The 140,625-nt window shown below is 37.8% G+C and overlaps 1 protein-coding gene and 2 long non-coding RNA genes across 6 annotated transcripts; 1 reads left to right on the top strand and 2 right to left on the bottom strand.

Moving 5' to 3' along the window:
• Nucleotides 1–8,691: 8,691 nt before the first annotated feature.
• Nucleotides 8,692–10,310, bottom strand: LOC147313906 (uncharacterized). The gene is made up of 3 exons (XR_015124821.1): nt 9,493–10,310; nt 9,296–9,407; nt 8,692–9,215 (listed from the first exon to the last, which is right to left on the bottom strand). It is a non-coding gene; the product is annotated as an uncharacterized LOC147313906 (long non-coding RNA).
• Nucleotides 10,311–51,766: 41,456 nt separating this feature from the next.
• On the bottom strand, nt 51,767–52,707 carry LOC147313905 (uncharacterized). Its single transcript, XR_015124820.1, has 3 exons — nt 52,623–52,707; nt 52,396–52,517; nt 51,767–52,253 (listed from the first exon to the last, which is right to left on the bottom strand). It is a non-coding gene; the product is annotated as an uncharacterized LOC147313905 (long non-coding RNA).
• Nucleotides 52,708–66,257: 13,550 nt separating this feature from the next.
• LOC147313904 (kinase suppressor of Ras 1-like) lies at nt 66,258–126,142 on the top strand. Of its 4 annotated transcripts, none has more exons than XM_086260626.1 (21): nt 66,258–66,347; nt 66,978–67,210; nt 80,140–80,280; nt 106,858–107,005; nt 108,258–108,654; nt 110,561–110,724; nt 110,844–110,910; nt 113,871–113,954; nt 114,054–114,115; nt 115,386–115,498; nt 115,655–115,829; nt 116,593–116,647; nt 118,700–118,745; nt 119,863–120,123; nt 120,220–120,416; nt 120,617–120,713; nt 121,051–121,184; nt 121,276–121,407; nt 121,810–121,945; nt 123,374–123,504; nt 123,637–126,142. In XM_086260626.1, the coding sequence occupies exons 2-21, from the start codon at nt 67,016–67,018 to the stop codon at nt 123,644–123,646; spliced, it is 2,745 nt and encodes a 914-aa protein (XP_086116752.1). In that variant the 5' UTR covers nt 66,258–66,347; nt 66,978–67,015; the 3' UTR covers nt 123,647–126,142. The 4 variants fall into 4 exon arrangements, with proteins under 4 accessions (XP_086116752.1, XP_086116756.1, XP_086116755.1 ...); XM_086260630.1 differs by lacking the exon at nt 66,258–66,347 and adding an exon at nt 118,949–119,008 and having other exon boundaries at nt 66,946–67,210; nt 124,140–126,142; XM_086260629.1 differs by lacking the exons at nt 66,258–66,347; nt 66,978–67,210; nt 80,140–80,280 and adding an exon at nt 90,152–90,423 and having other exon boundaries at nt 124,140–126,142.
• Nucleotides 126,143–140,625: the final 14,483 nt, after the last annotated feature.

Raw genomic sequence — 140,625 nt, 5'->3', positions numbered from 1 at the left:
TGGAGAGCATCCTGGCGGGAAACATCTTAACCTGGTTCGGGAACAGCACCATGCAGGACAGACGAGCTCTACAGAGGGTTGTGCGGTCAGCTGAGCGCACCATCCGCTCCGAGCTCCCTGACCTGCACTCAATCTACAGCAGGCGGTGCTGGACCAAGGCCAGGAAGATCGTGAAGGACCTCAGCCATCCCAACAACAGACTGTTCTCTCTGTTGAGGTCAGGAAAGCGATTCCGCTCCCTGAAGACCAACACAGAGAGACTGAGGAGGAGCTTCTTCCCGCAGGCGATACGGTCTCTCAATCACACCACCACACAGTACTGACCCACACATATGGTTCTTACACACACACTGGACTTTCTGGACTTTGTTTTTGCACAACACTGGTCACTATATTCTTCATTTCCAGTTAATACTTGTACAGCTGCTGTTATTGTGTATATATTTATTTATATTTAGATTTCTTCATACATTCTTATATAGTTCTATATTGTGTATTGTGTATTTTGTTGTACAGTTATTTTATTTTCAACTTTAATTTATATATTTTATCTTATTCTTCCCAGTTAAATTTACCCTTCATTCTAATTTGTGTTGTACAGTTATTTCATTTTTAACCTTAATTTATATTCTATTCCTTCCTAGTTAAATTTACCCTTTTTAATTTTTCATATTTATTTCCTATCTTATTCATAGCCTTTTCCTTTTTTGTTTTCTTTAGGTCACGAGCAGTTGTCCAAGCATTTCACTACATATCGTACTGTGTATGACTGTGTAAGTGACAAATAAATTTGAATTTGAATTTGAATTTGAATTTGAAAACAAAAAATTTGAATGAAAATACAGTATTAGAAAAAAGAGAACAGAACTTGAATGAGAACAACAGAATTAGAATGACAAGAATGGAATTTGAATGAAAACACCGGAAGTTGAAAGAAAACAACAAAATTTGAATGAAGACAACGGAAGTTGATAGAGAAAACAACAGAATTTGAAAGAAAACAACAGAATTAGAATGTAAAGAACGGAATTTGAATGAAAATAACAGAATTAGAATGAAAACAACATAATTTGAATGAAAACAACAGAATTAGAATGAAAAGAACAAAATTTTAATAAAAAAACAGTACTAGAATGAAGAGAATAGAATTTGAATGAGAACAACAGAATTAGAATGACAAGAATGGAATTTCAATGAAAACACCGGAAGTTGAAAGAAAACAAAAAAATTTGAAGGAAAACAACGGAAGTTAAAACAGAACAACATAATTTGAAGGAAAAGAACTGGATTAGAAGGAAAACAACAGATTTTGAACAAAAACCACAGAATTAGAATGCCAAGAATGGAATTTGAATGAAAACACCGAAAGTTGAAAGAAAACAACTAAATTTGAATGACAAGAACGGAATTTGAATGAAAAGAACTGAATTAGAATGATAAGAATGGAATTTGAATGAAAACAACAGAATCAGAGTGGAGACATGGCGGGGGAGGACGCTGGACAGACCCGGTGCACCTAAACGCGTAGTGAGGGTGTGCTGGGAACGTCTAGCAGCCCCAGTCCGCGAGATCTTCAACGCACACCTCCGGCAGAGCTTCAACAGCATTCCGAGGGAGACTGGGGACATTGAGTCCAAATGGACCATGTTCAGTGTTCAATTGCCGAAGCTGCTGCATTGAGCTGCGGCCGCAAGGTGGTTGGTGCCTGCCGTGATGGTAATCCCCGAACCAAATGGTGGACACCAGAGGTGAAGGGAGCCACCAGGCTGAAGAAGGAGTCCTATCAGGCTTGGTTAGCCTGTGGGACTCCGGAGGCAGCCGACAGGTATCGACAGGCCAAGCAGAATGCAGCTCGGGCAGTGGCTGAAGCAAAAACTCGGGTGTGGGAGGAGTTCGGAGAGACCATGGAAAAAGACTTTCGGACATGGTCGAATGCCTTCTCCAAGTCCACAAAACACATGTACACTGGTTGGGCAAACTACCACGCACCCTCAAGTATCCTTGAGAGGATAAAGAGCTGGTGCAGTGTTCCGCGACCAGGACGAAAACCGCATTGTTCCTCCTGTATCCGAGGTTCGACTAGCGGACGAACTCTCCTTTCCAGCAACCTGGCATAGACTTTCCCAGGGAGGCTGAGGAGTGTGATCCCCCTGTAGTTGGAACACACCCTCCGGTCTCCCTTCTTAAAGATGGGGACCACCACCCCAGTCTGCCAGTCCAGGGGTACTGCCCCTGATCTCCACGCAACATTGTAGAGGCGTGTCAACCAGGACAGCCCTACAACGTCCAGGGCCTTCAGGAACTCGGGGCGGACCTCATCAACACCAGGGGATCTGCCACCAAGGAGTTGTTTAACTGCCTCAGTGACCTTGCCCCCAGAAATTGGCGGGTCATTCCCCTCATCCCCAGACTCTTGCTCCTCCTCGGAAGACATGTCAGTGGGATTAAGGAGGTCCTCGAAGTATTCCTTCCACCGCCTGACAATTTTCTCAGTCGACGTCAGCAGTGCTCCGCCAACACTATACACAGTGCAGGTAGAGCACCGCTTTCCCCTCCTGAGACGCCTGACGGTTTGGTTCGCATTGCCGGCAATAAGTCGGACTTGTTCCCAGTGGGTGATGGGCTCCGCCAGGGCTGCCCTTTGTCACCGGTTCTGTTCATAATTTTTATGGACAGGATTTCTAGGCGCAGCCAAGTGGCGGAGTGGGCTTTCACTTTGGTGGCCTCAGAATCTCATCTCTGCTTTTTGCAGATGATGTGGTTCTGTTGGCTTCATCGGGTCTCCAGCTCGCACTGGAATGGTTCGCAGCCGAGTGTGAAGCAGCGGGAATGAGGATCAGCACCTCCAAATCTGAGGCCATGGTTCTCAGCCGGAAAAGGGTGGAGTGCCCACTCCGGGTCAGGGATGAGTTCCTGCCCCAAGTGGAGGAGTTCAAGTATCTCGGGGTCTTGTTCGCGAGTGATGGGAGAAGGGAGCCAGAGATCGACAGACGGATTGGGGCTGCAGCTGCAGTAATGCAGACGCTGCACCGGTCCGTCGTGGTGAAGAGGGAGCTGAGTGTAAAAGCAAAGCTCTCAATTTACCGGTCGATCTACGTCCCTACCCTCACCTATGGCCACGAGCTGTGGGTAGTGACCGAAAGAATGAGATCGCGGATACAAGCGGCAGAAATGAGGTTCCTCCGAAGGGTGGCTGGCCTCTCCCTTAGAGATAGGGTGAGAAGTTCGGCCATCCGGGAGGGGCTCAGAGTAGAGCCGCTGCTGCTCCACATCGAAAGGAGCCAGCTGAGGTGGTTCGGGCATCTGACAAAGATGCCTCCTGGGTGAGAAGAAGTCCAGACGCTTTTCTTTGCAAGCTCCTTTGACTCCTGGGTGAGGTGTTCCGGGCATGTCCCACCGGGAGGAGGCCCCGGGGCAGACCCAGGACACGCTGGAGAGATTATATCTCTCGACTGGCCTGGGAACACCTTGGTGTTCCCCCGGATAAGCTGGAGGAGGTGGCTGGGGAGAGGGAGGTCTGGCCCTCTCTGCTTAGGCTGCTGCCCCCGCGACCCGGCCTTGGATAAAGCGGATGGATGGATAGAATGAAAACAGAATCAGAATGAAAAGAACTGAATTAGAATGACAAGAACTGAATTAGAATGAAAAGAACAGAATTAGAATGAAAAGAACAGAATTAGAATGAAAAGAACAAAATTTAAATGAAAAGAACTGGATTAGAAGAAAAACATCGGATTTCGAACAAAAACCAACAGAATTAGAATGACAAGAACGGAATTTGAATGAAAATACAGGAATTTGAATGAAAACAAAAGAATAAGAATGTCACGGCGAGTGAGGTGAGCCGTGTGGAGGAAATGAAGGAGGATCCAAATGCAGGCAGTCGTGAAGGTGTAAAGGTGGTTTATTAAACATGAAAGTAAATACAAATGACAACAGGAGCTAGAACTAAACTATACTGGGATCAACTAAACTACAGAGAACAAACCTTAACGAGAACGACCAGAAGAGACTAACGGCGGACAGCAGGGAGAACACACGGGTGAGACATGGTAGAAACGCAGATGAGGCAGGGTGGAATACACAGACGGACCAGCCCTACAATAACGGAGGACATGACTTAAATACACCTAGAAAAACACAGGGGAATTACACACAGGTGGTGGACACAGCTGGGAATGATCAACAAGACGAGACAGAGGTAAAACTGAACACACTCACATGAGACGCAGACCTTCACAATAAAACAGGAAATGAGAACACCACACCAAGACGCAGACCTGACACTGAGAGACAGACAGAATGACACATGGAACCTGAACTAAACTAAACGTGAGATACAAACGAGAACAAATCCTTAAACATGAAACTCAAATAATAAACATCATAAACACAACAAGAGAACAAGAACACAATCCCTGATGCAAACTAAAACCAAAACATAATAACCTTAAATATGGAATAACAAAAACATGAAACTCAACATACTGGGTCCAACGGACAGTGACCCGTGACAAAGAATGAAAAGAACTGAATTAAAATGAAAAGAACTGAATTAGAAGGAAAAACAGTATTAGAAAAAAGAGAACAGGGCCCTGTTTCAGGAAGCCGGTTTAGTGGAAAAACTGAGTAAGTATACCCTGAGTTAACGAAAACTCCGGGTTTTCGGTTTCACAAAGCGAGTTCAGCTGCAGCCTGAGTGAGTCACTATGACGACACACTCCGTGAAGCTAACCTGCCCCCTAGCAGGTTTACTACAACTAACCCTGACTGTCTCCGCCCCTTTGTCGGAAACCTGACAGTAGGAAGTGTCGGACATGGCGTGCCACTTCCTTGAAGAGCCAGTAGATCGTGAAGCCCAAATTCTCCGCAGAGCTCTCCGCCGGGAGAGAGTGATCAGAGCGCGTTTGGACATTTTATCATTTCCTGATGATTTTCTGTGCGAACGTTACCGTTTCTCAGCACAATCTATAAGTTATTTGGATAACATCCTCAGGCCATATATTACGCATGTGACACATCGCGGACATGCTCTCAGTTCATTGCATATTATTTGTATTGCACTTCGGTTTCTTGCAAACGGGAGCTTTCTGTATAATATTGGTGACGCTGAGCACGTTTCCAAGGCTACCGTCTGTCGGGCAGTCAGGAATGTTACAGTTGCACTGAAACGTCTCCTGTACTCGTTTGTGGTGTTCCCCGGTCATAGACCCACAAGATTTATCAAAGAGGGATGCCACAAAATTGCAGGTATCAGGATGACCAAAACTTAATTCATGATGTGGTGATACTTGGACTACTACTTAAATTGCACATTTATTTTCAGGGTTCCCAGGCGTGATTGGCTGTACAGATGGCACTCACATTCCAATCATTGCTCCTTCAGTAAATGAAGGAGACTATGTGAACAGGAAGTCTTTCCACAGCATTAATGTACAGGTACATAGTTCCCTGTAGCATGTCAAACTAACAAATTATTTCATTATAGTAATGGATGCTAATTTGTGTTCTCTGCACTGTGAAGATCATATGTGATGCTGCCAACATTATCACAAATGTGGAAGCCAAGTGGCCAGGCTCTGTCCATGACTCACAAATATTCCGTGAATGTACACTGAGCACAAAATTTGGACATGGTGAGTTGAGAATACTTTAAAATATATAAAGACCAATTGCTTCAGGGACATTTGAACTGAAGTGTATCCTTCTGTCTTAGGAGAGTTCACTGGCTACTTGCTTGGTGATAGGGGGTATCCATGTTTACCCTATTTGCTTACCCCTTACCCTGACCCTGAACCGGGCCCACAGCAGCGATATAATCTGGCTAATTGCAGGACAAGAGCCAGAATTGAAATGACTATCGGAATGCTTAAAGCCCGGTTCCAGTGCCTTCAAAGACTCAGGGTCACCCCAGAAAGGGCATGTGACATTATTGTGGCATGTGTGATTCTTCACAACATTGCCACAATTAGAGGAGAACACTGTCCTTCTGAACCAAACATCAGCAGTGATCCAAACCATGAACATCCTGACCCTCCCACGGACATACAAGATGGAAGCGCAGTCAGAGACACCATATGTCACAATCATTTCTTTTGACCCATCACCTCAACATGTTGAAAGAAGAATAAACAGATTTTTTGTTCAACTGGCTTTATTGGTCACCTGTATTTCCTGTACACAAAGTATTAAAAGATGTAAACCTCATAAAGTGTCTCTGTTGCTTCCTCCTCTGTAACAGCTGTCAATGTTTCTTCATTATTTTCCTGTAGTAAAGAAATAAACAACATTGCTGTTCTACTGTAAACTCATATAATCTGTGGAGTATTAAGAGTACTCATAACTGCATGTTGGTCTGGCTCAACAGGAGGCTGCACCAGATGCAGTACACCATCACCATCAACTGATAGAATATGAGGTTTATACAGGTCACTTATAACTTACAAGGGACCAAATGGCAATTAACAAACATACCAATCACCTTACACTTCATTGTCATTATGCTCTCAAAGACAACCAAGACTGAGGCAAGGCAAAATCAGTAGGAAAATAACTTCACTACAAAATAATCCATTATGGTAAAGAGTTTATCAAATGAATGAGCAGCACTGCAAAGGTGACTGTGAAGAAAGGATGTATGCACATCATGTATTATTTTGAATTTACCCCTTATGTAGGCACTTGTGTCTTGCGGGGTTATTGACTCAGAGGATGTCCCCGCAGAGATGCCTTCGGCCACAGGGCGCCCACTGTTTTGGCTGAGGGCCAACTGCTCAGCCTCTGTGAGTGGTGGTGGTGGAGGACCCCCACCTGTTTTTCGGGCCTCCGCTTTTTTTCTGTTGGCTATAACGGGCCACATTTGAGCATACAGAGTAAGCAAATATGTACTTGTAATGTGCTCAGATAATTTCAATAAGTGCTTACAGAAGGAAAATTAATGTAGCCTCTAACTGCAATTGATTTACATGGGACAAACAGACCAAGCACTATGGCTCATAATACAATTACACCTTACCTGTTTGGACTATATTTTTATATTTCATTTTTACTTGCTGCCAGGCACGTTTGGGGCCTGTTGGGTTGCACCTGCGCTCACATCACATCACAAAATCAAATGTATAAAATAACAAATAAAATAACATATGATAAAATAACGTGTTAAATGGGTGGAAATCCCTCGATCAATGTTTATATTAACACTCACGCATTGACTCTGTCGGCTATGTTTTGCCATGCATGCTCCCTTTCTTTTGCAGCTGTGGCTGTGTTACTTTTTTCCGCGGAATTTGCATGTTATCGGCATATGCTGCCATCAGAATTTCGGCCTCAAGCGCTGTGAAATACATTGACCGCGCCTTCTTTCCCTCCGTCTCCATGGTGACTCGCTTAATCTGTGCTCCGCTTATCAGGGCTTTATGTATCCTCGTCCGCGCGCTTCACTTGGGGTTAAAGCAACTCCGCGTTGACTGAACTAATTGTTATCAGCCTTTCTGAAACCGAATATTCCGAGTTGGACAGTTCGGGGTTACTCAACCGTGAGTGTCGTTTTTCACTCTGAGTTTTCCAAACCGGCTTCCTGAAACAGGGCCCAGGGCTTGAGGCCCAGGGCTTGAGGCCGAAATTCTGATGGCAGCATATGCCGATAACATGCAAATTCCGCGGAAAAAAGTAACACAGCCACAGCTGCAAAAGAAAGGGAGCATGCATGGCAAAACATAGCCGACAGAGTCAATGCGTGAGTGTTAATATAAACATTGATCTAGGGATTTCCACCCATTTAACACGTTATTTTATCATATGTTATTTTATTTGTTATTTTATACATTTTATTTTGTGATGTGATGTGAGCGCAGGTGCAACCCAACAGGCCCCAAACGTTCCTGGCAGCAAGTAAAAATGAAATATAAAAATATAGTCCAAACAGGTAAGGTGTAATTGTATTATGAGCCATAGTGCTTGGTCTGTTTGTCCCATGTAAATCAATTGCAGTTAGAGGCTACATTAATTTTCTTTCTGTAAGCACTTATTGAAATTATCTGAGCACATTACAAGTACATATTTGCTTACTCTGTATGCTCAAATGTGACCCGTTATAGCCAACAGAAAAAAAGCGGAGGCCCGAGAAACAGGTGGGGGTCCTCCACCACCACCACTCACAGAGGCTGAGCAGTTGGCCCTCAGCCAAAACAGTGGGCGCCCTGTGGCCGAAGGCATCTCTGCGGGGACATCCTCTGAGGCAATAACCCCGCAAGACACAAGTGCCTACATAAGGGGTAAATTCAAAATAATACATGATGTGCATACATCCTTTCTTCACAGTCACCTTTGCAGTGCGACACATTCATTTGATAAACTCTTTACCATAATGGATTATTTTGTAGTGAAGTTATGTTCCTACTGATTTTGCCTTCCCTCAGCCTTGGTTGTCTTTGAGAGCATAATGACAATGAAGTGTAAGGTGATTGGTATGTTTGTTAATTGCCATTTGGTCCCTTGTAAGTTATAAGTGACCTGTATAAACCTCATATTCTATCAGTTGATGGTGGTGGTGTACTGCATCTGGTGCAGCCTCCTGTTGAGCCAGACCAACATGCAGTTGTGAGTAATACTCCACAGATTATGAGTTTACAGTAGAACAGCAATGTTGTTTATTTCTTTACTACAGGAAAATAATGAAGAAACATTGACAGCTGTTACAGAGGAGGAAGCAACAGAGACACTTTATGAGGTTTACATCTTTTAATACTTTGTGTACAGGAAATACAGGCGACCAATAAAGCCAGTTGAACAAAAAATCTGTTTATTCTTCTTTCAACATGTTGAGGTGATGGGTCAAAGGAAATGATTGTGACATATGGTGTCTCTGACTGCTCTTCCATCTTGTATGTCCGTGGGAGGGTCAGGATGTTCATGGTTTGGATCACTGCTGATGTTTGGTTCAGAAGGACAGTGTTCTCCTCTAATTGTGGCAATGTTGTGAAGAATCACACATGCCACAATAATGTCACATGCCCTTTCTGGGGTGACCCTGAGTCTTTGCAGGCACTGGAACCGGGCCTTAAGCATTCCGATAGTCATTTCAATTCTGGCTCTTGTCCTGCAATTAGCCAGATTATATCGCTGCTGTGGGCCCGGTTCAGGGTCAGGGTAAGGGGTAAGCAAATAGGGTAAACATGGATACCCCCTATCACCAAGCAAGTAGCCAGTGAACTCTCCTAAGACAGAAGGATACACTTCAGTTCAAATGTCCCTGAAGCAATTGGTCTTTATATATTTTAAAGTATTCTCAACTCACCATGTCCAAATTTTGTGCTCAGTGTACATTCACGGAATATTTGTGAGTCATGGACAGAGCCTGGCCACTTGGCTTCCACATTTGTGATAATGTTGGCAGCATCATATATGATCTTCACAGTGCAGAGAACACAAATTAGCATCCATTACTATGATAAAATAATTTGTTAGTTTGAAATGCTACAGGGAACTATGTACCTGTACATTAATGCTGTGGAAAGACTTCCTGTTCACATAGTCTCCTTCATTTACTAAAGGAGCAATGACTGGAATGTGAGTGCCATCTATACAGCCAATCACGCCTGGGAACCCTGAAAATAAATGTAAAATTTAAGTAGTAGTCCAAGTATCACCACATCATAAATTAAGTTTTGGTCATCCTGATACCTGCAATTTTGTGGCATCCCTCTTTGATGAATCTTGTGGGTCTATGACCGGGGAACACCACAAACGTGTACAGGAGACGTTTCAGTGCAACTGTAACATTCCTGACTGCCCGACAGACGGTAGCCTTGGAAACGTGCTCAGCGTCACCAATATTATACAGAAAGCTCCCGTTTGCAAAAAACCGAAGTGCAATACAAATAATATGTACAGAACTGAGAGAATGTCCGCGATGTGTCACATGCGTAATATATGGCCTGAGGATGTTATCCAAATAAATTATAGATTGTGCTGAGAAACGGTAACGTTCGCACAGAAAATCATCAGGAAATGATAAGATGTCCAAACGCGCTCTAATCACTCTCTCCCGGCGGAGAGCTCTGCGGAGAATTTGGGCTTCACGATCTACTGGCTCTTCAAGGAAGTGGCACGCCATGTCCGACACTTCCTACAGTCAGGTTTCCGACAAAGGGGCGGAGACAGTCAGGGTTAGTTGTAGTAAACCTGCTAGGGGGCAGGTTAGCTTCACGGCGTGTGTCGTCATAGTGACTCACTGAGGCTTCATCTGAACTCGCTTTGTGAAACCGAAAACCCAGAGTTTTCGTTAACTCAGGGTATACTTACTCAGTTTTTCCACTAAACCGGCTTCCTGAAACAGGGCCCAGAACTTGAAAGAGAACAACATAATTAGAATGACAAGAATGGGATTTGAATAAAAACACCGGAAGTTGAAAGAAAACAACAAAATTTGAATGAAAACAACGGAAGTGTAAAGAGAACAACAGAATTTGAAAGAAAACAACAGAATTAGAACAAAGAGAACAGAATTTCAATGAAAAGAACTGGATTAGAAGGAAAACAACAGATTTCGAACAAAAACAACAGAATTATAATGAAAACCACGGAAATTGAAAGAGGACAATAGAATTTGAATGAAAAGAACTGGATTAGAATGAAAACAACAAAATTTGAATGAAAACAACGGAAGTTGAAACAGAACAAAAAAATTTGAAAGAAAACAACAGAATTAGAATGTAAAGAAGTGAATTAGAATGAAAACAACAGAATTTGAATGAAAACAACAGAATTGGAATGAAAACACCGGAAATTGAAAGAGAACAAAAGAATTTGAATGAAAACACCGGAAGTTGAAAGAAAACAACAAAATTTGAATGAAAACAACAAAATTTGAATGAAAACAACAGAATTAGAATGAAAACAACAGAAATTGAAAGAAAAAAACAGAATTAGAATGACAAGAACAGAATTTGAATGCAAACAAAAGAAATAGAATGAAAACAACAAAATTTGAAGGAAAACAAAAGAATTTGAAAGAAAAAACAAAATTTGAATGACAAGAACGGAAGTTGAAAGAGAACAAAAGAATTTGAATGAAAAGAACAGAATTAGAATGAAAAGAACAAAATTTGAATGAAAACAACAGAATTAGAATGAAAACAACAGAATTAGAATGAAAACAACAGAATTTGAATGAAAACAACAAAATTTGGATGAAAACAACAAAATTTAAATGAAAAGAACTGGATTAGAAGAAAAACATCGGATTTCGAACAAAAACCAACAGAATTAGAATGACAAGAACGGAATTTGAATGAAAACAACAAAATTTGAATGAAAACAACAAAATTTAAATGAAAAGAACTGGATTAGAAGAAAAACATCGGATTTCGAACAAAAACCAACAGAATTAGAATGACAAGAACGGAATTTGAATGAAAACACAGGAATTTGAATGAAAACAAAAGAATAAGAATGAAAAGAACTGAATTAAAATGAAAAGAACTGAATTAGAAGGAAAAACAGTATTAGAAAAAAGAGAACAGAACTTGAAAGAGAACAACATAATTAGAATGACAAGAATGGAATTTGAATGAAAACACCGGAAGTTGAAAGAAAACAACAGAATTAGAATGACAAGAACGGAATTTGAATGAAAAGAACTGGATTATAAGGAAAACCACGGACTTTGAACGAAAACAACTGAATTAGAATGACAAGAATGGAATTAGAATGAAAATAATAGAATTAGAATGAAAACAGTAGAATTAGAATGAAAAGAACTGAATTAGAAAGAAAACAACAAAATTTGAACGAAAACAACAGAATTAGAAGGAAAACAACAGAATTTGAAAGAAAACAACAGAATTAGAATGACAAGAATGGAATTTGAATGAAAACAAAGGAAGTTGAAAGAAAACAACAAACTTTGAATGAAAAGAACAGAATTAGAATTAAAACAACAGAATGAGAATCACAAGAACGGAATTAGAATGAAAAGAACAGAATTAGAATGAAAAGATCAACATTTGAATGAAAACAACAGAATTAGAATGACAAGAACAGAATTTGAATGAAGACAACAGAATTAGAATGACAAGAACGGAATTAGAATGAAAATAAAAGAATTTGAATGAAAAAACAGAATTAGAATGACAAGAGTGGAATTTGAATGAAAACACCGGAAGTTGAAAGAAAACAACATAATTTGAATGAAAGCAACAGAATTAGAAGGAAAACAACAAAATTTGAAAGAACTCAACAGAATTAGAATGACAAGAAGGGAATTTGAATGAAAACAACAGGAATTTGAATGAAAACAACAGAATTAGAATGAAAACAACAGAATTAGAAGGAAAACAACAGAATTTGAAAGAAAAAAACAGAATTAGAATGACAAGAATGGAAGTTGAATGAAAACACCGGAATTTGAAAGAAAACAACATAATTTGAATGAAAACAACAGAATTAGAATGAAAACAACAAAATTTGAATGAAAACAAAAGAATTAGAAGGAAAACAACAGAATTCAAATGACAAGAATGGAATTTGAATGAAAACAACAGAAATAGAATGAAAACAACATAATATGAATGAAAACACAGAAATTTGAATGAAAACAACATAATTTGAATGAAAACAACAGAATTAGAAGGAAAACAACAAAATTTGAAAAAAAAAACAGAATTAGAATGACAAGAATGGAAGTTGAATGAAAACACAGGAATTTGAAAGAAAACAACATAATTTGAATGAAAACAACAGAATTAGAATGAAAACAACAGAATTTGAAAGAAAAAAACAGAATTAGAATGACAAGAATGGAAGTTGAATGAAAACACCGGAAGTTACAAGAAAACAACAAAATTTGAAGGAAAACAAAAGAATTTGAATGAAAACAAAAGAATTAGACGGAAAACAACAAAATTTGAAAGAAAACAAAAGAATTTGAATGAAAACAACAGGATTAGAATGTAAACAACGGATTTCGAACGAAAACAACAGAATTAGAATGAAAAGAACTGAATTAGAAAGAAAACAACAAAATTTGAACGAAAACAAAAGAATTAGAAGGAAAACAACAGAATTTGAAAGAAAACAACAGAATTAGAATGACAAGAATGGAATTTGAATGAAAACAAAGGAAGTTGAAAGAAAACAACAAAATTTGAATGAAAACAATAGAATTAGAATGAAAACAACATAATTTGAATGAAAACAACAGAATTAGAATGAAAACAACATCATTTAAATGAAAACAACTGAATTAGAATGACAAGAACGGAATTTGAATGAAAACACAGGAATTTGAATGAAAACAACAAAATTTGAAGGAAAACAAAAGAATTTGAATGAAAACAACAGAATTAGAATGAAAACAACATAATTTGAATGAAGACAACAGAATTAGAATGACAAGAACGGAATTAGAATGAAAACAAAAGAATTTGAATGAAAAAACAGAATTAGAATGACAAGAATGGAATTTGAATGAAAACACCGGAAGTTGAAAGAAAACAACATAATTTGAATGAAAACAACAGAATTTGAAAGAAAAAAAAAAATTAGAATGACAAGAATGGAAGTTGAATGAAAACACCGGAAGTTGAAAGAAAAAAACAGAATTAGAATGACAAGAACGGAATTTGAATGAAAAGAAATGGATTAGAAGGAAAACCACGGACTTTGAACGAAAACAACTGAATTAGAATGAAAACAACATAATTTGAACGAAAACAAATGAATTAGAATGACAAGAACAGAATTTGAATGAAAACACCGGAAGTTGAAAGAAAACAACATAATTTGAATGAAAACAACAGAATTAGAATGAAAACAACAGGATTAGAATGTAAACAACGCATTTCGAACGAAAACAACAAAATTAGAATGACAAGAATGGAATTTGAATGAAAACAATAGAATTAGAATGAAAACAACATAATTTGAATGAAAACAACAGAATTAGAATGAAAACAACATCATTTGATTAAAAACAACTGAATTAGAATGACAAGAATGGAAGTTGAATGAAAACACCGGAAGTTGAAAGAAAACAACAAAATTTGAAGGAAAACAAAAGAATTTGAATGAAAACAACAGAATTAGAATGAAAACAAAAGAATTTGAATGAAAAAACAGAATTAGAATGACAAGAATGGAATTTGAATGAAAACACCGGAAGTTGAAAGAAAACAACATAATTTGAATGAAAACAACAGAATTAGAATGAAAACAACAAAATTTGAAAGAAAAAAAAAGAATTAGAATGACAAGAATGGTGGTTGAATGAAAACACCGGAAGTTGAAAGAAAACAACATAATTTGAATGAAAACAACAGAATTAGAATGAAAACAACAAAATTTGAACGAAAACAAAAGAATTAGCAGGAAAACAACAGAATTTGAAAGAAAACAACAGAATTAGAATGACAAGAATGGAATTTGAATGAAAACAAAGGAAGTTGAAAGAAAACAACAAAATTTGAATGAAAACAATAGAGTTAGAATGAAAACAACATAATTTGAATGAAAACAACAGAATTAGAATGAAAACAACATCATTTGAATGAAAAACAACTGAATTAGAATGACAAGAACGGAATTTGAATGAAAACACAGGAATTTGAATGAAAACAACAGAATTAGAATGAAAACAACAGAATTAGAAGGAAAACAACAGAATTTGAAAGAAAAAAACAGAATTAGAATGACAAGAATGGAAGTTGAATGAAAACACCGGAAGTTGAAAGAAAACAACAAAATTTGAAGGAAAACAAAAGAATTTGAATGAAAACAACAGAATTAGAATGAAAACAAAAGAATTTGAATGAAAAAACAGAATTAGAATGACAAGAATGGAATTTGAATGAAAACACCGGAAGTTGAAAGAAAACAACATAATTTGAATGAAAACAACAGAATTAGAATGAAAACAACAAAATTTCAAAGAAAAAAAAAGAATTAGAATGACAAGAATGGAAGTTGAATGAAAACACCGGAAGTTGAAAGAAAAAAACAGAATTAGAATGACAAGAATGGAAGTTGAATGAAAACACCGGAAGTTGAAAGAAAACAACAAAATTTGAAGGAAAACAAAAGAATTTGAATGAAAACAACAGAATTAGAATGAAAACAAAAGAATTTGAATGAAAAAACAGAATTAGAATGACAAGAATGGAATTTGAATGAAAACACCGGAAGTTGAAAGAAAACAACATAATTTGAATGAAAACAACAGAATTAGAATGAAAACAACAAAATTTGAAAGAAAAAAACAGAATTAGAATGACAAGAATGGAAGTTGAATGAAAACACCGGAAGTTACAAGAAAACAACAAAATTTGAAGGAAAACAAAAGAATTTGAATGAAAACAAAAGAATTAGACGGAAAAATACAAAATTTGAAAGAAAACAAAAGAATTTGAATGAAAACAACAGGATTAGAATGTAAACAACGGATTTCGAACGAAAACAACAGAATTAGAATGAAAAGAACTGAATTTGAAAGAAAACAACAGAATTCGAATGACAAGAATGGAATTTGAATGAAAACAAAGGAATTTGAAAGAAAACAACAAAATTTGAATGAAAACAATAGAATTAGAATGAAAACAAAAGAATTTGAATGAAAACAACAGAATTAGAATGAAAACAACATAATTAGAATGAAGACAACAGAATTAGAATGACAAGAACGGAATTAGAACGAAAACAAAAGAATTTGAATGAAAAAACAGAATTAGAATGACAAGAGTGGAATTTGAATGAAAACACCGGAAGTTGAAAGAAAACAACATAATTTGAATGAAAACAACAGAATTTGAAAGGAAAAAAAAGAATTAGAATGACAAGAATGGAAGTTGAATGAAAACACCGGAAGTTGAAAGAAAACAACATAATTTGAATGACAAGAACGGAATTTGAATGAAAAGAAATGCATTAGAAGGAAAACCACGGACTTTGAACGAAAACAACTGAATTAGAATGAAAACAACATAATTTGAATGAAAACAAATGAATTAGAATGACAAGAACGGAATTTGAATGAAAACACCGGAAGTTGAAAGAAAAAACAGAATTAGAATGACAAGAATGGAATTTGAATGAAAACAAAGGAAGTTGAAAGAAAACAACAAAATTTGAATGAAAACAATAGAATTAGAATGAAAACAACATAATTTGAATGAAAACAACAGAATTAGAATGAAAACAACATCATTTAAATGAAAACAACTGAATTAGAATGACAAGAACGGAATTTGAATGAAAACACAGGAATTTGAAAGAAAACAACAGAATTAGAATGAAAACAACAGAATTAGAAGGAAAACAACAGAATTTGAAAGAAAAAAAAAGAATTAGAATGACAAGAATGGAAGTTGAATGAAAACACCGGAAGTTGAAAGAAAACAACATAATTTGAATGAAAAAACAGAATTTGAAAGAAAAAAAAAGAATTAGAATGACAAGAATGGAAGTTGAATGAAAACACCGGAAGTTGAAAGAAAAAAACAGAATTAGAATGACAAGAACGGAATTTGAATGAAAAGAAATGGATTAGAAGGAAAACCACGGACTTTGAACGAAAGCAACTGAATTAGAATGAAAACAACATAATTTGAACGAAAACAAATGAATTAGAATGACAAGAACAGAATTTGAATGAAAACACCGGAAGTTGAAAGAAAACAACATAATTTGAATGAAAACAACAGAATTAGAATGAAAACAACAGGATTAGAATGTAAACAACGCATTTCGAACGAAAACAACAAATTAGAATGACAAGAATGGAATTTGAATGAAAACAATAGAATTAGAATGAAAACAACATAATTTGAATGAAAACAACATAATTAGAATGAAAACAACATCATTTGATTAAAAACAACTGAATTAGAATGACAAGAACGGAATTTGAATGAAAACAGGAATTTGAATGAAAACAACAGAATTAGAATGAAAACAACAGAATTAGAAGGAAAACAACAGAATTTGAAAGAAAAAAACAGAATTAGAATGACAAGAATGGAAGTTGAATGAAAACACCGGAAGTTGAAAGAAAACAACAAAATTTGAAGGAAAACAAAAGAATTTGAATGAAAACAACAGAATTAGAATGAAAACAACATAATTTGAATGAAGACAACAGAATTAGAATGACAAGAACGGAATTAGAATGAAAACAAAAGAATTTGAATGAAAAAACAGAATTAGAATGACAAGAATGGAATTTGAATGAAAACACCGGAAGTTGAAAGAAAACAACATAATTTGAATGAAAGCAACAGAATTAGAAGGAAAACAACAAAATTTGAAAGAAAAAAACAGAATTAGAATGACAAGAAGGGTATTTGAATGAAAACAAAGGAAGCTGAAAGAAAACAACAAAATTTGAATGAAAACAATAGAATTAGAATGAAAACAACAGAATTCAAATGACAAGAATGGAATTTGAATGAAAACAACAGAAATAGAATGAAAACAACATAATATGAATGAAAACACAGAAATTTGAATGAAAACAACAAAATTAGAATGAAAACAACAGAATTAGAAGGAAAACAACAAAATTTGAAAGAAAAAAACAGAATTAGAATGACAAGAATGGAATTTGAATGAAAACAACAGGAATTTGAATGAAAACAAAAAAATTAGAATGAAAACAACAGAATTAGAAGGAAAACAACAGAATTTGAAAGAAAAAAACAGAATTAGAATGACAAGAATGGAAGTTGAATGAAAACACAAAATTTGAAAGAAAACAACATAATTTGAATGAAAACAACAGAATTAGAATGAAAACAACAAAATTTGAACGAAAACAAAAGAATTAGAAGGAAAACAACAGAATTTGAAAGAAAACAACAGAATTAGAATGACAAGAATGGAATTTGAATGAAAACAAAGGAAGTTGAAAGAAAACAACAAAATTTGAATGAAAACAATAGAATTAGAATGAAAACAACATAATTTGAATGAAAACAACAGAATTAGAATGAAAACAACATCATTTGAATGAAAAACAACTGAATTAGAATGACAAGAATGGAATTTGAATGAAAACACAGGAATTTGAATGAAAACAACAGAATTAGAATGAAAACAACAGAATTAGAAGGAAAACAACAGAATTTGAAAGAAAAAAACAGAATTAGAATGACAAGAATGGAAGTTGAATGAAAACACCGGAAGTTGAAAGAAAACAACAAAATTTGAAGGAAAACAAAAGAATTTGAATGAAAACAACAGAATTAGAATGAAAACAACATAATTTGAATGAAGACAACAGAATTAGAATGACAAGAACGGAATTTGAATGAAAACACAGGAATTTGAATGAAAACAAAAGAATAAGAATGAAAAGAACTGAATTAAAATGAAAAGAACTGAATTAGAAGGAAAAACAGTATTAGAAAAAAGAGAACAGAACTTGAAAGAGAACAACATAATTAGAATGACAAGAATGGAATTTGAATGAAAACACCGGAAGTTGAAAGAAAACAACAGAATTAGAATGACAAGAACGGAATTTGAATGAAAAGAACTGGATTATAAGGAAAACCACGGACTTTGAACGAAAACAACTGAATTAGAATGACAAGAATGGAATTAGAATGAAAATAATAGAATTAGAATGAAAACAGTAGAATTAGAATGAAAAGAACTGAATTAGAAAGAAAACAACAAAATTTGAACGAAAACAACAGAATTAGAAGGAAAACAACAGAATTTGAAAGAAAACAACAGAATTAGAATGACAAGAATGGAATTTGAATGAAAACAAAGGAAGTTGAAAGAAAACAACAAACTTTGAATGACAAGAACAGAATTAGAATTAAAACAACAGAATGAGAATCACAAGAACGGAATTAGAATGAAAAGAACAGAATTAGAATGAAAAGATCAACATTTGAATGAAAACAACAGAATTAGAATGACAAGAACAGAATTTGAATGAAGACAACAGAATTAGAATGACAAGAACGGAATTAGAATGAAAATAAAAGAATTTGAATGAAAAAACAGAATTAGAATGACAAGAGTGGAATTTGAATGAAAACACCGGAAGTTGAAAGAAAACAACATAATTTGAATGAAAGCAACAGAATTAGAAGGAAAACAACAAAATTTGAAAGAACTCAACAGAATTAGAATGACAAGAAGGGAATTTGAATGAAAACAACAGGAATTTGAATGAAAACAAAAGAATTTGAATGAAAACAACAGAATTAGAATGAAAACAAAAGAATTTGAATGAAAAAACAGAATTAGAATGACAAGAATGGAATTTGAATGAAAACACCGGAAGTTGAAAGAAAACAACATAATTTGAATGAAAACAACAGAATTAGAATGAAAACAACAAAATTTGAAAGAAAAAAAAAGAATTAGAATGACAAGAATGGTGGTTGAATGAAAACACCGGAAGTTGAAAGAAAACAACATAATTTGAATGAAAACAACAGAATTAGAATGAAAACAACAAAATTTGAACGAAAACAAAAGAATTAGAAGGAAAACAACAGAATTTGAAAGAAAACAACAGAATTAGAATGACAAGAATGGAATTTGAATGAAAACAAAGGAAGTTGAAAGAAAACAACAAAATTTGAATGAAAACAATAGAGTTAGAATGAAAACAACATAATTTGAATGAAAACAACAGAATTAGAATGAAAACAACATCATTTGAATGAAAAACAACTGAATTAGAATGACAAGAACGGAATTTGAATGAAAACACAGGAATTTGAATGAAAACAACAGAATTAGAATGAAAACAACAGAATTAGAAGGAAAACACCGGAAGTTGAAAGAAAACAACATAATTTGAATGAAAACAACAGAATTTGAAAGAAAAAAAAAGAATTAGAATGACAAGAATGGAAGTTGAATGAAAACACCGGAAGTTGAAAGAAAAAAACAGAATTAGAATGACAAGAACGGAATTTGAATGAAAAGAAATGGATTAGAAGGAAAACCACGGACTTTGAACGAAAACAACTGAATTAGAATGAAAACAACATAATTTGAACGAAAACAAATGAATTAGAATGACAAGAACAGAATTTGAATGAAAACACCGGAAGTTGAAAGAAAACAACATAATTTGAATGAAAACAACAGAATTAGAATGAAAACAACAGGATTAGAATGTAAACAACGCATTTCGAACGAAAACAACAAAATTAGAATGACAAGAATGGAATTTGAATGAAAACAATAGAATTAGAATGAAAACAAAAGAATTTGAATGAAAACAAAAGAATTTGAATGAAAAAACAGAATTAGAATGACAAGAATGGAATTTGAATGAAAACACCGGAAGTTGAAAGAAAAAAACAGAATTAGAATGACAAGAATGGAAGTTGAATGAAAACACCGGAAGTTACAAGAAAACAACAAAATTTGAAGGAAAACAAAAGAATTTGAATGAAAACAAAAGAATTAGACGGAAAAACACAAAATTTGAAAGAAAACAAAAGAATTTGAATGAAAACAACAGGATTAGAATGTAAACAACGGATTTCGAACGAAAACAACAGAATTAGAATGAAAAGAACTGAATTTGAAAGAAAACAACAGAATTAGAATGACAAGAATGGAATTTGAATGAAAACAAAGGAATTTGAAAGAAAACAACAAAATTTGAATGAAAACAATAGAATTAGAATGAAAACAAAAGAATTTGAATGAAAACAACAGAATTAGAATGAAAACAACATAATTTGAATGAAGACAACAGAATTAGAATGACAAGAACGGAATTAGAACGAAAACAAAAGAATTTGAATGAAAAAACAGAATTAGAATGACAAGAGTGGAATTTGAATGAAAACACCGGAAGTTGAAAGAAAACAACATAATTTGAATGACAAGAACGGAATTTGAATGAAAAGAAATGCATTAGAAGGAAAACCACGGACTTTGAACGAAAACAACTGAATTAGAATGAAAACAACATAATTTGAATGAAAACAAATGAATTAGAATGACAAGAACGGAATTTGAATGAAAACACCGGAAGTTGAAAGAAAAAACAGAATTAGAATGACAAGAATGGAAGTTGAATGAAAACACCGGAAGTTGAAAGAAAACAACAAAATTTGAAGGAAAACAAAAGAATTTGAATGAAAACAACAGAATTAGAATGAAAACAAAAGAATTTGAATGAAAAAACAGAATTAGAATGACAAGAATGGAATTTGAATGAAAACACCGGAAGTTGAAAGAAAAAAACAGAATTAGAATGACAAGAATGGAAGTTGAATGAAAACACCGGAAGTTACAAGAAAACAACAAAATTTGAAGGAAAACAAAAGAATTTGAATGAAAACAAAAGAATTAGACGGAAAAACACAAAATTTGAAAGAAAACAAAAGAATTTGAATGAAAACAACAGGATTAGAATGTAAACAACGGATTTCGAACGAAAACAACAGAATTAGAATGAAAAGAACTGAATTTGAAAGAAAACAACAGAATTAGAATGACAAGAATGGAATTTGAATGAAAACAAAGGAATTTGAAAGAAAACAACAAAATTTGAATGAAAACAATAGAATTAGAATGAAAACAAAAGAATTTGAATGAAAACAACAGAATTAGAATGAAAACAACATAATTTGAATGAAGACAACAGAATTAGAATGACAAGAACGGAATTAGAACGAAAACAAAAGAATTTGAATGAAAAAACAGAATTAGAATGACAAGAGTGGAATTTGAATGAAAACACCGGAAGTTGAAAGAAAACAACATAATTTGAATGACAAGAACGGAATTTGAATGAAAAGAAATGCATTAGAAGGAAAACCACGGACTTTGAACGAAAACAACTGAATTAGAATGAAAACAACATAATTTGAATGAAAACAAATGAATTAGAATGACAAGAACGGAATTTGAATGAAAACACCGGAAGTTGAAAGAAAAAACAGAATTAGAATGACAAGAATGGAATTTGAATGAAAACAAAGGAAGTTGAAAGAAAACAACAAAATTTGAATGAAAACAATAGAATTAGAATGAAAACAACATAATTTGAATGAAAACAACAGAATTAGAATGAAAACAACATCATTTAAATGAAAACAACTGAATTAGAATGACAAGAACGGAATTTGAATGAAAACAACAGAATTTGAATGAAAAAAACAGAATTAGAATGACAAGAATGGAAGTTGAATGAAAACACCGGAAGTTGAAAGAAAACAACAAAATTTGAAGGAAAACAAAAGAATTTGAATGAAAACAACAGAATTAGAATGAAAACAACATAATTTGAATGAAGACAACAGAATTAGAATGACAAGAACGGAATTTGAATGAAAACAAAAGAATTTGAATGAAAAAACAGAATTAGAATGACAAGAATGGAATTTGAATGAAAACACCGGAAGTTGAAAGAAAACAACATAATTTGAATGACAAGAACGGAATTTGAATGAAAAGAAATAGATTAGAAGGAAAACCACGGACTTTGAACGAAAACAACTGAATTAGAATGAAAACAACATAATTTGAACGAAAACAAATGAATTAGAATGACAAGAACAGAATTTGAATGAAAACACCGGAAGTTGAAAGAAAACAACATAATTTGAATGAAAACAACAGAATTAGAATGAAAACAACAGGATTAGAATGTAAACAACGCATTTCGAACGAAAACAACAAATTAGAATGACAAGAATGGAATTTGAATGAAAACAATAGAATTAGAATGAAAACAACATAATTTGAATGAAAACAACATAATTAGAATGAAAACAACATCATTTGATTAAAAACAACTGAATTAGAATGACAAGAACGGAATTTGAATGAAAACAGGAATTTGAATGAAAACAACAGAATTAGAATGAAAACAACAGAATTAGAAGGAAAACAACAGAATTTGAAAGAAAACAACAGAATTAGAATGACAAGAATGGAAGTTGAATGAAAACACCGGAAGTTGAAAGAAAACAACATAATTTGAATGACAAGAACGGAATTTGAATGAAAAGAAATGCATTAGAAGGAAAACCACGGACTTTGAACGAAAACAACTGAATTAGAATGAAAACAACATAATTTGAATGAAAACAAATGAATTAGAATGACAAGAACGGAATTTGAATGAAAACACCGGAAGTTGAAAGAAAAAACAGAATTAGAATGACAAGAATGGAATTTGAATGAAAACAAAGGAAGTTGAAAGAAAACAACAAAATTTGAATGAAAACAATAGAATTAGAATGAAAACAACATAATTTGAATGAAAACAACAGAATTAGAATGAAAACAACATCATTTAAATGAAAACAACTGAATTAGAATGACAAGAACGGAATTTGAATGAAAACACAGGAATTTGAATGAAAACAACAGAATTAGAATGAAAACAACAGAATTAGAAGGAAAACAACAGAATTTGAAAGAAAAAAACAGAATTAGAATGACAAGAATGGAAGTTGAATGAAAACACCGGAAGTTGAAAGAAAACAACAAAATTTGAAGGAAAACAAAAGAATTTGAATGAAAACAACAGAATTAGAATGAAAACAACATAATTTGAATGAAGACAACAGAATTAGAATGACAAGAACGGAATTAGAATGAAAACAAAAGAATTTGAATGAAAAAACAGAATTAGAATGACAAGAATGGAATTTGAATGAAAACACCGGAAGTTGAAAGAAAACAACATAATTTGAATGAAAGCAACAGAATTAGAAGGAAAACAACAAAATTTGAAAGAAAAAAACAGAATTAGAATGACAAGAATGGAATTTGAATGAAAACAACAGAAATTTGAATGAAAACAAAAAAATTAGAATGAAAACAACAGAATTAGAAGGAAAACAACAGAATTTGAAAGAAAAAAAGAGAATTAGAATGACAAGAATGGAAGTTGAATGAAAACACCGGAATTTGAAAGAAAACAACATAATTTGAATGAAAACAACAGAATTAGAATGAAAACAAAAGAATTTGAATGAAAAAACAGAATTAGAATGACAAGAATGGAATTTGAATGAAAACACCGGAAGTTGAAAGAAAACAACATAATTTGAATGAAAACAACAGAATTAGAATGAAAACAACAAAATTTGAAAGAAAAAAAAAGAATTAGAATGACAAGAATGGAAGTTGAATGAAAACACCGGAAGTTGAAAGAAAACAACATAATTTGAATGAAAACAACAGAATTAGAATGAAAACAACAAAATTTGAACGAAAACAAAAGAATTAGAAGGAAAACAACAGAATTTGAAAGAAAACAACAGAATTAGAATGACAAGAATGGAATTTGAATGAAAACAAAGGAAGTTGAAAGAAAACAACAAAATTTGAATGAAAACAATAGAGTTAGAATGAAAACAACATAATTTGAATGAAAACAACAGAATTAGAATGAAAACAACATCATTTGAATGAAAAACAACTGAATTAGAATGACAAGAACGGAATTTGAATGAAAACACAGGAATTTGAATGAAAACAACAGAATTAGAATGAAAACAACAGAATTAGAAGGAAAACAACAGAATTTGAAAGAAAAAAACAGAATTAGAATGACAAGAATGGAAGTTGAATGAAAACACCGGAAGTTGAACGAAAACAACAAAATTTGAAGGAAAACAAAAGAATTTGAATGAAAACAAAAGAATTAGACGGAAAAATACAAAATTTGAAAGAAAACAAAAGAATTTGAATGAAAACAACAGGATTAGAATGTAAACAACGGATTTCGAACGAAAACAACAGAATTAGAATGAAAAGAACTGAATTTGAAAGAAAACAACAGAATTCGAATGACAAGAATGGAATTTGAATGAAAACAAAGGAATTTGAAAGAAAACAACAAAATTTGAATGAAAACAATAGAATTAGAATGAAAACAAAAGAATTTGAATGAAAACAACAGAATTAGAATGAAAACAACATAATTAGAATGAAGACAACAGAATTAGAATGACAAGAACGGAATTAGAACGAAAACAAAAGAATTTGAATGAAAAAACAGAATTAGAATGACAAGAGTGGAATTTGAATGAAAACACCGGAAGTTGAAAGAAAACAACAGAATTTGAATGAAAACAACAGAATTTGAAAGGAAAAAAAAGAATTAGAATGACAAGAATGGAAGTTGAATGAAAACACCGGAAGTTGAAAGAAAACAACATAATTTGAATGACAAGAACGGAATTTGAATGAAAAGAAATGCATTAGAAGGAAAACCACGGACTTTGAACGAAAACAACTGAATTAGAATGAAAACAACATAATTTGAATGAAAACAAATGAATTAGAATGACAAGAACGGAATTTGAATGAAAACACCGGAAGTTGAAAGAAAAAACAGAATTAGAATGACAAGAATGGAATTTGAATGAAAACAAAGGAAGTTGAAAGAAAACAACAAAATTTGAATGAAAACAATAGAATTAGAATGAAAACAACATAATTTGAATGAAAACAACAGAATTAGAATGAAAACAACATCATTTAAATGAAAACAACTGAATTAGAATGACAAGAACGGAATTTGAATGAAAACACAGGAATTTGAAAGAAAACAACAGAATTAGAATGAAAACAACAGAATTAGAAGGAAAACAACAGAATTTGAAAGAAAAAAAAAGAATTAGAATGACAAGAATGGAAGTTGAATGAAAACACCGGAAGTTGAAAGAAAACAATATAATTTGAATGAAAAAACAGAATTTGAAAGAAAAAAAAAGAATTAGAATGACAAGAATGGAAGTTGAATGAAAACACCGGAAGTTGAAAGAAAAAAACAGAATTAGAATGACAAGAACGGAATTTGAATGAAAAGAAATGGATTAGAAGGAAAACCACGGACTTTGAACGAAAACAACTGAATTAGAATGAAAACAACATAATTTGAACGAAAACAAATGAATTAGAATGACAAGAACAGAATTTGAATGAAAACACCGGAAGTTGAAAGAAAACAACATAATTTGAATGAAAACAACAGAATTAGAATGAAAACAACAGGATTAGAATGTAAACTACGCATTTCGAACGAAAACAACAAATTAGAATGACAAGAATGGAATTTGAATGAAAACAATAGAATTAGAATGAAAACAACATAATTTGAATGAAAACAACATAATTAGAATGAAAACAACATCATTTGATTAAAAACAACTGAATTAGAATGACAAGAACGGAATTTGAATGAAAACAGGAATTTGAATGAAAACAACAGAATTAGAATGAAAACAACAGAATTAGAAGGAAAACAACAGAATTTGAAAGAAAAAAACAGAATTAGAATGACAAGAATGGAAGTTGAATGAAAACACCGGAAGTTGAAAGAAAACAACAAAATTTGAAGGAAAACAAAAGAATTTGAATGAAAACAACAGAATTAGAATGAAAACAACATAATTTGAATGAAGACAACAGAATTAGAATGACAAGAACGGAATTAGAATGAAAACAAAAGAATTTGAATGAAAAAACAGAATTAGAATGACAAGAATGGAATTTGAATGAAAACACCGGAAGTTGAAAGAAAACAACATAATTTGAATGAAAGCAACAGAATTAGAAGGAAAACAACAAAATTTGAAAGAAAAAAACAGAATTAGAATGACAAGAAGGGTATTTGAATGAAAACAAAGGAAGCTGAAAGAAAACAACAAAATTTGAATGAAAACAATAGAATTAGAATGAAAACAACAGAATTCAAATGACAAGAATGGAATTTGAATGAAAACAACAGAAATAGAATGAAAACAACATAATATGAATGAAAACACAGAAATTTGAATGAAAACAACAAAATTAGAATGAAAACAACAGAATTAGAAGGAAAACAACAAAATTTGAAAGAAAAAAACAGAATTAGAATGACAAGAATGGAATTTGAATGAAAACAACAGGAATTTGAATGAAAACAAAAAAATTAGAATGAAAACAACAGAATTAGAAGGAAAACAACAGAATTTGAAAGAAAAAAACAGAATTAGAATGACAAGAATGGAAGTTGAATGAAAACACCGGAATTTGAAAGAAAACAACATAATTTGAATGAAAACAACAGAATTAGAATGAAAACAACAAAATTTGAACGAAAACAAAAGAATTAGAAGGAAAACAACAGAATTTGAAAGAAAACAACAGAATTAGAATGACAAGAATGGAATTTGAATGAAAACAAAGGAAGTTGAAAGAAAACAACAAAATTTGAATGAAAACAATAGAATTAGAATGAAAACAACATAATTTGAATGAAAACAACAGAATTAGAATGAAAACAACATCATTTGAATGAAAAACAACTGAATTAGAATGACAAGAATGGAATTTGAATGAAAACACAGGAATTTGAATGAAAACAACAGAATTAGAATGAAAACAACAGAATTAGAAGGAAAACAACAGAATTTGAAAGAAAAAAACAGAATTAGAATGACAAGAATGGAAGTTGAATGAAAACACCGGAAGTTGAAAGAAAACAACAAAATTTGAAGGAAAACAAAAGAATTTGAATAAAAACAACAGAATTAGAATGAAAACAACATAATTTGAATGAAGACAACAGAATTAGAATGACAAGAACGGAATTTGAATGAAAACACAGGAATTTGAATGAAAACAAAAGAATAAGAATGAAAAGAACTGAATTAAAATGAAAAGAACTGAATTAGAAGGAAAAACAGTATTAGAAAAAAGAGAACAGAACTTGAAAGAGAACAACATAATTAGAATGACAAGAATGGAATTTGAATGAAAACACCGGAAGTTGAAAGAAAACAACAGAATTAGAATGACAAGAACGGAATTTGAATGAAAAGAACTGGATTATAAGGAAAACCACGGACTTTGAACGAAAACAACTGAATTAGAATGACAAGAATGGAATTAGAATGAAAATAATAGAATTAGAATGAAAACAGTAGAATTAGAATGAAAAGAACTGAATTAGAAAGAAAACAACAAAATTTGAACGAAAACAACAGAATTAGAAGGAAAACAACAGAATTTGAAAGAAAACAACAGAATTAGAATGACAAGAATGGAATTTGAATGAAAACAAAGGAAGTTGAAAGAAAACAACAAACTTTGAATGACAAGAACAGAATTAGAATTAAAACAACAGAATGAGAATCACAAGAACGGAATTAGAATGAAAAGAACAGAATTAGAATGAAAAGATCAACATTTGAATGAAAACAACAGAATTAGAATGACAAGAACAGAATTTGAATGAAGACAACAGAATTAGAATGACAAGAACGGAATTAGAATGAAAATAAAAGAATTTGAATGAAAAAACAGAATTAGAATGACAAGAGTGGAATTTGAATGAAAACACCGGAAGTTGAAAGAAAACAACATAATTTGAATGAAAGCAACAGAATTAGAAGGAAAACAACAAAATTTGAAAGAACTCAACAGAATTAGAATGACAAGAAGGGAATTTGAATGAAAACAACAGGAATTTGAATGAAAACAAAAGAATTTGAATGAAAACAACAGAATTAGAATGAAAACAAAAGAATTTGAATGAAAAAACAGAATTAGAATGACAAGAATGGAATTTGAATGAAAACACCGGAAGTTGAAAGAAAACAACATAATTTGAATGAAAACAACAGAATTAGAATGAAAACAACAAAATTTGAAAGAAAAAAAAAGAATTAGAATGACAAGAATGGTGGTTGAATGAAAACACCGGAAGTTGAAAGAAAACAACATAATTTGAATGAAAACAACAGAATTAGAATGAAAACAACAAAATTTGAACGAAAACAAAAGAATTAGAAGGAAAACAACAGAATTTGAAAGAAAACAACAGAATTAGAATGACAAGAATGGAATTTGAATGAAAACAAAGGAAGTTGAAAGAAAACAACAAAATTTGAATGAAAACAATAGAGTTAGAATGAAAACAACATAATTTGAATGAAAACAACAGAATTAGAATGAAAACAACATCATTTGAATGAAAAACAACTGAATTAGAATGACAAGAACGGAATTTGAATGAAAACACAGGAATTTGAATGAAAACAACAGAATTAGAATGAAAACAACAGAATTAGAAGGAAAACACCGGAAGTTGAAAGAAAACAACATAATTTGAATGAAAACAACAGAATTTGAAAGAAAAAAAAAGAATTAGAATGACAAGAATGGAAGTTGAATGAAAACACCGGAAGTTGAAAGAAAAAAACAGAATTAGAATGACAAGAACGGAATTTGAATGAAAAGAAATGGATTAGAAGGAAAACCACGGACTTTGAACGAAAACAACTGAATTAGAATGAAAACAACATAATTTGAACGAAAACAAATGAATTAGAATGACAAGAACAGAATTTGAATGAAAACACCGGAAGTTGAAAGAAAACAACATAATTTGAATGAAAACAACAGAATTAGAATGAAAACAACAGGATTAGAATGTAAACAACGCATTTCGAACGAAAACAACAAAATTAGAATGACAAGAATGGAATTTGAATGAAAACAATAGAATTAGAATGAAAACAAAAGAATTTGAATGAAAACAAAAGAATTTGAATGAAAAAACAGAATTAGAATGACAAGAATGGAATTTGAATGAAAACACCGGAAGTTGAAAGAAAAAAACAGAATTAGAATGACAAGAATGGAAGTTGAATGAAAACACCGGAAGTTACAAGAAAACAACAAAATTTGAAGGAAAACAAAAGAATTTGAATGAAAACAAAAGAATTAGACGGAAAAACACAAAATTTGAAAGAAAACAAAAGAATTTGAATGAAAACAACAGGATTAGAATGTAAACAACGGATTTCGAACGAAAACAACAGAATTAGAATGAAAAGAACTGAATTTGAAAGAAAACAACAGAATTAGAATGACAAGAATGGAATTTGAATGAAAACAAAGGAATTTGAAAGAAAACAACAAAATTTGAATGAAAACAATAGAATTAGAATGAAAACAAAAGAATTTGAATGAAAACAACAGAATTAGAATGAAAACAACATAATTTGAATGAAGACAACAGAATTAGAATGACAAGAACGGAATTAGAACGAAAACAAAAGAATTTGAATGAAAAAACAGAATTAGAATGACAAGAGTGGAATTTGAATGAAAACACCGGAAGTTGAAAGAAAACAACATAATTTGAATGACAAGAACGGAATTTGAATGAAAAGAAATGCATTAGAAGGAAAACCACGGACTTTGAACGAAAACAACTGAATTAGAATGAAAACAACATAATTTGAATGAAAACAAATGAATTAGAATGACAAGAACGGAATTTGAATGAAAACACCGGAAGTTGAAAGAAAAAACATAATTAGAATGACAAGAATGGAAGTTGAATGAAAACACCGGAAGTTGAAAGAAAACAACAAAATTTGAAGGAAAACAAAAGAATTTGAATGAAAACAACAGGATTAGAATGTAAACAACGGATTTCGAACGAAAACAACAGAATTAGAATGAAAAGAACTGAATTTGAAAGAAAACAACAGAATTAGAATGACAAGAATGGAATTTGAATGAAAACAAAGGAATTTGAAAGAAAACAACAAAATTTGAATGAAAACAATAGAATTAGAATGAAAACAAAAGAATTTGAATGAAAACAACAGAATTAGAATGAAAACAACATAATTTGAATGAAGACAACAGAATTAGAATGACAAGAACGGAATTAGAACGAAAACAAAAGAATTTGAATGAAAAAACAGAATTAGAATGACAAGAGTGGAATTTGAATGAAAACACCGGAAGTTGAAAGAAAACAACATAATTTGAATGACAAGAACGGAATTTGAATGAAAAGAAATGCATTAGAAGGAAAACCACGGACTTTGAACGAAAACAACTGAATTAGAATGAAAACAACATAATTTGAATGAAAACAAATGAATTAGAATGACAAGAACGGAATTTGAATGAAAACACCGGAAGTTGAAAGAAAAAACATAATTAGAATGACAAGAATGGAAGTTGAATGAAAACACCGGAAGTTGAAAGAAAACAACAAAATTTGAAGGAAAACAAAAGAATTTGAATGAAAACAACAGAATTAGAATGAAAACAAAAGAATTTGAATGAAAAAACAGAATTAGAATGACAAGAATGGAATTTGAATGAAAACACCGGAAGTTGAAAGAAAAAAACAGAATTAGAATGACAAGAATGGAAGTTGAATGAAAACACCGGAAGTTACAAGAAAACAACAAAATTTGAAGGAAAACAAAAGAATTTGAATGAAAACAAAAGAATTAGACGGAAAAACACAAAATTTGAAAGAAAACAAAAGAATTTGAATGAAAACAACAGGATTAGAATGTAAACAACGGATTTCGAACGAAAACAACAGAATTAGAATGAAAAGAACTGAATTTGAAAGAAAACAACAGAATTCGAATGACAAGAATGGAATTTGAATGAAAACAAAGGAATTTGAAAGAAAACAACAAAATTTGAATGAAAACAATAGAATTAGAATGAAAACAAAAGAATTTGAATGAAAACAACAGAATTAGAATGAAAACAACATAATTTGAAAGAAGACAACAGAATTAGAATGACAAGAACGGAATTAGAACGAAAACAAAAGAATTTGAATGAAAAAACAGAATTAGAATGACAAGAGTGGAATTTGAATGAAAACACCGGAAGTTGAAAGAAAACAACATAATTTGAATGACAAGAACGGAATTTGAATGAAAAGAAATGCATTAGAAGGAAAACCACGGACTTTGAACGAAAACAACTGAATTAGAATGAAAACAACATAATTTGAATGAAAACAAATGAATTAGAATGACAAGAACGGAATTTGAATGAAAACACCGGAAGTTGAAAGAAAAAACAGAATTAGAATGACAAGAATGGAATTTGAATGAAAACAAAGGAAGTTGAAAGAAAACAACAAAATTTGAATGAAAACAATAGAATTAGAATGAAAACAACATAATTTGAATGAAAACAACAGAATTAGAATGAAAACAACATCATTTAAATGAAAACAACTGAATTAGAATGACAAGAACGGAATTTGAATGAAAACACAGGAATTTGAATGAAAACAACAGAATTAGAATGAAAACAACAGAATTAGAAGGAAAACAACAGAATTTGAAAGAAAAAAACAGAATTAGAATGACAAGAATGGAAGTTGAATGAAAACACCGGAAGTTGAAAGAAAACAACAAAATTTGAAGGAAAACAAAAGAATTTGAATGAAAACAACAGAATTAGAATGAAAACAACATAATTTGAATGAAGACAACAGAATTAGAATGACAAGAACGGAATTTGAATGAAAACAAAAGAATTTGAATGAAAAAACAGAATTAGAATGACAAGAATGGAATTTGAATGAAAACACCGGAAGTTGAAAGAAAACAACATAATTTGAATGAAAACAACAGAATTTGAAAGAAAAAAAAAGAATTAGAATGACAAGAATGGAAGTTGAATGAAAACACCGGAAGTTGAAAGAAAAAAACAGAATTAGAATGACAAGAACGGAATTTGAATGAAAAGAAATGGATTAGAAGGAAAACCACGGACTTTGAACGAAAACAACTGAATTAGAATGAAAACAACATAATTTGAACGAAAACAAATGAATTAGAATGACAAGAACAGAATTTGAATGAAAACACCGGAAGTTGAAAGAAAACAACATAATTTGAATGAAAACAACAGAATTAGAATGAAAACAACAGGATTAGAATGTAAACAACGCATTTCGAACGAAAACAACAAATTAGAATGACAAGAATGGAATTTGAATGAAAACAATAGAATTAGAATGAAAACAACATAATTTGAATGAAAACAACATAATTAGAATGAAAACAACATCATTTGATTAAAAACAACTGAATTAGAATGACAAGAACGGAATTTGAATGAAAACAGGAATTTGAATGAAAACAACAGAATTAGAATGAAAACAACAGAATTAGAAGGAAAACAACAGAATTTGAAAGAAAAAAACAGAATTAGAATGACAAGAATGGAAGTTGAATGAAAACACCGGAAGTTGAAAGAAAACAACATAATTTGAATGACAAGAACGGAATTTGAATGAAAAGAAATGCATTAGAAGGAAAACCACGGACTTTGAACGAAAACAACTGAATTAGAATGAAAACAACATAATTTGAATGAAAACAAATGAATTAAAATGACAAGAACGGAATTTGAATGAAAACACCGGAAGTTGAAAGAAAAAACAGAATTAGAATGACAAGAATGGAATTTGAATGAAAACAAAGGAAGTTGAAAGAAAACAACAAAATTTGAATGAAAACAATAGAATTAGAATGAAAACAACATAATTTGAATGAAAACAACAGAATTAGAATGAAAACAACATCATTTAAATGAAAACAACTGAATTAGAATGACAAGAACGGAATTTGAATGAAAACACAGGAATTTGAATGAAAACAACAGAATTAGAATGAAAACAACAGAATTAGAAGGAAAACAACAGAATTTGAAAGAAAAAAACAGAATTAGAATGACAAGAATGGAAGTTGAATGAAAACACCGGAAGTTGAAAGAAAACAACAAAATTTGAAGGAAAACAAAAGAATTTGAATGAAAACAACAGAATTAGAATGAAAACAACATAATTTGAATGAAGACAACAGAATTAGAATGACAAGAACGGAATTTGAATGAAAACAAAAGAATTTGAATGAAAAAACAGAATTAGAATGACAAGAATGGAATTTGAATGAAAACACCGGAAGTTGAAAGAAAACAACATAATTTGAATGAAAACAACAGAATTTGAAAGAAAAAAAAAGAATTAGAATGACAAGAATGGAAGTTGAATGAAAACACCGGAAGTTGAAAGAAAAAAACAGAATTAGAATGACAAGAACGGAATTTGAATGAAAAGAAATGGATTAGAAGGAAAACCACGGACTTTGAACGAAAACAACTGAATTAGAATGAAAACAACATAATTTGAACGAAAACAAATGAATTAGAATGACAAGAACAGAATTTGAATGAAAACACCGGAAGTTGAAAGAAAACAACATAATTTGAATGAAAACAACAGAATTAGAATGAAAACAACAGGATTAGAATGTAAACAACGCATTTCGAACGAAAACAACAAATTAGAATGACAAGAATGGAATTTGAATGAAAACAATAGAATTAGAATGAAAACAACATAATTTGAATGAAAACAACATAATTAGAATGAAAACAACATCATTTGATTAAAAACAACTGAATTAGAATGACAAGAACGGAATTTGAATGAAAACAGGAATTTGAATGAAAACAACAGAATTAGAATGAAAACAACAGAATTAGAAGGAAAACAACAGAATTTGAAAGAAAAAAACAGAATTAGAATGACAAGAATGGAAGTTGAATGAAAACACCGGAAGTTGAAAGAAAACAACAAAATTTGAAGGAAAACAAAAGAATTTGAATGAAAACAACAGAATTAGAATGAAAACAACATAATTTGAATGAAGACAACAGAATTAGAATGACAAGAACGGAATTAGAATGAAAACAAAAGAATTTGAATGAAAAAACAGAATTAGAATGACAAGAATGGAATTTGAATGAAAACACCGGAAGTTGAAAGAAAACAACATAATTTGAATGAAAACAACAGAATTTGAAAGAAAAAAAAAGAATTAGAATGACAAGAATGGAAGTTGAATGAAAACACCGGAAGTTGAAAGAAAAAAACAGAATTAGAATGACAAGAACGGAATTTGAATGAAAAGAAATGGATTAGAAGGAAAACCACGGACTTTGAACGAAAACAACTGAATTAGAATGAAAACAACATAATTTGAACGAAAACAAATGAATTAGAATGACAAGAACAGAATTTGAATGAAAACACCGGAAGTTGAAAGAAAACAACATAATTTGAATGAAAACAACAGAATTAGAATGAAAACAACAGGATTAGAATGTAAACAACGCATTTCGAACGAAAACAACAAAATTAGAATGACAAGAATGGAATTTGAATGAAAACAATAGAATTAGAATGAAAACAACATAATTTGAATGAAAACAACAGAATTAGAATGAAAACAACATCATTTGATTAAAAACAACTGAATTAGAATGACAAGAACGGAATTTGAATGAAAACACAGGAATTTGAATGAAAACAACAGAATTAGAATGAAAACAACAGAATTAGAAGGAAAACAACAGAATTTGAAAGAAAAAAACAGAATTAGAATGACAAGAATGGAAGTTGAATGAAAACACCGGAAGTTGAAAGAAAACAACAAAATTTGAAGGAAAACAAAAGAATTTGAATGAAAACAACAGAATTAGAATGAAAACAACATAATTTGAATGAAGACAACAGAATTAGAATGACAAGAACGGAATTAGAATGAAAACAAAAGAATTTGAATGAAAAAACAGAATTAGAATGACAAGAATGGAATTTGAATGAAAACACCGGAAGTTGAAAGAAAACAACATAATTTGAATGAAAGCAACAGAATTAGAAGGAAAACAACAAAATTTGAAAGAAAAAAACAGAATTAGAATCACAAGAAGGGTATTTGAATGAAAACAAAGGAAGTTGAAAGAAAACAACAAAATTTGAATGAAAACAATAGAATTAGAATGAAAACAACAGAATTCAAATGACAAGAATGGAATTTGAATGAAAACAACAGAAATAGAATGAAAACAACATAATATGAATGAAAACACAGAAATTTGAATGAAAACAACAAAATTAGAATGAAAACAACAGAATTAGAAGGAAAACAACAAAATTTGAAAGAAAAAAACAGAATTAGAATGACAAGAATGGAATTTGAATGAAAACAACAGGAATTTGAATGAAAACAAAAAAATTAGAATGAAAACAACAGAATTAGAAGGAAAACAACAGAATTTGAAAGAAAAAAACAGAATTAGAATGACAAGAATGGAAGTTGAATGAAAACACCGGAATTTGAAAGAAAACAACATAATTTGAATGAAAACAACAGAATTAGAATGAAAACAAAAGAATTTGAATGAAAAAACAGAATTAGAATGACAAGAATGGAATTTGAATGAAAACACCGGAAGTTGAAAGAAAACAACATAATTTGAATGAAAACAACAGAATTAGAATGAAAACAACAAAATTTGAAAGAAAAAAAAAGAATTAGAATGACAAGAATGGAAGTTGAATGAAAACACCGGAAGTTGAAAGAAAACAACATAATTTGAATGAAAACAACAGAATTAGAATGAAAACAACAAAATTTGAACGAAAACAAAAGAATTAGAAGGAAAACAACAGAATTTGAAAGAAAACAACAGAATTAGAATGACAAGAATGGAATTTGAATGAAAACAAAGGAAGTTGAAAGAAAACAACAAAATTTGAATGAAAACAATAGAGTTAGAATGAAAACAACATAATTTGAATGAAAACAACAGAATTAGAATGAAAACAACATCATTTGAATGAAAAACAACTGAATTAGAATGACAAGAACGGAATTTGAATGAAAACACAGGAATTTGAATGAAAACAACAGAATTAGAATGAAAACAACAGAATTAGAAGGAAAACAACAGAATTTGAAAGAAAAAAACAGAATTAGAATGACAAGAATGGAAGTTGAATGAAAACACCGGAAGTTGAACGAAAACAACAAAATTTGAAGGAAAACAAAAGAATTTGAATGAAAACAACAGAATTAGAATGAAAATAAAAGAATTTGAATGAAAAAACAGAATTAGAATGACAAGAATGGAATTTGAATGAAAACACCGGAAGTTGAAAGAAAACAACATAATTTGAATGAAAACAACAGAATTAGAATGAAAACAACAAAATTTGAAAGAAAAAAAAAGAATTAGAATGACAAGAATGGAAGTTGAATGAAAACACCGGAAGTTGAAAGAAAAAAACAGAATTAGAATGACAAGAATGGAAGTTGAATGAAAACACCGGAAGTTGAAAGAAAACAACAAAATTTGAAGGAAAACAAAAGAATTTGAATGAAAACAACAGAATTAGAATGAAAACAAAAGAATTTGAATGAAAAAACAGAATTAGAATGACAAGAATGGAATTTGAATGAAAACACCGGAAGTTGAAAGAAAACAACAGAATTTGAATGAAAACAACAGAATTAGAATGAAAACAACAAAATTTGAAAGAAAAAAAAAGAATTAGAATGACAAGAATGGAAGTTGAATGAAAACACCGGAAGTTGAAAGAAAAAAACAGAATTAGAATGACAAGAACGGAATTTGAATGAAAAGAAATGGATTAGAAGGAAAACCACGGACTTTGAACGAAAACAACTGAATTAGAATGAAAACAACATAATTTGAATGAAAACAAATGAATTAGAATGACAAGAACGGAATTTGAATGAAAACACCGGAAGTTGAAAGAAAACAACATAATTTGAATGAAAACAACAGAATTAGAATGAAAACAACAGGATTAGAATGTAAACAACGCATTTCGAACGAAAACAACAAAATTAGAATGACAAGAATGGAATTTGAATGAAAACAATAGAATTAGAATGAAAACAACAGAATTTGAATGAAAACAACAGAATTAGAATGAAAACAACATCATTTGAATGAAAACAACTGAATTAGAATGACAAGAACGGAATTTGAATGAAAACACAGGAATTTGAATGAAAACAACAGAATTAGAATGAAAACAACAGAATTAGAAGGAAAACAACAGAATTTGAAAGAAAAAAACAGAATTAGAATGACAAGAATGGAAGTTGAATGAAAACACCGGAAGTTGAACGAAAACAACAAAATTTGAAGGAAAACAAAAGAATTTGAATGAAAACAACAGAATTAGAATGAAAATAAAAGAATTTGAATGAAAAAACAGAATTAGAATGACAAGAATGGAATTTGAATGAAAACACCGGAAGTTGAAAGAAAACAACATAATTTGAATGAAAACAACAGAATTAGAATGAAAACAACAAAATTTGAAAGAAAAAAAAAGAATTAGAATGACAAGAATGGAAGTTGAATGAAAACACCGGAAGTTGAAAGAAAAAAACAGAATTAGAATGACAAGAATGGAAGTTGAATGAAAACACCGGAAGTTGAAAGAAAACAACAAAATTTGAAGGAAAACAAAAGAATTTGAATGAAAACAACAGAATTAGAATGAAAACAAAAGAATTTGAATGAAAAAACAGAATTAGAATGACAAGAATGGAATTTGAATGAAAACACCGGAAGTTGAAAGAAAACAACAGAATTTGAATGAAAACAACAGAATTAGAATGAAAACAACAAAATTTGAAAGAAAAAAAAAGAATTAGAATGACAAGAATGGAAGTTGAATGAAAACACCGGAAGTTGAAAGAAAAAAACAGAATTAGAATGACAAGAACGGAATTTGAATGAAAAGAAATGGATTAGAAGGAAAACCACGGACTTTGAACGAAAACAACTGAATTAGAATGAAAACAACATAATTTGAATGAAAACAAATGAATTAGAATGACAAGAACGGAATTTGAATGAAAACACCGGAAGTTGAAAGAAAACAACATAATTTGAATGAAAACAACAGAATTAGAATGAAAACAACAGGATTAGAATGTAAACAACGCATTTCGAACGAAAACAACAAAATTAGAATGACAAGAATGGAATTTGAATGAAAACAATAGAATTAGAATGAAAACAACAGAATTTGAATGAAAACAACAGAATTAGAATGAAAACAAAAGAATTTGAATGAAAAAACAGAATTAGAATGACAAGAATGGAATTTGAATGAAAACACCGGAAGTTGAAAGAAAACAACATAATTTGAATGAAAGCAACAGAATTAGAATGAAAACAACAGAATTAGAAGGAAAACAACAAAATTTGAAAGAAAAAAACAGAATTAGAATGACAAGAATGGAATTTGAATGAAAACAACAGGAATTTGAATGAAAACAACAGAATTAGAATGAAAACAACAGAATTAGAAGGAAAACAACAGAATTTGAAAGAAAAAAACAGAATTAGAATGACAAGAATGGAAGTTGAATGAAAACACCGGAATTTGAAAGAAAACAACATAATTTGAATGAAAACAACAGAATTAGAATGAAAACAACAAAATTTGAACGAAAACAAAAGAATTAGAAGGAAAACAACAGAATTCAAATGACAAGAATGGAATTTGAATGAAAACAAAGGAAGTTGAAAGAAAACAACAAAATTTGAATGAAAACAATAGAATTAGAATGAAAACAACATAATTTGAATGAAAACAACAGAATTAGAATGAAAACAACATCATTTGAATGAAAAACAACTGAATTAGAATGACAAGAACGGAATTTGAATGAAAACACAGGAATTTGAATGAAAACAACAGAATTAGAATGAAAACAACAGAATTAGAAGGAAAACAACAGAATTTGAAAGAAAAAAACAGAATTAGAATGACAAGAATGGAAGTTGAATGAAAACACCGGAAGTTGAAAGAAAACAACAAAATTTGAAGGAAAACAAAAGAATTTGAATGAAAACAACAGAATTAGAATGAAAACAACATAATTTGAATGAAGACAACAGAATTAGAATGACAAGAATGGAATTAGAATGAAAACAAAAGAATTTGAATGAAAAAACAGAATTAGAATGACAAGAATGGAATTTGAATGAAAACACCGGAAGTTGAAAGAAAACAACATAATTTGAATGAAAACAACAGAATTTGAAAGAAAAAAAAAGAATTAGAATGACAAGAATGGAAGTTGAATGAAAACACCGGAAGTTGAAAGAAAAAAACAGAATTAGAATGACAAGAACGGAATTTGAATGAAAAGAAATGGATTAGAAGGAAAACCACGGACTTTGAACGAAAACAACTGAATTAGAATGAAAACAACATAATTTGAACGAAAACAAATGAATTAGAATGACAAGAACAGAATTTGAATGAAAACACCGGAAGTTGAAAGAAAACAACATAATTTGAATGAAAACAACAGAATTAGAATGAAAACAACAGGATTAGAATGTAAACAACGCATTTCGAACGAAAACAACAAAATTAGAATGACAAGAATGGAATTTGAATGAAAACAACAGAAATAGAATGAAAACGACATAATATGAATGAAAACACAGAAATTTGAATGAAAACAAAAAAATTTGAAAGAAAAAAACAGAATTAGAATGACAAGAATGGAAGTTGAATGAAAACACCGGAATTTGAAAGAAAACAACATAATTTGAATGAAAACAACAGAATTAGAATGAAAACAACAGAATTTGAAAGAAAAAAACAGAATTAGAATGACAAGAATGGAAGTTGAATGAAAACACCGGAAGTTACAAGAAAACAACAAAATTTGAAGGAAAACAAAAGAATTTGAATGAAAACAACAGAATTAGACGGAAAAACACAAAATTTGAAAGAAAACAAAAGAATTTGAATGAAAACAACAGGATTAGAATGTAAACAACGGATTTCGAACGAAAACAACAGAATTAGAATGAAAAGAACTGAATTAGAAAGAAAACAACAAAATTTGAACGAAAACAAAAGAATTAGAAGGAAAACAACAGAATTTGAAAGAAAACAACAGAATTCGAATGACAAGAATGGAATTTGAATGAAAACAAAGGAATTTGAAAGAAAACAACAAAATTTGAATGAAAACAATAGAATTAGAATGAAAACAACATAATTTGAATGAAAACAACAGAATTAGAATGAAAACAACATCATTTGAATGAAAAAACAGAATTAGAATGACAAGAATGGAATTTGAATGAAAACACCGGAAGTTGAAAGAAAACAACATAATTTGAATGAAAGCAACAGAATTAGAAGGAAAACAACAAAATTTGAAAAAAAAAACAGAATTAGAATGACAAGAAGGGTATTTGAATGAAAACAAAGGAAGTTGAAAGAAAACAACAAAATTTGAATGAAAACAATAGAATTAGAATGAAAACAACAGAATTCAAATGACAAGAATGGAATTTGAATGAAAACAACAGAAATAGAATGAAAACAACATAATATGAATGAAAACACAGAAATTTGAATGAAAACAACAAAATTAGAATGAAAACAACAGAATTAGAAGGAAAACAACAAAATTTGAAAGAAAAAAACAGAATTAGAATGACAAGAATGGAATTTGAATGAAAACAACAGGAATTTGAATGAAAACAACAGAATTAGAATGAAAACAACAGAATTAGAAGGAAAACAACAGAATTTGAAAGAAAAAAACAGAATTAGAATGACAAGAATGGAAGTTGAATGAAAACACCGGAATTTGAAAGAAAACAACATAATTTGAATGAAAACAACAGAATTAGAATGAAAACAACAAAATTTGAACGAAAACAAAAGAATTAGAAGGAAAACAACAGAATTCAAATGACAAGAATGGAATTTGAATGAAAACAACAGAAATAGAATGAAAACGACATAATATGAATGAAAACACAGAAATTTGAATGAAAACAACAAAATTTGAAAGAAAAAAACTGAATTAGAATGACAAGAATGGAAGTTGAATGAAAACACTGGAATTTGAATGAAAACAACATAATTTGAATGAAAACAACAGAATTAGAAGGAAAACAACAAAATTTGAACGAAAACAAAAGAATTAGAAGGAAAACAACAGAATTTGAAAGAAAACAACAGAATTAGAATGACAAGAATGGAATTTGAATGAAAACAAAGGAAGTTGAAAGAAAACAACAAAATTTGAATGAAAACAATAGAATTAGAATGAAAACAACATAATTTGAATGAAAACAACAGAATTAGAATGAAAACAACATCATTTGAATGAAAAACAACTGAATTAGAATGACAAGAACGGAATTTGAATGAAAACACAGGAATTTGAATGAAAACAACAGAATTAGAATGAAAACAACATAATTTGAATGAAGACAACAGAATTAGAATGACAAGAACGGAATTAGAATGACAAGAAAAGAATTTGAATGAAAAAACAGAATTAGAATGACAAGAATGGAATTTGAATGAAAACACCGGAAGTTGAAAGAAAACAACATAATTTGAATGAAAACAACAGAATTTGAAAGAAAAAAACAGAATTAGAATGACAAGAATGGAAGTTGAATGAAAACACCGGAAGTTACAAGAAAACAACAAAATTTGAAGGAAAACAAAAGAATTTGAATGAAAACAAAAGAATTAGACGGAAAAACACAAAATTTGAAAGAAAACAAAAGAATTTGAATGAAAACAACAGGATTAGAATGTAAACAACGGATTTCGAACGAAAACAACAGAATTAGAATGAAAAGAACTGAATTAGAAAGAAAACAACAAAATTTGAACGAAAACAAAAGAATTAGAAGGAAAACAACAGAATTTGAAAGAAAACAACAGAATTAGAATGACAAGAATGGAATTTGAATGAAAACAAAGGAAGTTGAAAGAAAACAACAAAATTTGAATGAAAACAATAGAATTAGAATGAAAACAACAGAATTCAAATGACAAGAATGGAATTTGAATGAAAACAACAGAAATAGAATGAAAACAACATAGTATGAATGAAAACACAGAAATTTGAATGAAAACAAAAAAATTAGAATGAAAACAACAGAATTAGAAGGAAAACAACAAAATTTGAACGAAAACAAAAGAATTAGAAGGAAAACAACAGAATTTGAAAGAAAACAACAGAATTAGAATGACAAGAATGGAATTTGAATGAAAACAAAGGAAGTTGAAAGAAAACAACAAAATTTGAATGAAAACAATAGAATTAGAATGAAAACAACATAATTTGAATGAAAACAACAGAATTAGAATGAAAACAACATCATTTGAATGAAAAACAACTGAATTAGAATGACAAGAACGGAATTTGAATGAAAACACAGGAATTTGAATGAAAACAACAGAATTAGAATGAAAACAACATAATTTGAATGAAGACAACAGAATTAGAATGACAAGAACGGAATTAGAATGACAAGAAAAGAATTTGAATGAAAAAACAGAATTAGAATGACAAGAATGGAATTTGAATGAAAACACCGGAAGTTGAAAGAAAACAACATAATTTGAATGAAAACAACAGAATTTGAAAGAAAAAAAAAGAATTAGAATGACAAGAATGGAAGTTGAATGAAAACACCGGAAGTTGAAAGAAAAAAACAGAATTAGAATGACAAGAACGGAATTTGAATGAAAAGAAATGGATTAGAAGGAAAACCACGGACTTTGAACGAAAACAACTGAATTAGAATGAAAACAACATAATTTGAATGAAAACAAATGAATTAGAATGACAAGAACGGAATTTGAATGAAAACACCGGAAGTTGAAAGAAAACAACATAATTTGAATGAAAACAACAGAATTAGAATGAAAACAACAGGATTAGAATGTAAACAACGCATTTCGAACGAAAACAACAAAATTAGAATGACAAGAATGGAATTTGAATGAAAACAATAGAATTAGAATGAAAACAACATAATTTGAATGAAAACAACAGAATTAGAATGAAAACAACATCATTTGAATGAAAACAACTGAATTAGAATGACAAGAACGGAATTTGAATGAAAACACAGGAATTTGAATGAAAACAACAGAAGTAGAATGAAAACAACAGAATTAGAAGGAAAACAACAGAATTTGAAAGAAAAAAAAACAGAATTAGAATGACAAGAATGGAAGATGAATGAAAACACCGGAAGTTGAAAGAAAAAAACAAAATTTGAAGGAAAACAAAAGAATTTGAATGAAAACAACAGAATTAGAAGGAAAACAACAGAATTTGAAAGAAAACAACAGAATTGAATGACAAGAATGGAATTTGAATGAAAAGAACAGAATTAGAATGAAAAGATCAACATTTGAATGAAAAAACAGAATTAGAACGACAAGAATGGAAGTTGAATGAAAACACAGGAAGTTGAAAGAAAACAACACAATTTGAATGAAAACAACAGAATTAGAATGACAAGAACGGAATTTGAATGAAAAGAACTGGATTATAAGGAAAACCACGGCCTTTGAACGAAAACAACTGAATTAGAATGACAAGAACGGAATTTGAATGAAAACACAGGAATTTGAATGAAAACAACAGAATTAGAATGAAAACAACAGAATTAGAAGGAAAAGAAAAGAATTTGAAAGAAAAAAACAGAATTAGAATGACAAGAACGGAATATGAATGAAAACACAGGAATTTGAATGAAAACAACAGGATTAGAAGGTAAACAACGGATTTCGGACGAAAACAACAAAATTAGAATGACAAGAACAGAATTAGAATGAAAAGAACTGATTTAGAACGAAAAGAACAAAATTTGAATGAAAATACAGTATTAGAAAAAAGAGAAAAGAACTTGAATGAGAAAAACAGAATTAGAATGACAAGAATGGAATTTGAATGAAAACACCGGAAGTTGAAAGTAAACAACAAAATTTGAATGAAAACAACGGAAGTTGAAAGAGAACAACGGAATTTGAATGAAAAGAACCGGATTAGAAGGAAAACAACAAAATTTGAATGAAAACAACAGAATTAGAAGGAAAACAACAGAATTTGAAACAAAACAACACAATTAGAAAGACAAGAACGGAATTTGAATGAAAAGAACTGGATTAGAAGGAAAACAACAAAATTTGAATGAAAACAACAGAATTAGAATGAAAACAACAGAATTTGAAACAAAACAACAGAATTAGAAAGACAAGAACGGAATTTGAATGAAAAGAACTGGATTAGAAGGAAAACAACGGATTTTGAAAGAAAACAACAGAATTAGAATGACATAAACGGAATTTGAATGAAAAAACAATAATTTGAATGAAAATAACAGAATTAGAATGAAAACAACTGAATTAGAATGACAAGAATGGAATTTGAATGAAAACACCGGAATTGAAAGAAAACAACAAAATTTGAATGAAAACAACAGAATTTGAATGAAAACAACAACATTTGAATGAAAAAACAGAATTAGAATGACAAGAATGGAATTTGAATGAAAACACCGGAAGTTGAAAGAAAACAACAAAATTTGAATGAAAACAACAGAATTAGAAGGAATACAACAGAATTTGAAAGAAAACAACAGAATTAGAATGACAAGAACAGAATTTGAATGAAAACAACAGAAATAGAATGACAACAACAGAATTAGAATTACAAGAATGGACTTTGAATGAAAAGAACTGGATTAGAAGGAAAACAACGGATTTTGAATGAAAACAACAGAATTAGAATGACATAAACGGAATTTGAATGAAAAAACAATAATTAGAATGAAAACAACAGAATTTGAATGAAAAAAACAATAATTAGAATGAAAACAACAGAATTAGAATGAAAACAGCTGAATTAGAATGACAAAAATGGAATTTGAATGAAAACACCGGAATTGAAAGAAAACAACAAAATTTGAATGAAAACAACAAAATTTAAATGAAAAGAACTGAATTATAAGGAAAACAACGGATTTCGAACAAAAACCAAACGAATTAGAATGACAAGAATGGAATTTGAATGAAAAGAACAAAATTTAAATGAAAAGAACTGGATTATAAGGAAAACAACGGATTTCGAACAAATACAGACAGAATTAGAATGAGAAGAACGGACTTTGAATGAAAACACAGGAATTTAAATGAAAACAATAGAATCAGAATGAAAACAAAAGAATTAGAATGAAAATAACTGAATTAGAATGAAAAGAACTGAATTAGAAGGAAAAGAACAGAATAAGAATGAAAAGAACAAAATTTGAATGAAAAAACAGTATTAGAAAGAAAACAACAAAATTTGAATGAAAACAACAGAATTAGAATGAAAACAACAGAATTTGAAAGAAAACAACAGAATTAGAATGACAAGAACCGAATTTGAATGAAAACGACAGAAATAGAATGAAAACAACATAATTTGAATGAAAACAACAGAATTAGAATGACAAGAACGGAATTTGAATGAAAAGAACTGGATTAGAAGGAAAACAACGGATTTTGAACGAATAACAACAGAATTAGAATGAAAACAACAGAATTAGAATGTAAAGAACTGAATTAGAATGAAAAGAACTGAATTAGAAAAAAAACAACAGAATTTGAAAGAAAACAACAGAATTCGAATGACAAGAATGGAATTTGAATGAAAACAACAGAATTAGAGTGGAGACATGGCGGGGGAGGACACTGGACAGACCCGGTGCACCTAAACGCGTAGTGAGGGTGTGCTGGGAACGTCTAGCAGAGGCCCCAGTCCGCGAGATCTTCAACGCACACCTCCGGCAGAGCTTCAACAGCATTCCGAGGGAGACTGGGGACATTGAGTCTGAATGGACCATGTTCAGCGTCTCCATTGCCGAAGCTGCTGCATTGAGCTGCGGCCGCAAGGTGGTTGGTGCCTGCCGTGGTGGTAATCTCCGAACCAAATGGTGGACACCAGAGGTGAAGGGAGCCACTAGGCTGAAGAAGGAGTCCTATCGGGCTTGGTTAGCCTGTGGGACTCCGGAGGCAGCCGACAGGTATCGACAGGCCAAGCAGAATGCGGCTCGGGCAGTGGCTGAAGCAAAAACTCGGGTGTGGGAGGAGTTCGGAGAGGCCTTGGAAAAAGACTTTCGAACACGGTCGAATGCCTTCTCCAAGTCCACAAAACACATGTACACTGGTTGGGCAAACTCCCATGCACCCTCAAGTATCCTTGAGAGGATAAAGAGCTGGTCCAGTGTTCCGCGACCAGGACGAAAACCACATTGTTCCTCCTGTATCCGAGGTTCGACTAGCGGACGAACTCTCCTTTCCAGCACCCTGGCATAGACTTTCCCAGGGAGGCTGAGGAGTGTGATCCCCCTGTAGTTGGAACACACCCTCCGGTCTCCCTTCTTAAAGATGGGGACCACCACCCCAGTCTGCCAGTCCAGGGGTACTGCCCCTGATCTCCACGCAACATTGTAGAGGCGTGTCAACCAGGACAGCTCTACAATGTCCAGAGCCTTCAGGAACTCGGGGCGGACCTCATCAACACCAGGGGATATGCCACCAAGGAGTTGTTTAACTGCCTCAGTGACCTTGCCCCTGGAAATTGGCGGGTCATTCCCCTCATCCCCAGACTCTTGCTCCTCCTCGGAAGACATGTCCTCGAAGTATTCCTTCCACCACCTGACAATTTTCTCAGTCGATGTCAGCAGCGCTCCGCCAGCACTATACACAGTGCAGGCAGAGCACCGCTTTCCCTTCCTGAGACGCCTGACAGTTTGCCAGAATCTCTTGCAACGGACAACCGTTGCAAGAGCTTGGTTCGCATTGCCGGCAATAAGTCGGGCTTGTTCCCAGTGGGTGATGGGCTCTGCCAGGGCTGCCCTTTGTCACCGGTTCTGTTCATAATTTTTATGGACAGGATTTCTAGGCGCAGCCAAGTGGCGGAGTGGGCTTTCACTTTGGTGGCCTCAGAATCTCATCTCTGATTTTTGCAGATGATGTGGTTCTGTTTGCTTCATCGGGTCTCCAGCTCGCACTGGAACGGTTCGCAGCCGAGTGTGAAGCAGCGGGAATGAGGCTCAGCACCTCCAAATCTGAGGCCATGGTTCTCAGCCGGAAAAGGGTGGAGTGCCCACTCCGGGTCAGGGATGAGTTCCTGCCCCAAGTGGAGGAGTTCAAGTATCTCGGGGTCTTGTTCGCGAGTGATGGGAGAAGGGAGCCGGAGATCGACAGACAGATTGGGGCTGCAGCTGCAGTAATGCAGACGCTGCACCGGTCCGTCGTGGTGAAGAGGGAGCTGAGTGTAAAAGCAAAGCTCTTAATTTACCGGTCGATCTACGTCCCTACCCTCACCTATGGCCACGAGCTGTGGGTAGTGACCGAAAGAATGAGATCGCGGATACAAGCGGCAGAAATGAGGTTCCTCCGAAGGGTGGCTGGCCTCTCCCTTAGAGATAGGGTGAGAAGTTTGGCCATCCGGGAGGGGCTCAGAGTAGAGCCACTGCTGCTCCACATCGAAAGGAGCCAGCTGAGGTGGTTCGGGCATCTGACAAAGATGCCTCCTGGGTGAGGTGTTCCGGGCATGTCCCACTGGGAAGAGGTCCCGAGGCAGACCCAGGACACGCTGGAGAGATTATATCTCTCGGCTGGCCTGGGAACGCCTTGGTGTTCCCCCGGATAAGCTGGAGGAGGTGGCTGGGGAGAGGGAGGTCTGGGCCTCTCTGCTTAGGCTGCTGCCCCCGCGACCCGGCCTTGGATAAAACGGATGAAGATGGATGGATGGAACATGCACCGCTAGCTCACGTGACTGACTGTCTCCATAGTTACATCGTATATTATTAGCTATGTAAACAGCTTCCAAAGATACTGCCATAGCTCTCTGCAGCTGTAACACTTTCCCACTTTGCAAATCATTTCACGTTTTTGATAGTTATGAAGACAGAATATGTTTTTAAGGTCATGCTAGGCGGTTGCTATGGTGGTTGCTGTGGACTTGGGTGGACCGCGTCCGATTCCTGTTATTAGCTGTCCGCCGTAGGAAGGCTGCGTTCCATTTACAAGTAGTGACAGTCTGCCGTAACTCGAACTCAAACCCCGCTTTGTTCTTTAATTATAGGCCTTTTATAGCCGTTCATGACACGCACACACACACATAAAGCACTTTGCCTCACCATGAGAATGCAACTTTACCTAACCTAACCTTTAAAGTATTTGATATAGGATAGAAAAATGAAGAAACCAAAGATTTAATGATGAAGACTCTGGGTTCTGTAGTTCACGTTTTACAGTCCTGAATGACTCTTTGCATATAATTTATTGAAGAGGAGTTTAGAATGCACTTTACATTTAGACTGTTGCTGTTTAGTATTTTACATTGTTGCCGTGTTATGTCATGAATAAGGATCACCTACTGGGGGTTTGATGGATCAGCTGGACAATACAGTCAAAGACAGACTTCATTCATCATATGCAATCCTAGTTGGATTTTTGTTGTCACTCATGTTTTTGAACCAAATATTGAAAACAATTCTGACAGACTGGATACCTGGCCAGGTGTACATTACCTTGTACTCAAGCATCCCAGGACAGAGCCCTGCCCCACCATGAGCCTGGGTGGATATGTGGTTATAATATAAAAGGACCGATACTGAATATGAATATTTCATGAAAATTGAATTATAATACAAATTAGTAATAAGGGTTTCTCTGCGCCCTTATCTACCCCATACTCTAAGAGCTGCGGGCAGAGAGGGTGACAGGAGAGGATGGCACTGAAGAGAAGATTCTCGGTTTCTGGAGTCTCCTGGTCCTGTCAGTATTAGTAGGATGCATCTGCTGTGTCTTCTCGTGGATGCTCACCTACCTTGACTCGTTCCAGCCTGGTATGGATTTCCCAACACTGCGAACAGTGGCCCATGTCAGAGATGTATTACATACAGTGGGGCAAAAAAGTATTTAGTCAGCCACCGATTGTGCAAGTTCCCCCACTTAAAATGATGACAGAGGTCAGTAATTTGCACCAGAGGTACACTTCAACTGTGAGAGACAGAATGTGGAAAAAAAATCCATGAAACCACATGGTAGGATTTGTAAAGAATTTATTCGTAAATCAGGGTGGAAAATAAGTATTTGGTCACCTCAAACAAGGAAAATCTCTGGCTCTCACAGACCTGTAACGTCTTCTGTAAGAAGCTTTTCTGTCCCCCACTCGTTACCTGTATGAATGGCACCTGTTTGAACTCATCATCTGTATAAACGACACCTGTCCACAGCCTCAAACAGTCAGACTCCAAACTTCGCCATGGCCAAGACCAAAGAGCTTTCGAAGGACACCAGGAAAAGTATTGTAGACCTGCACCAGACTGGGAAGAGTGAATCTACAATAGGCAAGCAGCTTGGTGTGAAATAATCAACTGCGGGAGCAATCATCAGGAAATGGAAGACATACAAGACCACTGATAATCTCCCTCGATCTGGGGCTCCACGCAAGATCTCATCCCGTGGGGTCAAAATGATCATGAGAACGGTGAGCAAAGATCCCAGAACCACACGGGGGGACCTGGTGAATGACCTGCAGAGAGCTGGGACCAAAGTAACAAAGGTCACCATCAGTAACACACTACAACGGCAGGGAATCAAATCCCGCAGTGCCAGACGTGTTCCGCTGCTGAAGCCAGTGCATGTCCAGGCCCGTCTGAAGTTTGCCAGAGAGCACATGGATGATACAGCAGAGGATTGGGAGAATGTCATGTGGTCAGATGAAACCAAAGTAGAACTTTTTGGTATAAACTCAACTCGTCGTGTTTGGAGGAAGAAGAATACTGAGTTGCATCCCAAGAACACCATACCTACTGTGAAGCATGGGGGTGGAAACATCATGCTATGGGGCTGTTTTTCTGCCAAGGGGACAGGACGACTGATCCGTGTTAAGGACAGAATGAATGGGGCCATGTATCGTGGGATTTTGAGCCAAAACCTCCTTCCATCAGTGAGAACTTTGAAGATGAAACGAGGCTGGGTCTTCCAACATGACAATGATCCAAAACACACCGCCCGGGCAACAAAGGAGTGGCTCCGTAAGAAGCATTTGAAAGTCCTGGAGTGGCCTAGCCAGTCTCCAGACCTCAACCCCATAGAAAATCTGTGGCGGGAGTTGAAAGTCCGTGTTGCTCGGCGACAGCCCCAAAACATCACTGCTCTCAAGAAGATCTGCATGGAGGAATGGGCCAAAATACCAGCTACTGTGTGTGCAAACCTGGTAAAGACCTATAGTAAACCTTTGACCTCTGTTATTGCCAACAAAGGTTATGTTACAAAGTATTGAGTTGTATTTTTGTTATTGACCAAATACTTATTTTCCACCCTGATTTACGAATAAATTCTTTACAAATCCTACCATGTGGATTCATGGATTTTTTTTTCACATTCTGTCTCTCACAGTTGAAGTGTACCTCTGGTGCAAATTACTGACCTCTGTCATCATTTTAGGTGGGGGAACTTGCACAATCGGTGGCTGACTAAATACTTTTTTGCCCCACTGTATGTCTGAATTGCTAACCCTAACCCTAGCTCAACAGACCACAATGCCCTGGACTGTCAGTATTATTACATGCTGTGAACATAAGTAGCTTTGATCACAGTTTATGTTGTAAAAGGAATATTGAAAGAAAGATCAACACTGTGATATTATTTCTTCCAAACTGACCAGAAATATGCTTGTCAGACTCTCACAGCAAAGGATCAGACTCACTGTGCATGACGGCTCGGGCCAATGATGTCTGTTAGATTGTCAGTTGTTTAGTGTGCTTCTGTACAGTTAGGGTCACCATCTCTATTTCAGAATAATTAATATGCGGAAAACACTAAAAGTTGATTGTCTTCCAATATTGTAGCATAATTAAAAAACTTTGACTTTGTAAGTACATATTATTAGTCCTAATGCCAGTATGATTCTTCATAACTCCTGCTTTGAAATACTGAACTTTAAAATTTACTTGATGAAAGATAATTTACAGTGGCACTCTGTCAGGATAATTCTGACTATAAGATCACTCTATTAATCTGAATCCTTCTGAAATGTGCTGTGAATGAATGCTGATGCAACTCACTGTGGGAAAGCTGTTAATAAAACGAATCTGTGACACATGCAACACATTCACAGAGGAAGAGGACACAAAGGGAGGACATGCAGAGGCTGTGTTAAAGTCAGAAATCCAAATCTTTAGTCAAAAACAGGCGGCAGTTACAAACAGGAAGACAAGCAGTCCATCAAACAGTCTACAGGGTCAAACATACAGAGAATTCAAACAGCAGTAAAAAATAACTGGACTCTGAAAAACTTAAAGCAATGTGTGACGCAATAAAAGGAAGCAGCGCAGTATATTCACTGAATTATCATCAATTACAAAAGACAAAAGGAGAAAAACTATGATTTCTAAGAAAATAAACCTTGATGGAAACATACAGAATGTAAACTGTGTGAGTTTGGTGAACTTTGTTAGTAACAAATGAGGTAAAAAAAAAAAAGGGAGAGACAAAAACTCAGTATTCATTAATAATTAGAAAGCATCTAAACATTCTGGTCATGGATTTTTACAGTCTTAGTTCCGCTTGCTGTCATCATTATAATCATCATGATCAATGGCGAGGTCCTGAGGCGGGCGGGGCTGTCTCTGGTGATGTCACCATGAAGGAACAGCATCTGGCACGTGTTGCTGAAACATCCCAGTACACTGGTGTAGTTTCCTCTCCAGCTGTTTGACATTTGACACTTCAACATTAAGGGGAAGAAGAAGAAACAGTGTTAGGTCAGGTGACCACATGGTTTCTAAAGTAACTGACAGGAAGTAACCAGGCCGTTAGAAATGGATGGCATGTGTTTAGAGTTACTGTAGTTGGGTAACTCTACTTACCAAAAGCAGAAGCACACAGATGAAGGATCAGATGCTGAATGTTGCAGGAACATGCTCATGTGTGGTGGTCATTCAGTGCTGCTCCGGCAGGTTAGACAGTCCAAGACTGATATGCTGCCCATCTGAGAGTTTGAAAACACACATGCAAAGATTTATTTTGTATTACAGTCAAAGTTGGATGTTCATTTCTGTCCTTTAAAAATGTTTGTGTATTTGAAAGCACTAACATTTAAGGATGACTTGGATCGTCTCCTTTAAAGGGGAGACAAGTGTATCCACTGATCCACGTCACTTTACCTGGATGATGACTCCAGGAAACACTCCTAATATAACCAAGCAAATAAATAATATTGAAGATTTACTTACATCATTACAAAAACATCAAAAACATCTCCTTTGATTCTATTTCTCCATTCCTGCTGAACATCAGGCAACAAATATCTCAATAAATCACAGTAAAATGTAAAGCACATATTTTCTCTGCTTTGTCAAACCTCTGCAGAGCCTCTGTCAAGAAAAACATATCTGTAAGCATAAAACAAATATACATTTCATAACACGTCACTGGACAAACCTCGGTCAGTTGATTTCCTCTGTGCAGTGCAGATGAGCATCAGTCAGCAAGTCAAGGTGGTGAGATGGACTGGTGTCCTTTGTGACTCTGCTGGTTCTTCTGAGGAAACACCACCGTCTCTCCACACCGTCACCATCTGTGAGCACAAACTGCTGCTCTGCTCTGCCAGCATGTAGGAAATCACATATCACACACACAGGGGTGAAGAAACATTAGAGCTCAACTTTGGATACTTTAGATCTAAACAGATCAAAGTAGCTCTTAGTTTCAGCAATCAGACAAACAATGATACCAAACTGATTCTGTATGAATACAATATGGTATTTTCAATACAGGTGTCAAATTAATTTATTAAAACTAATACAGATATATGTATATATATTTTTGATAAATTAGTTTGCTAAATTATAAGAATATATTTTTTTTTTCATTTAACAATTGCAACTGAAAGAAATTAAATATTGAACAAAAATATACTGTCACATTCTGAGCATGCTCAGCATGCTGACAGACTTGAAGTTGCTACAGATTTTAAAAAGTGATAATTATAGGGAAGAAACTTCTCTTTTTCATCCGTTTAATCAAACATTTGATGCCTCAGATGTCTCAGTCCTATAGTGTTCTGCAACTACAATTAACCCGAAGCTTGGATTTGGCTGCAGGTGCCCCTGTACATCCTTCTCAACATGTGGGTACCATTTAATCACACTTCTTCCTGAGCTTTGCTTCATCACAAGACCAAAGGTGGCATCCCGTGTCACAGTCTTCTCATCATCCAGAAGAAACATTTGAAGAAACATCATGGAGAAGAAACATTTACGTGCCTCCTGGTTTTGTTTTCTGATCCTGCAAAAAGACCGAGGACAACAAAGCCCAAAATTGATGATTCTCCTATCAGGGATCAGTAGAGTGTATTAACCTGTGGTATAAGCAGCAGTCACTGAAATATTACTGTTTCAGATAAGAAATCTAGCACATAAAAGCCAGGGTGGGAGGGATCTCTGCAAACTGACTTACCTCTGCAAGTGTGAAGCTCAACAAAAATCTGACTCTCCAGTCACAGACAAACAAAAACCTCCAGCTGGGAGATAGAAAATGCTGTCTGGGTCTTGCTGGATGTTGCTGGTCAGAGTCCACACATTAGCAGAGTGCTTCTTGGTCCCACTGACCCATGTGGACAGCGACTGTGGAGAACTGTTCTGGAAAACAGAAAAGAGAATTAAAATAACAAAAAGCCAAAGAGGATTTCCACAAAGACTATCTTGGAATCAGCAATCAAAAACAAAACAAAACACTCGTTCATATTTCAATTAAATATGAACAGGTTCCTCAAATGTAAACAGTTCAGATCTGATTTAATTTAATTTCCTTCACACAGCACATTTGTCCAGGCTGACAGGTAAACATAGAATTAATCTCAGGTAACATGACTCATAGTAGATATTCAGTAAGAAAGATTGCTAGCTCTAATATTATTACCACACAATCCAAGGACACACCAACAGCTCAGATTTCTAGAACTATTTAAACAAATGTCTTCTGAATATTCAATTCAGGTTCACAGTGGGAGGGTGGGAGGTGTCGTGGAATTTTTTAAATAAAGTCTGCAACACAGAAAGAGCTGTGATCAAGCTATTTATTACTGCGCCAACACACATCAAACATCACAGTTCAGTCATGTCAGCTCTGCCATAGAAGTTGTACTCCTACTCCTTTATGCATTCCAAGGAAGAGGGAGGAAGTTACAAACTGATTCTACCACACTTAGACGGATCAATGGTTATGCTGTTTTGTGCCCTTGGCGTTATCAGCACCTGTAAAGGGAGTTGTTTTCTCAAACTGCTGATGCTGAAGTAAGTTCATCTAGTTTTAGAAACTTTCACTGAACAGTAACAGTGTCACAACTAAGCATATGCATAAGCACTTAAATACTTTAAATGAGAATAACAGAAAATTTATTTTACAGAGGCTAGAGCCTGTCCCAGTAGTCATAGGTAGAACACACCTGGACAGGTCACCAGTCTGTCAGAGGACTAACACAGAGACAGACATCAGAGTAACAAATCTATTTAAAATTAATGTAAGTTTGCTGCAGCTGTATGTATGAACATGTGTTTCTGTGCTCACAGTCCACCTCTCAGGAACCTGCAGTTCACTTTTAGTCTACTTTAAACAGACCTCACAAAAGGCTGATGTGGCTGGATCAGTAGTCTGATTTAAGTACGATACCTTTGGCCAGGGATTAATCTGGTACATCGCTTCACTGCAGTCTTATGTATTTTCCCCACACCTGAATTAAAAAAATACTGATATATACAAATAACAGCTTCAGCTGATGCAGCCTGACTCAATCCTAAATGTTCAGCACACAGAGACACAGAGATACCGTTTAAAGTTTAGTGTTAACATGAGTCACAGATCATTTGCAGTATTACAGTGTCTGGCAGTCTCTGCATGATGTCCACGTCACTGTAAGTTTCTAGCTGACTCTCAAGTGTGACAGGTGTGCCAGCAGGAAAGAGTAATAATAGCCTGCATCCTGAGGTTTTTCATGCAGGATTAAAGGAGCCAGGCTTTATTCACACAGCTAGGATTGTATTTTACACTGACCCTGGGTCATTATATAGACAGGAGTGCAGAATTATTAGGCAAGTTGTATTTTTGAGGAATCATTTTATTATTGAACAACAACCATGTTCTCAATGAACCCAAAAAACTCATTAATATCAAAGCTGAATGTTTTTGGAAGTAGTTTTTAGTTTGTTTTTAGTTTTAGCTATTTTAGGGGGATATCTGTGTGTGCAGGTGACTATTACTGTGCATAATTATTAGGCAACTTAACAAAAAACAAATATATACCCATTTCAATTATTTATTTTTTACCAGTGAAACCAATATAACATCTCCACATTCACAAATATACATTTCTGACATTCAAAAACAAAACAAAAACAAATCAGTGACCAATATAGCCACCTTTCTTTGCAAGGACACTCAAAAGCCTGCCATCCATGGATTCTGTCAGTGTTTTGATCTGTTCACCATCAACATTGCGTGCAGCAGCAACCACAGCCTCCCAGACACTGTTCAGAGAGGTGTGCTGTTTTCCCTCCTTGTAAATCTCACATTTGATGATGGACCACAGGTTCTCAATGGGGTTCAGATCAGGTGAACAAGGAGGCCATGTCATTAGTTTTTCTTCTTTTATACCCTTTCTTGCCAGCCACGCTGTGGAGTACTTGGACGCGTGTGATGGAGCATTGTCCTGCATGAAAATCATGTTTTTCTTGAAGGATGCAGACTTCTTCCTGTACCACTGCTTGAAGAAGGTGTCTTCCAGAAACTGGCAGTAGGACTGGGAGTTGAGCTTGACTCCATCCTCAACCCGAAAAGGCCCCACAAGCTCATCTTTGATGATACCAGCCCAAACCAGTACTCCACCTCCACCTTGCTGGCGTCTGAGTGGGACTGGAGCTCTCTGCCCTTTACCAATCCAGCCACGGGTCCATCCATCTGGCCCATCAAGACTCACTCTCATTTCATCAGTCCATAAAACCTTAGAAAAACCAGTCTTGAGATATTTCTTGGCCCAGTCTTGACGTTTCAGCTTGTGTGTCTTGTTCAGTGGTGGTCGTCTTTCAGCCTTTCTTACCTTGGCCATGTCTCTGAGTATTGCACACCTTGTGCTTTTGGGCACTCCAGTGATGTTGCAGCTCTGAAATATGGCCAAACTGGTGGCAAGTGGCATCTTGGCAGCTGCACGCTTGACTTTTCCCAGTTCATGGGCAGTTATTTTGCGCCTTGGTTTTTCCACACGCTTCTTGCGACCCTGTTGACTATTTTGAATGAAACGCTTGATTGTTCGATGATCACGCTTCAGAAGCTTTGCAATGTTGAGACTGCTGCATCCCTCTGCAAGATATCTCACTATTTTTGACTTTTCTGAGCCTGTCAAGTCCTTCTTTTGACCCATTTTGCCAAAGGAAAGGACGTTGCCTAATAATTATGCACACCTGATATAGGGTGTTGATGTCATTAGACCACACCCCTTCTCATTACAGAGATGCACATCACCTAATATGCTTAATTGGTAGTAGGCTTTCGAGCCTATACAGCTTGGAGTAAGACATCATGCATGAAGAGGATGATCTGGACAAAATACTCATTTGCCTAATAATTCTGCACTCCCTGTAAGTATCATACAGTTTAAAGGAAGCACTGAAACTTGCACATATTTATTATAGATGCACTGAAGCTAATCGAGATATTTGCTGTCAGTCTGTGGCTGCGATTAGACACTTTACTGAAAACTTTATTAACTAGTAACTTCATCAGTCATGACAGAAGCTAATATTTCTGTGCTAACATCGTTTAAACAGTAACAGCTTTACTCCAATATAAGCTAACGTTTACACCGTAACTTTAAGCTAGCACCATTAAGACGGTAAAACACGTAATAATATCTACAAATGCATCTTAAAGCTGTTATATTAGCACTCGGTGTATTACTAACATAACCACATTAACATTACTGACACTCGCTGACTTTTAATAGTCATTCTATAAATGCTGTCCGTTTAAATGGTCTTACCTGTACACACTGCTTTATCCACCGGATTCCAGCCAGAGTGGATTCTGGAGTCTTCCCACGCTCCTGTTAGTGATCCTCCATCTGGATGGATGATAACAACCTTCTGAACAATCTAGCAGGAGATGGTCCATATCTATGGGACTGATTTGTGCTAATAACGCCCATTGTATGGACTGATAACAGCCGAAGGGGGTGAATAAAGTCACCCAGTCGCTAGCTGGTCCATTACCCAACATACATCATTCCCTCCATAAATGCAATAAACGATACAAAAGCATCGTTCTACCTGTTTTTCAGGTAGTTGTTTACATTATATAATTTATTGTGTTCAGTATACGTCACTACGATGTGATTTCGGAAATATATAAATATACGGACAACAGGCTCTTCCGCGGCAATCTCTTGTCGTCAATAAGCAACGTTAAGGGAGCTCTATAGTATTCAATGAGAGGACCCTGCACGTCAATTCTCGACGCGAGGGGGGTACCCTGCGCGTCGATAAGTGAAGCAGAGGGAGCCTGACCATGCGTCACACATTTGACGAGGTGGGAGTGAGAACCTGTTGCTCAGAGAGAGATACTCTTGTCTAAATTACAGGCATTTTCACTATGTCCTTCGCTACAAGTGAAAAACCTGGGTGTTATTTTCGACTCTGAGCTTGGTTTTATCCCACATACTAAACATGTAACCAAAACTGGATTTTATCATCTAAAAAATATAGCCAGAGTCCGCCCTATTCTCTCTCGGGCCAACATGGAGATGTTGATGCATGCTTTTATTACCAGTCGCATTGATTACTGTAATGCCCTGCTCTCTGGTCTTCCCAAAAAGAATATTTCTCCTTTACAACTTTTATAAAACTCTGCAACTCGTGTGCTGACGAAGACCAGAGGGCGGGCCCACATTACACCGGTTTTAGAATCGCTGCACTGGCTCCCCGTGTGTTTCAGGATCGATTTTAAAGTTCTTTTATTGGTTTTTAAATGTCTTAATGGTCTTGGGCCTTCTTATCTCTCAGATCTGCTTCTATCATATGAACCCTCATGGACCCTGAGGTCCTCTGGTACTGGCGTTTTGATCGTTCCTAAAGTCAGGACACATACTCACGGAGAGGCAGCTTTTCAGTGGTATGGTCCTCGTCTGTGGAACAGCCTGCCGGAGGAGCTCAATGCCGCAGAGAACGTACATTTTCTCAGTTGGTTGCAAAGAGCAGAGGTAATCCTAAGGTCTTATTTGATACTATTACTGATATCATTACTCCTGCTCCACCTGCTGCCATTATTTCTTCTGCTGAAGACTGTGAAACATTTCTTGCTTTCTTTTTAGAAAAAATTAGCAATATAAGGAAAAAATTGTCCCCATCAGCATCTGCACTGTCAGTTCCCACGCCAGTTCGGCCTGTTGTTTTAGAAAGATTTTTACCTGTTTCACTATCCGAGCTGGGAAAAATAGTTAGTGCAACAAAAGTATCCTCTTGTTCACTCGACATTTTACCCGCATCGTTATTCAAAAATGTCTTTTACTCTATTGGTCCCTGTATGCTCACTATAATTAACACCTCTTTGAGATCTGGCAAAGTCCCTGCCTATTTTAAAACTGCTGTTATATACCCCCTGTTAAAAAAGCCTATGCTGGACCCATCTCTCACTAGCAACTACAGACCGATCTCAAAAATACCGTTAATTGCTAAGATTTTAGAGAAGATTGTGGCGAAGCAGCTTACAGCAGTTTTAGACAAATATAATATCTTTGACAAATTTCAGTCAAAGCTCATTCTACTGAAACAGCCCTTCTTAGAGTTTCCAATGACATTCTGATGCAAAACGATGCAGGTAAGTGTTCTGTTCTCTTAATGTTGGATCTCACGTTGGCCTTTGACACCATTGACCATTATATTTTGCTTGATAGGCTGAAATACTGGGTCGGTGTATCTGGGTCTGCCTTAGAGTGGTTCTCCTCGTATCTCTGTGAATGATACTCTTCTGTGGCAGTTTCTAAGTACAGGTCATCTTCTACGTCCCTGTCCTTTGGTGTGCCACAAGGCTCTGTGCTGGGGCCATTATTGTTTTTAATTTATTTACTTCCTCTCCAGCATATTTTGAGCCCTTTTGAGGATATTTGTTACCACTGCTACGCAGACGACATCCAACTATATATATCTTTTAAACCTGAAGATGCTTCTAAGCTGCGGATTTTAAATGTGTGTTTGGAAACCATTAAAGGCTGGATGGCTGAAAACTTCCTCCAACTAAATGAAAATAAAACTGAAGTCCTTTTATGTGCTCCAGACAGACATGTACCCAGCATAATGAATGCTCTTGGTCCCCTTTCAACGTTTGTGAAACCATCTATCAGGAACCTAGGGATAACCTTCGATCCTGCTCTTACATTGGATATTCACGTCAAATCTCTGGTTCGGTCTTGCTTCTATCATTTAAGAAATATTTCTAAATTGAGCCCCATAATAGCTCATACTGAACTGGAGATTGTTATTCATGCTTTTATTTCATCACGACTGGACTATTGCAATTCACTGTTCACATATCTAAACAAAAGTTCCCTGGAGCGTCTGCAGATTGTCCAAAATGCTGCAGCAAGGCTTCTGACGAAAACATCGAAATACTCACATATAACACCGTTGCTTATACAGTTACACTGGCTCCCTGTCGAATTCAGAGTCCACTTTAAGATTCTGGTTCTGACATTTAAGACTCTTCAAGAACAAGCACCATCATACATCATTGAACTTTTACAGCCCTATGCCCCTAGTAGGTCTCTGAGGTCTTGTGGTCAGGGCCTACTTGTTATTCAGTATACGAGACTGAAAACTAGGGGTGATTGAGCTTTTGCTACTGTGGCCGCCAGACTATGGAATTCTCTTCCTCAGAACTTAAGATCTGCTGATTCACTGATTACTTTTAAAAAACAGCTAAAAACACATCTTTTTAAAATTGCATTTTGTTAACTTTTGACTGTACTTTGTCTTTTTAATCTGTTCCTATACCTTGTAAAGCACTTTGTGATCTTTTATCTAGAAATGTGCTATATAAATAAAATTTTACTTACTTACATGTTTTTAAGAACAGACTCAAGACCCACCTTTTTAATTTAGCTTGTACTTAATGTTTATTTATTCTATGTAATCCTGTTATTCTATTTATATTATTAAATTAGATCATCATAGTCAAAGGAGCTTGCAAAGAAAAGCGTCTGGACTTCTTTAAGTTACTTGAAGACGTTTCACCTCTCATCCGAGAAGCTTCTTCAGTTCTAAGGTCAAATGGTGGAGAGTCCCAGATATAAACCTAGTGGGAGTTTCCCCCCACAGAGGGACAAAAGGACCCCCTGATGATCCTCTAATCGCCTGAGCCAAGGTGTGAAACTGGGTGTGGGTCCCAATCAGCCAGAGTTTCGGGTGTGTTCATTGTGAAACCTGGCCCCACCTTATCATGCGAATTCCTGAGGTCAGATGGCCCAGGATGTAGGGGTGTATGTATCCATGACCGCTTATGTTAATGAGAGTAATGGGAGTGAATTGGAGGGCGGGATGGGGTGGGGTGGGGCGGGCTGCTTTTAACCATGTAAAGCACTGTGTGCTACATTCTATATAAAAAGTGCTTTATAAATAAAGATTGATTGATTGATTTAAAAAAAAGTTTACTTTTGTCATTTTGAATTTTTGTAATCACCTTGTCCTTTTTGGGGTATAATAAAACCCATTTTTTTGGAAGATTACATTTGTGCCTGTGTGTTCCTGGCAGCTTGGTTCATGATAGCCTGCATTTGGGTCCTGGTTCATTCCTCCACATGGCTCACTCTGCTAGCCGTGACAAAACTGGCCTCATGCTTAAAGCAGGGATACCTGGTCTCAAAATTATATATTATGTAATTTAACGAGGTTTTTTCATTTCAGTAGGCTGAATAAAACACTCATGAGCCATGTCACTGGGTAGCATGTGCTCTGCACAGAGTTTACACACGCTGCACATATGTATTCTGTTTTTTCTTTTTTTATCTTCTTGTATATTTTCCCGCATGATCCTCAGTATTTCATGCAAAGCTCACAACCAGAACAGGTGAAGTAAACAACCATAAAAAGGACATTTTACTTGAGAAAAAGACATGCTGTTTAAACAGTCACAGTCAAAGAGTCACATTATGTTTTCCCAAGGTAAAACAAATCCAACAAAGCAACTTCTAACATGCAAAAACCAAATAGGTCCTCCACTCCACAATTAGACATGAAAAGGCTTTATTCTCTGTTTACCAAGTTAAAAAACAAATCCAACAAGGCTGCTTCTAACGAACAAAATTTACTTTTTAGATCATTGTCTAAAAAAACAAGTAGGTCTTCCTTTATTAAGGCTTCTCTGTAGTAGGATACAGCAACATTTAATAATTGGATCCTCCGTCAATAAAAATAATTCCTGTTTCAAAAAAGCACACTAAAAACCGAAATAGACACTTGATAAAAGAGATAAAATATTGAAACCTAAGTAAACACACCCACTAGGTGGAGACAGGTGTGGGAGTTACGTGCACGGGCAAAGCTGGCAGTAATATTTTTCTCACTACAGTTACTGGACTCATCTCAAAGAGAGACGAGGCAGCCTACGAAGAGAAAGTCCTGCAGGTGGCAGCCTGGTGTTCCGAAAGCCACCTGGCACTGAACACCAAGAAAATCAAGGAGATCCTTGTATATTCAGGAGGCACAGCACCAGGGATGGGTATCGTTTAGGTTTTATCCGATACCGGTGCCAAACCGGTACTACCGATACTACCGTTTAAGCACCGGCACCGTGCCGGTGCTTAAACGGTGCTCAAACCGGTGCTTAAAGAATGGAGAACACAAAATTGGTCCAAAAACCTCTCATGTTCGGCTGTTTTTTTTGTAAAAAGATAACAATGTTAGCCTTTTCTGCAGCTATGGGGCATATATGGTATCACTCTTGGTTGGAAGCAGTGCTTAAACAATGGAAAAAACACAACCTTTGTCCAAAAACTTCTCATGTTTAACTGTTTTCCACTTTTTCTTTGGTCATTTTAGCCTTTATGGCCAGGGTGAAGGGAGTATCTGCCATCAAACAAGAAGACAGCCGCATGTAGCTATGATGATGTTTGCTAGTTCACCTTACATGCATTAATGTAGTAACGTGGTTAGCCTACTCAACGTAAATTACACACGAACAACATTAAGCTACTGACCCAGAGAAGAACGGCTGCTGCTGCCGTCATCATCCGTCATCATTTCTGCTACACTGGCAGGGCTAGGGGCCAGGATTCTACTCCTCCGGTTTTTGGGGGATGTTGCTAACTCCGGGTCAGATAACAGGCACCACACCCGAAGTAGATGTGCTCTGTGTGAGGTCTCGCAGCAAGCTATCAAATACGGCACATTTCTTGGCTTTTAAAAAAAATGCTATGCGTCGCCAGGTGTTTCATCGGATTTGAGGTGTTACCTCCTTTGACAGTATCACAGTATCACCTTAAAGCACTTGTTGCAGGCTGCTGAGTTTGCATCTTTTGCTGTGAAGTACAGCCAGACTTTTGACCGCTTCGCCTTGGGTATTTTTAATCTGTAGCTCTGCTCTACAAGAACGTACGTACCTGGGCCCACCTACTGTCCTCGGAAACGTAAAATGATTGGCTAGAATCTAAAGTGTATCACAGCTCAGGAAAAAAAAGCACCGAAATAAAGCACCGAAATGTGCGCTGCTTTTCGGTCTGGTTACTACCGTTTATGTCAGATACCGGTACCCGTCCCTACACAGCACCCACTTAGCCGCCTTGTACATCAATGGCGAGTGTGCGGAAAGGGTCCACATCTTCCGTTTCTCTGCGTCCTCATCTCTGCTGAGATGGACAAACAGCACCACAGCATTGGTCAAGAACTTCACGAGGGTCCTCAGGAAGCACAACCTGCTACTGACCTTCTACTGCTCATCCATCAAGAACCTGCTGACATACTGTATGGTACGGCAGGTGCATCATGGCAGACAGGGAGAGGCTTCAGCTGCCCTCTCCCCTCACTGGTGGACATTTATACCCCACCCCCCGCCCTGCTGTCTCAGCAGAGCAACAAACGTCATCAAGAACAGCTCCCACCCTGGTTTTGACCTGTTCAACCTGCTGTCCTCGAGGACGTGCTACAAGTGCATCAGTACAAAACCTAACAAACTCAGGAACAGCTTTTTCCAAAGCCATAACCACCCTGAGCTCATACATGCACTGACTACACAGTCTAACCCAGTGGTCCTCAACTCCTGGGTGCTGACGAGTCATTTGGTACCGGGCCGCGAGAGTTGAGGCTCGGGTGTGAAATTTATGGTTTTTATCATTTTTCAGCGTTATTTTTTTAATCGTTTTTATCGTTAACTCGATTTCCCTGGGTCTTTTCCCATGTGTTATGAATAAATCTTCTGTTTTTTGGTACCGGTACTGGTTTTATTTTATTGTATTTATCTGCAACACCTTAAAGACTGGTCCGTGAAAATATTGTCGGACATAAACCGGTCCGTAGAGCAAAAAAGGTTGGGGACCGCTGGTCTAACCCGCCAACCAAAGGACTTCCCTCTATAGACAGACTATGCAATATTTAATCTGTTGAATGCTTGTGAAAGTACTGTATAATATGTGTACTGTGCAATACCATTACTCTCTCTGTCCAAATATCTGCTACCCACTGCATTTGATCATCATTACTATGCAATATTAAATACATGCTATAACCCACACCATATATAAAATCCTTATTTATTCTTGAAAATGTATACAGCACCGCAGAACTGTGCACAACTCCTTCCCCTCTGCAGGAGTTAGGCGTTAGAGCAGGGCAATATGACCAAAAATATTTATCACGACATACATTTGAAAATTTGCAATAACGATATAACTGACGATCTAATTGACACTAGACAAAATACTTTACAACTCCACAACTTTATTAGTGCAAAAAAACCAAACATCAACGTATTTCCACTTAAACAAGCAGCTGTTTTTTATGTGCATTAAAGTTATATAAAAATTTGCAGTGCAAATGCAAATTCCTTGCTGACAGTTTAACCAAAAAGCATTTCCAGTGGAAATTGGCCGACATATCCTCAGCATAACCATGTATAATATCCACAGAACTTAAAAAGAGGTTATACACACACAATAAGGTAACATTATGTTGAAGCACAGTACGTATCACTCCGCGAGGCTCCTGCCTACGATAGCCATAATGCTCCGACAATCCATCAAGCGGTGCGGTGCAGATTTTCGAGCGCCGCGTACCACATAAAATCATTTCGAGGTCAGTAAACACAACCAGAATTCATACATAAGGCACACGGGATTATAAGGGGCACTGTCGATTTTAAGGAAAATCAAAGGATTGATTTTAAGTGCGCCGTATTTTCCAAAAAACACGGTAATAACGACGGCCCGCTAGCATGCTCTACCAAAAATAGTGCTTTGTTGTGTATCTGACGGACGGAAGCAAAACCAGTTCCACACCACTGAAGTTGCAGCATTTTTACAAACCAGTTCTGGTTCATCCGTTTCATTCAACGATCCGCTTTCACCCTCCTCATTCTCCGTCGCCACCATTCTGCCATGTGCGTATGAAAAGAAAGGCACTGCGCATGTGCGTTTTACCCATATTTTATCACAATATTTCATTCTCTTATCGTTGCCCGACATTATACCGGTATTACCGTGAACGGTATGATATGGCCCAGCCCTATTAGGAGTTGCTTTTAATCTCATTGTACATGAGTATAGTGACAATAAAAAGATATTCACTTCTTTCTCAGATTCACCTGAAGATAAATGTATTTTATAATACAGAGAAATGGCTTGTCAGTATGCAGATAATATGCACAATGTAGCCAGATTGCACAAGCCTTTTGGTTCAGAATATTTCAGCCTTACTAATATAAGAAAGACCTATTTTGTTCTTTTGTGGTAAAAAAAAAACAAAACAAAAAAAACAAACTTATGTGGCTGTTTCATGAATCGGATTGTAATTTTGTGTAAGAATATTTCCATGCACACATAAATGAGCACAATTGTGAACTCATACTGAATAGAAAATTTAGTCTGTTTTGTAAATATAGCCATCTAGTGTTTTAGAAAGGAGAATTCTTAAATAAATGCATTACCAAAAACAAACTTATGTGTAATAAATTTATTTGAATTAGTAATATACAAAACATATATAATAGCAAATGTTTAATATTTATATGGCTTATTATACTCAACATGGAACAGAGTGCTACAAAAAAAAACATACAAAACATAGCTCTACCTCATATATATTTATAAACGTAACTATTCACAGTGAAACAACTTAGAGAATCACGCAACAAAAGAGATTAAAATATTTAATATATCCCTGTCTGGAAAAAATTCTCTTTGAGAAGAATAATTTTTACTGCGTTTCCTGTTGTCATTTTCTCACCTTCCCAGCTTGTTGTCTGTGCAGTGGCTGTTCTCTTTCTCTCTCACCCTCACTCTCTTAAACTCGCACCTCCCTTATGCTTCTGTGTGCGTGCATGTGCTGGGTCTGTAACCCCTGCCCCCTTCCTGCTCAGTGGACCAATACCTGTTTGCAGCGGACACTCGACGTCACGTAGTTGACCAATCACGTACGACTTGAACGGGGTAAAAATCAGGGGGCGGGGAGGGGAAAAAAGCGTATCCGATTCCTGGGCAGGAACCGGATTCTATCGTTCACTTCAAAGTGCCGGCTCTAGAGCTGTTTTGTTCCTGACCGACACGACACATCGCTTGTGTGAGCTTATGGTGGGTACTTTAATTTGCAGTCTATGGCCATTCCACCCAAATCACAACATTGACAACACTCCGATGGTCGCTGTCATTCATGCTTTTCAAAAGTGACGAAAACATTTGAACGATATTTAATATTTAAGCTAGTTGTACTTTTTTTGGGGTGGGGGTAGCTCCTCTTATTTTTTCATGTGTCAGGTTGCAATACGTTAAAAGTTTGAAACTTTTACTTTGAATGCGAAGGGTCTCAGTTTCCGGTTTGCTCCACTTTTTTTCGTTTTAATTTTATCCTTAAGAACAAGCTGGTTACAGAGACAAGCTGGTTTTTAGGTGTGTTTTTGTTCAAATCAACAATAAAACAGGGAAAGTTTTCATGTTATTTGGGAAACATAACCTGTTGAAGAACCAACTCATACATACACTCAAAACATACACATATTGCAGCTTCGGCTACTTTATATTAATTATTCCTAGTACACAGACACAAGTTAAACGAGAAGGTTTTGCTGCTGCATTTGTTTTATTCTTACATATCTTGGTGAAAGACACTGAACACTAGTAGCAGCTGAAGTACAAACACGGAAACTTGTCAAAGCATGCAGTGTTTGGAGGAAGCGCTGACGGCAGTGTGCGAAACGTCTTCAGGTCGCTGTTTATGACACAAGTCGCGCCAATGTGGTGGAATGGACGGAGCTGTGGACAGAGGAGACAGGTCGGCCCTCAGCAGCACGTCGAAACCAACAGGAGCTCAGGAAGCTCTGCACCAGTGCCGACTCATCCAGAATCTGGTGGACATCTCGATTAGCAGCCTCCTGTCTCTTAGGACAAGATGCGCCGCATCCAACGACTTCACCCGGCGGGAGATCCGTACTTTAGAGGTACGTTTAAGATCCAGAGGTGACCCAGGTTTCTACCAGCTGTTTATCCAGTCTTTTGCTTCTTTGAAAGCAAGAGAATGATTGTATTGCATTCGCGATTTAAAGACATGCTACGCCATGTTATCTCCTAGATTCCGTGACATAGAAAAGGTTGTTCACTTTGCAGCAAGTTTTTATTTATTTTTATTTTATTTTTTTAAATTACCCTCTCATATTATATTTTAATATGACTATAATAACTATGAAAGGGCGAGGTGGATGGGGTGGGGCTCTCGAATTTAAAGTTGGGCAGTCACACAGGAGTTAACTTTAGCTTCAAGTGCAGATTTCTTAAAACCTTCGAAGACATATGCCACAGACGGTAAAGCACAGATTCAAAACAAACAAAAAATTATGAGGATGAACTGAATGTAGCTTCTTCGGGTCCAGGGTGCTCCTGTCAGTCATTTTCTCTCACTGTCTTCACTACTGTGGCTTTCTAGGACTCTTCAGGAGGTTAGCATTTGTAACATGTACTTTTCCTACACTCCTCCACTTCCTCCCAAGGTACAAAAAGTTATTATGTGTCCCAGATAATAAATGCAATATCTCAATATGCAGCTTATTGTTTATTTTCTGCAAAGCCATTCCTGCATTTGCCACCAACTTTCCAGTTTGCTCAACACAGCTCAGTTCTGTTAAGCTAAGGAAAAATAAAATGTCATTACATAGCACCAAATAATGACATAATTCATCACTGGGCCTTTTACATAGTAATTTTTTTTTAAAAAGTAAAGTTTATAATATTATAGAAAGAATAATTTTGAGTTAGCACTTTAGCACTCAATAGTAGGGAATCACTTTAATATTAACATTTTAATAGCTCACGTGACTGTGAGCTGCCTTTGGTCACTGAAAATGATCTCAAAATCCTTGAAGATGTAAAGTGAATATTTTGACAGCAATTAGCACTTAGGTTTGTATTATTATTTATGTACATCAAATCACATATAAAATTGTATGTTGAATTTTGGCTGTAGCTCAGGAGGTAGAGCAGGTCATCTACTCATCCAAAGGTTAGTGGTTTGATCCCTGGCTGCTCCAGTCTGCAGGCCAAATATCGTTGGGCAAGATATGAAACCAGAGTTTCTCTGCGACGCATCCATTGGAGTACGAATGTGTGTGAATGTATGATTAAGTGCTTTCAGTGCTCAGATATAGTAGAAAAGCACTACTTAAGAACCAGTCCATTTACCACCTAAGTATATGGCTGCATGAGCTGCTAATATGCCAGATACACAATAAATGCACTAGTTGCTCATACTTGGTACGGTGCAGAAAGTTAGAATAGACAGACCATCAGTGACTCTTAAAATCTTATCAGAGGTTAAACAAAGCATAACAATGTCCCTCATAGTCTTTAAGGTTCCCATATATAAAATGGATTATTGTATATGTGTATATTTACACACATAGGACTCTCAAGCTGTGTGTTGTAGTAGTATCTTTGCTGTTCGTAGGACTGCACTCTTCTGGACAGAGATCTCGGATGCCAGGGACCACTGTTGCTTAACTTTCCACATTGTTGGTATTTCTCAGGCTTCTCATGTTCCTTCTTCCTGATGTTGCTATCACTTGGTAAAGCTACATGTATCATTACGCTTCGTTACTCTGCTTGTCCACCTTTACTGTGTCTGTTGTTTGCCATCACCAGTTTGTCTGTCTGTATCTGAAAGTTCCACAGGATCTTAGCTCCAGTCATTCTCAACCACCCTGGAGGCGTGTCCCATTTTGACCTTGGGACTTCAATGTCATACTAGGCGCACAGATATTCCTATATACTGTGCTAGCCACTTGGTTATGACGTTCCATATATGTGCTACCTGCTAGCATCTTGAAACCTGCTGTTATGTGCTGGATTGTCTCAGGGGCATCTTTCCACAGCCTGCACCTGGGGTCTTGCCTGGTGCGGTAGAACCCAGCCTCTATGGCTTTTCTGCTTAGCGCTTGTTCCTGTGCTGCCATGAGTGGTGTCGCTGTGTGACAGTCCAGTGTTTTCCTGCAACTCGATCTCAGTCACTTCTTCTATTTGCTAGTGGTACATACCGTGCAGTGGCCTGTCCTTTCATGATGTTCCTCTTCTTGCTCCTCCTTGAATTCCTTATGGTCCTTTGATCATGTACAGTTCTGATATTCCAGGATCCATGTAGGGAGCATGGAGTCATAGGCTTTCTTGTAGTCAATCCAGGTGATGCATAGGTTGGTTAGTCTGGTCTTACAGTGAATGCTCAGCTACTTTACCAGTAGCTGATGTTTTGCCCCTCTAGGTGTTTCTGCCAGTTCCCTTCTGAGCCCTGCCTTATGTCTGTTCATCTTAGCTAGTATGATGCCTGACAGGAGCTTCTGCCCACATAGCAAGCAGGTCTGGCCTGGATCTGGTATCAAGCCGGCACTGCTGGCTGACTTCTGGCATGATAAGACGTATGTCATCCAGATATGAGCCAGGCTTGGCATACATGGCACTGTCTATGTGATGGCATGCCATATATAGCTCGATTGTGATTTTATTTATGTGGTCCAGGCCCATAGAAAACAGGTCTTCCCTGGATTCGGCATCAAGCTGGTACTTTTGACTGACTGGTGTCATGGCAGGGTGTATGTCAACCAGATGTGGGCCAGGTCTGGCAATGATGGTATTATTTATGTTCCTATTAGAGCAGGGCGATAAGACCAAAAATATTTATCACAATATACATTTGAAAATATGCGATAACGATATAACTGACGCTATAATTGACACTAGACAAAATACTTTACAACTCCGCAACTTTATTAGTGCAAAAAACCCCAAAAAACCCCATCAATGTATTTTCACTTAAACAAGCAGCTGTTTTTTATGTGCATTAAAGTTATATAAAAATGTAACAGTGCAAATGCAAATTCCTTGCTGACAGTTTAACCAAAAAGGCATTTCCGGTGGAAATTGGCCGACGTATCCTCAGCATAACCATGTATAATATCCACAAAACTTAAAAAGAGGTTATACACACACAGTACTGTAATATTATGTTGAAGCACAGTACGTATCACTCCGCGAGGCTCCTGCCTACGTTAGACAATCCATCAAGCGGTGCGTCTTCGTAGCTTAGCAAAGTCGTACTGAAACATTTGACAGATTTTCGAGCGCCACGTACCACATAAAATCGTTTCGAGGTCAGTAAACACAACCAGAATTCATACATAAGGCACACGGGATTATAAGGGGCACTGTCGATTTTAAGAAAAATCAAAGGATTGATTTTAAGTGTGCTGTATTTTCCAAAAAACATGGTAATAACGACGGCCCACTAGCATGCTCTACCAAAAATAGTGCTTTGTTGTGTATCTGACGGACGGAAGCCAAACCAGTTTTACCCATATTCTATCGCCATATTTCATTTTCTTATCGTTGTTCAACATTATACCGGTATTACCGTGAACGGTATGATATGGCCCAGACCTAGTTCCTATTTTCCTATTTTAGTTAGAACACCCAAATGCCATGTTGCAATACTATACAGCTATGGTAGCCAATATTTTAAATGCAGGTTTGACTGGTTTGTGAGTGTACACTTTATCCAAAACCTAGTGAGGGTTTACTCATCATTGCCAGTGGGTGACTGTAGCTCAGGAGGTAGAGCAGGTCACCTACTGATTGGAAGGTTAGTGGTTTAATCCCTGGCTTTGCCAGTCTGCATGTCAAGAGTGTGAATGTGTATGAATGTAGTTAGGAGGCACTCAGTTTAGAGAGATTGTGTTAATGTGGCATGTAGTATAGAGCACTTTGAGTAATCCGGGAGACTAGAAAAGCACTCTGTAAGAATCAGTCCATTCCCTGTCTGAATAGAGTTTTGTCATGTTAGTTTTGTGCATGTTGTTATTACATGGCTTTATTAAGGTACACATTAGGCTGACATCTGGGGCCAGAGCTGAAACTGTTCTGGGCCAGCACAGGACCACCAGTGTGTCTGCAACTGGCCTTGTGCTGGCCCATGTGTAGGCCACATCTGGCAAACCAGATCTGGGCCACCAAAGGGCCGTCATTCTTTGCGGTATGTGGGCCATGTGTAAGCACATTGTGTGGGCCAGATCTGGGCCATACCAATTTTGCTATGTGGGTGTGTTGTGGTGAGGTACATTATTGGCTGATAGTTGGATGAGACCAGTGCCTTCTGAGGATCCTTAGGGATCAGGACTGTCTGCCCACTCTGGTTGCATCTCATCCATGGAGTGCAGTTAACTTCTTTAGCCAGTAGCTGTGAATAATATCTGGGCATCGTGCTTTCCAATTTTTCATATTTGAGACCTGTTTTTTGGCTGTCTGCATCTGCGTCGCTGTCCACAAACTTGTTCTGGTCGTTCCGCTGGTCCCACGGTTTGAACACCAGCTTGCCGTCTCCGTCCCGGTTACTGGACCCTGTTCAGGGAGGTTGCTATGGCCTGCTCTTAGCTGCACTAGCCACTGAGCATTGTTATTTTGTGTTATGTCCATCTCTCATATCCTCTTACAGTGTTTGGGTTGTATGAAAAATTCTACAGCACATGGTATAACACACACACACACACACACACACACACACACACACACACACACACAATAGTCTTTTGTCGAAATATCACTACAGCAACTCAAGATGGTACTCATTAGTTTATTGCCCCCATATACTTGTGTACTTGCATGCATGCCAGACAACGTCGGAGCATGCTCTTAATGAGATGACAGTCTGTGTCCTGGGGGAGCTCCTGGACATTCTTAGATGCAACCTGAAAGTGTCGGATGCTCAAAATGAACCAGTTCTCATCTGTGAAAAGCACAGGGTGGACCTAACCATTTTGCTATTCTATGGCAAATGCCAGCCTCGCTCCATAGTGCCAGGCAGTGAGCACTTGGCCAACTGGAGGACATCAGGCCCTCAGGCCATCCTCATGAAGTCTGTTTCTGCTTGTTTGTTCAAAGACATTTGCACCAGTGGCCTATTCAGTGTCATTTTGTTTTTCCTTTTCCCTGAAAACCTTCTTTTTTCTAATCATTTCTTAATAACATTTACTTTTACAATAATGTATTATACAGCAGTTGGGAATACATTTCATTATAGCAGATATCTTTCTGAAAGTGTCTGTAACTAAATTTAAGAATATAATTCCTCCACCATTACCTACTTCAGTACCATGTCTCAAAGCAGTGCAGATCAGCTACCTAAACTCTACTCCCACAAAAGTCGATTATCTTGTTAAAAGTGTTACCTCTTTACTGCATACAACCATGGACAATGTGGCACCTCGGGAAAAAAGTCTCAAATCAGAAGTACTTGACTCCCTGGTATAATTCTCAAACGTGCAAAGCAGATATCCTGTAATCAACAACTGGGTGTGAGTAGAAGAATAGAATAGAATAGAATAGAATAGAATAGAATAGAATAGAATGTCTTTATTGTCACTATACACATGTACAATAAGATTACAGAGCATCCTCCTACTCAGTGCAGACAGGTGGGAAAGAAAGTGGGGGTGCAGAGGTGCACAGTTCTGCAGCACTATATACATATGAACAAAAATATTGATCAAAAATATTAAATGTACAAATATACAAATAACTGGGGAAAAATAGTGTTATATATTTACAGTGTGGGCTATTGCATGCAACTTAAGTGGTGATGGTAGTTGTGTAGTCTGTATATAGGGGTCATTGGGATTGGGGGGTGAAACCGTGTTGTCAGTGCGTGTGTGAGTTCAGTGGTTGTGGCTTTTGGGAAGAAACTGTTCTTAAGTCTGTCAGTCTTTGGGCTGATGCACCTACAGCGCTTTCCTAAGGGAAGCAGGTTGAACAGGTCAAAACCAGGGTGGGAGCTGTCCTTGATGATTTTTGTTGCTCTGCTGAGGCAGCGGGAGGAATAAATGTCTATCAGGGAGGGGAGAGGGCAGCCGGTGAGCTTCTGAAGCTTCACTCTATCTTCTTTAGTGCAGCTGTGCTACTGTGATGCAGTATGTCAGCAGGCTCTCAATGGGCGAGCGGTAGAAGGTCAGCAGCAGGTTGGAGTCCAGTTTGTACGTCCTGAGGACACTGCTCCTTTACAGTGAGTGGAGTGGTGCAGGAACCGGGTGAGGATGGTAGCATGGCTGAAGCAGATGAGGGCTGGTGTTGTGGTGTTTCAAAGCTGTCTAAGAAGCAATTAATCTTCTGCCAGCTACTCAGGTTTTCTGTTTTCACAGCACAGCCTCTGTGGTTTATGCCCTGCCACACCTCCCATGTGTTGTTGCTGGACAGGTGGGACTCTATGCTTCTTTTATGGTCTGTCTTGGCTTTTTTAATTCCTCTTTTCAGATCACCTTGAGCAGCCCTGTACAAAGCTCTGTCGCCCGACCTGAAGACAGCGTACTGGCTTTGAGTAGTGTGCGGACATGGCTGGTCATCCATGGTTTTTGGTTTGGGAAAACCCAAATGTTTTTGTCCACAGTCACATTTCCGATACAGAGCTTGATATAGTCCAGTACTGATTTTGTGAATGTTTCTAGGTCCTAGTGTTCAAATATGTTCTAGTCTGTCTTTGTGAAGCAGGCCAGGACAGGTTGTAATAGTCTTTGTGGTAGGCCTGGACTGCATCTGAAGGGGTGTAGGTTGGTGAGAACAGGAGGGAGAGCTAGACAGGATCTAGAGTGTCCTCTCCCCTGGTGGGACTTTTGACATGCTGATAGAATTTTGGGAATACAGTCTTCATGTCGACCTTATTAAAATCACCCCAGGGTGGGACGCTGGTGTTCCTTAATGGTATTCAGCAGGTTGGATGTTTACACTGGCATCACGTAGAATGTACACAGCTGTGATAATCACTACTGTTAGTTCTCTTGGTAAAAAAAGAAAAAAAATGCCAGCATCTTACGGACATGTACTTGAGGTTCGAGGAGCAGTGTCTGTTTATAATTGCCCCATTGTTGCACAAGCTTTTGGGTATTCCCGGGTGAAACCAGGTTTCCGTGACGATTAAGGCACAGCAGTCATGAATTTAGCGATTTCCCGCTTTTTGCAATTCCAGGTCATCCATTTTATGCACAAGGGATCTGGCATTGGAGAGATATAGGCTCAGAAGAGGTGGCTTGTGTAATTCCTTCCTTAGCCATAGCACGACGCCTGTTTGCTTCCTCTTCCACCTCCATCTGTGCTGCCTTCTAGATCCAACATCAATCCACGGAGAGCCTGGTGGTCTCGCTATGTAATCTGGGATGTTATGCATGTGATGAAAGACACACGAAACAGATATCTAGTACTGGTCACCGATGTCCCGGTGGGTGTAGCGAATGTTAGCAGAATGTTCGGGATCATCTCCCTCCCACATCCTGTGGAGTGTCCCTGTCACTTCTGGAGGGAGCGGCATAGGTGCCCGAGAGGAGCCAGCCCGAGCAACCAGGCCTTCCAGTGTTTTTGTCTGGCACTTGGACTGGTATCATAGTCTCTCCAGCTGGCACTGGTGCACTGTATCATGCATGGCGGTGAGGTCAGCCACCATCCCAGTTGATGCCTCCGCTGACGGCAAGGCTTGTGCTAGACAGGTGGCTACCACTATAACATGTATGGGTTACTATTGAACGAGCACAACACATAGGGCAGCCTTTGTTGGGAGTTCTTTACAGTAGTCGTTACACCAGTCAGTCACGTTCTCTCATTGGCCCTGCTAGCTCTGCGCTGCTTCTACCACTCCACAGTGCGTTCCTCCAGGTCCCGTCATCTTTTAATGTGCATAGGGCTCATCACCTAACAGAGTGCTTTGGTCTCAGACTGCTGGCTTGTTTGTGGTTCCTAGGAGGCAGGTTCTTCATCTTTTAGACCCGTTGTCTGTGGAACCAGCTCACAGTAAGCTGCTGGCGGCTTCCCATGAATGGTTCTTGTTTGCTTGCTTGCTTACTGTCTATTTGCTAACACACCGCTTGTCTTGTCTCTCTCCCATCACCCAAACCAGTTGTGGCAGATGGCTGCCCCTCACTGAGCCTGGTTCTACTAGAGGTTTGCTTCTTGTTAAATGGGAATTTTTTCTCTCAATTATTGTAAGTTTTTAACCTTACAATATAAAGTGTCTTGAGGCACCTGTTGTGATTTGGCGCTATATAAAATGAATAGAATGGATGTTTGTAAGGCTTTGGCAGTGCTTCTCTTCTTCCTCCTTGCATAAAAGAGAGCAGATGTCCTGCTGATGGGTTAACGACCTTCTACCACGAATCTCCTCCATGTTCTTAAGACTGTGCTGGAAGACAAAGCAAATCTTCTGGGACCTATTGATGTGCCACCCTGGAGCCGCTGGACTACCTATTCTGTAGGGTCCAGGTGTTGCCTCATGCAGTAGTGACACTGACCCTTTCAGTCAGAAAAGTAAATCCATTCCTGTTTTGGTTTGGGTTATATTATTGTTGCCCCTCTAGTGCACCTGTTGATTTCATTAACACCAAAGCAGTTAAACTGATTAAAAAAACCCTTTGGTACTTAACTGACCAGCTCAAGATCAAGATGGTACCAGATGGGCTGGTCTGAGTTTTTCAGTATATTTTGTGTGCATGTGGATATGCGGTGCAACTGAAGAGTGGCTGTTACTGCTCACTCTCTTGGGGGCTGGGAGGAGCACCAAGTGCTTCTTGTGTGTATGTGTAGCAGGAGGCTAAATTTAGCTGTGGCTCTCCCCACGCATTATGAGCAAGGCCTGTTTGGCAAGAAAGTCAACTGACTTGGAAGACAGTGGGAGGAGAAGAAGGACGTGTTCCTCGTCTGGCTGGCCTTGCATGTTATAGGGCAAAGGTGTTTACAGTTGGTGTAACGCTGTCTGTTCATCACTTTGGTCGTTCTCTTTCTCCCTTTCCTTTGGCGAATACTGAATTCAATTTCAATTCAATTTTATTTATGTAGCATAAATTCACACGTTTACCTCAAGGCACTTTACATTGTAGATATACAACATGTATAAGATTGTTGGTAGGTTTTTATTCATCTGAAGTCAAGTTATTGTTTGTTCAAGCCAATATACAGATCACAGTTGACAGTTGTTGCTGGAATTTCAGTTAAAATAATTCTGCAAAGGTAGATTTTGAGGGGACTTTGAACACAGTTAATATAGTGGAACAATTTAGCCACAGCAAGGCTCTTCTCTGTGGCTGAATAGGGTAGTCTGTAAAGTGTTGATTAGAGTTTGGAAAGCCCCATGTGGTTTCCCAACTGCAGTCTCTTGCTTTCTCTTTTGTCATTTTTCTCTCCACTCTGTTTCCTCTTAGAAGTTTTCCTCCTCCTTCTGACCTTTTTGTACCTTTTCTTTTATCTTGTCTGAACAGATTCGTTTGCACACCCCCCTCTTTTTTTGTGCATCTTTTCAGATGACTATTGTCAGATGTCAGAGTGCACAGATGGATGTGTGAACAAAACCACATAGATGATTTATCCTAGAACAATGTAGGTGTATTAGATCTGTTGACGTAAAATGATTAGACTTTTAGATTAAGGCTAGGTCTCATAAGAAAGTTAATTCATCGTTGTCTTCATCGTTCTGTGTCCCCTGCAATTCTTCTTTGTTTTTTTTCTTCTTCTGCTCAGATGCAGATTCTGCAACATTTTTTCAGCAGTACATTTTGACTTTTTTCGCGAAATAATATTTTGACTTTTTTTTTCTCAAGTAAAATTTAGACGTTAATCTCAGAATTTCGACTTCATCTCTAAGATGAGCGATATATGTTTTTTTTAATGTGGCCCCTAATATTCCAGGATGCAGGTAATCAGCTTGTGCCACTGGAAATGTACTATTTAAGCCCAATTTTCTCTTATAGTGGTTTTAGCTTGTTTATAATCTGAATTGGGTGTTTTTCATGGGATTCTTGTCAATTAAGCACAGTAATAAAGGGGTCACTGTTTGCTAATAGTTTTGGAACCGCGAAGGTGGGATCTTATAAGTCCTGCTGGAAAAGAATGTCAGCATTTTGATGTCAGTAGGCGTAAAGTGCTCTAAAATCTTCTACAAGTTAGATGACAGACTGTAGAAACATCGCACTGGACTTCAAACGTTTTGGATTTTTTGCATTTGTACCACCTCTGCGTGTTTTTTGTAGACCTTCTGTCACATAATCACCTGCTTCTCCTGTAAGTAATACTTGATCAGTGCATCAAATGGTGCATCAAACTCTCCCTTTTATTTGGGCCTGAAGCAGACAGTACTTTTTCCCTGTTTTTCTTGCATTTTGTATTTCTACTATTTGTCACTCTGCGTTTTTCTTGCTTAGTATAATAAAACTAGCTTTTTGCTCGCTTCACTGATTGCTACTATATTTTGTGTCTGTTGCTTCACTACAAGCAACATTTAAGGGTTAGGGTAAGCGTCCAAAGAGGTGTCTCTTCCAATGGAACAGTACTGGTGGGCATCATCAGCTGTGTGCCAGTGATGTCAGAGACATCAGTTACTTCACACTCGGTTTAACAGTTGATATGACCGTTAAAGAGCAGATGTCTGGTGTGGACCACTAGTCAGGGGGATTTCCTCAGGCTGGTCTGTGTCATTTCTTACTACTGCTTTACATATGTGCGTTACTTGACATTTATGGTTGATATGATACACAGGTCTAAATTTAAAATATGTCCTACCTGCCCTTTAGCTACTGCTTATTTTAATTTCATTAAAATGAGTACCCAAGCTATTAGGTGTAGTTACAAAGGAATATGAAAAATCCATATTTCTTTGTAAGGAAGGAATATTCCACTTCTTTGCTTTAATAAAATCCTGGTTTGCTTTGGCTGTATGTTCTGGGTCATTGTCCATCTGTATTATGAAAGGCCGCCCAATTAATTTGTCTGCATTTAGCTGGATTTGAGCAGACAGTATGTGTCTGAACACCAACCTGAATTCATTTGGATGTTTCTGTCCTGTGTTACATCATCAATAAACACAAGTTTATTTATGGGGGCTGGGAGGAGCACCAAGTGCTACGCTCAAGCCAGCACCAAGCTCAAGCCATCTGTGTTTTACAGATGATGTGGTATGCTTTGGATCATGAGCTGTTCCACACCTTCAACATGCTTTTTTCTTGCCATCATTCTGGTTGAGGTTGATTTTGGTTTAATCTGCCCAAAGAATGTTTTTCCAGATCTGTGCTGGCTTTTTTAGATGTTGCTTTTTTTGTTTGTTTGTTTGTTTTGTAAGCAAAGTCAGTCTAACCTTTCTATTCTTGAGGTGAACCCTTTGTATTTACTTTTATGCAGTCTTTCCTTTTTGGATATTGATAAGCCTACCCCCTGGAGAGTGTTGTTCACTTGGCTGGCTGATGTGAAGGGGTTTCTCATTACCATAAATGATTCTGTGATCATCCACTGGTATTGTCTTTTTGTGTTGCTGAGTTTACCAGTGCTTTCTTCTTTCCTTTCTTCCTTTCTTTCTTTCTTTCTTTCTTTCTTTCTTTCTTTCTTTCTTTCTTTCTTTCTTTATTAATGATAGGTTTGTAGCTTGAACCTATTCGCTGGAACGTTGAAGACAATATAATTACACAGCAAGCAAGACACGAAGTAGGCAAAGTTCTTCATGTTTCTCGTGCACGGGAGAGAACCGGACAAACGCCATTCCTTCGCTTGACCCCAGTTGCTCTCGTCCGCTCCCCCGTAACACTGCTCTTTTATTGAGGTTACATGAATATATATAGGTTCATTAACATATGACGTCTACATACAAACAAAGAGTACCTTGCCTGTGCGTGTGTGTGTGTGTGTGTGTGTGTGTGTGTGTGTGTGTGTGTGGGGTCAGAGTGTGGCCCCATAAACGACTTCCCTTAACCTGCTGGTCTGGAAAATCCAACAGTTCATCTATATGTAAAAAAGCACTTAGACTAAAACTGACATAGCTACGTTAATCCTACCGCAAAACAATAAAACAAGGTACGACCTCTTCCCATGCTCCTAGGATGTAGGTGTGCATTCCTGGAATGCACACCAAGCCTTTGCAGCCTGCTAAAGATCACACATCCTATCACTACACAATTGATTATACACCTCTAAGCATATATGGTTAAATATTTCTAAGCATAAATGACAATCAACAATACAAAACCTAACACTTTCTTTCTTCTTATTCTTTCTCAGGATGTACTAAACTGTAGATTTTGCCATTTCTAATAGTGTAACAATTTCTCAGATGTGTTTTCTGTTTTTGCAGCTTAAGGGTGACTCGTTTCACCTGCATGGAGAGCTCCTTTAAATGCATGTTGTCTGTTCACAGCAAAATCTTCCAAGTGCATACACAACACCTCAAATCAACTCCAGGCCTTTTATCTGCTTAACTGATAATGACATAATGAAGGAATTGCCCACACGTGCCCATGAAATTGCCTTTGAGTCAACTATCCAATTACATTTGGTGCCTTTAAAAAGAGGGTGACACATGTTAAGGAGCTGAAACTCCTAAAAACCCTTCATCCAATTTAAATGTGGATACAATTAAATGAAAGCTGAGAAAAAAAACAACAACAACACTTAGGTCATATATATTTGGACACTGACACGACTGTACATTAACCTCCTTAGACCCGAACTCTTTCATGGCATGCATTTTAATTTCTCTTTGCTATTTGGGCTGATTGGGACCTGATGAATGTAAAAACAAGGATTACCTGAGTTTTATTTTTTTACCAGATTTTTTTTTTCTGAGAAAAATGAGATCCACATATGAGGACATTCGTTTTAAATTTCGATAGAACAGTGGCAGGATAAATGTAGAGCAAAATTTAGTATTTTGGTCTAGACAACCCAAAATGTGATGTCCACATATGTGGACACCAGGTCCTAGGAGGTTAAAGTTGTTCCATTATACTGCTTATGTCACTGGAGCATAATACTTATCAGACTTTATCTTCTTCTTTATGTGCCTTAGTGAGTGAAACATTGTATTTGTTGCCTTCCACTATAGGTGAAGCTGACCAAGTACATGTGGACACAGCTACAGCTGAGGCAGAGGATACCAGAAGGAGAAAGACCTGAAGCTCTCGCTCAGTACCCAAGACTGGAGGACTGGCTCCTCACAGCTGACCTCACGCCACAGTTCATACAGGTCTGTATGTGTACTTTTATTTATTTTTTTGACCTGACTATATTTGTGGAACACAATTTGTCTTGTATATGGAAAAACACACATTATTATTACACATTATTTATCTACTAGTGCACATCTTATTATACACAATTCAAGGCCAGTTCTTTTTCACCTTGCATTACATTTCTAGGGTCAATCCATCTCAAATCATTACATTTTCTTGGTCCCGTCACTGATTTGCCTGTAAATTTTATGGTTTAAAATTTGGACATATATAACGATTGCTGTGAAATTTTAGCTTCCTATATGAAATACTTTGAACAATGGGCCTTTCATCTACTTTCAGGCTTTTTTTTCATCTGTTGAACTCAACAAAACTGAAAGACATAAGTTTGAAATTTTTCAAAATTGAACCTGGATCTGGAATTTGGGACAGATACACTAAATGCTTGTGTATTGACTAAGTAAAATATATGTTAAAAAAGCCGTAATCTAAAGTTCCATATTTAAACACTAATAAAAAAAAATGCATTGCAATAGATATCCAAAGACAATTTCTGAATGGTATACTAGCTGTATTTCACAGTAATGGAAAATAAAATATATAAAATATTTTTATATGCTGTTTTATTTTAAACTTCCATATAGGGCTGGGCTATATGAGGAAAATCTAATATCACAATATTTTTTGGCTATATCATGATACACGATACATATTATGATATGTTAAAATAATTATTTATTTTCAATCATATAGTGCTTAAAATGGATTGGTATACTCAATCAAAAATTCAATATTTTTTTCCTACTTTGAATACGAAAAATCTGAATGAATTGAAATGTTTCATTTTAACCATTTTTTAACCATCAGTTGCACACAGAGGTTTTTCACAATGACAGTACTGTCACAGTATGTCTCAAATTACAGAAACAAAAGAACTATTACTAGAATTATTTAATGTTTTCTTTGGTGTGTGGGGAGAGGTTGATATGCGGACTTTAAAACATTCTTCATTTTACAGTGGATGACTTTTCAGCTGTTGGGATAAATTTGTGGTACCTATACCTTTAGTGGCAGTAGTATTACAGCATGTTTTGCAAATGACCACATTTTGTTTGTCGTCCTCTTTGTGAAATCCAAATTACAGCGAGTCTCATTCCCTGAAACTCCCGCTGTCTACATATTTTTCCCTATCTGGTAGTATATAAACATGCATGCCAGGTAGAAATATTTCCAGTTGGGAGAGGATTAATGATGCATTCACAGCATGTGGGAAAAAAAACTGATAGTGAATTACCTGCAGACAGCTTAATAGTGTCATTGAAATTTATAGTGGATGGTTACAATAAAACCATTTTAACCAGCGTACGTCAAAAAGGTTGTGATACATTGAGTATATTTGATATATCACCCACCCCTACTTCCATACCTACAACGTGGGTGTCACAAATGAAAAATATCCATACATTTCACAAAATCTTTTTCTCAGCTGTAGACTAATTAGAGTACCATCTGGAAACTCCAGAATCTTGTTCTGCCTACTGATATTTTTACCCCTCCGCCACAAAGGATTGATGTGTTCTTGGGGTATTACCCAATAACACTATTGAAAAACATAGAGAATTTATGTTCATTTCACAGCTAGCTGCTAGGCCATATGACCAATGTTCCCTCTAATTTTTCATGTGTCTGAGCAAACACACAAACTCCCTGAGCGGTCCCTTGGACCACTGTGAGCGACAGCAGACGTGTGCACTGTGGTCACACCAGCATCGAATCCATCCAAGTTACATGGTTTATTAAAATAATCAAATTACAGCATTTACATTTATGTTATACTACTTTTAATTAAGTGCTTTAGCCCACTTACAATGAAAATTTAAAAAATCTTGTTCATGACCTGTGTAGTATGTTAACACTATTGGAAGTAAAAATAACTTGAACTCCAATTTTGAAAACAAAACTTTCTTTCTTTCTTTTTTTTTTTTTATAAAGCTCTGACTTGTATTATGAGTATGAGTCTGTGGTCTGGGAGAGAGTCCTGTAACTCTCTGTCTGCAAAGTACAGTATATAATGACCAATGTTGGGCAATTAATTATATAGTTACTTCTTCAAAAAAGTAACTGAGTTTTGCAAAAAAGTTTTTTGCAGCTGTTTATCTAAAAATGCAGCCAAGACGTTTTTTTAAATAAACATTTCAAACTATTTACAGAACAATCAGCTGTTCTGCATCAAATTTGATGCCACACAAATTATTTGTGCCACTCCAAAAAATAATTTCTGTCCACTATGAGATAAAGGAGAACAACAGCCTGATACCTGCAGGCCTGACAACAGGAGATGTATCACTCCTGTAACTGCTGTAACATTCAGCAGTCGCCTCATTGTTCTGACACACACAACAAAACTATTGACTACACCAAGGGTGTAGATTTGGCATGGACGGAAGGGACATGTCCCCACCAATATTCAGCTATTATTGAATTGTCCCCACCAATAATTTGGTCTCTTTGAGTAAAGAAAAGCAAAACCGATAGAAAGGAAAAAAAAAGATCTGTCAACGTCTCATTCACCCAGCGGTGCAGAAAGAGTTAAATTACATTCTCTACTGGAGTCCTACCTCGTGTGACTAATATGGCCAATGTGATTGGCTGTGCCTTTCAGGGAGCTCTGTTTAGTTTTAGCAGCAGCAAGCCTGCGCTGCAAGGACCTGCAAGGAGGAGAGGAGGATGACAGCAAAAAGGAAGAACCTGGATATAAGAAAGTATTTTTCAAAGAAACCTGTAAGTCGCTTAAAGTCAAGTTCACTCATAAAATGTGTCCGTCACAATAACGTTACAGGCTATGCTAGGCTTTGGCCCACATCAGTCTAAAATTGTATGTAACCATGAATAATGTATTTTGGAAACTAACTGCACAACAGGCAGCAGTATTAGTTATCTCAGTCTCAGAGTAGCATTTCTAATTTTGATTGAAACTGTCAGAGAAAACGGCAGCATCGAGTAAGCCAGGATATTAGTTTACAGAGGCTGTTGAAATTATACGTCTAACGTTAAAATTTTGGTCACACAATGATTTCATCCTAATGGTACTGATATATTCATAGGGTTAATTTTTGAGACAAAATATCATGAGGTAGTTAAAAATGCACTCACCCTACAAACATTACTGATGAGTCAAGATCTGCACAAATTGACAGAAATACTGAAGCAGCTACACATTTTATTCTTATTGTCATGTATGTCCTATTTGTCAGGTGACAGAAGAACCAACACAAAGCTCAGAGAGGAATGGTGATACAAGATCACAGGTGAAATTGGATGATGACTAGGGATGGGTATCGTTTAGGTTTTATCCGATACCAGTACCAAACTGGTACTTTTGAAACGGTACCGGTGCTTAAAGAATGAAGAACACAAACTTTGTCCAAAAACCTCTCATGTTTAGCTGTTTACCACTTTTTCTTTGGTCATTTAAGTTTTTTTTGCCAGGGTGAAGGGAGTATCTGCCATCAAACAAGAAGACATCCGCATGTAACTACGACGGTGTTTGCTAGTTCACCATACGTGCATTAATGTAATAACGTGGTTAGCCTACTCAACGTAAATTACACACGAACAACATTAAGCTACTCACGCAGAGAAGAACGGCTGCTGCTGCCATCATCATCCGTCATCATTTCTGCTACACTGGCAGGGCTAGGGGCCAGGACTCTCCTCTTCGGGTTTTTGGGGGATGTTGCTAACTCCGGGACCGATAACAGGCACCACACCCGCAGTAGATGTGCTCTGTGTGAGGTCTCGCAGCAAGCTATCAAATACGGTGCATTTCTCGGCTTTTAAAAAACCCCGCTATGCGTCGCCAGGTGTTTCATCGGATTTGAGGTGTTACCTCCTTTGACAGTATCACAGTATCACCTTAAAGCACTTATTGCAGGCTGCTGAGTTTGCATCTTTTGCTGTGAAGTACAGCCAGACTTTTGACCGCTTCGCCTTGGGCATTTTTAATCTGTAGCTCTGCTCTAAAAGAACGTACGTACCTGGGCCCGCCTACTACGCTTGCAAAGGTAAAATGATTGGCTAGAATCTAAAGTGTATGACATCTCAGGAAAAAAAAGCACCGAAATAAAGCACCGAAATGTGCGCTGCTTTTCGGTCTGGTTACTACCGTTTATGTCAAAACCGGTGCCATCATGGCACCGGATACCGGTACCCATCCCTAATGATGACTTGGTGGTGCACATGTGTGACTGCATGTATTTTGTAATTTAACATTATATAATTCACATATAAAAAGATGAATTGTAATTTTAAATGGTTTAAAAGCATATAGAATAGCATATGTTGGCAAGTATATTTCTCCTTTTTTTTTTTTATCAAGAAGCAAAGTCAAAAAGGGAAAAACAAAAAGAAACAGGGCAGGGTTTGGTGGTTGAATCATCCGTCCCCACCAATGCCAAAACCAAATCTACACCCTTGGACTACACTACACACTAACTACACAAGATTTGCGCTAAACGTTGCAAATCTCAAACCACCGCCGTCACTCCAAAACTTCCCCCCTTCCTAAACATCTAAATGCCATGTTGCCATATCATTTTTTGATTGGTCGACATGGTACATTTTTCCACCAATAGGAAAGGGTGGAGTTTTTTTGGTTTTGTTTTTGCTTTCAAGCGTTTTCCTTATAAAACGCTGTTTTTACGGTTTCTTCCCGCAGTAAATATAAACAACGATAGTATTCAGGAAAAAACCAAACATTGCAAATATTTTTATCATAACTCTGGTTTTACGTGACCTATCAACACAATTTAAAAACTGGTATAAAGTCCACACTTTTTCCGTCAATTGTTCCGTCTGTCCTGCTCACATCTCCAATGGTTGTACACGTTGTCATTAACGTGGCTTCACTCCACATCAGCCACGCCGCTTTGCTAGCTAAAACACCGGTGTCGCACATAAGGACGCTGTCATAGCCTGTCAACCACATTGATTAGCTGCGTATATACGAATGTGAATCACATCATTGGCTGGACTATGGGATAAGGTGGCATCGTTCTAATCCCATATGGGAGCCGCCAGTCACGTACTGACTAACACTGCAAAACAGTAATAATTTTAATTGCAATTCAGGTTAGATTTTTTTTTTGTGCGCAATGCAGATTTTCTGTGCGCAGAGACTGTGCCAGCAGTACGCAATTGCGCATGTGCGCAGCTTAGAGGGAACATTGCATATGACCTTTGCGCATTTATAGTACCTTGCCACATTTGTTTATTTGTTTATTTATAAGGAACCCCATTAGCTTCCACAACAGTGGTTGCTAGTCTTCCTGGGGCCCAAACCATCAAATACCACCAAATAAAATGTTACACAATGAGTTGGATGCAAAAATGTCCACATAATTTGGCTCTTACATCCACAATAAGGTTTTACAATTCTGAAAATGTAAACATGTAAATATTAAAAATTATTAAAAAAAACACTCAAACAAAATACACAATTTCCATTACAAGTGACATTACCCTCTACAATTTTTACAAATAAATTAAAAACTGCCTAAATAGGCTTTTAGGTGATTTTTAAAATTATGAATAGAAGCCAATTCTCTAATTGCATAAGGCAACTTATTCCACTGAAAAGATGCTCTAAATAGGATGGGCAATTAATTATATAGTTACAGAGTGCTCTAAAAACATTGAATATAAAGCATAAGTGGCAACGGGATGTTTTTTTTATCTCAAATTTGGGTATCTGATAGTTGGTTTGGATCAGTTCTGATCACATTCATTCCATAAATGAACAGCTTAGGCCACCTCCTACAAAGGGTCTCGGTGTGGTTGTTTTGGTCCACACCCGAGTGCGTCAAGGGGAAAAACGAAGCAGAGGTCGATTTAAACTAGGAATGGCTGGTGACTAATTTCCAAGTCGACTAAACTAGAGAAAAAAAATTAAGCTGAGTAGTCTCAAACTAAGAAACAGTCAGATATTAAGTTAAATTTAAACTATTTCATAGATAATGTCAAAAACCAAAAAAAGGCATTTTCTTCAATAATGAATCATGCCGGTTATGTGGGGCACCTCGGGTCGTGCATTATGAACGCAACAGGTTATACTCCAAACAGACAACAAAAAACTTGCCACTTAAACCGATGTTAATTATGATATGAAAGCATGTTACTTCAATAACTAATAACTAATATATTCTGACTAAAAAGTGTGGCGCATTGTACAGTGCATTAGAAATCATGCACGTTGTGTATGTTATTCGAAAATTCATGACAGCCACGTTAATAAAAGTTAAAATCTAAAATAACAATACATTATCCAGCTATATACAGTGGGGCAAAAAAGTATTTAGTCAGCCACCGATTGTGCAAGTTCCCCCCCCCAAAATGATGACAGAGGTCAGTAATTTGCACCAGAGGTACACGTCAACTGTGAGAGACAGAATGTGAAAAAAAAAATCCATGAATTCACATGGTAGGATTTGTAAAGAATTTATTCGTAAATCAGGGTGGCAAATAAGTATTTGGTCAATAACAAAAATACAACTCAATACTTTGTAACATAACCTTTGTTGGCAATAACAGAGGTCAAACGTTTACTATAGGTCTTTACCAGGTTTGCACACACAGTAGCTGGTATTTTGGCCCATTCCTCCATGCAGATCTTCTCGAGAGCAGTGATGTTTTGGGGCTGTCGCCGAGCAACACGGACTTTCAACTCCCACCACAGATTTTCTATGGGGTTGAGGTCTGGAGACTGGCTAGGCCACTCCAGGACTTTCAAATGCTTCTTACGGAGCCACTCCTTTGTTGCCCTGGCGGTGTGTTTTGGATCATTGTCATGTTGGAAGACCCAGCCTCGTTTCATCTTCAAAGTTCTCACTGATGGAAGGAGGTTTTGGCTCAAAATCTCACGATACATGGCCCCATTCATTCTGTCCTTAACACGGATCAGTCGTCCTGTCCCCTTGGCAGAAAAACAGCCCCATAACATGATGTTTCCACCCCCATGCTTCACAGTAGGTATGGTGTTCTTGGGATGCAACTCGGTATTCTTCGTCCTCCAGACACGACGAGTTGAGTTTATACCAAAAAGTTCTACTTTGGTTTCATCTGACCACATGACATTCTCCCAATCCTCTGCTGTATCATCCATGTGCTCTCTGGCAAACTTCAGACGGGCCTGGACATGCACTGGCTTCAGCAGTGGAACACGTCTGGCACTGCGGGATTTGATTCCCTGCCGTTGTAGTGTGTTACTGATGGTGACCTTTGTTACTTTGGTCCCAGCTCTCTGCAGGTCATTCACCAGGTCCCCCCGTGTGGTTCTGGGATCTTTGCTCACCGTTCTCATGATCATTTTGACCCCACGGGATGAGATCTTGCGTGGAGCCCCAGATCGAGGGAGATTATCAGTGGTCTTGTATGTCTTCCATTTTCTGATGATTGCTCCCACAGTTGATTTTTTCACACCAAGCTGCGTGCCTATTGTAGATTCACTCTTCCCAGTCTGGTGCAGGTCTACAATCCTGTTCCTGGTGTCCTTCGAGAGCTCTTTGTCTTGGCCATGGCAGAGTTTGGAGTCTGACTGTTTGAGGCTGTGGACAGGTGTCTTTTATACAGATGATGAGTTCAAACAGGTGCCATTCATACAGGTAACGAGTGGGGGACAGAAAAGCGTCTTACAGAAGACGTTACAGGTCTGTGAGAGCCGGAGATTTTCCATGTTTGAGGTGACCAAATACTTATTTGCCACCTTGATTTACGGATAAATTCTTTACAAATCCTACCATGTGAATTCATGGATTTTTTTTTCACATTCTGTCTCTCACAGTTGAAGTGTACCTCTGGTGCAAATTACTGACCTCTGTCATCATTTTAAGTGGGGGAACTTGCACAATCGGTGGCTGACTAAATACTTTTTTGCCCCACTGTATATTTTTCTGCTTATCTGAAATTGAGTCACAAGTCAGCAGCCGAAGCATGTAATCTCTCAAGCGTGTCCAGAGTGTAGCCTGCACGTCTCCCGGTAGGATGTACCCTGGCTGGTACACCTTACTTTGGAGGTGACCACCTCAACTGGTTCCTTTGAATATGGAGTAGTGACTCTACTCTGAGTGCCTCCCAAATGGCTGAACTCCTCACCTTATTGCTAAGGAAAAGCCCATTCACCCTTCAGAGAAAGCTCATTTCTGTCCATGATCTTGTTCTAGGGTTAACTAAAAGATCAAATTCTAATTTTATTTGTCACATACACAGTACAACATGTAGTGAAATGCTTGTGTCCATGCTGTGGACAGGCTGCAGATGTAGCTGCGCCATTCCAGGCTTAGTTCAAGGCAACGTAGGATTTTGAAATTGATACCATAGGTGGTAAATGGACATATTCATATATAGCAAAGTGCTCTGTACAACATGCCCCATTCATTTACATCAATTCATACAAGCACTTATTTCTACCCTTCTATGTACTTCCTCTCATAGTCCAAAGACACAGTCAGGTCCATAAATATTTGTACAGAGACAACTTTTTTTTTCTAATTTTGGTTCTGTACATCACCACTGTCAATTTTAAATGAAACAACTCAGATGCAGTTGAAGTGCAGACTTTCAGCTTTAATCCAGTGGGTTTAACAAAAAGCTTGCATAAAAATGTGAGGAACTAAAGCATTTTTAACACAATCCCTTTCTTTCAGGGGCTCTAAAGTAATTGGACAAATTAAATAACTGAAAACAAAATGTTCATTTCTAATACTTGTTTGAAAACCCTTTGCTGGCAATGGCGCCTGAAGTCTTGATTTCATGGACATCACCAGATGTTGGGTTTCCTGTTTTTAATGTGCTGCCAGGCTTTTACTGCAGCGGCTTCAGTTGCTGTTTCTTTGTGGGCCTTTCTGTCCAAAGTTTAGTCTTCAATAAGTGAAATGAATGTCAGTGTTTTACAGATGATGTGGTTTTCTGGCAACACATATGTGTAACTGAGATGGAGATAGGTGTAAGGGCCCCAGTGCACTGATCTCTTCATACGCCAACAATGACATCGTCACTGCTCTGCATGCACCTTCGCTTAGGGTGCACAGAGTATTTCCATTGAACAATAAGTGTCACCACTCATAAAAAACCTCCAGATCAGCACTGGTATAGGATGAGAAAAAGTCAAAATGGAAGCAAAGAACTCGCAGAGTTTTGTCCAAAGGTCTTTCAACAAACTGTCATCTTGCTGCATCTCCCTTTGTATATTCTGTCAATCTCTGAGATTCTGATATGTCATTAAACATGCTATAAAAAAACAACTCATGCCCTCAACGATGTTGAATATGGAGCTACCAACCAAGAGGAAAATAGGAAGACCACAGAGAAGGTTCATGGATTTAGTGAAGGAGGCTATGCAAAGGGTTGATGTGACAGAGAAAGATGCTTGGGATAGGGTGAGATGGAGGCTAATGATACATTGCGGTGACTCCTAAAGGTAGCAAGATTTCCTAACATGATGTTATTCTATGTCAGAGATATGTGTGGGTTTTTCTTTGCTATTGGATATGCTACAAACACAAAAGTATTTCCTAACATTTCACATTTTTTTGCTATTTTAGTTTAGTCAGATGTATAACTGTCATTCACAGTTTAGCTTGACGTCATTATACTGAATATGTTTTATTTTTCTAATGTACTGTTCCAGGTGTCTAAACAGAATGGTAAGGTTTTATAGTTAGTAAGTATGTAGTACATTGGCTGGACAGAGTTTTGCAGTGTTTTCAAGAGCACCAGCCATACTGCTCTGTGTGATGAGCACACACTCAAACTAGAATGTGTTGAGTCAGCTGCTTTGTAAGCCTCTGTCCCTCCCCAGTGAGCTATTTATACACACCCAAACCAGCCACAGCCACAGCCACATACCAACACACACACAGTGATTCAAGGATATACACATGTTGAAAGCACTTTGTAAACAAAAGTGCACACAAACAGTGAAGGTAGTGTTCAAACCTCAGGGTGACTCAGTTTTGTTTTTTCCCCCTGACATTGGCTTGAGGAGGAAGTGACAGGTGGACAAGGAAGCGCTAAGGAGCTAATAGCAGGAGGCGATCAGGCTGACAGTCAGCCCGCATGGAAGGCGCTGCATAGCAAACTGGAATCATATGTAGCACACTGAGGTAGGACAAGACGCCAGCGTATACAGGCGGTTTAACATTTCTTTAATGCATACTTTTGGATTAAGATCTTTCAGATTAAAAGCTCAGAGAGAGTACCATATTGTTTCACTGGAAAAGGTGATTTGATTTTTGGTATTTGGTGCATCCTCCACACAGAGAAAAAGGAGAAGGAGACTTTTTGTGGAAGTTGCGGAATAAGGAAGTGAAGGAAAGTATTCAAACGAAGGGGTTAGCAAAGAATAGTCAGGGAGTTAAAGAAAGTAGACAGGAGTGCTGGATTGCCAGGCATACAGCAAAGAGAGATGGCGAAGAGAAAGGCTTGTAGTGAATGTGAGACTGGATACTAAGGAATGAGAAGGGGACTTGTATCAATTGGCTAGGCAGAAAGATTGAGCTATTAAGGAAATGAAAATGGAAATGTGCTACAAATGAAAGAGTGGGAGTACCTCTATCGAAAAGATAGCAGTAATACTTTGAGGAACTGATGAATGTAGAAATGGAAAGACTGAGCAAAAATGAATGAAAGTTGATAGAAGCAAGACAGAATATATGTGTGTGAATGAGAAGGAGGGTGGAAAAGTGAACTTGCATGGAGTAGAGATAGTGAAGGTGAGAAATAAATGGATAAAAAATTAATCCATATTTTCTTACACATTTCTAAATAAGGGGGAGAGTTGCCCATCCCATATGTATATATACATACATACGTTTTCTTCCATTTCTTCCAGAAATGAAATGTCTTCACAGGAGGCTAAGGATTCCTTGGTACTTACAGGCCATACTGGTCACAGATGTTCTTGTATATTATGCCAGCCACTTGGCTACATGTATGCCCTGTGTTGGTATCACTCAGTATATCTACATCTATCACCATGGCCATCTATCACTGGTGAATTGATGTCTCGTTCACTCCTGGCAGACAGTTTGATGACATTCTTGTGGAAGAGTTGGTTGACGACTGCTTCATTCCGTAGTCGGCATCTGTAGCCAGTCTTGTTGATAATCTCACTGAGGGGCTTCAGGCCTATTCAGAAGAGCAGTGGGGAGAGAGCATCTCCTTGGTAGATCCTGCCTTGACAGTGACTTCTGCCACTTGGCTTGAAGTTTGGCTCTAGTGTTGTTCGCCACATCCCCATTGGGTTCCTGATGACGGCTCTTATGGTCCTGTTGATCTTGCATAGTTCTAGGCATTCCAGGATCCATATGTGGGCTTTCTTCTAGTCGATCCAGGCAGTGCACAGGTTGGTCAGTCTGGTCTTGTAGTCTCGGGCGACTGCTCTACCAGTTGGTGCTGTTTTGCTCCTGCCATTTGTTTTCTGTGCATATATATATATATATATATATATATATATATATATATATATATATATATATATATATATATATATATATATATATGGATGGTGATCGGGTACTTATTTTACCTGATCACGGGCAGGGCGTAGGTGTTGATAGCCCGGATCTTGTTCTTACCGTTCAGCTGACTCCTCAGGACTTGCCTGAACCTCTGCAGGTACTTGGTGGTTGCAGCTTTCCTAGCTGCCTCTTCATGGTTCCCATTCGCCTGCGGGATCCCCAGGTACTTGTAACTGTCTTCTATGTCTGCAATGTTGCCTTCTGGTAGCTCGATCCCCTCAGTTCTGACTACCTTCCCGCTCTTTGTTACCATCCGACTACACTTCTCCAGCCCGAATATATCCTGTATATCCTGGTAGTGTGGATCAGTGAATCGATGTCTCGTTCACTCTTGGCATACAGCTTGATGTCATCCATGTACAGGAGGTGGCTGACAACTGCTCCGTTCCGTAGTCGGTATCCGTAGCCAGTCTTGTTAATGATCTCACTGAGGGGGTTCAGGCCTATGCAGATCCCGCACTTGACTTGTGACTTGTGCTATGGGCTTGGAGTTGGCCTCTAGTGTTGTACGCCACATCCCCATTGAGTTCCTGATGAAGGCTCTTATGGTCCTGTTGATCTTGTAAAATTCTAGGCATTCCAGTATCCAGCTGTCCTCTGATCCTCTGCTCCAAAGGAGTGTAGTCTAACCACTACGCTATCCAGCTGCTACAGGTTTTTAATTATTATATTATATTATTTTATTTATTTCTATATTTTTTATTACCTTTTAGAAAGAGAGAGGTCCAAGGACAATAGACTTGTCATTTGCAGCGTGCTCTTTGATCTATATGTGAACAAACTGTTAATGAAAAGATTTATAACACACCCACCCATATTTGTGCGTGTTTGTCTCTGGGTTTGCATTTTGCATGTGCATTCCTGTCATTTATTACTGTGTAAGAGATAAGCACTGCCCCAAGGGGTATAGCTGGAATCAGGCATGTTCCTACAACACTTACAGGACTATGCCAATTTAGTAAAATGCATGAGGAGGCAGAACTTAGTAAGCTGACAACTTAAAGCTTTTCTGTTGTATTCAGTAATTGGAAAAAATAAGGCTCCTTTACCTGATGAACTATGGAAGTGAACCTCAGCTTTAATAATTCAGCACATAGCATTTTTTTATTTTATGGTGTACTTACATTCTCACTTTAAACTAAAACAGATCTGTTTTATTAATTGAATAACTGGAAAGGCTTTCAGTGCTGTAAGCATTTAACTACCTGTTGTGCTCTAATTTATATTTAATTATTGTACTTTTTATTCTTGTAAATTAAATTAAAGATTTTATCTGTTTTCAGGAACCTTCTACATCAAAGCAAAAGTAAATTATTATCACTTCAAATTACTTGAGCGTACAAGAAAACAGGTCTTATGAAGTGATGAATCAAGTTATTATCAATGTGTATAGAGAGGAGTGTCTACAGCCATAAGTAAAAACTGTCATGGTTTGAAACTGTATTCGTAATTGATGGAATTATGAAAACAGTAAACTTCTGTCAGATTTTGATCCACCATACCATACCATCTGGAAAGTGTTGGATTGGCAAAGGCCTCATTTTTCTGGCATGACAATGACCCCAAATAGTCTGCTGACACAATAAAAGTGTCATAATTATGCCGTTTCTCATGTCAGTGGGCTTTGATCAACAACCACTGATCAAAGCCCACTGATCAATGGCCATGAGTACCATTCACAGAAAGTTGGGGAATGGCTGCAATCACAGCATTGTACGATGGCGAAAGTCGTACCCTTAGGCCCCCTCCTCGATTCAGAGATGGTCTTTCCCTTTGCCCTTCTTGATGTGATGTTCTTCTGCTTCCCTGGCCGCTGTGTCTGTGGGGATGGTGTTCACTCTGTGTTGTAGCGTCCTGATGACACCCAGTTTATGCTCCAGTGGATGATGAGAGTCAAACCTTAAATACTGATGTGTAAGTTTCTGGTACACATGAGGTTTTAGATGTCCCCATTACTAATGGAACTCTCACAGTCTAAGAAGGCTAACCTGCCGTTTTTCATATCCTCCCTGGTGAATTTGATGTCTCGGTCCACCAAGTTAATGTGATCCGTGAAATGTGGTACATCCTGAGATTTGATTTTCACCCAGGTGTCCATTATATGTATGGATTATCTGGATTATCTATAGTAATTATATATTACTTGTTTTCCATTTGTATTGTATTGTATTGTATTGTATGTTGACTTATCGCCCACACTAATGACAAACAGGATTTGCTTGTCATCAGGTGTTGGCAATGTAACTTAAATGTATATCAGAATATTTCAAGAACATTTGCGATAATATTATATATTTGTGAATATATATATATAGAAAAATAAATGCTGAATTATATTGATGCTTACTGCTTGAAAGCAACAGCATTTATAAGTAATTGAAGGGCATATTCCACCTTTCTTTTCCAGTGATTGCCATTGATAACACTTTTCCTAATTTGGAGTATGAATATATAGAAACAAGGTCCCAGCAGCATTATAGTGCAATAATAGTGAGACACCATTATATCCAGTGACACAGAATAAATCAATAACTAATACTATGTGACGTAATATTGTCACACAATAAAACTGAAAAATGTTTTCTAACTTTCATAGTGTGTCTTGTGTCAAACTTTTTGACTAGCTGCTTAAAGTCCTGTATTTCCATCATGTAACCACTATTTGTTCTTCCTGTCATATCGAGTGCAGTCAGTGAGTGGGCCAATGGTGGAGCCATTTGTTCATGCTTGGGTCACAATAGCAGCTGCAAGCATCTTCTCCTATCTAGCCCATATGTATGCGATAATATTTTATCTTCTACTGGCAAAACAAGTTTGTTGTTTCCACCTTCAGCGGGAGCAGTTGTCTTGCAAAGTACTGTACTTTGTAGGAGGTTGTTGAAGTAGTAATCAGCGTCACACTTGCAACTCTCTTATACATGTCCAAGCTTGTCTCATTGTTGCACAGAGCAGGGAATGTAAATGCATGGCGTTTCTATGCCAGCCTATATCATGATATCACATTTTTATACCATAAAAATTGTATTATAGCTGATGATATGATGTGGCACACTCGTAACTCCTATTACCTTCCTTCAAATGTGTGTAAATTAAGTTTAAGTAACATTTTGAGTGCAGGTGTTTTGCATGTAACTGCATTTAGCAGGAGTTAGTTAGCCAGAGTTAGCATTACCATACAGCACTAATGCACATCTTATTCATTTGGAGGATTTCTTCTGAGGCAGGGTGGGGTTTAGCACTGATTAGACACATACACTCAAAAAGAGTAGCTTTCGGAAATGTAACTATAACAAATGCTTTAAAGCTTATCAAATAGATAACCATTTGAATGGAGTGTTACCAGAAAAAAGGTTCTTAAAATCAGGGCTCTGCTTTGAATGTAAGTCTAGCGTGCATTTCAGTGTAGATTAAATAATATAACAAAAATAACTATAAGAATGATAATAATGATAAAGCACTTGCTGTCAGTTATTACAGTATTACAAATGTTAATCTAAGGGTAGCGCATAAAAGTAAAAATGAAAATGAAACCGTATGCATGGGGAGTGAATGATCATTTATGTACTGTGTTTGCAAGTCAGGAGACGTGTGAAAAACCTTGTTGAGCGAGAGTGAGAAAGAAAGAGGGGGAGGGTAGTGCTAGAAGGAGGGAGGAGAAAAAGAGGGAGTGTGATAACAGCTGTGGGAAGATTTGTTGGCTCTCTGTGTGTTTCCCAGCAGCCTGTTGCGCTTACGGATTATTCTGGTACAGTGCCTGGATTATGAGAGCAGGGGCTCAAATGTTTAAAAGATACTGTCAACCTCATGGTAATGTACTTAATCAAAGCTCTGCTGTTTCTGTCTGCTGGTTTTCAGCGTATGTATTGTGATACAGATCTTAGGAAAAGTGTTTCCTTCATTTCCTTATTGTTGCTGTTTCAGATAGTCACATTGCGTGTTCTCAGTTTTAATGTGCGTGTGTACTCTGGACAGTTGTGTGTGTGTGTGTGTGTGTGTGTGTGTGTGTGTGTGTCGTTATTGGCAGTGGTGGGTATCAATACAGATTTGTGTTTGCCTTTGACATACTATGAATACCCACATGCCTGTCAGTACCGACTCTGTCATTCAGTCTTGGTGTTCTGGCTTTTCTTCAGAAATGTACTTCTGTGTGACTAAGTATGTCCGAAAAGGCAGTAAGCAGTAATTAGTGTCATTTGGATATCAAAGGTTAAAGGAAAAGTTTTAACTGCAGTGTCTCTCTGTTAGTGTTTCTACCTCTTTCTTTTTTTTTCTTTTTTCTGTTTTGGAGGGTGGGTTTCATCACCTAAACATAGTCAGCTTAGGCATGCCCAGGCAGTACCCAGGTATCGGTATGCATCAGTTTTGCGAAGTGTGAAATGTTGTCTTGTCTCGCCAGTCTTTTTAACTTTTTCCATATTTTTGGATGAGACGTGTAGAACACAAATAACGTTTAATATATAGGTTGTTCTTTCACTGCATACTTATTTTGACCATTACAGTAATACTTTGAAGGCCAGTGGCTGTGTTGGGATAATTTCAGGGCGGTGTAATGTGTTGTTTATTAAAAGAGGAACTTGCAACAGTTTTATACAATAAAGTCTTTGCTGGTGATGGGACATGCATCTTGTTGACCACAAACAGCCTCAAGGTTTTGGCTAGTATCTCTATATCATGACTAGACTGGTTTTCCTACTACTTATTTGGAAGGATATTCTCTGTTAGGGCGAGCAAGTTCTCCAAGTTCAGCTTGCACTGCTTCTCTAACCAAAGGGGTTCCACAAGGTTCAATTCTGGGTCCTTTGTAATTTTCCTTTTACACCCTTCCTTTAGTCAGCATCATTCAATCTTTGAAGTCTCACCAGCTGGATAGACCAGAGTAGCTGAATGTTTGCCTTGTTTGAAACTCTAACAAGACTGACGCTATTATTATAACTCCTCGTGATATGTATTCAAGAATTAGAAATGATTGCTTCCTTTTGCTTATTTGTGAAGACCAGTGTTCATAATCTGGTGTAACATTTGATTTCTCTCTGGACTTTGAATCACATGTAAAATCAATCTCAGTGAAGGGAAATTCACTGGTCCAGGCCTCTTAAGATCAAATTGGACTGTAAGTGGCTCGTGATGCAAAATGACATCATCACATCAGGATTATTTATTCCAACTTCTTGTGAAATAGACTACTGCTCGCTGTCTTCGCTGACAAGCTTAATATCTATTAGTTCCCCCTGTACAAGGCTGAAGTCTAGGGATGTTAGAGCCTCTCAGTCTGTGGTGCCAAGGCTCTGGAACAGTGTAATACTGCACCAACTAACTGCACTAACATCAGGTTTTTTACACCAAAACATCAAAGTAAAACTCTGTTCGTTTTTAGCAGCAGCATCATTGTTTAAATGTTTTCTGATTAGCCTCTGGGAGTTCTGGTTAAGGTTTGGAAAAGATGGTAATATTGCAGAAATGCAGTACAATGGCTTAAGCAACATGCTTTACATAAACAACAGATGTGAGTATGGCGCTTCATCCTTTCTAAATGACACATCTATTCTGAACCTAAGTTTTGGTGATAACATTGAATACTGAGCTTTAAAAAGTTTTGTCAGAGTTCAGATTGGAAGTATGGGCTAAGTCAGACATTCCTGTTGGGTGTTGGACTGGGGTTGCCCTTTCACCAATTCTCTTCATAATAGAATATCTAGGTACAGCCCCGTTTTTAGAAAGTGTGAGGTTTGGTAGTCTTAGTATCTTGTCCTAAGACTGTCTGCTTCATCAAGCCAATGAACTCCAAGTCAAACTGGACTTGTTTGCAATCATGTGAAGCAGCTTGGATGAGAATAAGCACCACCAAGTCTAAGGCCATAGTTCCCAGCTGCAAAAGGGTGGAGTGCACATTCTGGTTTGTGAAGGGGTGCTACCTTAAGTGGAGGAGTTTTCATGAGTAAGGGGAGAGTGGAGTTTAAGATTGACAAACAGAATGCTGTAACATCACCAGTGATGGACCTGTGTGGTGCATTTTATATTTTGTGAAATTGATGCTGTCAATTGACTGGTCAATCTATGTTTAGACTCTTGTTTAGAAACTGGCTGAAGCTTGGTCATTCAGGAGGGAGTCAGAATAGAGCACTTCTCCACACTAAACGCAGACAGTTGAGGTGGTTTGGGCATCTGGCCAGAATGATTTCTGGCAGTGAGTCATTTTGTCCAACTGGAAGGAGGCTTGGGAGTAGACTCAAGATGAGCTGGAGAGATTATATCTCTTGGCTGGCTTAGTGTGCCTCCAAGCGCATTGAGGCGACGGTTGTTGTGATTTGGTGCTATATAAATGAAGTAGAATTGAATTGAATTGAATCAAAAGAGCTGTAAGAGCTGTCCAGGTGTTTAGACTGCTGACCCTGCAATGTGGATTTAAAAAGAAACAGAATGATTAATGGTTATATTTTAAGTTGGGTGCTTCTTTCTTCCATACTTGCTATGGACTCACGGTGTGTTCCTGAATAAGTTGAAAGTTGGAATTTCCAAGTTTTCGACTCAATTTTCCTACTCAGAATGTCAGAACAACCCCAGCCAACCCAGAGTTAAATGAAACAAAAAAGCATTATACTATATTGTTAGTGATATTTGAATGACTCTACCTTCCTAAGAACCAACCTGTTTTTCCGTGCTTTTTCGGGAACACGCTAACTCAGGAGTGACATCACTCCTAAGTTTCAATATCCAAGTTATCTGGAACATGGCGTCACACCTCTCCTCCTCTCCAGTGTATCTACTCCCCAGGTATTCCAGCTGTTTGGAATAATCTTGTAGAGTACCCAGATGTGGACTCTTGTGCTGCTATGGCGTTATTTTTGTGCCACTATTCTGAGTGCACGTAAAAGAAAGTTTGCAGGTGTAAGTGTTGCATTTTAAGGAGAAATTTATTTTGAGCGAAGAAAAGCTGAATTTGAGTGAACAAAATTCATTGCTGCGTGCAAAAAATGTATTTCAGTGTTTGCTATTATCCACACACACACACACACAATAGCAGCCCCTCTCGCTCAGTTTTTGTATTTGCGCTCGCTCACAATGTGTTGCTCGCGCTCTCAACATTTCTGCCCGTGCACGCTCAACTCTTTCTCTGCACTGTTATAGTTGTGCCACAAAACCAGCCAATCACAGACTTGGATGCAAAAAAATCTGATTGGCTGTTCTGGTCTCCAATTAGCTCGAAATGAAGAAATGCAATATCCCAGAATCCATTTCGTCCAAAACTCAAACGAGGCAGTGGCGGAGGAACACAGAGTGGCGGAGTTTGAAACATTACTCTGTCTGGGTCACAAAATAAACTTTTAAGATATTTTCATGCGAGAATGGTGCTGTGTAAACTTCTAATACCTGCTCGATTCATCAAGACATCACAAATTTGCATAAGTGCTCTAACGTTTTCGGATATGCCTGTTTCAGACACATGCCATGAATTTGGAAACCTGACTCAACCTGTGCAACTGAATTAGTTGCCGTACACATAGATATTGTGTGTACAGTGGGGCAAAAAAGTATTTAGTCAGCCACCGATTGTGCAAGTTCCCCCACTTAAAATGATGACAGAGGTCAGTAATTTGCACCAGAGGTACACTTCAACTGTGAGAGACAGAATGTGAAAAAAAAATCCATGAATCCACATGGTAGGATTTGTAAAGAATTTATTTGTAAATCAGGGTGGAAAATAAGTATTTGGTCAATAACAAAAATACAACTCAATACTTTGTAACATAACCTTTGTTGGCAATAACAGAGGTCAAAGGTTTACTATAGGTCTTTACCAGGTTTGCACACACAGTAGCTGGTATTTTGGCCCATTCCTCCATGCAGATCTTCTCGAGAGCAGTGATGTTTTGGGGCTGTCGCCGAGCAACACGGACTTTCAACTCCCGCCACAGATTTTCTATGGGGGTTGAGGTCTGGAGACTGGCTAGGCCACTCCAGGACTTTCAAATGCTTCTTACGGAGCCACTCCTTTGTTGCCCGGGCGGTGTGTTTTGGATCATTGTCATGTTGGAAGACCCAGCCTCATTTCATCTTCAAAGTTCTCACTGATGGAAGGAGGTTTTGGCTCAAAATCTCACGATACATGGCCCCATTCATTCTGTCCTTAACACGGATCAGTCGTCCTGTCCCCTTGGCAGAAAAACAGCCCCATAGCATGATGTTTCCACCCCCATGCTTCACAGTAGGTATGGTGTTCTTGGGATGCAACTCAGTATTCTTCTTCCTCCAAACACGACGAGTTGAGTTTATACCAAAAAGTTCTACTTTGGTTTCATCTGACCACATGACATTCTCCCAATCCTCTGCTGTATCATCCATGTGCTCTCTGGCAAACTTCAGACGGGCCTGGACATGCACTGGCTTCAGCAGCGGAACACGTCTGGCACTGCGGGATTTGATTCCCTGCCGTTGTAGTGTGTTACTGATGGTGACCTTTGTTACTTTGGTCCCAGCTCTCTGCAGGTCATTCACCAGGTCCCCCCGTGTGGTTCTGGGATCTTTGCTCACCGTTCTCATGATCATTTTGACCCCACGGGATGAGATCTTGCGTGGAGCCCCAGATCAAGGGAGATTATCAGTGGTCTTGTATGTCTTTCATTTTCTGATGATTGCTCCCACAGTTGATTTGTTCACACCAAGCTGCTTGCCTATTGTAGATTCACTCTTCCCAGTCTGGTGCAGGTCTACAATACTTTTCCTGGTGTCCTTCGAAAGCTCTTTGGTCTTGGCCATGGCGGAGTTTGGAGTCTGACTGTTTGAGGCTGTGGACAGGTGTCTTTTATACAGATGATGAGTTCAAACAGGTGCCATTCATACAGGTAACGAGTGGGGGACAGAAAAGCTTCTTACAGAAGACGTTACAGGTCTGTGAGAGCCAGAGATTTTCCTTGTTTGAGGTGACCAAATACTTATTTTCCACCCTAATTTACGAATAAATTCTTTACAAATCCTACCATGTGAATTCATGGATTTTTTTTTCACATTCTGTCTCTCACAGTTGAAGTGTACCTCTGGTGCAAATTACTGACCTCTGTCATCATTTTAAGTGGGGGAACTTGCACAATCGGTGGCTGACTAAATACTTTTTTGCCCCACTGTATGTGTCTATTTGTGCTTCACAAAGATTGTTAGAGTTATTGTGTTTAAACCATACAGTGTGCACAAGTGTGTATGTATTTTATTCAAAGCTAGGAGCAACAAAAGAGTGGAAAAGTAAGTATTACTAAAAGAAACAGGTGGTTTATAAAAAGAGAATCACAGTTTCTCAGAAGTGGAGATGAGCAGAGATTCAGTAGTCTGCAAAACAATGTGCAAATTGTGCAACACTTTCAGGAATTTTTTTTAATATACATATACAGTTATATACAGCCAGCAATCAGTAAGCTGACTGTCTAAATGAATGCAAGAAAATTGTTATTCACACACACACACACACACACACACACACACATACATACATACATACATACATACATACACATATATATATATATATATATATATAAAATTATTGCAATTTTTCTTGCATTCATTTAGACAGTCAGCTTACTGATTGCGGTCGTGGTTTTAGGCATTAGGGTTGGGTTAGGTGTTAGGATTAAGCGTTAAGGGTTAGCATCTTGTATGAGACTCCAAATGTGTCACGTAGACACAGCAGCTTTGCTTGGCAAGTGTACTGATGTAAAATTATCCCTTTTTCATCACTTTTAATTGTTTAATTATTTTGCTATATTAATTATTATGTATGGGGTTTTTTTTACGTTGCTGCTTGAATTTTTAATCCCCCATAGTATGCTTAAAACTGTACCTCACTCCCCCATGACAACACCTCTCTAAAATGAAAAATATGTACATATTTAATATTTTCCTAGTTAAAACGAGAGCACCATCTGGAAAATCCAGAACAGTTATTTACTGATATTTTGTTTTATCAGTAAAACAAAAAATATATAGCTTGTTATATTTGTTAAATTCAACATGAAAGTAGAATGACAATATAATATAATTTTCTTAATTTTTGTGACTAAGGATTTTATATTAAAATATGTTCTACGTGTTTTCTTCTGGATTTTTGTGACCTATAACTATGCATTAATAGTTGTCTTTTGAAATGTGAAGGTTTTTATTAGAGTTTGCTCAAATATGGGATTTTACAGGACAACTTTTGATTAATTTTGATGGATGGTAATGTGCAAATATTGCCTCAAATTTCAGTCTGCAATAAAAAAATGTAAGTGGTGGTGAAAGGCTGAATTCACCTTTTCACATAAATATATATATCTTCACACCACACGTTTGACACCCCTGCTCTAGAAGGTCAACTATTTCTAGATTTCTAGATGTGAAATAAGTTTTGTCTCCTTTTGGACCATGATGAGAACAAAGTAGACTACTTCACAACTGGCTGAAAGATCCCTTCCTACCACTTTTCATTTTGAAGTTTACTTTTGGTGGCCTTTGTGATATGTGTGATTTAAAAAAAACCATTCTGTTTGACTGTAATGAACATCCCTGTGATATCACATTGCCTCCTCATATCTTAATTTCATCCTCTAATGTGCAGGCTCATTGTTATCTCAAAGGAAATGCCTCTGCCTCTCCCTAAATTTGTTTTTCACTCTGTATTCCGGGGAATGTCTGATAATATTGTAGCTACAGTGCCCTTTGTAATGTGTGGGACAAAGACATAATTTTTGCCTTCGTACTTCACCACAGTAGACTGTAAATTGAAAACAATCAATATGATTAAACTGCAGGCTTAGTTTGAGGGATTTTACTAAAATTTTGCATGAACTGTTATAAAATTACAGACATTTTTTTATATATAGCCCTATTTTCAGAGGTTCAGTCCGATAAATGGCCTCATTTTTTCATTCACTGTGAGAGTGGCAATCTGTTGCAGTGCCTCCCATAGTTTTTTCAGTTTAGTTTAGTTTTTCTATATATTTTATTTATAGTTGTATCTAATCTAGTCTTTTTTTCCTCCAAGTTTTCAGTTTTTATAAACCATGGACCTTAGTCTTTTCTTCCTTGTTTTTATGGTCTCGCAGTCTTTCTTACATTTTTCATGGGGGGGGGGGGTCACGCTGAGCGGAGTGGCTCTGTGTGTTTACATACACATTTTAGTGATCTCCAAAACACCGCTGTTGACTAAAGCCAGCTTGGTCATACCGCAAGAACATCAGAGGAGACGTTGCAGGTGCCGGGCTGGAGAGAGGCTGAAAGTGAGGTGAAGAAAATATAAATCGTCCGTTCCATCGGTCACTATGGGAAAAGTGAGGTCTCTGGCTAATAAGATGGTAGGCTGTTAAGACATCAAAGGGAGTATTGGGAGTGCAGTATATTATGCTTCACAGAGACATGGCTGCACCTGGACCATAGTGCTTTTTCACTTTTCACGCGACAGAGACGCCAAGCTGAATAGTAAGAAGAAAGGTGGAGGGATTGCAGGGTTAGTTGATGAAAGATCCAGGACATGTTACTGTGAAGGAATGTCTCTGCTCGCTAGACATTGAACTTTTAACTGAGAGTATTTGCCCATATTCTTTACCACTGTAATTGTCTTTGACTACATCAGCAGGGGCAGCAGCATGTGACATTATACAAGTGACTGTCGCTGACCTACGGTGCAAACATCCAGAGGCTTTCATCACCATTAGTGGTGATTTTACCCGTATCAGTCTGGACTGCACTCTACCTGTTGGCAGAGACAATAAAACTCTGGACCTTCTGTATGCAAACATGCAGGATGGATAAAAAGCCGCTGCAAGTTCAGAAGGACATACCATGGTGGGACTGATCAGGTTTAAAGATATATACCGAGAGAAGCTGGAGACCAAACTCCAGCTGAATAACATCAAAGCGGTGTGGAGATTGATGCATCTTATCACTAGACTCAATCAAAGACATACAACAGCAGGGGAGTAGCCTGGTTAGAGCCAATGAGCTGAATCTGTTTTTCAACAAGTTCAGTACTGGAGTCCCTCTTGCCCGTCCTCACACAGCACCAATCTCAACACTTCCTCAGCAATCAAAAACCCCTTGTCCAGTTGACTCGCCAAGGATTGACACGACTAGACTCGGATCCATTACAAACTAATAGTTCTTTGTTTGCATGCTTGTCGCAATGTGATCACCGACAGTCACTTGTATAATGTCACATGCTCTTGCCCCACCCTTTTTTCTATGGTCTCACAGTCTTTCTTACGTTTTTCATGGTGGGGGGGGGTCACGCTGAGGAGAGTGGCTCTGTGTGTTTAGAGACGTCACGGGTGCTGGGCTGGAGCGAGAGTGAAAGTGAGGTAAAGAAAATGTAAATCGTCCGTTCCATCTGTCTGACATCCCGCAGGATCTCTTCAACCTGAGTCTGCTGCACGAAAAAGTACCAGTGCTATGAAAGACATCATGTTTAGTACCAGTATTAAATTAAGCCAGTCCTTCTGATCTTGATAACTTCAAACCAGTTGCCTTGATGTCATGTCATGAAGGTGCTAAAGAGACTGGTTCTTGCCCGTCTTAGCTTGCAGGTGAACCTGTTCAGTTTTCTTTCCAGTGGATGATGCTGTTACCTACCTGTTGCAGTGTGCTCACTGTCACCTAGATGGTACTGGTGGCATTGTGAGAGTCATGTTTTTTGATTTATAATACCCTCGCTTCATTCTGCCGAATGAGAAGGGGTGGGGGGCATGCTGTCTGATGTGGTGGTCAGTAATACTGTGGCACAATAGGGGACTCCATTCCTGGTTTACCTTGTACTCCTCAGATTTCCAGTACAACAGTGAAACATGCCATCTGCAGAAGTTCTCTGATGGCGCTGCAGCGGTTGGGTGTCTTAAGGCTGACAGGAGTTGGAGTACAGGGAACTGTGGAGTGATCCAGAAGAAATCTTTTTTTTTTTTTTTTATCACTGTTGTATATAATTATAAATTCCTGCGCTCAAAAATAAATTTTTTGGTTTTTCCGTTTGTCCGCCCAGATTTAGCCAGATGCTTGACGTCAGAACTGAAGAAGCCTCTTCACATGTCATCCAATTAGCTTTTTCAGTTTAGTTCAGGCTGCATCTGTCGTCCGTCTGTCTATCCATCCAGATTTAGCCAAATTCTGCAAAAGTGGACAGATAGCACTGTTTAGTGTAAAAGGATAATGGCTGAAAGCATACCGCAAAGCTAACCTAAGAGTTTAACAACGTAATGAAATGAGGTCTTTATCTGTGTAAGTCATCAGGTTATACAGTCTGGTCAAAAGTTTAAGACCACTTGAAAAATAGGAAGAAAAAAAAATCATATTTTGCATGGTTGGATCTTTATTCTTAATTATTCAGCAGTGATAGCAGTGATAAACTTTTGATCGGGACTGTAGTAGTCTAAGATGCTTGGAAAGAAGCTGAATGAAGTTCCTTATATTTCACCTGTCATCCAAGAGGCTTCTTCATTTCGGAACTGAAGAAGCCTCTTAGAAGCCTCCAGTTGCTTTCTTCCTTAGAAGTGAATTATTGTTCAAATACCAAGTCAGTTGCCTGATCTCAACTAAATGGAACATGCTTTTTCATCATTAAATATAAAACTGAATACAGATAAAGGCCAGAAATGAGCAGTAGCTGAAGGTACTGTGATCGCCACAGTGACTCTAAAGTAGAATCACTGTGGTGAGGAAGAAAATGTTTGCAGTCATGCAGACAGATGCTTGCAAAGAGCTGAAGTTGTGTTAGCAGCAAAATGGCATTGTTCCTGTCTTGGTTGCAGTTTGCAGTTTATCATTGTTCTCGTGTCCTTTTTTGCAATAAAAATAAAAGTAATGTTCATATCCACACTTTAGATTGCACCACTATTTGCCTCTTTCCGCATACAAACTGAAATTAGCTGATTGTAGCATACGTACAAGTGAAACCAATAAGCAGAATCGATAGGCAAGCAGACTAACAATTCCAAGGAATTGAACTACTGGGAACTGGTTCTCTACAAGAACTGGTTCTCTACAAGAACTGGTTCTCTACAAGAACTGGTTCTCAATTTCCATGCGTACGCTAAGCCCCTCCTGAATGATCAAGCCCCTCAGCCGATGTAGCCACGCTTTGGGAGAAGCACATTCATTTATTCATTGTTCATTGTGATTGTAGGAACATGGATCACCCAGTTAGTTGACAGCTTTGCTTTCATGCTCAGCTCCCTCTTTACCACAGCAGGCCAGTGCAACATCTGCAGTACTGCAGATGCTGTGCCAGTCTGTCTGTCAGTCTTCTGCGCCACTCTCCCCTCACTTGTGAACTAGACCCTGAGATACTCGAACTCCTTCCCTCAGGCCAACAATTCATCTCTGGCCCAGAGAGAGCATTCCACCATTTCCTTGCTGAGAATCTACACCTTAGATTTGGAGGTGTAGAGTCTCATCCCAGCCACTTCAGCTGCAAACCACCCTAGTGCAAGCTGGGGGTCACTCATTGGTGAGGCCAACAACATCTGTGAAGACCAGGAACATGATCCTGAGGCTACCAAATCAGAAACCCTAGGCTACTGGGCTTTCTCATAGACCTTGGCCCACAAATTCTTTTCATAAAAGTTATGGATAGCATTTAGCATTTAGAAAGGGCAGTTTTGACAGAGTCCAGGTCTCACTGGAATGAGTCCGACTTACTGCAGTGACTAAATGGCCCATAATAACACGTTAGTCACCTGGTACTCCTGAACCGCTGCCCACAGGATGATCAGAGGGATGAATGTCTCTAAGTCCTCAAAATACAAGTTAATTGAATTTTAAAAATATATATTTCTTGTTTAGCTGCTTTTGGTTTTCTTGTTTTTTGGTTATCATTTTTTCTTTGTTTCTCTCGTTTTCTAGTTTACACATTTTTGCTGGTTGCAGTATTGCTTATATTTTGGTATACTTGGATTTTAAGTCAACGGGAATACACTTTGGGTAAAATCTGGCATATAAATAAAAGCGAGTGAACAGTAGATAACTTAAGCTGTCGGTGATATATGTCATCCTTGTGTCATGCAGGCTGCAGCAGGGAAGCTCTCGGTGGACAGCTTGCTGCAGATGTCCAGCTCTGAGCTGCAGGACATGATGAGACGCCTAAGCTCCAACTCAGAGGATCGCTCTCGCCTCACTACTGCTCTCTCCTGTCTAAAGAGTGTTAATGAAACAGGTGACCAAAGAACCTCCCCTTCTATGTTTTGTTTTTCATGAGTCATTTGTAGAATAATTCATCAGAGGATATTTCGGGAGGGGTATATACAAGAATTTTTTAATAGCAGTGCTACAATTCATACTTTAATCATCTGAGGTGGCTACTACATTGTTTTAGATGCTGAAAAAACAACCCCACTTATTAAATTCCACTGAAGAAAATTAATATATTTCCATGAATTTTGTCAGTGGCCTGGTAGATGTAATCTAGCATATGTTGACTTTTTTCATGAATGGTTAGATTGTGCGCAGCTATGAATTGTGGGGTAATATTGTGAAGGATGCCGTCACATAAAGGACAGCTGACGTGTCCTCTTTTAAGGAGGTAATGAAGCATTGAAGTTCTTTTCCTAAGCATTTGGAGCCTTTGAACAGCTTATGTTATGGTTGCTGCATAGAGACTTCAGGATCACTTCACTCTGCTTAGAGCCTTCTTTAGCAAAATTAAGTATTTGAATGTACCCATTGTCTCTAGTTTTGTTTGGATTTCTTTTTGTCATTTGTGTTCTACAAATTGTTTTATTACTAAAATGCAGCACTGTTCAAAAGTAAGGAGTCTCTCCTCTAATCTTCATATTTTTGCAAGGAAATTGGGAAACAATTTATTGAAATGTGTGCATACATGGAAGTACAGTATATAAGACTCTTAGGGACTTGCTGGTGCAAAAATACTATTTTATATGTGTCAAATTTTTTGTAACTGGATTTTTTTCATAGATTAAGCTCAAAGAAAATGGAACAAATTATGTGTTTTTGTGACATGCTAAAGATGTGTGAATGAAAGATTACATTATATTACATTAAAATTAAAAAGATTCAAATTTTAAAAAAGTTTTTTGCTAGGTTGCCTGTTATGTTTGGACAAAAAACTGTTTTATCCATTCAGTAATTCACAGGCCAGTCTCAGGTTGCTGAACAAACAAAACAAATGCTTCTTGGAAAATGGTCAGGTACAGGGAGTGAACTGACAATGAGTGAAGAAACAGCCACTGTCAAAAGAAAAACTTTAGACAGAAATCTGAAAGGACTATTGCTGATGACCACTTTAAAAAAATACAGAAAAAATTGTTATTCCTTGGAAGCAAAATATAAAGAAATGAGGATTGGCACTAAATAATACAGTATAATTTTCAGCTCCTACAGAGGTGTTAAAAGTTTGATCAGACTGATTGTATTTCACAAGTAATGATCCAAACTGTCTTTAATTCTAGGAGGTGATCTGAGGCATAACTCAGGCTCCTGCAGTTCTGAGTCACAACAGGACAGCAGTCCCTTTTCTCCTATTAGACCCTCTTTAAGCTCTGGTAGCCCTTTTACCTCATTAAAACCCAACAGCAATCATGGCCGCTCCATCTCTATATCAGTGGTACCCTGTTCAGATGACCAGGGACCAACTGTACCAGCTGAGAACATGAGTGATCCGTTCTCTTTGGAATCAAGCACCCCTTCGCTAACACAGGTCTCAAAGACCCACACGTTCAAGTCCTCCCACACACCACCACCACCCTCTCGCAAACTGTTGCAACTGCTTCCCAATATTGCACTGACGAAAAACAAGAGTCATGACTCACAGCCGACCAACCGCAACGAGGATCCTGGGACACGCAAGTAGGTTTTAGAAGGAATTCTGCAGTCATACATTTTCAGCTCTACTTTGACAGGAAGATTTCTATGTACTTTCCTGAATCAATTTCTTATCTCCACAATTGTGAAAACCAGAGGTGTGGACTCGAGTCACATGACTTGGACTCGAGTCAGACTCGAGTCATTAATTTTATGACTTTAGACTTGACTTGAAAAAATGTTGTAAGACTTGTGACTTGACTTGGACTTTTACACCAATGACTTGGGACTTGAATTGGACTTGAACCGGTTTACTTGAAAAGACTTGATATTTTACCCAAAATATAAAATTTAACATGCATATTATATAGAGATTGAAAATGTGACGTCATTCACGGGTAGAACCGCAAAGGATTCTGGGAACTCGTGGCAAGCGGTAGTAGCGCACGCAGGCTTTCAATTGAAATCAGTCACACAGCGATAAAAAGAAACACAAAAATGTCAAGAAGCTGTTGTATCATTAACTGCAATAGCCGGTCGCATGACAGCCACGGGAAGCCGACGGGTAAAGAGATCGGTTGTTATCGGATTACGTCGTTGAAGAGAAATTGTTCGAGCCATGTTTCCGAAGTAACAAAGACGCGACGGATGGCCTGGATTGCAGCCATTCAAAGATCAAATATAACGTCCCAGAACACTCCAGCTCACAGGTTAGTCTGCTCCAAGCATTTACACGAAGGTCAGTATTTTTTAGTAGTTAATACGTCATTTTCATAACATAATTAGTGATATAGGTTACAAGCAAGTCTGGCGCTGAACAGAAATTGTCGCGCTATGCTCCTTTATTTATTGTGCATAAATAGTGAATTGTCCTGACACAATATTGCGTTTCGCTTCTGTTATTATGGTACATTGACAAAAACATATACTTTTATTCACAGGATAAAACAGGTTTTTTGTATCACTAATTGCCCAGTACGATTACAGCATACAATATTGTTGTCACTGCTACATTTCTGTGATGCTACCAGAAATTATTTCCACTACTAATTAATTACCGTTGAGCTCAAAGGTCCTATTAATAAACGGTTAAGGAATGTGTATTTATGACGACAATTTGTGAGACTGGTAAACTTATGATACGTACGATGGTCTTTCGTTCTACACGGTGCATTTCAAGGTCCCTGCACCCATCCGTCGGTAAACTGTACCTGGACTTGTTGCAGTGACCTGAAGTTACTAAACTTCACGAGTGTATGCACTCACTCCAAGAACCGTATGATTATAAATATGCTTATAAATATGCATATAAATATGCTAAGATGAGATAGCTGACTTCATCTAACTAGCAAATGTTGTCCAGGCTACGTTGGTGATGCAGTTCTTTTTAATGTGTATGATATTTTTGTCATGCGATTTTAAAGCCGGTCCTACAACCGCATCCAAGAATAACATGCAGTTTATCTCAGAACTGTCGGTGAAAATTATTCTTGGAGCTAGGTTTAATTGAGCTGCATTTTAAAGAGGTGCAATTTCACAATTTGTGTATATTTTCTAAGTTCACTATTTTGTCATGTGTTGAGAAAAACACAGGTTTTAAAATTACATGGTCTAATATTTACATTTAGCATAACTGCAACATTATTTTTTCGTTTTTTTTTTTAAAGACTCGAAAGGACTTGAAATTCAAAGTTTCAGACTTGTGACTTGACTCGGACTTTTACACCAGTGACTTGAGACTCGACTCTGACTTGCCTGACATTACTTGAGACTTGACTTGAGACTTGAGGATAAAGACTTGAGACTTGCAAAACAATGACTTGGTCCCACCTCTGGTGAAAACTAATTTAAAAAATCATTTTGTCTATCCTTATAGTGTAATTCATGAATCACATTTATAGTGTAAGGAGGTTTCACCGTAGAATTTACAAATTTGTCGGTGTCTTTGCAGGGCCTGTAAGAAGAAGAAAGTGTTGGCTGCTATTCAGATCAACGGCTCTGGGATCAGTTCTGAAGATTCAGGTCTAAGATCACCTCTGCTGTCTGCCCAAACACCTGGCCCTGTCCCAGCCTCAGCTCCATACATGATGCCCGTCGCCCCCATCTTACTGGACAGTGAGTTTCTATAAAAGCTACCGGAGTGGATTTCTGTTCACATAGACTTTTGGCCCTTCTCTGTATCAATTTGACAGAATCTCTTCTTTTGATATGCTGGTTTCTAATATTCTTCACAGATCTAGCCATGCAGAGAAGTTCCCCCCATACAATAAGAAGAGACATTGGCCTGGCTGTAACCCACAGGTCAGTAACCAGTTTGAAAAAAACTTCTAGTTATCACATGTTATGTTATGGCCACTGCAGGTGATGCATTTTACATATTGTGTTTCGAAAACTAACTGAAACAATATTTTGAGCATCTAACTTAAGCCAAATAAAATAAACAGGAAATGTTAACACAACAGCTATCAGGAGGAATTGGTGCATGTCGAGTCTGGGATGTTTACATGACATGAAGTGGTCTGTCTGTACAGTAGTTCTTAAAACATATTAGGCTTTTTTTGAGATACCACTTAGAATATAAAAACAAACGGCTAACACAAAAATGTAAACTAAACTAAAATTACACATTTTCAAAACATAAAATCTGGAAACTGAAGCTAAAGTGAACTAAAAACATAAAACTTTTGACATTCATTTATCAATAAATTGATATCATCTTGATATCAGTGATATCCTCTGCATAATCTTTGTGCAAGTGTGAATGTAGATAACCATTCACAGTATTGTTGTTAGCCTAATCTTTATTATGATTATTATCATTCCATCTTCTGTATTTTTTTTTTTTAGTTTTAAAAAATTATTTTTTTTTTTTTTAGGCATTACGGTTTTGGATTTAGAAGCAGTTTTTCAACCAGTGCACCGAGAGAAATCTGACAGGAATTTGCCACAGAGTAACAGTATGGCAGTAGTAACTGGATAAAGCGTTCTGATTGGCCAGTTAACTCCAGGCTTATTTTTTATTGGTGGATTTGTCTTCAGCAGATAGGTGGTTCAAATCTGGGAAGTTGGGGTCAGTAGATGACTTTTTGAATCATCTTTTCTGGCTGGATATTAGAGCTGAAACCATTTGCCTGTCTGTAGTGGATTCTCCCACATTTCAACTAATCTAACCTAATATAATGTCTGTCTGTATCTCCCCGCTAACATGGACCTGGTCTGAAAATAAAACTCACAAAACAGTTTAAGATTAACAACTATTTTACCTGCAGAGAGAGACACACACACACACACACACACACACACACACACACACACACACACACACACACACACACACACACACACACTCAGCAGGTTAGTGTCAGTTGATGACTTTCCAAAGATTTGAATAAGCCCTTTTGTGAAAGAGAATCTGGACTCTGCAGGATCTTATGACAGGCTACTTTTTGTGAACTTTAGCTCCACTTTCAGGTGGGTCACTGACTTCCTGTTTGAAAGGAAGCAACAAAAGCAGAATGTGGCATGTCACCACCTCTGCTAAGAAGATGCTGACGAACCCTCGATTAAAGTGTTTGTCACACTGTCCTCTGACAAGATGCTGCCGTCCATTCGACTTTATTTTACTGACTTCCTGTTTGAGAAGAAGTCATTGATCTGCACACACAGCAGATTAGAGTAGACATGCAGATATTCTGCTTTTTCTTTCAAGATTTTAAGATTCTTGGGTTTAGATGTTTAAAACACATAAGACAACTTTTCAAGTGATTTAAAGAATATCAGCTTTCAATATTCATTCCGATTTATTTGATGATTCTAAATTTTCTTTTGTCATTAGCTTTTTCTAGTGTACATTGTAAAGACGTTTGGCTACTTTGAAACTTCTTCTGTGTGAACTTCAGCTTTCAACAGTTCTGCAGTTTGGCTTTCATGTGAATGAGTCAGCATATTCAGTGTACACACTGCTGTACAAGATTGAGCAATTATAAAAATCTAACTCAAACCTTTCAGCTGTCAGTATTCACTCTGCATTATTTCAGGAAACCATTCTCTAGTTTTAGTTCTGTACATCGCCACCGTGGATTTTAAATGAAACAACTCAAATGCAGTTGAAGTGCAGGCTTTCAGATTTAATTCAGTGGGTTAAACAAAAAGATTGCATAACAATGTGAGGAACTAGAACATTTTTTAAAACAATCCCTTAATTTCAGGGGTTTAAAAGTAATTGAATAAATTACTTACAATGGCTAATACTTGGTTGAAAACCCTTTGCTGGCAATCACGTACATCGCCAGATGCTGTATTTCCTCCTTTTTAATGCTCTGCCAGGCCTTTACTGCAGCAGCTTTCAGTTGCTGTTGCCTTTCTGTCTTCAGCAAGTGAAATCATGCTCAATTGGGTTAAGATCAGGTGGCCATTCAAGAATATTCATCTCCTTTCCTTTAATAAACCCCTGGCTTGCTTTGGCTATATGTTTTGGGTCATTGTCCATCTAGCTGGATTTGAACAGACCAGTATGTCTCTGAGCACCTCAGAATTCATTCGGCTGCTTCTGTCCTGTGTCACATCATCAATAAACACGGGTTTCCAAGTGCCACTGGCAGCCATGCACGCACATGCCATCACACGGCCTCTGCTGTGTTACAGATGATGTGGTATGCTTTGGTTCATGAGCCCTTTCACACCTTCTCCATACTTTTTTTCTTGCTGTCAGTCTGGTCGAGGTTGATCTTGATTTTATCTGAAGGAATGAAGGAATAGCCCATGAATGCCCATGAAATAGCCTTTGAGTCCAATTTGAGTGAAATTTTATGTAAACATATAGTATGTTTATTTCATACTGTACTATACTGGATATACTATCCTCTGTACTACATGTAATACTATACTCCTTTTTACATATGAAATGTTATTCTTATTAGCAGACTGAAATGATATTTGAACCTGTGATCAGGCCTTTGGCTTCATCAGGAGAAATTTAAGTTTTTTAGCTTAAGAAAAAAAAAGCTCTAAGAACAGCTTGATGAACAAGATGTTTTTTGTTCTTTCCTGAATTCCTTTGTATTCACAGCATGCAGAAGTTACTATATGACTTTACACTGTCAGTCATTCTAAATGAAATTATTATTAAGTTAAAATTCTACATTTAGATATACAGTCACAAAATTTAAGGCTAGGGTTTTAGTCATCTATTATCACCTGACTAAATTCTTAAACATATTTCTCAATATATTTGTCATATTTGTTCTCCTTCTCTTTTGCAGGTTTTCGACTAAGTCCTGGCTCTCCCAAACATGTCAAGTTTGTTCTAAGAGCATGATGTTTGGTGTCAAGTGTAAACACTGCAAGTAAGAACTGTAAAGATAAGTTGGTGCACTCTGTCAGACTGCAGTACAACTTGTCATGACTTCTTTAGTGTACTATTTAGAGTATTCTTCTCCTCACAGGTTAAAGTGCCATAACAAGTGTACCAAAGATGCACCTTCATGTCGGATATCATTTGCTACATGTAAGCAACATTAAAATAATTTAGTGATGTGTGACTTTACTGATCTAGTGGTGTTAAAGACTACATTAGAAATCTGGTTAGACTGGTTAGAGATTGGAACGGGCCAATTTCCAGCATTCGTGGCCCTGACCAGTGACCGGTTGGTCATCCTCACCTATGTTCACTTACTACCTGGTCCATTTCATGCATGTGCAACACATGCACAGCAGTGCAGGCAAATAGTTATGTGCTTACTCACAGCCGCACATATATCAGTATGAAAAGTCCTGACTGTGATGAAACTGTTATCCAGAGCTCAGAAATGGGTGGGGCTGTAGCTCAGGAGGTAGAGCAGGTCATCCTTAATCAGAAGGTTGGTGGTTCTGTCCCTGTATACTCCAGTCTACATGCCAAATATCACTGGGCAAGATACTAATCCCAAGTTGCTCTCTGATACAGTCAGCCGAGTGTAAATGTGTGTGAAAGTTAGATAGAAAGCACTTGCGTAGAAAAAAAGTACATGTATGAATGGGTGAATGAGGCATGCTGTATAAATGCTTTAAGTACTTGGATAGAGTAGAATAGTGCTAAATAAAAGCCAGTCCACTTAAATTTAGCTACCTACAAGCCAGCAGTCCTTGATCATTTGCTCAATTCTATGAGTAAAGGAGAGTAAAAAAAAAAAAGTGTTAGTCTGTTATCTAGTGAATTCGTAAACATACTGGGATTACCACTGATTTGTTTTATAACTCTATTGAAATGTGGGGGTTTTGGTAAGGGAAAATATGTTAGATAAAAGTGGGTATACAGGTTTTTTTTTTCAGTTCTATAAGTGGGAAAATATCCTACAACTTGTAGTTTTAGGAAAATTGTTATGGAAATTATATTTTTCTTTGTGGTCAGTTGTAGTTCTTAGAAATCAGTAACAAAGGGTTTGCCAGGTCACAACTGGTGCCGCTCTACACTACAACATGGACCTCGAGAGGAGATGCAAACCCAGCCTGGGGAAGGAAGGGAAGATGAGGGCACATGACAGTACTTAGTAATGTCTGTAGACAAATCATCCAGGTGATTCAAGTCTAGCGATTACTGGCAACAATGCTATTAATTTTGTAATGGACTCCCTTTAGCTTTGACAGTTACACTAGTAGCATATTAGGAAGGGTATTATAATGGGCAGGATAGTATCAGCAAGAATCTAACATGTTAGGGCCTGTTTATTTTATTTTAGGAATTGTAAAGTTTTGAAAATATTTTAAGCTCAAAGCTTGTATTTTTATCTGACCGGTAGTGCCAAGGATGCGTAGGGCAGAATCGGTACCATCAGACATCAACAATCGGATTGATCACACAGCCGAAGTCTCAGTGCAGTTTGGCACCTTACCAAAGGCACTAACCAAAAGGGTAAGTGCAGTTTTCTAATATGTGTTATATCTCATTCAGGTCTGCTCTAGCTCTTTCTATTCTTCAATACTGAAATGGAGAAGATTGTTGAGATCAGTGTGCAAGAAATAAATAATGTGAAATAATTGAAATAATGGACTCCTTGTGTGTTTGGAGGACCCTGTCCCCAGTATTAACCAGCTGGAATCCAGCAGTAACCCATCATCAGCCACCTCTTCCACACCTTCCTCTCCAGCACATTTCCAGCAGAGTAACCCTTCAAGCGTAAGTGCCACCCCCCCACCTAACCCATCACCACAGAGCTCCTGGGACAACCGCTTCAACTTCCCAGGTATGCAACATAATAAAGACAGCATTGTTTCACTCTTAGAAACGATATATTTAACTATAAATTCAATTAAACATTAAAGTTGTAGAAATTACATCTCTAACAAAAGTGAAAAGTGTGTTTTTGTGGAAAATAAGGCCTCATTTGTTGTCAGGAAGACTTTGTTGAGATGTGGGACTAGGGGAATGTTTACAGCCCTGTGAGTCTTAAGAGCTTGAAAAAAAGATGACAGCTGGACATCTTTAATTTATGAAGATGTTTCAATTCTCATCAAAGAGGCTTCTTCAGTTGTAAAAAAAACGCTGGAGAATTCGAGGTATACCTTAAACTGCACCTTTTGTGTTTAAAAAAAACATTGATTAAAAAAATATATGATTAAAAAAATATTTGGTGAGTTATTCCAAATAAGTTTAAAATGATATGAAAATCAGTGTACTCTGTTTTTATGTAGATTTTTGAGAATAACCAACTTTTATTTTAAAACTGGGCTGCATGGCAAAACCAGTTTTTCATGTTTAAAAGTGTCAAGTGAATGATTGAGCATGTGAGCATGTGAGCATCGTGATCTGTCTTTGAACCATTCAAAGAATTGTTGTAAAGTGTTTTATTGTCAAACTGGTTAAAAACATTTTTAAATGCTCAAACGTGATAGTTTGACAGCTTCAAACTATGTTGGATTTAACATCCTTTGTCCTCATGTCATGTACTGCAAGTATCCAAGCATCAATTTGGAATGATGATAAACTCAAGCTGAGTTTTCCAACAGATGTTCCTGCCTCCACATGCAGCGTTCAGCATTCTGGCAGTCACAATGAGTCTGGGTAAGAGAATACAACATTCATGTAGCGATCCAATGATGCACTTTTATTTCATTCATATACTTACTATCATGAGTTCAAGTCAGATTTGGTAGGAATTCAAACAGTAGCAGTGCTTTACCAAACAGTCCACTTACATAGTACACTTTCTAAATTACTTTAAAGTTCACAAATGGCTCTTTCAAACTGTATGTTAGCATTTAACATTTGTAGGTATAGTTTGATATTTCTCCTTTCTCTTTCTTTCTCCTCCTCCACCGCTGCTCTCTCTCCTTCCTTATTTCCCCCTCATCCTCTTCCTCCTTACCTCAATCGAAGTCTCTAACACATGAAAGCTTACGTGTACATAAACATACTTATTTATCCCCAATATTGTCACAATTGCTTATTGTCACGAGATTAGACATGCGACCCTCCCCTTTCCAGTTTACTATGAGCTGTGTGAACAACAGCTGATTGAAGTGTTTGTTCCACTAAAAAGAAAGTTTCACTAACACAAGTTAGCAGCACCTAACAACAGCAAAAATGGCAGCACTAACTGGCAGAAAATTTGAGGATATCTTCGACAACTCACCATCTGTCATTAAAGAGAGGTGAGCTTCAATGACATTGACTTGCATTGGACTCTTTTGCAAGGTTTTACAGCCTTCCTCCTCTTTTTATATTGACACAGTGAGTCACTCTCTTTATCCACCAGAGCAACGCAAATTTTAAGATTTTTTTTTAAAGTATTGTTAGATTGACCTGTATATCACTGCGGTTTTTCTTTTAAACTCTTTTTTTTAAAAAATCCAGTATTGCTATGTAGAGAGCACACACTGTACATAAATAGTATTTATGGTGATATTCAAAATTATTATTGTTAATGTTTTTGTAAAACATAAACTAAAACCTAAAAAATAGTTTATTTACAAAATTTTCTTGAATTTGTAAAACTCATAAGATAACATGAGTTGGAAACAAATGGCATCTGAGTTTCTGCTGATATTACATCCTATCAAAATACTGACCACCTTTATTTGTGGTTTTAGGAAACTCCATTCCTGGGTCTGCCTCCTTGCAGGAGAATAAAGTCGAATCTTACATCACATTTTTCTAGCTTTAGGGCACTTACACTGTAAGCCATTTGTCCATATATGTCACGGTCAGCAGGAGCTGACTGCGAGAGTGTGAAAATGAGGTGCGGACATAGGGGGAGACGGAGCAGAGCCTTGAACAAAAAGCGAGCTGTTTTATTCAGACTGGTAGACATGAAAAGAGCCCAAAACAAGAACGACAACTAAACTGGAACCCATTCTGGGAAAACTAACTGAAAATTCTGATCAAACATGATAACGGTGACAACTAAGATTACTATGAGTTCTATGATTATGACTAGACGTGGAAACAGACGTTCTGACAAAGAGAATGGAACACGCAGACTAAAGGGGTGATCAGGGGAAGTGGAATCACATGACACAAATGAACATAGTGACACCAGAGGGGAAGTGTAAAACTAAGCACATTGAACGAGGAAACGCCAGACCTTCAAAATACAACAGGAAACACAGACGTAGAAACGACAGCACCAACTAGACAACATGAAATATGCTGACACGAAATACATGGCAGACTACATAAAGGAAACCAGAACAGACTTACAGAAGAGGACATAGATGGACCTAAACTAGAATAGGCTCAACTAAAACCTAACTAATAATGCAACACCAGAACTACACATATTATTCTAAGAAAATACAAATTTACCAAAAAACACTCAAAATGCTGGGTCAGAGACCCAGCCACTGACAATATAGTTCTTTATGCGGGCCGGTGTTTTTGGATTGGAGCACCTTGATAAAAGCCTCACATGCAAACTCTATAAAATAAGGCTCCAGCAGGCTTTGGAACAAAATAGTTTTGCTGCCCAGCACAATGCCGGGACATGGAAAGAGGAGAAAGAGGAGCCGTTTTGGCAGCCAGTAGCTCTCAGCAAGTTTCCAAATGTAGTTATTCTAAAGATAAATTAATTAGTTACAAATTTTGGTGAATTCTTGTTAATTTCTTTGGTTTCAGGATGGTGATTACTGAGACACAAATAACAGCCACAGAACAGGGATTGGTGAGTAATAGAAGCCACATAACTTATTTTCTGTACAGCACTTTGGTCCTGTGTTGGGTATTTTAAAGTGCTTTATAAATAAAATCTGATTGGATTGGATTGCAGTATATTAAATTAAAAAGATGAAGGGAAAAGGATGTGATTTGCTGGTTTGTCTCCATTACATGTATATTTTACTCATGTCATTTTCCTTTGGTTTACAGTACTTGCCAATGCACTGTGCTAAAGCATGTTCCTTTTTTTCTGGCACTGACATCCATTTGGTAACTTTTCAGCTTCTTTCAAATGTTCCAAATTTTGTTATTTTTCAGCCTTTTGTTCAAACGATTCAATTCATTCTTGTCTCACAAATCTACACACAATACTTCAGCAAAAGCAAGTTTTTGGCTGCTTTGTTAATGTATTAAAAACTGTTCCATTTCTATTATCCTATTCCAAATATTCAGACCTTGTATTTAGTACTTTGTTAGAGACCCATCCTCGTGACTTCTCATTAATGATCCTACAGCCATAACCAGAGGTCCTGTATTGAACATTCCCATTAGGCAGTACTTTTTTGGTGGAAACATTAAATGATGTGTTGGCTATATTAACATCAGACCTACCCAGTGTTCGGGACGTTTTTATTCCTCGCAGAACTGCTTCAGATCCAGCTGATTCATTCAACACCCAGTGTGACTGTCTATATGAGGTTATTTCACAGTATCTCTATTGGATTGAGGTCTAGCCTGTAATGGATTTGCTGGGATGTTTAGTTGGGTTTATTATATTTCTTTATTTAACTTAAGCTCATTTCCTGCCTGCCATTATCTTTGAAGATATTGGTAAACATTTCCTCCTAATGACGATGAACTTTCCAGGCTAAAAGGCAGCAGCATCCCAGTGGAGCAATCTTTTCATACTCTTCATACTGATGGATGTTATTTATTCCATCAAATATTTCTTCCAGCAACCACAAGAATTGTATAACTATCCAAAACACTTTTGGTCTGAATGGAGAATTACAAGACTGCAATACCTATTTCACATTTGTATACCAAGTGCTGCTATTTCCAGTAATAGATATCAAAGTGTTTAACATCAGTGTTCACTTTCATTCTTCTGCCATGTGTTACAGGAAGAGGAAGGAGAGGAAGGAGAGGAAGATTACACAGCTATGGATAAAGAAGAAGCTGACCAGACTGACACAAAAAAGAGTTATTCCAAGGAAGAGTATGATGAAGATGGTCTGGATGATCTACCCTCTTCTATATGCCGCCGTCAGGCTGTTGGCCGTTCTGGGGTCCCCATCTCTCGTAAGGTCAGCCAGACCAGTGTCTACCTCCAGGAGTGGGACATCCCGTATGAGCAACTACAGCTGGGAGAGCTTATTGGAAAGGTGAAAGCAGATTTGTATTGTAGAAATATAAAATCCTGTTCAAAAAATGAAAAGAAAAAACATTATTATTAATTTAAATTTTGGCTTTATGTCCAGGGTCGCTGGGGTAAGGTGCATAAAGGTCGCTGGCATGGTGAGGTGGCCATTCGCCTTCTAGAGATTGATGGCAACAATCAGGATCATCTGAAAGTCTTCAAAAAAGAGGTTATGAACTACAGGCAGACCAGGCACGAGAACGTCATCCTGTTCATGGGTGCATGCATGGCTCCTCCTCATCTTGCTATTATCACCAGGTACTGCTGCATGACTGCTCACCTAAACACTGCATTGTCACTCGTGCTGGCTTCCCCCCATTTCAAGTGCAGTTCCAACCACAAGTGCATATGTGCACTGTTGTATATAAAGTTCTATACAAAAAGTTGTTTGCTGCTTTTTTGACTTTTTGTGATGTGATGTTTATTTTGTAACCATACTGCATGTGTTTCCTCTGCAGTTTCTGTAAGGGTCTGACTCTGTATTCTGTTGTAAGAGAAAGAGGTCACCTGCTGGACATAAATAAAACCAGACAGATTGCACAGGAAATCGTTAAGGTAAGTAATACCTGCATATTATATTGGTTGATAAATAAGATGGAATTGTAGCCAAGAAATGCCAAACATACACTATGTACATTATATAACAAGTAGGAAAATGTACTGTTTTGGATACAATGTCAAGATTGAAATATGCTGCACTTCAGCATGTTTTGGTGCTTCCCCTCATCCCCAGTGCCACGATTTGAAAAAGTTTAGTGTCACACGTAAAATAAAAATCTACACAACGAGGCTTTAAACATATAAACTAAAAATATCTACTGTTGGGTCGTCTTCATTTTCTTTTTGTGAATGTAGGAATATCTTTTGTTCAGAAAATCTTTGTTTGTTGCAGGGAATGGGTTATCTTCATGCTAAAGGCATCGTTCACAAGGATCTGAAGTCCAAGAATGTGTTCTATGACACAAACAAGGTGGTGATTACAGACTTTGGCCTGTTTGGAATGTCTGGTGTGGTACAAGAAGGCAGGTAAGAGTGAAAGAAACTGCATCTAGGCAATAAATTTATGGTGAGCCGTGTTTTTTCTCCTAATTATTCTTCTCTGTGTTTCTGTGTTTAGAAGAAAGAATGTGCTGCGGATACCACAGGGCTGGATCTGCTACCTGGCTCCAGAAATTGTTCGAAAATTGAGCCCAGAGGTTGATGAGGACCAGCTGCCTTTCTCCAAAGCTGCTGATATTTATGCTTTTGGGTATTGACTATTGCCATTTATACTAGAAACTATTAATGTGATATTGAAGCTATAGTTTATATTATGCAGTTCTGCCTTTTAGGTTCTTAACCTTTACTTTGTTATAATTTTATATTAGCTTGTTTTTGTGTTTTCTGTGGTACATAACAATTGTTTAATTGTTTGGTTTTCTCGAAGTTAAATCAGGATTTTTACTGTTGCCAGCTAACATAGTAAAGTTGTTTTTGTAGAACCATAAATTCAGCTATCCAGACATGATGTGCGACTTTTAGCTAGAACTGCACACAGTTTTTTAAAACCTTTGTTTCTATTTTATTCATGCTCCATGTTGCATATTTGAGCACATGATGTAAGAAAATGTAAAATAATGTAGTACATGAAAGGATCTTGTGTCATTTCCAGCACAATCTGGTATGAGCTGCAGATGCGAGACTGGCCAATTACCAACCAGCCTGTGGAAACTATAATCTGGCTAGTGGGTCGTAATGAAGGCATTAAGAATGTGCTGTTAGAGTCCAATCTGGGCAAGGAGGTCACGGTGAGTCTGAAGATCATGTCTACGAAAAAACTGACCCTGTTGGTAACTGTCAACAATTTACAATATATATTTTCTTTGTTCCTAATGTGGGAAATGCTGTTGATGTAACAGCAGTATTAATAATAATCATCATAATAATCATAAGTATTGCATTTCAACATCAACACAGCACAGCATAATGACATTACTAGTGTTGTAAGAGCGAATGGTAGAAATAAAACACCGAACACATCTTTCCTTGCCACACAGTTGTATTGTAGAGTTGTTCAGTGTGATTTATACAGCTTCTGTGCTGGTCTCCCAGTTTAGACTGTTGTTGATGTTACTTGTACTTCTCCACTACATCAACATCCGGTTCTAGGATACGCATGGGCTATGTAGCTGTTACTTTCACCACTGGTCTGGTCTAATTCAGGCCTAGCTGAGTTCAACACCCACGGGGAACAACTCTGGCTTATTGCCAGTAAGGCAGACCAACAGTTGTACAGAGACCAAATGGCTCATAGTTACGGACCAGACGGCCCTCAGAGAGCACTCCAAGGGATGCAGGAAAAAGCTTTCTCCAAGTCTGCAAAAAACACGTAGACTCATTGGGCAAACTCTCACCTGCCTCCAAATATATTTAAGAGTTTGAAGAGCTTGTACAGTGTTCTGCAACCAGGATGAAATCTTCACTGTTCCTCCTGTATCCTAGGTTTAACTAACAGACAAGCTCTTCTTTCCAGTGCCATAGCATTGACCTTTCCAGGGAGGCTGAGGAGTGTAACTGCTGTAACTGTAACTGGAGTACACCTTCTGGTTCCCAATCCTAAAGATAGGAACCGCCACCCCAGTCTGCCAGTAGAGAGGCACCACCCCAGAATTCTATGCGATGTTTGTAGAGCCGTGTCAACCAAGACAGCCCTACAGCTTCCATAGGCTTTTGGAACTCAGGGCGAAATTCGTCCGCTAAGGACTTGTTTCAAGCTGTTGCTCCTAAGTGGTTGATGGCTTTCGTGGTGGTGATGGGGCCATCAAGCTGAAAAAGGAGTCCTATCAGGTTGGATTAGCCTGTAGGACTTCAGAGGAAGCTGATGGGTACCAAAAGGCCAAACTAAATGTGGTTCAGGCGGTAGCTGAAGCAGCAACTCAGGTTTCGGAGGACATCAAAAAGAAAAGTAAAGAAAAGAAAAGAAAGAAAGCAAAGGCATAAATTTGTAAAATTTCAGTTTCATCACCATGCATCAAATGTTTTCAGTTCTCAACAAATTTTGTTTAGCATTGTCTTGAAATAAGAAAAATCTTTTCTTAAAAGGCATCTTCTGGATAGCAACACGTGTAAAGTATTAAAAGTATTAATATTGATTATATTATTATTATTTTCATATTGATTAAAATTTGATTACCAACCAATCACCATGTTCTATCTGTTACCTACCATCCCAACAGGAGATCCTGTCTGCCTGCTGGTCCCTTACGGCAGATGACAGGCCACCTTTCACCCAGCTAGCAGGCATGCTGGACAGACTCCCTAAACTCAACCGCAGGCTTTCTCACCCTGGACACTGGAAAACAACAGAGTAAGTGTCATGGAGTGACAGTAAATTCATAATCTGGGTGAACCAACCCACTACACTATATAACATCAACATTCAAAATGTTTACCTATTTATTTTAGTCATTGCTCATCAAAATCTACATTTTCATTTCAGAAAAATTTGAAATTTTATGAAGCTAAGAGGAACCATTACACCATCAGTCAACAAAAATGCTGTAAATAGTGTTTTTTAAAGAAATGTGAAAAATGTAAAGCTGGCCTGCTGATGATCAAATGATATATATGTACATACTTAGACTGTTTTTAATGTGACTACTGTTTTGTTTTGAGGAACGAATGAATAATGTATCAAGTAAATGCATTTTTTCTACTTTGGCAAATTAGGCACTATCTTTACTTTTTCTTCTGATACGTGATAGTGTTGATCACAGTCTGTAATGTACTGCATTTCTCTTTTTCTTCTGTCTTCAACTTCCTCTTCTCTGGATGTTGCCTGATTCACCTTGGCCTGTTCCTGTTGTGCCTCATCTCCTGACGGCTTCCTTTGGGTCCTGCATTTCCATCTTTATCTATGATCTTGTTTCCTTTCTTTCTATTTGCTTACTTGTTTTCCAACATTCCTGTTTGTCTCCTGGGTCCACTCCTATTTTGGTTAAGGACACTGGAAAATCATGAATGCCTGAGACATCACTGCCATCAGCATATCACTAAGTCAGGCAGTGAGAGCTTGTTAAATTGACTGAAAATATGATATGAAAGATGCAGCTCTGACAGATTTCCTATAAGATCGGATATTATGCATGCACCAGCCAAAATTTGTATTCTAGATGAAAACCAGCAGATGAAACCTTTTAAGTTCTGTCAGGGATGTCACTTCTGCTCACGAGTTTGGAACCCCTTTCAAAATGTAATTGAAATGAGTGAAGATTATAGATTATAAGTAAATGAGGAAGTAATTTCGGACACCACTGAAAACAGTGACATCATAATACCTGGGTTTAAAAATGCTTTGCTTTCATCTTTATCTCTTTTCCCTTGATTAACCTGTGTGCCTACTTCCCCCCACATTTCTAACTCCCAACCTTCAGTGAATGTAATTCTTCTTATATATGTTTAAATGTGAGTGTAGGCATAGTCTCATGGCTGTTTGAGTTATCTGCATAGTTAACTAAGAGCTGCTGGTTTCAGCTCTTAGTTAATTTAAAATACAATTTACTTCAAGGGTTCCACCAGAGTTTACTTTCAAAGGGTCAGTTCCCAATATACACCCAGTAATTTTTTAAGTTACTTAATAGAAAAAGTGTTGTGCTTATAAATATGCATTGATTATTATGTAATTATGATGCAGTCTCATAAACTTAGAATTAGTCCAATAAAATACATCAGTGCAGATTTCTTCTAATCTTCTTCTAATCTTGAGTTGTTGATTTAGTTTTTTCCAGAGTTTATTGTCCTACAGCAGCCACCATAGCTACCATTAGGTACTTGAATTGGAAGAGAAGAAAACAAAATTCAGTTGGCTGCAATCTAGTGACATCTAGTGGAGAGAAACCGACAGCTCTTTGCAGAAATTGCTTTTTGGTTTGTTTGTTTTTTGTTGTTGTTGTTGTTTTGTTTTTTACAAATTTTCTACACACTGAAGAATATGAATATAGAAATAATTTTAGCATTAACAGTCTGACTCAAACAGTCTCTCAGTCTGCCACTGTTCTAATGTGGAATTTCTGCCTCTTTGATTCATAATATATCTCCAAAACTGAAAGTGTTTGCCTAGACTGAGTTCACTGTAGTGCAAAAGGCACCATGGAAATCATTTACCTCTCTACCGAAGTAATAAATATCACAGACAGATATGAGTTACTATTTATGTTCCACTTTGGCACAATGAAAGATAAAGATGATAGAACTGACCCTTGGAAAAGCGATTCCCTCAAAATAACAACTTTGCTTTTTTTATTTCTGTTGCAATTTTATAAGATTCCCTGAAGCTATGAAATAGCTAAGTAGTTATGAATAGATGACGAATGTTGTGGTATCGAAACCACGATAGAAAGACACTGCAGTGCTCCAACAACACTTGACAGAATGCAGCTGTCACACACTGCCACCTGATTAGTCATCATTAATTTATCAGAGGGCAAACCACTGAGTGATACCACCCACAGTGGGATATAAGAAGAGATACAAGTTATCGGTCTACTTTAACTTCTTATAGGACAACAGTAAGCGGAAGCACAGTAATAGAAAGAATGTTTTCATTATAGAATAAGGAAGATTGTGACAAGAAGCAGTGCACCCTTGCGCAATTTGCATTAGTGAGCAAGACATGGCTGTTGTGTTTGTGAGTTTTCTTTCCTCAGGCTGTACATTCACCAAAAGTGTTTGTATGTAATGGTTTCACCAGTAGGGCAAAGCCCAATTTATGATGAGAAAATTGAACTAATGCATATATGTAAATACAGTATTTTACTGCACGTTGTATTTTATACATGTTTGTGCAAGGGTTGAGTTTTAAAATGTTTTTGTTGGTACTATATTTATGTATGAGACTGTTGTTGGTGGATTGTTTTCCTTTTCTTGTTTCCATTTTTCTGTTTTTTGTTGATACTTTCAAGGCTTTTTGTCTGAACAATTTAAGACATTAAACTTGATATTTTGATCAGTGACTTGGTGTTCACTATTTTATAACAGTGTTTGTAAAAATAGCCATACATTTATTTTAAATGAATCTACACTACCAACTGGACATAGTGGTGGTAGAGATGCAGAAGAAGAGGGCCGTAGCAACATCAGGAAGAAGGAGCACGAGAAGCTGGAGAAGTACTAAGGGTTCAGAGAAGAGAAGATCTGGAGGGTGAAGGTAACGGTGGTCCCAGTGGTAATCGGAGTACTCAGTGCAGTGACCCGCAAGCTAGTGGCTCCAGCAGATCCCAGGAACAGCATTGCAGATCTCTGTCCAGAAGAGCGCAGTCCTAGGAAAATAAAAAGATATTGCGCAGGACCTTCAAGCTCCCAGGCCTCTGGTAGAGGACCTGAACTTGAAGGATAAAGACCGCCTGGAGGGGGCAAGAGGGGATTTTTTAGCCAGAGTGAAGCTGACGCCCCACCAACATGAAAAGTAAAGGCAAATAGGCGTTAAGAGAGGCATTAGAGCGGTTAGTGCTTCGTTTTTGCAGATTTGTGCAGGTACAATTATCATTTGTGCTGCTTTGGTTTTTGAGATATTAATATCATCTATACTGAGGCTGATACTCCATCCCCAGAAGCAGTAATATCGCTTAACGCAGCAGCCAGATTACTAACTCGCTCTACCAAGCGTGTTCACATCACTCCCATCTTATATTCTTTACATTGGCTCCCAATAGAGTTTAGAATTCGCTTTAAAATTCTTGTTTTAACATACAGAGCACTAAATGGCCAGGCTTCAGATTACTTATCCAAGCTTCTTTTAAAATACACTGCTGCTCGTCATCTCCGCTCACAGACTCAGAGTCTCTTAGTTGTTCCCCGTACACGATTGAAGACAAAAGGGGACAGAGCCTTTCAGTCTGTTGCACCAAGGCTGTGGAACAGTTTACCACTACAATTACGTTTGCTTGACTCTGTGGATTCTTTTAAAAAACAGTTAAAAACTCTTCTGTTCAAACAAGCCTTTTGTTGATCTACATATTTTATTTTATTTTTTTTACATTATTTACATTTGATTTTTTACATTGTATATAATGTCTATTGATTTTATTGTTTATTTTAATATTTTAATATTTGTGTACAGCGCTTTGTGATTGCCTGTCTGCGAAAAGCGCTTAATAAATAAAGTTTACTTACTTACTTACTTACTTAACGCCAAAAAGGCGTTCGATCGGATTGAGTGGGATTATCGTTTTCACACACTTTGGAGGTTTGGTTTTGGTCCTAACTTTATTCATTGTATCAAGCTCATTTACACTAATTGGACTGCTTCAGTCTATACCAACGGTACCTCATCAGAACCCTTTGTTCTTCACAGAGGGCTCCCGTAGACGGAGGCAAGACCCGAGGTGGCGGGGTCTGTGTTTACATCCGTGACGAGTGGTGTCGTGATGCCACTATAGTACGCAAACACTGCTCATCACTGGCGGAGTTCATGATCGTGAAGTGTCGCCCTTTCTATTTGCCCAGGGAGGTAAGTTCGATCTTGTTGGTCGCTACCTATATACCTCCATCTAGCAACAACAGCGATAGAAATGCGGCGCTGAACGAACTGTATCAGGCCATCAGTGAGCAACAAACAGCACACCCAGACGGTTTCATCATCCTCGCAGGAGACTTTAATCATGCTGATCTTAAAACTGTTCTCCCAAAGTTTCATCAGCATGTACATTTTCCAACAAGGGGAGACAACATATTGGACTTGGTCTACACACAGGAAAATGGTGCATACAAAGCCATCCCCCTCCCCCACATCGGCACCTCTGATCACCTCACTGTTATGCTAATGCCAGCATACAGACAGAGAGTGAAGGTCATCAAACCTGTTATGAAAGAGATAAGAGTGTGGCCACAGGAGGCCACCTCTGCTCTTCAAGACTGCTTTGGGTCAACTGATTGGGACATATTCAAGGAAGCAGCCACCTACAATAACATCATAGACATCGAGGAGTACACAGACACGGTGAGCTCATACATCACCAAATGCATTGATGATGTAACACAAGTGAAAAGTATCACAACTCGAGCCAACCGGAAGCCATGGCTAACAGGAGATGTCCACAGGCTGCTGAAGGCCAGAGACAAGGCCTTCAGAGCTGGGGATGAAATAGGCCTGAGAACAGCGAGAGCCAACCTGTCCCGTGGCATCAGGAAAGCGAAACAGGACTACACACACAAGATAACCTCCCACTTCAATGATAGCAAGGACGCAAGAAGCCTATGGCAAGGCATCCAGGCTATTACAGACTACAAGCCTGTAGCGCGTAGCTGTGAGAGCGACACCACTCTGCTCAACAACCTGAACAGCTTCTTTGCACGATTTGAAGCACAGAACAACACACGCCCACAGAAAACACCACCACCTCCACACGACCAGCCTCTGTGCCTGTCTGCTGCCAGCGTGAAGAGGACACTCATCACCATCAACGCCCGGAAAGCAGCGGGTCCAGATAACATCCCTGGTAGTGTGCTGAAAGACTGCGCAGAGGAGCTGAAGAATGTCTTCACAGACATCTTTAACACCTCCCTGAGGCAAGCCACTGTTCCATCATGCTTCAAGACTGCCACCATCATACCTGTGCCAAAGAAACCATCCCCAGCCTGTTTCAATGACTACCGCCCCGTGGCACTGACACCCATTATTATGAAGTGCTTTGAACGACTAGTCATGTCACACTTCAAATCCACCCTACCTCCCACCCTGGACCCACACCAGTTCGCATACAGAGCGAAACGATCCACAGAGGATGCAATCTGCTCTGCCCTCCACCCAGCCCTAACTCATCTGGACAAGAAAGACTCATATGTGAGAATGCTGTTCATAGACTTTAGCTCAGCATTCAACACCATAATACCACAACAACTCATCTGTAAACTGGACAGACTGGGCCTCAGCACCTCCCTCTGCAACTGGCTGCTGGATTTCCTCAGCCAGAGGCCTCAAGCGGTGCGTGTGGGCAACAAGGTCTCAAACAGCATCACCCTGAGCACGGGGGCTCCACAAGGCTGTGTGCTCAGTCCTCTGCTCTTCACCCTGTTGACACATGACTGCACACCAACCTACAGCTCCAACCACCTTGTGAAGTTTGCGGACGACACAACGCTGGTGGGGCTCATCACCAAGGGCGATGAGACCCACTACAGGAAAGAGGTTGAGCTCCTGACCACGTGGTGCAGAGACAACAACCTCCTGCTAAATGTTAGTAAGACCAAGGAGATTATTGTCAACTTCTAGAGAGGCCACACCTGTCACCCCCCATTGACCATCGACGGCGCTGCGGTGGAGAGGGTGAGCAGCACCAAATTCCTGGGGCTGCACATACCATACCATACCAACTTTATTTCTAAAGCACTTTAACATAAAACCAGAGTTTCACAAAGTGCTGTACATGTTAATAGCATACGTAAAGAAAATTAAAATGAGATACGATAAAATAAATAGATACAATAAATTGAAACATGTTAAAACAAATTGAGTCAACCCCTCTAATCAATGCCAAAGGCTTCAGCGAATAAATATGTTTTAAGAAGACTTTTAAATTCAGAGAGAGAAGAGGCCTGCCTAACATGCAAGGGCAGATCATTCCACAACTTTGGAGCAGCTACAGCAAAAGCACGATCACCTTTAAGTTTATACTTAGTTTTCGGTACCTTAAGGAGTTGCTGATTGGCGGACCTAAGGGAACGGGCAGGTGTATATGGTTGTAGTAGCTCCGAGAGGTAGGGGGGGGCCAGGCCATTAAGAGATTTAAAAGCAAATAAGAGAATTTTAAAAACAATCCTAAAATGTACAGGTAGCCAGTGGAGTGAAATTAAAATAGGGGTAATGTGCTCAAACTTTTTTGTTCCAGTTAAAAGACGTGCTGCAGCATTTTGCACAACCTGCAGGCGCCTAATGGACGCATCACTAACCCCAAAATAAAGTGCGTTACAATAATCCAGCCTAGAAGTAACAAAGGCATGGATTACTGTCTGAAAATGCTGTTTCGATAAGATAGGCTTTATTTTGGCTAATTCCCTCAAATGAAAAAAGCTAGATCTTACAACAGCTCTGACCTGGCTTTCAAGTTTAAGATTTGCCTCTATTTTAACTCCCAGATTAGTGATGACTGGTTTAACATACTGTGCCAGTGAACCAAGATCTATAATAGTGGCCTCAGAAGCGCCACCAAAAACCATCACTTCTGTTTTCTGTTCATTAAAATGTAAAAAGTTCAAAGCCATCCAAGTCCTTATTTCATCAAGGCATCTGAGCAGCGGGTCTACTGAGAAGCCATTTATCTTTTTAAGTGGGAAATAAATCTGGGAGTCATCGGCGTAGCAGTGGAAAGAAATCCCATGTTTCCTGAAAATAGACCCAAGGGGTAGGAGATATAGAGAGAAAAGAAGCGGGCCTAAAACTGAACCCTGTGGAACCCCACATTGAAGAGAAGCAGTGGAGGATACAAACTCCCCTAGTTTCACAGAGAAAGTTCGCTCTGCCAAATAGGATCTGAGCCACTGCAGTGCGGTACTCCGCATACCCACCAACTGCTCTAAACGGGAAATTAAAATATTATGATCCACTGTATCAAAAGCAGCAGTTAAATCTAACAGCACAATAATAACACAGTCACCTGAGTCATTTGCCAAAAACACATCATTAAAAACTCTTAAAAGGGCAGATTCAGTACTATGTAAAGCTTTAAAACCAGATTGGAAAACTTCTAAAATACCGTGTTCTTCTAGGAAGGACATTAATTGCTTGTAAACTACCTTTTCAAGAATCTTTGAGATAAAAGGCAGTTTGGAGATAGGTCTGTAATTCGCAATAATATCAGGATCAAGAGCAGGTTTTTTGAGTAGAGGCTGAATCACTGCATGTTTGAGATTGACAGGTACAACACCAGAGGACAGACTACTATTTACAATGGATTGTACAGCTGATGCTATAGTGAGAAAAACCTCTTTGAAAAATCGAGGAGGGAGAGCATCATAAGGGGAACCTGAGGGCTTCATGTGAGCAACCAACTCCTGCAGGCAGAGCATGGAAACTGGCTCGAACCTGTCAAAGACAGCAGAACTAGGGACAGGGGTAGAAGGGTCGGGAACGGACTGGGAAGTCTGTGCTTTGACAGATAGCACTTTATCAATAAAAAAGTGTAGGAAGTTTTCACAAATTTCCTGAGAAGACTCGACAGAAGACTGTGGAGCATGAAGGACCATGTCAATAGTCTTAAATAAGACATGAGGCTTACGACAATTTGCCTGAATAATAGTAGCGAAATGTTTCCTCTTAGCATCTTTTACAGTTTTCTGGTAAGAATTCCAGTAATCTTGTAACATTTGGTATGACACCTGAAGTTGATCCTTCTTACATCAGTGAGGACCTCTCCTGGACCACCAACACAGCATCACTGGCCAAGAAAGCACAACAGCGCCTCTACTTCCTGCGCAAACTCAAGCAGGCAAGTGCTCCACCACCCATCCTGACTACATTCTACAGAGGAACTATTGAAAGTATCCTCTCCAGCTGCATCACTGTGTGGGGCGGTAGCTGCACTGACTATAACAGAAAAGCTCTACAACGCATTGTGAGAACAGCTGAGAGGATAGTTGGTGTACCACTCCCCTCCCTGCAAGACGTTTACACCACTCGCCTCACCCGCAAAGCCATCACAATTGTCAACGATGCAACCCACCCCGCGCACTGTCTGTTCAGCCTCCTGCCCTCTGGAAAGAGATACAGAAGTCTCCACTCCCGCACTACCAGGCTCACCAACAGCTTCATCCACCAGGCTGTGAGACTGCTGAACTCTCTTCCCTCCCGACTCCCAGCCAGCAGAATCACCAGATTGGCAGAAGTATAGGAAGACAGATTGGACTCTACCCCCCCCCACTCATTTAATCGAATGGTGTCTTCATTTATATGGAATAATAAAATGTCTCGTATAAGAAAATAATTTATGGAAAGACCAAAAAATATAGGTCGGCTCTCACTGCCAAACCTGCACACATATTATTGGGCGGCGAATCTCAATACCATCTCTTTATGGCTAAAGGACTGGAATGATCAGATCCCTGCATGGCTACAGATTGAAAGGGTCACAAGCAGGCCACATTCACTCCCAGCTTTACTCTGTGCACCCCTACCACCTCTAGTTAATAATGTTAAAGATGACATAATTGTTACTCAATCGCTACGCATTGTAAATCAGTTTAAAAAACATCTGGGTATTCAGAGTATTTCTATTCACTCTCCAATAATACGTAACCATCTTTTTCAACCATTCTTAATGGACAATGGCTTCAAAATTTGGTACGACAGGGGCATTCACAGTATTGAGGATATGTATATTAATGATACGTTTGCTAGCTTTGAACAACTATCTAGGATATTTGGTCTGACTAATAACCATTTTTTTGCAATACTTGCAAATCAGAGATTTTATACGTAAAAAGGTTGCTAATTTTCCTACTTTCCCCCCTCCTTCCTGTTTGGATTCTATACTAAGGGTCAATGAGATGAAAAAAGGCAGAATATCATTTATTTACTCACATATTCTGGATAGTTGTAACCTGTCTATTTCATACATTCAAGAACAGTGGGAGAATGATTTGGGTGCCCAGCTGTCTGACGAAGAATGGGATATGGCTCTTACCAGGATCCATTCGTCTTCTATATGTCCAAGACACTCCCTGATACAATTCAAAGTGTTGCACAGGTTTCATTTTTCAAAAGCTTAACTAGCAAAAATATTTCCAAACATAGACCCATCGTGTGATAGATGCACAGACTCCAGCTACTTCCCTTCATATGTTTTGGTCCTGTCCGAAAATTGCTCCTTCCTGGTCATCATTTTTTGAAGTCATCTCTAAAGCCTACGCCTATAACATCTCGCCTTCCCCCTTGGTGGCAATTTTTTGGTTTTTTCTCTGGTATAGCGACTTCTGTTCCCTCTGCCCATTTACAGAGAGGGTCATTGCCTTTTTGTCATTATTAGCGAAACGCCTGATTTTATTTAAATGGAAGTCTACTACTGCTCCATCACACCACCACTAGATAAGGGATGTTATGCAAAATGTCAAACTGGAAAAACGGATCCATCAGCAAATTCCACACAAAATGGAACCCTCTGTTAACATACGTCAACAATCTACGTGGTCTGGAACTGGAACCTTGAATGTTTTTGTTTGCCCTAGAACAGTCCTGTAAAAACAATTGAGAGGTGCACCGCCCTTTGTGTGTGTGTGTGTGTGTGAGTGTGTGTGTTTTTGTTTGTTTGTTTCCCTTTTCCTGTCTTGGTATTATCTGTCTTTATGATCTGTGGGGATTGTTGTTTTGTGGTTATCTGTAAAATAATAAGAATGCCATGTATGATAATTGGAAAACTACAAATAAAGTGTTAAAAAAAAAAAAGCAACACTTGCACCTGAAATTCTTTTTTATGTGCGCTCAAATTTTTTGTATGTGCGCTCAGAATAGTGGCACAAAAATAACGCCATATAGAACCACCCCTGATAATGAACATAGATAATTAAAAACAAAATCATACAGACAAACTAAATCACTTCACATGTAACTCAGTGTTTTCTGCAGAAAAAAATAAAAACTTTAGCCTACCTTGTGTACGTTTCTGCACTGGTAACAGAAATATCAACCTTTCCACTGACAAAATGGGTTTATTAAAATGTACTGAAACACACAAAACATTCATAAATACACAGCAAGCCTAAAAAAAACTGGACAGTCTTCTATAAAAGTGCATAACGCCACAGCTGCTGAAACTCACTGTCACAGAGATTGTTGTTATATAGCGTAGGCCGTAAGAATTAAAATCAATATATGTCAGAAACCGTAGCAGCACAAACGATAATTTTACCTGCACAAATCAGCACAAACGAAAGACTAAAAACGTAGACCATTTTGGTCTGTTTTGGAGCAGTCTGGGGGGATGGTGACCTTTGAATAACCTATAAAATAAAGTTTAAACAATCGTCTCAGGTTAAAATAGGATTGTCTACCCTGGACAAACCCAGTCTGGTCCCCTGAAATAATATGAGGAAGAATTTTCTCAAGTCGGAGTGCAATGGCTTTTGAGAACACTTTGCCATCACAGTTTGTTAAGCTGATTGGTCTACAGGATGAGCAATCTCGGGGGTCCTTATTCTTCTTTAATAAGAGGGTAATAGATGCCTGCCGAAACGTAGGCGGAAGAATGTTATTCTCTATTGCTTCTGTGTAAACCAAGAGAAGAAGAGGGGCAAGTTTGTCCATAAATTTCTTATAAAAATCTGTTGGCAACCCGTCCGGACCAGGGGCTTTTCCACTCTGAAGGGACATTATTGCATTTTTAATTTCTTCCAGTGTCAGACTTTGTTCCAATTGTTCTTTCGAGTCAGAGTCAATTATAGGAATATTCAGATTGGGGAAAAAAGCGTCAAACTTATTTTGAGATGGTGCTGAATCTGAGGAATATAATTTAGCATAAAACTCTCTAAAATAGTTGTTAATAGCTTGATGATCCTCAGTTGATGAGCCATTTGATAAGATAAGTTGTGAAATAACATCACCCCCCCTCAAGGGCTGGCTCCTGACAGCCCAAACCCGAGAACCAAAAAACAAGAAAAAACGAAAACAACCCACCCAGGGCGGGAGGCGGGGGACCAGGACGGAGGGAACGAAACCAAACAAAACACAAGGAGCACCAAGAGTCCAAAACAAAATACATAATTGTTATGAAATGTATAAATTTCTCATCTAAAATGGACAGTGTGCTCATCTTCCAAGACATGGAGCGCTCAATATGTCTCATGGGTTGAATGGTTAGGACCACAGGAGTGTGGTCAGAGAGGCCTATATGACCAATATTTACCTGCTGAACTAACTGACTGATACACTTGGACATAAAAATATAATCTATACAAGATGCTGACAAGTGAGGGTTAGAGTGGAAAGTGTACTCTTTACATAGTGGATTATAGTGTCGCCAGACGTCCACAAGGTCAAGCTCATTTACAATTTGCCAAAGGGCTTTGGAATTTTTTGTCAAAGTAAATTGTGGGGGAAGTTTATCCATTTTTGGGCATAAAACACAGTTAAAGTCACCCACTAATATTATATTAGCACAGTCCATGTCCACTAATTGACTAAATAATATTGTGTAAAACTCGTCATCCTGTGCATTCGGCGCATATATTACCTTGGAGAGCAGTTACCCCATGCAACATCCCTTTAACCAAAATATATCTTCTTCATTGTCCTTGTGAGTGGCTGTAACAGTGAAGGGAAGATTTTTGTGTATAAGAGTAATAACCCCCCTTTTATTTGTGGAGTAGGATGTAAAAAAAATTTGACCAACCCATTCTCTACAGTATTTTTTATGTTCATCATCTGGGGTTTCTTGCAAAAAAGGAATGTGAATCAAATCTTTCTTCAGAGAATTTAGAATAGACTCTTTTTTTCACCACATTGTTGGACCCTTTAACATTCCAAGTACTTATCTTAACTGACATATAAGAAGAGTAATATATATTTTGTGCTGTTTACATATTTAACCAAATCTACATTTGACCAGTCTGAGCCTATTAACCAAAAATAATTGAGCATAAAACAAGAACACTGGTTCCCAGCAAAACCTGAACACAAAGCCTGGAAACTAGTGGTGGGCGGATCGGGATCAGTATCGGATCGATACTAGTCTGGTTAGATCGATTCTTTACTTTGAGTTCTGCTTGTTTGCTATGCTGTGCTTTCGGCAAAGACGAAACAGCCAGGTCGCTGGACTCGACACTCCTGTGTCAGCAGGATTTTAATTGTAATTTTTGTATTATAGTTTATCAACAGTATTTGTTTTAATTTGTTTACTGGTTTGCGTGCACTTAATATTAACAACAAAAAAAAGATCGCCACCACGGCAGACCCGATGGCATTTTCATGCTTCGCCGCATCATTTATTCTTACAATAATCACACGGTTGCTGTAACAGTACATTCAATGGCTGCAGCTCTCCCGCTGGCAGCCGTACACATCACCACCACCAAACCTGCAGCGGCATCGCAGAACACGCCCTGCCACATACCCCCATCGCCCGCTTCACCCCACCCCGCGAGCAGGCGAGGGAATCGGCCCGGACCATCGGTGCCCCATGCCCCGGCTCAGCGACGGGGAAGTGTCCACTCTGGCGGTCGCCCGCGCCTCCAGCGGAAGCCCGGAAGGTGGCCTGATGGCCACCCATATGCCAAGCAGCGGCGGCGCAGCAGGAGTGGAAGTGAGCCAGGGCTCAGAGGCAGCTGGGCAGATGGCCAGCACGCAGGACCGTGCAGCCTGCCTGCCGAAGCGGACAGCACGCCGTCCTCAGGCAGGACCCCAGCACACCTTGCGCACCTCGACCTCCATCTCCAGCTTGGCAGGTCCCGCTGGCGCGCCAGCCTCCGGCTCACCCCGAGCTGTCCACCCTTACAGTGATCACCCGGTTGCTGTAACAGTAGCCTACATTCAACAGCTGCAGCCCTCCTGCTGCCAGCTGTACACATCAACACCAAAAACAACAACACTACAAGCAGCGCACAGGTTTTAAGCCGGTGAGGCATGATTGTAGATGCAGTGAAGGTGAGTCCATCTCACCTGCAGCAGCATCGCAAACCACGAGCCACCACAATAATAAAACATTTTTTATTTAATTATAAATAAATTATTTCTCCTAATTATGTCCTGGGTTTTAACTAATTAATAATACCAAAGGAAACATCACAAAAAACACTTAAGGTCATGAAAATTAATTGTGATTTAGCAATTCAATGAGGCATCCACCTTATTTATTGAACAGTATCGTATTGGTATTGGTATCGGCGATACTGGCCCGAATTTACTTGGTATCGGATCGATACCAAAATATGCAGTATCGCACACCACTAGTTAAATCGGATGTTATTGCTGAGGGAAACGGATACGACTCATTTACTCATGACTCAAGAATACTCCTCTGCGCTCTCACGGCTGCTCCATTATTTCTATATTCCACTTCCTATAAGATCAGATTATAATAGTGAAGCTGCAATTCATGCATGACAGTTTAGCAGGAAGTGGTTTACAGCAGCAACATCCTTTTGCATTTTTGAGGCCTTTCCCCCTTCTTTGGTTCTAAGTACATCATGAGTAGCAGGACTTTTATTGAGACCAGATATATAATAATAACACTAATAATAATAATTATGCTGCTGATAACATGTATTATTGTTGTCCTTTGTATATCTATGTAAAGGTGTCGTTGGGGTGAAAATCTTTTTTCCAGGGAGAGACGATAAAACACTTTCTTTTCTAGACTCTACATTTTTTAAATGTATTATTTATTTATTTTAATGTGAGTGCCAACTGCTGGCTGCTGTGGAGGTCCTGGAGGTCCTTACACTGGGACCAGGCTGCATTTTTAGGTTAAAGTCTGCCATGTTTAGGTTGAGGAGGCTTCCTGTTGGCGCGCGTGTGTGTGACTGAAGTTTGTAATAAGGAATAACTGAGTGCTCAAATAGAGTGTTATTGCTTTTCCCCACCCCAATGAGTTTAGCCTAATTCATGTTTTTCAATCACTTCCTCCTGTGTGTGTATGCTGATATGTATATATATTTATAAAGCCTATAGTCCGACCATTTAGCAACTTGTTGTTGGTATTATGTTTTCACCATTTACAAGTTACTTAGTCATATATCCCGTTCCATTGGTTTGGAGTTCTGGGGGCATCAGTCAATGCAGAGTATATTGGAACCCGCAATCTCAGCTCTTCTGATGGTACACTGAAGTCTAGCACCAGTCGAGAAACAGCCATCGCCCAGTTGGAATTTGTGAAATAAATATATCTGCACCATAAAAAAAACCTTAGAATGAAGCAAATAATTTGTGTTCTTCTTTGTATGATATCAACAACTGTGCAACTGGTTTTAAATGCACCTTAGAACACACATGTATCAACACTACATATGAGCAGGCGGAGGGAGGTTTGGAGTCTTCACACACCCCCGTTCTCTGCTGCCTATTGGAGCGGGGGGGCTAGGAGGAGGAGTTGGCCGTCCGATTGAGGTCTGGGGTCTCCCTGCTGCTGCCGAGCCAGGGCCGTCTGTTTCTCTCCACCCCAGGGAAAAGGGTAACACTACCTGGGTCTGGGTGCAGTTTCCCCCTCCAGGGGCAAGGGTACCTGGACCTGGCGCTTAGAGTACGCTTGGGGAGTGTGATTGTGTGTACAGTGTCTCTTTATGTCTGTCTCCACGTTGGGTGAGTGTTGAGTAAGTGCATATGAGAGCATGGGAATGGATGTCTGTATCTGTGTGTGCCTGTTTGTCTGTGTCTATATGTCAGGTTGGGTATCAGACGCTACCTCTCTGGGGACATCTCAGGCCCTCTAATGTATGGAGGCCTATCTCCCCCCACCACTTCCCCTGCCAGTGGCGGACCCCCTCAGACATCGGTGCGTTGGTGGTTCTTTGTGTCCGGGGATGGACGTCCAGGTACACACCGGCTCACTCCTGGCAGCTGCTTGTTGGGGCCTGGAGCCTGGGGCTCACTCAGGCCACTTCGGGGGTGGGGTGCCCTTGGCCTCTCGGCCTGGGGCTCGGTCACTCTGGCACAGCTGGCTGCTGGCGGAGCTCACGGGATCAGCAGCCGCCTTCAGCTCAGTTAGCTGATCAGCAGCCGCCTTCAGCTGAGTGTCCAGTGTTTCCTGCTCAGCAGCCGCCTGTAGCCCAGTCACCAACTCCACCACCATCACTTTCATCTCAAGTTCAGTCACCCATAGCTCAGTCTTCACCCCCGCTATCCATAGCTCAGTCGATACCACAACCAGATTTTCTGCAAGCTTTGTTACAGTCCATAACCCAGTCAGTAGCTCAGTTAGTGGAGGAATCATTAGCGTTGTCATCTGCTCAGTCAGCCACTCATCTTCACCCTCAGCCAGGGGTCCCAATTGCCTCTGGTCCTGCATCTGCTCCAGCTGGAGGGCCCGAGGGGCCCGTCCAGCCTCAAGTGTCGTCAGCTGGAGGGTCCGAGGGGCCCGTTCAGCCTCCTGTCTCCGCTGGAGGGTCCGAGGAGCCCGTCCAGCAACACGCCTCGTTAACTGAGGGTCCTGGAGGACCCAGCCAAAACATCCTCACATTTGCTGATGGTCCAGGGAAGTCTGTTCAGCCGTCACCTGCTGAATCATCCCCCGCGACTTCTACATCATCGCCTGCAGCATCACCGCCTGCAGCATCACCGCCTGCAGCATTCGAATCACCGCCTGCAGCATTCGCATCACCGCCTGCAGCATCACCGCCTGCAGCATTCGCATCACTGCCTGCAGCATTCGCATCACCGCCTGCAGCATCACCGCCTGCAGCATTCGAATCACCGCCTGCAGCATTCGCATCACCGCCTGCAGCATCACCGCCTGCAGCATCACCGCCTGCAGCATTCGCATCACCGCCTGCAGCATTCGCATCACCGCCTGCAGCATTCGCATCACCGCCTGCAGCATTCGCATCACTGCCTGCAGCATCACCGCCTGCAGCATCACCGCCTGCAGCATCACCGCCTGCAGCCGTCCCGCTGCCGTCAGGTTCTGCAGCCGTGTCTTCATCCACGCCTGGTCCAGCCTCAGCTCCGTCTTCATCTGGTCCAGCCTCAGCTCCGCCTTCGTCTTCGTCTGGTCCTGCCGTTGCCACACCGGACCTCCGGACCTGCTCTGTGGCCGCCACTGCCTTCCAAGTGGTCGGGCTCCCAATTGGTTTTGCCCGCGCCGCCGTTGCCGTGTGCACGGTCGGCCCCCTGAACTTTTCGTGGGCTCTTGTTGAGCTCTGGTTTCCTTTTGTTTTTGATGTGCTTTTCTGCGTTTTTGGACTCTGGTTCTTCTTGTTTTTTGTTTGGTCTCTGTCCCTCCGTCCTGGGGCCCGTTCTTCGTACGTCGCTTACTACATCCAAGATCAAATGAAACATCCAAGACCAAATCATCGCGCTAACCGTGAGCTCGCTAATCCGGTTCTCCAAACACACCTGCTGTTGACGATTAGTACAGCTGGATGAAGTAATGTGAGATCACTGGGTGTCGTAAAAGGGGCTACGCATCGATAGTAGAAACATTGATCGGCAACCCTCTGATTGGTCGGCGAAAATGTCGAAGGAGAGCGCTCGGTATTTTTCGGCAGCAGAGCAAGAACTCTTGAGTGAGGGATTTCAGGAGTTTCAGAGTTTAATCAGAACGCAAGGGAACACTGCAAAGGCTGCAAAAGCAAGGAGAGAGGGCTGGCAGAAAGTTGCTGACAAATTAAACTCGTAAGTAATTTAATAATAACAATAATAATGGAGTGGATTTATATAGCGCTTTTCAAGGCACCCAAAGCGCTTTACAATGCCACTATTCATTCACTCTCACATTCATACACTGGTGGAGGCAGCTACGGTTGTAGCCACAGCTGCCCTGGGGCAGACTGACAGAAGCCAGGCTGCCATATC

This window comes from Aulonocara sp. 'chitande type north' Nkhata Bay, linkage group LG14, assembly GCF_057382095.1.
Source record: "Aulonocara sp. 'chitande type north' Nkhata Bay isolate Kocher_YH1m ecotype deep benthic linkage group LG14, A_spYH_male_GT1.1, whole genome shotgun sequence".
Taxonomy (NCBI): Eukaryota; Metazoa; Chordata; class Actinopteri; order Cichliformes; family Cichlidae; genus Aulonocara; species Aulonocara sp. 'chitande type north' Nkhata Bay.
This window is presented reverse-complemented; position numbering and strand designations above follow the sequence as displayed.

Excerpts from the sequence above, each read along its gene's own strand:
- LOC147313904 (XM_086260630.1), top strand. The coding sequence starts at position 67,016 with ATGGACGGAGCTGTGGACAGAGGAGACAGGTCGGCCCTCAGCAGCACG. Across the intron at positions 67,211-80,139 it reads GGGAGATCCGTACTTTAGAG|GTGAAGCTGACCAAGTACAT; the intron begins GTACGTTTAAGA and ends CTTCCACTATAG. Across the intron at positions 114,116-115,385 it reads TCGGATATCATTTGCTACAT|TGCCAAGGATGCGTAGGGCA; the intron begins GTAAGCAACATT and ends TCTGACCGGTAG.